This window comes from Tetrao urogallus (assembly GCF_951394365.1).
Source record: "Tetrao urogallus genome assembly, chromosome: 9".
Classification (NCBI taxonomy): domain Eukaryota; kingdom Metazoa; phylum Chordata; class Aves; order Galliformes; family Phasianidae; genus Tetrao; species Tetrao urogallus.
In genome coordinates, this window is record NC_136822.1 from 12,544,682 (window position 1) to 12,676,484 (window position 131,803).

A 131,803-nucleotide genomic window follows, 5' to 3' on the forward strand; every position below is an offset into this window, starting at 1 on the left:
TTGCCTTCCAGAACCTTTCCCACCTCTGTAGCCTTCCTTTGGACCAAAATCCAGGTTTGGGGAGATGCCCAGAGAGAGACAGGGTGTTCAAAATAGGTCTCCTGTGAAGACCAGTGCCATAGCATGCACCTGCACTGTGCTACAGCCAAGCCCAGGTCCAGATCTGTGACTTGGACCCCAGATACCTTGCTGACACTGTCACAGGACATAGGGTCGCTTTGGATATCGTATTATATAACAATAGACTGTGGATGAAGTCTGATGGACTTTATTATAACTACACACACCGATTACCAGTGTAATTAAGCCTGAGTGGAATGTGAGCAATCTAAGCATAAGAAAAAAGAAAAAAGGGAAAAGCCACTTGCCATGCAGGCAAGGCACAATACAGTTAACAATCGATCTTACCTGTTGATGAGCTATGATTGGGCAAATTGTTGGCATCTCATGTTCTCTGTCATGCTATTTGATGTCTCCTTCACTGCGCACCCCCCCGGGACCAGCCTGTCCCACCCTGGTAAACACAGCAACATCAGGAAGTGGAGAAATGCATGGGTTACACAAGCTGGGCATTTAAGGGCTTTACCCGTGAGACTGGATTTTCCTCCCTCTCTGGGAGTGTATTAAAAACTATGCACATTGTGAGACATTCAAAGGCAGCAGGAAGGACCATGGGGAGAGCTATCTGTAATGCTGCCCTGAGTTCAAGTCAATAGCTGTGCTTGATGTTGCATGACCTCACCAAGGACATCCAGGGCTGAAAACAACACTGTCAGATGGAGGAAAAGATTTGGAAGGATCATTATGTGCTCCTCAACAAGGATGAAGAAAATGAGCTGGTAAGGAGTTGGGGGCTGTGTGGGGGGTCGGTTTCCTTGTGTGCCTCTTTCTCCATATGCTTGTTTTGAATCTGCCTCTGCTTCTTCACCTCCGCTCCTTATCTGGGAATGGTTCAGCACAGTGTTGGAGAAGGCAAAACCCTGAACCCCTTGCTGACTTCGAGATTGATATTGGCCAAGTAAAGACTAATTGAGGAATGTAGTACTTCAGTCCAGAAGCACAAAACATAGAAAAGACCACTGCCCATCAGAAATCATCCAGCCACAGAGCAGTGTCCCTTTCTCCTTTTCTATTTCATTATCTTTTCCACCCTAACCGTAAGGATCTCTACTTACAGGTGCCTTTTCCTTGCCTGGCAATCAGAAAGCAAGTCATGGGAAAGGTGCTTACAAATGAGGTTCATCCTGGGTCATTCCCTGGAACAGTGGTTAAATCTCTTCTCCATACATGTTAGGGTCTATGCTGCTTAGCAGGTCTAGGAAAGCTGGGCAAGTGTCCAAAGTCTACTGCAATTCCTATGGGAGCAATCTCTTGTTCCTCACTCTCTTATGGCAGCATTTACAGAGAAAAAGGCTTTTAATTAATGTTAATCGAATCTTCTTTCTGGTTTTGACTATTACTGATTATTGACTATTGATCATTGATTATATATACTAAGGGGCTGCTTTGCAAATGCAATGATGTGGAAACTCTTCCTGTACCTGTCAACATAGACTGATTACTTTGAGCCAAGTGAAGGTGGGAGTAAGGTTTTCTTTTCCAGCCTCTGTGGAGACACCATCTGGAATTCAGGTATTCCCAGTGCACAGAAGTAGATGTCTCTGCACATCTGTAAAATATAGCCCTGTTAATCCATTGTGTGCTAGAGATGCATGTGTGATGCATACACTGGAAGCACAGCTATGCACTCATCCCATGATGGGCTCTTCTGTCCTCTGCTTCTAGTATCCCCACTGTGTCACCCCTTGACCAGCCGTGGGGACTGCAACGTGCCTCCTCCATGAAATGCAGGTGCTCAGGACAGACACAGGTGGGAGGGATCCTACCCTGCACTGCACAACTGTGCTTTTGCCTCAGGATTGCTCGCAGGGCTGCTGATAGTGGTGGGGCTGCAGCTCTGCTGCTTGCCTCTGGTAAATCCCTGTTGGGCTTTGCTTGGTGCTCGTGCAGCTCATGTGAGCTTGTTGTAGATTAGGGACTTCAGGCTGGTTGAAGTTGTTTGCATTCAGCACAAAATCAGAAAATCTGCCCTGGAGGCAGGTAAGGAGTCAACCAGTGATTGTCTGCGTCATGTTCATAGCTACTGTGTCCTTCAGGGTGTCCCTTGCTTCTGTGGGGGAAGTGGTCCTTCATGCATGCATACATGCATGCTTCTGTTAGTGTAGGAGCAGCAGCAGTATCAACTGCCAGGTGAGGATGGAGAGCCAGCAAGGGTGGGTAGAGCTAGCCATTGCCATAGGCAGCTTTTATCTGTGCTCCCCAACTCAGCTGCACCCATTTTCAGAGACACCTCCCTACCCATCCAGCTTCCATCCCTGCTGGCAGAAAAGGGCCTGGCACTGCCTACAGGCTGCTGACAAAGCATGACACATGAGAGACTGTCGGGCTTGGGTTGGGCACCGCTTTTTGTCAAACATTCTCGCACTGCCCTGCCTGCTAGAGCAGCCAGCCTTGCCTCCATGTACTGCACTTCTTGGGAAATGTTTCTCAGTGCCAGCGCAGTGGGGCACACACTGCAGCTCTTCCCAAGCCTGGACTGAGGACTTGATCCTCTCAGTGCCTTCTGGGCAAGTTGTGGTCCCAATTACTACACCATGCTTCCTGCTTTCCAGACCTGCCTTCAGATTTTATCTATAAAACTGCCGTTGTTACAAAAGAAACAAGCAAAGATCACCATGAATTTCCCTAGCTGTAGAGGCTGGTTTGTCCTCCAGCCCTGAGAACATCTGTGATTATTGCTTTAAACTTTCGAGTCCTTCAAATACAAAATATTTTGCATGCAGCAGGGCTGTGAACTCTGAAGCTGCAGAGCTGTTTAGAAATGGGTTTTGCTAACCTGGTACAAGGGCTGCATGACTATTTTTATTTCAGTTGAACTGCATTGGTTTCAGCTTAGTTTATGTTGATTGTGATCAGAGTTCAGATAAATCAAGTTAATTGCTCTCTTAAAACAAAGTAGGTGCTTACTCCACTGCCTTTTAATCACTTCAGAATTATACCTGAAGTTGAACCTGTATAATTGTTGATACAAGCCCTTGTCAAGGAGCTTTGCTTTGTTGCATATTCTATCCCGTAGAGCACCACTCTTCCTTCTGGCATTTCTATCATGTATAATTCAGAACTGAGACTTCCTCATTTTTATTCTCTTTACATTTTAAAACACTGTTTCCTCCCTCCTCTCAAATTCTGTGTCAATAGCAGTTTACACTGCCCCATCATGCTGTGTATTTTAATTGGCAAACTGTGTCAATTAGGCATATCCAGGCTGGATGTCATGGTATGCCCAATGGGTTATCACACCTGGGGGCTGTTAGGCCCAGCTGTGGATGGAACATCTCCTCCTGTCCCAGGAGAGCTCAGGTCCTGTCTGAGCTGAGCTCTGCTGTCTGCTCAGAGCAGTGCCTCTATGGCAGTTGAGGAGCCAAGACCCCAAAGTGAGAAGTGACTCCCTGTGAACTTGGAGGTGTGTGTTTCACTCCAGGCACTGCTTCCTTTGAAGGAGATGTGAGTGCTTTGCTGTGCAGAAATTGCAAAGAAAACACCCTGCTCACAGGGAAGGATCCAGATATACTACAGGCATTAAAGTTATCCTTAGCCCTGTGGGGAAGCTTAAGTCAGGCCAAAGTGTACAAAAATTTAATGTTTTTCTCAAGGGGACAAACTAGAACTGGTATCATTGCTATCATAGAATCACAGAATCGTTTGAGTTGGAAAAGACTCTTAAAGGCCATCTGGACCCTCTGCACTGAACAGGGACACCCACAGCTCCATCAGGTGCTCAGAGTGCCGTCCAGCCTGACCTTGGGTGTCTCCAGGGATGGGGCATCCACCACCTCTCTGGGCAACTTGTGCCAGTGCATCACCACCCTTACTATAAAAAACTTCTTCCTATCCAATATAAATCTCCCCTCTTTTAGTTTGAAACCATTAACCCTTGTCCTATCACCGCAGACCCTGCTAAAGAGTCTGTCCCCTTCTTTCTTATAGCCTCCTATGGGTACTGAAAGGCCCCTTCTCTTCTCCAGGCTGCACAGCCTCAGCTATCTCAGCCTGTTCTCATAGGGAAGGTATTCCATCCCCGGGATCATTTTTGTGGCCCTCCTCTGGACATGCTCCAACAAGTCCATGTTTCCACCTATGAGAAGATGAGTACTGGGCTATCAAAGAGAAAGAGCAAGTAGGGGAGATGATGTGGTGTAGGGAACAAATAAAAAGAAGAGAATGTACAAAGCCAGAAGTTTCTTCATGCACTTGTTTTCAAAATGTGCTGTACATGGTGGAAGATGACACGGCAGTAGGAGCAGTACCTGGCAGCTGAGAGGAGGTGCAAGGGGGTTTGGCCATTTTCTTTCCCTGAGGCAGAAACTGTTCCTCTTCTGCAAGGTGGATTTCAGTGCTCAGCTCAATGGAGAGCATTCTTCTTGCAGAAACTGTGTACTTAACTATGCTATGTCAGTCAGCAAGCTTTAATTTACAAAAATGACTTTGTGCTGTTAGGAGGCCTCAGTCGCCAATCTTTCTTTCCAATCAGCTCGGGCTTTCTGATGATTGAACAGCATGGTTAAGCTTGTTCACAGAGTACTTTCTCTTTGCTGGACAGGAAGCTTTTGGCTACAAAACCCAGGGCTGCCGGAGGGCTCTGTGCATTACTGGGTACATCTTGTCCTGCGGGGTTCTGCTGCTGCTGTTCTACTGGAAACCGGAATGGGATGTGTGGGCAAACTGTGTCCCCTGCAGCTTGGAAGAAGCAGATGTCATCCTGCTCAGAACAACTGTAGGTTGAACCTTCACACCTTACTGTTACTGGCAGAACTGATGGTTTTCACAGATAGAACAGCTTGTCTCTCTTTGCCCACATGATGCAGCAGGTTGATAACACTGTCTCTGTGTGAAGATGCAGGGGCAGGGATAAGCTTCAGTGCAGCTGTGCCTCTTCTCATCCCCTATGCACTGTGGTAGAGCCAGCTGCCTTTGAAGAAGGGAACATTCTCAGACACTATGGCTGTTAGTAACCTTTCTGCTTAGAAGTTATCAGTCTGACAGTGTTGAGGAAATGGGCTTTGGAGAGCTGGGTTTTAGGCTTTGGTTATATTCTAAGACTCCATCTCTGTAAATTAAAATCCCACACAATTCTATCAGAGCAAATACTGCACTTAATGCTCAATATTGCAACGATATCCCTTATACAAATGCACTCAAACCACTAAACGAGTAGCGTGTTAGGCTAAGGCCAAACTGATTAAAGGACAATTCAGTCTGACAAGTGCATCTGCAGCAGCAAAACTGAATTGCTTTTGATTGTGGATTTATAATGAGTAGCAGCATTATAGGAGATTTGTAGAGCTAAGTAGCTGGTGTTGAGGCTTCAGTGTTCACACTAGAGGTATTTCAGAAGGCTTTTACATGCAGCTAGCCCTAGTCTGGTTTATAGACTGAAGATCCATCCAGTAGCTATTGAAGCACATCTAGTTCCATTTCATCTTCTTTGAAATAGCTCTGAAGTATAAATCAAAGCAAACGGAGATGATTGTGTGTTTGACTTCAAAGTGCGTTACTGCTTGGTACTGAAGCACTGATATCTGGCATCCCTGTTGCTATGGACTGACATTCACTGTGATTACAATGAGGCCACAGGATTGTAGTTCTCTGGGAGTCTCATATGCATTTTTCAGAATCAGGAAACATTATCACGGGCAACATTTCAGGTTGTCACTGAACTGGGCTCTATTTCTCTAGGATGAGTTTCAGAAATACAGCCGGAAGAAGGTGACCTGGATTGATTTGTCCACTTTGGCACTACCTGTTGGTAGTTACTCAGAATGTCCTCTCATAGCTGATAAAGACTCTGTTATAAACAGAGCGATAATGAAGCCACAGTTAAAGGTAAGTTGTCTACAAAATGGAGAAGAAAGGTCTAAGGAAGATGGTGGGTGAACTACAGGAGTCAAAGCATTGAGGGGCTTCCAGAAATGCACTGTCAGCATCCTCCTGCAAGTCCTCTTTTAATAAGCTGAAGCTTTCTCATAGAAATGTTTCCATTACCCGGTGAGGTGGATTTCCCTGAATGCCAAGAGGATTTTTTGCTGTTTAATCTTGCAGGTGAGATGTATCCAGGTACAGAAAATCCGTTATGTTTGGGATCTTTCTGTAAAAGAGTTCAGGAAAGTTGGGTGAGTTTTGACAACTTACCACAAATCCACAAATCCCTTTGCAACATGGGAGTCCCCTGTGTGAACTGTTTCCTGTTATCCCAGATCACTGGAAGACAGCAACACGTGTCACAGCATACACCACAAATTTGGAGCTGGCCTGACAGTGGAAGAACGGAAAATCAGGTACTGTCTGTATAAGAGTAGGTGCATGAGTTAATTATAACAGTATAACCTATTAAATTCCCTTTTAAATTTATGTGAGCTTCTTGCTGCTCACTGTACTAGTAAAGCAGTGTGAACTGCATGGGTGGCATTCAGAAAAGTGAAAAGTTATTATCTCCACACCTTACTGAGCTTACTGTGTTCTGAGTGATGCTGATGCAAGGCTGGTTTCCCCACCACTTCCAGCCATGTTTTAGGGCACAGCAAGCTTTGGCTATCTGCCTTTGCCAACATCACCTTAAAAGACCTCTGGAGAGCTCATCACGGGGCTTAACAGCAAGGTTACAATATTTTCAACATGGAAATAGCAAACTTCCGCCCCTGGGTGAAACCCTTTCAGGTACAATAGCTTCCTGACAGATTTCTTTGTGTTGCTCAATTGTCTGTGCCCCCAGTAATTACCTGTTTAGGTAAGTGTTAATATTATTTGAGCTCACGTCTTTCCTGCTGTCTTACCTGTGTGACTAAGCTGTAGCATCAGGAACTCTTCTCTCCCTCCCTACAGGCAGCTGGTATGTGGGCCTAATGCCATTGAGGTTGAAATCCGTCCCATTTGGAAGTTACTTTTTAAAGAGGTCAGTAAGTCAGGCTGGCATGGGCAGGGACAGTCATGAGATGGTTTTGAGTCTTTGTCTATGAATGATGAGTCTCCAAGAAGTGTGGTCAGCACATTTCTGAACTTTAGGAAGAGTTTGTCTGAAGCTGCACAAAATACATGAAAAGCTCCAGGGCTCCTGAAATTGGTTGGATGTGATATCACTGACTTTTCAGTGCCCCTGGAGACGGTCTTGAAGAGAATTCCAATACAGTGCTCTACAAAAGTTTATTTAATTTGAACTTTGCACTTCCATCCAAGTCTGAAGATTCGTGTTTGAAATATTAATGGTAGTGCCTGAAGGCAGAGTGGTCCTCACAGGCAGGTGGTGTTTCAGCCCAGATACAGCTTCAGCAGCTGTAGGCTGGCATCCCGATTTAGTGTCTGTCTCTTTGTCCTAGTGAATCTTGAATAGTGTATTAAATTTTCATTGAGGGACCAAATTTGTCAGATGAATAATTCATTTCAATTCAAATCCATATGCAGAAAGCTCTTTCAGTTGGTATTTTTGTTATATCAGTTCTACAGAAAGTCTGTCACTCTTCACATAGTGGACAATTCTCTGAGAAAATTTCATCTAACTCTTTTGTTGTTAGTTAGAGAACTAAAACTGTGTTCTCTGCTGGACTTCATTGGGGCTTGTTTCCTGTTTTAGCATATTCAAAGTGAATGGTGATTGGTATTGTAAAATTGTCACAGTATGGAGTGGCCAGCAGTATAGCAGTGTGAGAAAACCCAGAAAACCCAGTCTTCAGCTTACTAGTAGTCTGAGACTTATTACTGATGGTCTTACAGACCCTTAGATTCTTCCCTCCTTGCAAAAAAATAATTGTATCCACTTGACTTTCTTAAATTACAAAGTGTTGAATACATTGTCTGCAATTCACTCTTTTTCCCCATATTTGGATAGTGTCTTCTGTGTAGAAATTACTTAGAATAGGCAATGTTAAGGTCACCTTTGTCAGTGGGAAACTGATTGACTGAAAATCTCCTAAACTCTGACTTTAAATGGTCAGCAAAGTTGCTGCTGCATAATTACCAGTTAGCAACAGCTTTTAATTACAAACATTGTGAACAAAGTGTAAGCTGGTGAGTTCTGAGATGGAGGTATGAAAGCATATTACCTTGAGATGGAAAATAGTTCTTTAAGTTGGTGTTGGAGACATTGTAATGGTATGTTCTCTCCTCTTCCCACACCCCATTTCCTGCTATGCATTATGTCCATTCTCTGACAGGTGCTATGTTTGCATTTGCAGATTTTAAACCCCTTTTATGTGTTCCAAGCCTTCACTCTTACCCTGTGGTTGAGCCAAGGCTACATTGAATACTCAGTGGCAATCATAGTCCTGTCAGTCATTTCTGTTGGCCTAACTGTGTACGACCTCAGACAGGTGAGTGCCATGCAATCTGCCAACTAGAATCATGAAATTGTTTGAGTTGGAAGAGACCCTTAAAGGCCATCTATTATAACCACCCTGCAATGAGCAGAACCCCATCCAGCCTGACCCTGAACATCTCCAGGAACTGGGCATCCACCACCTCCCTCGGAAACCTGTTCCATTGCCTCACCACCCCTGTTGTAAAAAACTTCCCACACCATGCTGTTAGTCACTTCACTGTGGATGTGATAAGCAGCTCTTTCTGTGCTCTTTCTGGTTATTTTCTATTACTCTGTATTTTGATGTGTTGCTGTAGATTTATTACAATAGAAGAGTTAAAAAGTTCAGTCCCAGTAGCCTTGAGCTTCTCAAGAATTAAAGAGGACTGAAGTTTTGACACATGGGATTCATAAGAATGAAATGGCCAGTACCAGTGAGTCTGGTTCCCACCATAATTTAATAGTATTCTCCTGGAGAAGCTGGCAGCCCATGGCTTGGACAGGTACACTTTTTTGCTGAGTGAAAACCTGGATGGATGGCTGAGCCCAGATAGTGTTGGTGAATGGAGTTGGATCCAGCTGGCAAGCAGACACTACTGGCTTTCCCCGGAGGTTGTCTGATTGATGATCTGTATGAGGGAATTGAGTGCACACTCAGTAGGTTTGGAGATGACAGCAAGTTGGGGGTAAGTGTTGATCTACCTTAGGCAAGGAAGGCCCTACAGAGGGATCTGGACAGGCTGACTCAGTGGACTGAAGCCAGTGGGATAAAGTTCAACAAGACCATGTGTCAGGTCCTGTACTTTGATCACAACAACCACATGCATCTCTACAGTCTTGGGGCAGAGTGGCTGGAAAGCTGCATAGAGAAAAAGCATCTGGGATTTGCAAATAACAGCTAGCTGAAAATTTGCCAGCAGTGTGCCCAGGTGGCCAAGAAGGCCAATGGCATTCTGGCTTGTATCAGAGTCACTACAGCCAGCCAGAGCAAGGAGGTGATTTTTCCTCTGTACAGTACGTTCAGTGCTGTGCTCACATGGCACTCCACACAGCCCTCTGCCAAGGGCATGATTTTATTTGCCTTCTTCCAGCCTCACACTGCTCTCAGAGAACTCCTTGTGAATAGCTGGGGCTCCAACCAGTGCAGGTGTATTGGCCATGAACCCTGTATTTTTAATCTCTAGCTAAATCTGTATGTGTTATGTAGAGTAAATAGAACTCCTGTGTTGAATGAGCACTCACATAGCTGTAAGAGCACCTGTATCCTTGAAGTGAAAGTGCTGTGCTCTTGTGTAACAGAGCACCAGGTATGGTGTGTTCAGCTTTTTTTTGCAAGGCTGGTTTTACTGTGTGACTGGTAACTTTGACAGGAAGAATTACATTAGGAAGAATGCTTGGGGCCTCCAAATATTCTTCAAATTGGTTTGACATCCTCATAAAAACTAATGAAATCCACTCTCGGGTTAACATTTTTCCAGTGGTAACTTTCTAAATCAAGATTGTGCTTTCTCTCTAGGAGCCTTGCAATGACAGTTGACTTCATCATTATCTCAGGGTTCGCAATAGCCTGAATTAGATTGCAAAAAAATAGAAAAAGTCTTGATCCAGCATCCTGACTGCTAAGGAGAGGTGTGAAAACTCCCCTGGATGACTCGGTGGAACTCAGTTTCTCTGATATTAGCTTGGTCACTGGCTTGTAACATGCTGCTCAGCTTGAATGATGGTGTTTCAACATTGCAATCTCTTTCCCACCAACAGCAGTCTACCAAGCTGCATGACCTCGTTGAAGAGCACAACAAAGTCCAGGTTACAGTCTGCACAAAGAATGAAGGTGAGTCATCTCTGTCTCGTTTTCCTCACTAGCCTGTGTAATTAACTGCTGTGTTGAAATGTATCTGGAATTGCACAGCTCCTGTTGATTTCCACAGCCAAAACGTGCTGTGGTGAGAATGGGGTGGAGGGAGGTGAGCGGGGCAGGGCAGCAAGAGGAGTGAGCTAAGACCTGTGCAGTGCAGTAATGCTGCATCTGTGTCATTGTCATCAGTATCTGCAGCATCTGTAATGAAACAGGTGAACCTACTAATTTGTGTTAAGGGCTGGAAACAGCTTGGAAAACTCAATTTCCCAAACAAGCAATCAGATAACAACTCTGGTCTCCAGAGATCTGTTTCCCTGCTCTGCTATAAACTACTTTCACATTCTTGTAAAGTAGCTTGTGAGCAAATTTTCAGGAGTCTAGATGTATGTTTAACTGACGTATGCACTTCCTTGTCCATAGAATAGGAAATAAAGTTATTTTTGCCTCCCAAAGACATTGAGATGTACAGTCGCTGGGATGGTGGGGGATGTAAGGCCTTGGTCAGCATTTTATGGACACTAAGCCAATAAAACTGCGGACAGCCACGTGGAGGCAAATGCTTAGGGAAGGGCCAAACTTTTCACTATTGTTTTTAGGCCAATATTATTTCTAAGAGGCACTGGCTTTAGATCAGGCAGTGGAGAAATTTAGTGATGCTACATGTGCCTGAAACTTGTTTTTTTGTGGCTTGGAACTTATGCACAAGTTAAGTTCATTTTCACATTTTTCTACAGGTTTCAAAGAACTGGAGTCTCGTTACTTAGTCCCAGGAGATGTTTTTCTTCTAGATGGAAAAAAGCTCTCTCTCCCATGTGATGCTGTCCTGATTGATGGAAGTTGCATTGTGAATGAAGGGATGCTCACAGGTACTGCCTTGGAGTTAGGAATGCTAACGCCCTGAGCAGGTTCTCTGCCAGGGAGATGTCTCTATCTGTTCTGACAGCAAATTTTTTACTATTTATTTAGAATAGTTTGCAGCAGGAGGTGGAAGAACTGTGGCTTGAATAATTCACAGTTATCTTGGGCTTTTGAACATTACCATTGTATAATACACATTTCAAATCCACATGAGAACCAAGTAGGATTAATATACTGTCAGGAATAGAAAGTGCAAATATTCAAATTCATTGAATATGTTTTTTTTTAGTTTTTGGATTCTAATCTTGCAACAGCTCAGCTCAAGCAGGTGGTGTATGAGCATGGGGGTCAGTGCCATGGCTAACATTGAGCCACTACAAGGTATGAAATTGGGTCAGGGCAAAATTTGACCCATGCCCGCTGACAGAAAATGCTCAGAGAAGCCATCTGATATGCTCTGAAATGAAAACTGCAGTGGCTGTCACCATAAATCCACATCTGTAAGAACATAAGCTAGTTAATTAGTCAGGCAAGCTTAAGCACCAAAAGGGCACTGTCATTATTTAACGCACACACAGTCTGATAAGACCTTTAGATCCCTTTTAAACAAAGCACATGCTGCTCTTCTCAGGTGAGAGCATTCCAGTTATGAAAACCCTGTTGCCTCTCACGGAGAGCCTGGAGCCCTGGAAAGCCCACAGCATGGAAGACTACCGGAGACACGTCCTCTTCTGTGGGACTGAAGTTATTCAGGCAAAGTCATCTGGCAGAGGGCCGGCGCGGGCTGTGGTGCTGCAAACTGGTACGTCTATCCCTAAACTGGTAAGAAAATGGCAAAAATGGCCTCCAAAGAGGCTTCCCATTTCTCACAGAGCTCTCTTACTGCCTCACTCTTTGGTCATCTCCACAACCTGAGGGTCATATCTTCACACAGGGTTCAACACTGCTAAAGGTGACTTGGTGAGATCCATCCTCTACCCCAAACCTCTGAACTTCCAGCTCTACCGAGATGCCTTCAAGTTCATTGTAGGCCTCTCTGCCATTGGCGTGTTGGGATTGATATACACCGTTTGTGTGTTCACATACCACAAAGTAAGTACAGGGTATGCCTCCAGGTTTCAGGCCAACTCCAAGACTTCAGTAGTCCGTGGTCATTAGAATATTATCCAATCCTGTAATCCAGTCTTCTGATGCCAGGAGTGAGGTGCTGGGGGCTGAACCAGGATGAATAAATCCATCGTTCCTGTGGTCAGAGCTTAGGTGCATTGCTCCACATCAGGAGGATAATTTCCCAGAGTAACAGGCATTTCCCACCCCACCAACCTGTTGTTCTGGCTGTTTGCAGAAGCCAGTGGCAGACGTCGTGGCCATGGCCCTCCTCCTCCTCACTGTGGCTGTGCCTCCTGCCATCCCTGCTGCCCTGACCACAGGCATCGTCTATGCACAAAGGAGGCTGAAGAAAAAGAAGATTTTCTGCATCACTCCACAGAGGATTAATATCTGTGGGCAAATCAACCTGGTCTGCTTTGACAAAGTAAGACACTTCCTGGGGCAGTGACAGATGCTGGAGGCTGCTGGGTACATGGTGGTTATTTTATATTTTTACTTTTCTGTTTTATTTTTTATTTAATTTACTTCCATTCCATCTCTTCTAATCCGCTCCCAGGATAACATCCTCTACAGGTGCCTGTGGGGCAGGGTGGCAATGCAGGCAGGAGGCTTTCTTTGCTCTGCCCATAAAGGAGCTCTGGGGTCTCACAGGGGAAGGGGTGAGCAGGATAACAGATATTTATCTCAATTTAGACAGGCACGCTGACAGAAGATGGACTGGACCTGTGGGGCATCCTCCCTTCTGAGGGAAGCCGGTAAGGAAAGATTTCCTGCAGTGATAACTCTTCCCCAGTGTGGATGTACTGGCCCAAATTCAGGTTATCAGGGCTGGTATTCCTGCTCAGCTCATTTCCCCTCAAGGAAATAGGCTGGCCATCGTAGCTGTCAGCGTGGCTGCTAATTCAAAGCAAACACACAGCCCAGAAGCCAGCAGCAGTGGGAGTGCTTTTAATTGCTCTATGGGGATTTAGAGAATATGCACAGAGCTTTTCAATTATGTCATTCACAGCATAGTTCAATAAATATTCCTAATCTATTCAATAAACCTTTCATCCTTTAAGTGTTAGGATAATGCTCCCTCTGTTGAAATTAAGCGTTGCCAGCTTCAGTGCCTGTCAAATCTCACCTATCTTCTGTAAACATTGCAAAAATCCATGAAAGCACAGATCAGACCTGCTGAGCCTAGGTGTCCTTACAGACAGCCTCCCACCCGTGGCAGGTTCCATCTCAAATTCAAGCCCAAGGAGCAATGAAAGCATCAAGAGATATCCAGTATGTAAATATTAAACTTGACTACATCCAGAATTATGCTATTTAATTCATATTATTAAAATACTACAACAGACTTCAGCTTTGCAGCACAGCTTTCTTGTTACACCAACTCAAAATCTCAATCTTTTGCAGTGGCCAATGCAAAGCACACACCCCATACCTACTCCCAGATTTCATTAGTTGCTGTTAATGTATCAGATACCTCAACACCACAGAGATAATCATGCCGTAATGAATGAAAGGATGAATTGATTACAGGAGGAGAAAAATCACATTCCCAATGCTTTCTCAAAGGACAGAAAGAATATTGCTATCTAATGCAAATAAATGAGAAGAGATTAATAAGTGTCAGCTGATAAAATATTCCTCCAGCAGAACCAATCCATTGGCATATAGCATGCTCTCTTCTTGGCACCCACCCAGCGCCCCAGGGGTTCAGGCTAAACGTGGGCATGCTGGGTGGGCTGGGAGCCCACCAAATAGCAAGTGGCAGTGATTCCACTCAGATAGCCTTGCAGGCAGTGTCTGCTCATGTGAGCAGCAGGACAAAACTGAACTGATATATCAGGATAAATTCATGTAATAAAATACTGTGAAGTGTCAGAACAGAAAGGTCTCTTTGCTGACGAGCCCAGTCTACACCCAGCTGGGAAGTAGTGCTGGTGGCTTGCCAGAACACAAGGAGGAGTTATCACTGGCTGTGTTGATCTCATTAGTGCATTTACATAATTATTCTTTCTTATATATTCACATTCTTAAGCACATAAGACTAGCTGTCAGCTAATCTGAACACAGCGAGGCAATGACAGTAAAGAAATTTCATTCCACTTGCAAAATATCCTATTGTATGCTTAATAAGATACGAGCGTTTGTTGGTTTTATGTTGTTTAACATTTTTATGGTGTCTCTCAAGTATTAATTAATTAATAAGCCAATTATGACCAGCCTGAGAACAAGGTATAATTTGCTGGAAACAGAACAGACTCTGATGGCTCAGAGGGATGACAGGTCCTGGGATGCACTGCTCCTTTTAACAGAGCTGCGAGCTGTCACGCTGCTCGCTTCCAGATTCATTGCACTGTGCTTCTTTCAGTAACAGGGGATGCTTGCGGTGATCAAAGGTAAATAAATCTATTTAAATTTCTCCTTAACATGCCAGCCTAAATGGTAATGTGTTCTGGTCTGGCAGGCAGAGCTTGTCAGCTAGCCAGTTTCTTAGAAGGAAAAATGTGAGAAAACTCTGAGAAATGGTGCAGTAACAGGGCCTTGCCCCAGCCCAACCCCAGTGCTCTGTCTGTTCTGGAGGGGTCACGCATCAAGGCTTTCCACAGTAATACCTCAGGGCATGCATCTTTAATAGCATGCCTCCAAGTAACTCAATAGGAGTCAAACTTATCCATTTTTAAAACCAAAGTGAGGGACAAGTAACTGGAAATGTGGATGGAGCTCTACCAGTGGAAGCAGAGGTTCTTCTGGGATATATTGCTCAGATTCCTGGAGATCTCAGCTGCAAGTTTCCTTTCTCACAGTGTCTTCTCTGCTCTAATATTAACAGCAGCTGTCAAGCAGTACTCCAGTGCCCATGCTAGCTCCTCGGAGTGTCTTACCTTTCCAATTGCTTTGCATCAAGTTAAACTATATACTTAATAATTCTGTGAGACTTCTTGGCCACCTGAGTGCTGATGAGTAGGACAGTGCATTGCTTGATGTAACTGGGCTCAGCACTACTGAATGCAGCAAAGCAGTATATGTACACACTAGCTGAGGACTTCTCTTCACCCCTCTCGCAAGCAGTCCCTCTAACTCTCTGCTTCTTATCAGCTTTCAGAAAATCCACAAGTTTCCATCCAGCAGTCCTCTGCCATGGGGACCGGTGTGTGGAGCCATGGCAAGCTGCCACTCCCTGGTGGTTCTGGATAAAAAGATTCAAGGAGACCCACTGGACCTGAAAATGTTTGAGGGCACACACTGGGTAATGTGACTCATGTCTTCTGCACCCTTCAAAGCACAGCCCCAGGGCTTATTTAAGGTCAAGCCCAAATGTATGTCTCTAGGGATGTGTGCAGGCATGTTTCTGTGCCCACATGCTGAGAGCTGTTTTCTCTGATGAGCAAAGGGATGTATCCCAATGGAGAAGCCTTGGGCTGGATGAACAGCAAATCTGAGAGCTTGGAAGGGGACAAGGTTCTGAGCCCAGGGCACATCTGTGGGGATGGGGAATGTTGTGCTGGTGGGAGCAGGATGGGAGGATGCACCAGAAGGAAAGTAGTGACTCTTCTTGCAAATGCAGCCTGTAAGAACTCTGGGATCACTGCAGTCAACTGCCACATCATCCCTTTCTTCTTCAGCCTTTTGCTCGAGAGAGTTGAGTCAATAAATAAAACAGATGGTAGCTTTGCAGCAGCACTGCGGGAGGGCACCAGGCTGGTGTTTGCTGCTGTGGAAGGACAGGCAGAAGAGAAGCTGCACAACGGCAGAAGGAGGATGATGACAGCGAATGAGCCTTGGCAGCATGTGAAGTAGTAGAGCTGGAGGGCTAAAGCATCCTACACCCAAACTCTCCACCCTGCTCCTGCATAAAGTCTTTGGAAGCTGGAGATAGAAAGATAAATCCAGTTAGATAGGGACTATTTCTCTTTCTTGACGTTGTATGGCATTAGATTGATGTGGAACTCGAAGTTAGAGAAACAACAAAATTTGACACAGGTTTTTACTCTCATCAAGTCAGAAGATGGAGGGCTCTGTGGACTTCTATTAAGGACAAGACTGCAGGGAGGCTGTCAGCTGTGATGGCTAGAAAGACCCCAAGATTGTAACAAAACACTGCTGCGGCTGTGTGCCAACAGCAAGGGGGAAATTCTCCCATATGCTGCTGCCTCTGCTTTTAACAGTCAGGTATGACACCAGGAAAAACAAAAACAAAAAAAGAGCACCATCAGAATTAATGCTTTTCCCTGTACAGGAGATAGAAGAGTCCAGCACAGCTCGGAACACAGCTGGTGCTATTGCTGCCTGCATCGTTAGACCGGGGCCGAATGCCAGCAGTGTGAGTCTGGCTCTTTCTGGGGATGAATATGTTGTGCTTTCAACCTGCAGCTTGTGAAGATTCTTGCACATGCACTGTTAATTTGCTGGGTTATAGGCTGCAAAGTGCCCTTCCCTCAGTCTTGGTCTTATGTTGCAACTTCCCTGCAAACAAACCTCTTGGGAGCTTAGACCACAAAAGCTGGATGAGTGGTCTACGTGAAAGCCAGTGCAAAGAAATCTTGCAAACTGGATAAAAGTCTAAAACAGGAATACACCTGCAAGAAGATGCACTATAAGGTCAGGACACAACAGACAGGAGTGTGGACAGTAAGTCCAGCTGGTAATGGTTGTGTAGAGCCACTGATAGGTTTACCAGCCTCAACCCAAAGCAGAGTTGTTTGCTTCCTTCCCCCTCTCAAAAGGCGGCAGCTTTGCATTTTGATGGTTGAAAATTGTTATGTTTCCAGCCCAAATGCTGAGCCAGCCAGCTTCTTCCCAGAGAAAGGAGATTGATTTCTGTTAGTAGCACCAGGAAGATGGTGCTGTGGCAACAAGGAAATCAATCTTGTTTCTCACATTGCTCTGTTCCCTTGGCAATGTCACTGTAACATCAATTTTCAGTTCCCCTGTCTGTAACTCCAGGAATATTGCATCAGGATGTAATTGCTAAGAAAAAGCCTGGGACAAAGCCTGAAAAATTGAATACTGAGGAAAGCACTGCAGTTCCCAGGAAGTATGCTAGGAAGTCACTGTTTTTGAAACTGTGACTCCTACACTTATCAACACTGATCTGATAACATAGTCAAAAGACACTGAAATATTCTCCTATCAATAATAAATCTCCTAAGCCAGAAAGGCTCAGATGAGCTGAAGCTCAGGATGGATTTACTTTGTGTAATCCATGAATCAAATCCCTAAGCAACATCTCTCTTTCCTGACCTCTCCCAGGCTCCAGTGGAAGGAATTGCAATCCTACATCAATTCCCATTTTCCTCCGGGCTGCAGAGGATGTCTGTTGTTTCGCAGAAGATCGGAGAGGAGCAGTACGACCTGTACATGAAAGGAGCACCAGAGACAGTGTCCAGCTTTTGCAGACAAGAAACCGGTATAGATGTGGGGGAGGGCACCTTTCTAGCATTTATTAGAACTTAATCCAAAGCAGACCTTGAACTGTAATCCTGAAAGATTTGCAGCACTCACTCTGCAACTGCATGTATACGATTCCTCCTACAAACAAGTCTTGGCCTTGTGCAGAAGTGTCATTAGTTAAAAGCACAAATAAGCTTTCATTGCTTGTGTGTATGTTAGGATGCACGCAGCCCAGCAGGGAGAGATGCACAGCCTGTGGTTTGGCCACTATACATCACTTAGCTGATGTGCATCAGCTGAAGATACAGCTTGTAAATAATGTTGATACGTCGAATACTCAGGGTAGGTGTGGGGTGGTGGTAATTGCGTGTGTCACAGCCACTCTGTTGTGCTGCATGAGTTCTTAAATTTTCTGTTAATTTATTGACCTGTAAATTCAGTATTTATTTACTGACCCAGCTTACATAGGCTTTAAATCTCAGCAATGGGTAACTTGCTGTGGACATACAAATTACTGTTATTAAGGATAATTGCTATTAACACTCAAGCCAAGGCTTCTGTCCTCTCTCTGCAAGTAAACATCAGCTTTTCTTTTGTGTGTAAGAGCAATGTAATAGGCCTGTTCTCAAATTTGCCTGCAAACTTGAAACCCAGGTCGTATTCACTGAGCATTTTGGAAGGGTGCCAGCTGTGCAGGAGCAGTGGTCTGTGTCTCTGTGGTTTGCTATTTGAGATGGCAGCGAGCTGAGAACAGGTGAAAATAGTTTTGAGGGACAATGGAAAGATTCGGTTTAAAGACCTAATGACACAAACTGCCAAACAATTCCATGTCAATAAGAAAAATATCTTTTAAAAAGTTGTTCCACTTTCTCAGGTTTCTAAATGGTTCCTCTCATTCAGTCTTGATTGTTTCTCTATTGATTACAGCTTAATAAATAATAGGGTTCCATACTGTAAAGCTATGATGTCAGTATGTAGTGATTACAAAATACTGTGAAGTTAAAAGGAACCCTTTGTTTTAGAGTCACTGGAACAATCAAAATTGAAAATTCAGGATATTGGGAGAATTTTCCCACTAAGGCATAAACATAAAAACAACTTTCTGAGCATTACTCAGCACGTACACAGAAAAGATCAGGCCAGAGCTATGGAAACACTCATTTGTTCTCTGCTTAGTAAAGCACTGTGCATACCTGCACCTTAACATGCATTTTGAAAGTATGAAATAGACTCATGGATCAGTCAGTTGCACAGCCATTGTACAAACCAACTGACCTGTATGAGAGGGCACAGTACTGAAAGGCTATTGAAAGGCTATAAAGTGTGTCACAGGGCAGACTTTAACTTCAGAGGAGCAATCAGCAAAGGTGGAACATTCTAACTACATAACTTTCTATCCTGTAAACAGTCCCATCTGATTTCTTGGAGGAGCTTAAGACATACACAAGCCAAGGCTTCAGAGTCATCGCCCTGGCTCATAAAGTGTTGAGCCTCCCAGAGGATGTAGATGTGGGTGACCTGGAGAGGTAAGCAGTGCTGAATAGCTGTGAGCACCACTGTCACTTCTCTCCCTGATGGTTTGGCCTGGCCCAGCTCAGCCCAGCCCTTCCCATTCTCTCCTGCCCGAGGATGTGCATGGGGAAACTGAACCCCATCACGCCTTCCTCTCAGCAGATGCTGATTATACTGTTAATTGCCTTGCAATTAACTACTGCTCTTGCAAGGCTCACCGAGCTGAATCTTTCAAGCTGGTAATTGTGCTTCAAAAGGGTGGATTAGGACTGTGATAGAAAGCTATGCTGAATGGGGGTTTCAGCCAGCCTGATCCTGCCACTCTCTGCATTCACCTTGGCGGTGCAGGTCCTTCTAGGAGACAGCATAGCAAGGACTGGCAGCTGAAACGTGGACACTTGTTGAGCAGTGCAAGCTCATGCCAGTTGTGTTTCATGTTAGAGTGAACATGTTTCTAGCTGAGCACGGCTTTCCCAGCAATACAACCACTGGAGAGCCTTGTTCCTGGGAAACACAACCATGTTTCTTTCCTTCTCCCAAGAGAGGAGGTGGAGTCTGGGCTGGAATTTCTGGGCCTCCTGGTGATGGAGAACCGCCTGAAACCAGAGACAAAACCTGTGCTGCGAGAGCTGGCTGCTGCCCGCATCAGGAGCATCATGGTCACAGGTGAACCCCCCGCAGCCATGGCAGATGGGAGCAGCTCGCTCCTACAGCAGCCCCATGATGGAGGATTCAGGGATCCAACCTCTGTGTACCATTGGCAGGAGACAACCTTCAGACAGCAGTCACGGTGGCCAGGAATGCGCATATGATTCATGAGGACAGCAAAGTCATCATCGTTGAAGCCAGTGAACCAGAGGGCTCTGCTCCAGCTTCCATTGCCTGGCGGCTGGCAGAAGGCAGCAAAACAAGTGCAGCTGCTCCCAGCGTGAGCACAGCCAAGGGAAGGCTGTTGGGTGCCAGGGTGAATTAGCAAAGCATTGATGTCTAATAACTGTTTTTTAGGTTTGGGCTCTCACTACAGATTTTGAAGCAACTCAGAGGAGCATCGGGTGGGTTCCTATCTAGCCAGGGTATACAGAATGAATCATCCATCTGCAAGGAAGAAATAACTAATACAGAGGCTTTTTACTCAGGACTGCATGCATAACTGGCAATGCTCTGCAGATCTCATGCTTGATGTGTACCTAATTAATGCATTTAGAAATACTTGTCTGCGAGAATGTTTGCTGGACCAAACTTCAGTGTCTAAATGAGCCAGCTATGCCTAACAGGTATCAGTGACACATGAGAACAAAGCTAGAAAATCCAGTATTGCCAGGCCTGAAGTCCCAGGAAAGGATGCTACATGCCTGTCTCTCTCATGGGAGGCGGAAACGTGGTGTGGGTCCACAGCAGAGATGGATGTAAAGTAGAAGGGAACATTCTGCCCAGTGGCAGGCATGCTGCCCTGGCTGAGAGCTGGTGGCACCGCCATGGCTGCCTGTCAGCTCCAGACATGGGCCTGTCCTGGGGACAAGGCTCCAAGGAGTCATGATCTTCTGTCTGAGGATAAATGCTGTCTTGTTTCCAGGAGGTGTGTGCCCATGCCCAGGAAAAAATCACCTTGGAAGGAGAAGGCTGCCACTACCATTTTGCAATGAATGGGAAGTCCTACCAGGTTCTTGTAAAGCACTTCTACAGCTTGCTGCCAAAAGTAAGTGCAGAGGAAACAAAGCACTTACTCACCGCCCCTCCTTTATGTAAATGACAGTATTGTTCCAGCTGGGGAAAGGTGTCAGTACCTGTCAGTACATGAAGTGCTGTCATTTCTGACAACTCAGAAGCCTCTCAGCACAATTCAGGGTTAGACCGAGCAGCTTGCTGTCAGCATCTGAGAGACTTCAGGTAACCAGGGCGGCTGAGGTGTGCAAAGACCATGCCATGGTGGAATGACTCTGTGGTCACCTCCTCTACTTCGATTTAATTAAAAACAGCAGCCCCATTCCCACCTACTAATGCCAGAACTAGCAATGTCTCCTGCTCAGCAGTGGCAGAAGGAGCATGAAATATCTGCATTTAGCAGCCTTCAGCTCCTGTCTACCTCTCACAAAATAGCTGCTGCTGGGAGAGAGATTTCTCTGGACAGAATTTCATGTTGGAAAAACCTTGATGTGAGCAGCATTATTGCCACTGTCACCAGCAGCACCATTTGTGCTGCAACAGGGAATGTCATGGGACACCTTATTGCTCCAAGGCTGTACATGGTGATGCTGGTCTGCCACAGAAAGGCAAGACAGAAGTCAGAGCAGAATGAAGTTGACTTTAGGTGAAATGTGATCCTAAGGGCAATTAAATTACTGTCAGGGCTGGGAGACAGCATTAGAGGTTTGTGCCATCAGGGATCCTGACCTTGCCTCCACGGGGCATGAACACCCACCTCAAAACTGCTCCTTGCTCTGTCCTGCAGATTCTTCTGAATGCAACTGTCTTTGCTAGGATGTCTCCTGGCCAAAAATCCAGCCTTGTTGAAGAGCTTCAAAAACTCAAGTAAGGTTCTGTTCCCTTTCTTCTTGAACCCAAGCAAAGAAAGGTGCATGCAGCTCCATCCAACCCTCCTTGCACCTGCTGTGGCTGCACTGAAGGCTCTGTGAAATGGAGCTGAGATAAAATCACAGACAGACTCCAAAATACAATGACCATCCTTCCCCCCAAATTTTCACTCCTTTCATCACTGTTCTCCTTCCTTTCTCTCCACCAGTTACTACGTGGGTATGTGTGGCGACGGAGCCAACGACTGTGGGGTACGTAGGAGCAAATCTCCCTCCTTCATATCACTCCTTTCAACCTATAGGGTAAAGAGGTGAGATATTTCCTGGCACTCCACTTCACAAGCATTTCCCAAGCTAGCACATATGTGTGCTCAGTCAGAATGCTGTTAGACGTTACCTATGTGCATCTTTCCCCTAGAAATAAGAACAGGTATGCTACTTCTTACATATTTGTTCAAATGCAAATTTGAGGACCTTAATGCTCAAAATCATTATTACGTTGTCTGTTACATTGCTACAATAAACGTGTTATCATAGTATCATTTTGTAACAGCATTAGCTGGTTTGGTGTAAGCCATCCGTAACCTGTTCCTTAGTGCTAGGCCAGAGGGGAAAGGGCTGGCTCACATGGACCTCATAAGAAATAAAAGAAATATGATCAGGAGATGAAAAGGAGTGGAACAAGGAGAACATGCTGATTTAAGTAGTTTGGCAGTTGTTCAACAGGAGAGATATGCACAAACCCCAACAGGCTTTGTGGGAGACAGAGAAGGGTAGTTCAGAGAACTGTAAATAGGCACAATGGGATTAAATGAACAAAAGAAATATTTAAGCTCTAGAGGAGGAAAGATATCTGAAAAATGAGATCAGCTGGGCCACAGAATAAGGGAACATCAATGACAAAGCGCACTTGAAAACATGTAAAGCACCACTAAATGCAGTGGGAAGGGTGGATGTGTGCCTCTCCAGCTTCCTGCTCCTGTGGGTTTCAGGCTTTGAAGGTGGCCCACGCTGGGATATCGCTGTCTGAGCAGGAGGCATCGGTGGCTTCGCCTTTCACCTCGCAGATCCCCAACATCCAGTGTGTGCCAGAGCTGATCAGGTTGGTTGGCTGCTGCCCTGCGTTGGGCTCAGGGCAATGCCTGCACCAAGTTCAGTGCATGGGGTCATGAGTGTGAGATGCACAGCAGTGCACAGGGATCCGTGCACAGGGATCCTGAGGAGCTTGGCAAAGGAAACAGGTTGTCTGTGTTTGTTTATGGCCAGCTACACATATATACATATATTTATGTATAGCTGTGTATGCGCTACCCTCAAATATGCTGATAAATCAAACTTAATTTCTCAGTAACTACATAAAATCCATAAATTCAGTTGCACATAGGGACTGATACTTTTGGAACAGGTAGGAGGACAAGAGGGAACAGCTTCAAGTTGTGCCAGGGGAGGTTTAGGTTGGATAATAGAAAAACTTCTCAGAAAGAGTGGCTGGGCATTGGCACAGGCTGCCCAGGGAGATGGTGGGGTCACTGTTTCTGGAGCTGTGACACTGAGGGCACGGTCAGTGGGCATGCTGGGACGGGTTGGGGTCAGACTAGATGATCTCAGTCGTCTTTTCCAACCTTAATGATTCTATGACTGTAGGTACAGAAGTACAGTTCCATGAAAAGGCAGGTATAATGGTTAACACAGAACAGATTTGCTTGTCAGTACCTACACATTTCATATCCAAGTGCTGTATGTAGTCATTGAACAGCCAGGAATAATGCCATTTAGCCAAATGTATGCAAAGACGATTTTGTGTGGCAGTGCACTTGATTCCCAGAACTGCTGAGCAAATCTGCAAAGAAAAAACAGCAGCAGCTTAAGCCAGGTATTAAAATCATAGCAGCAGAATAAACATGAGGAAACAAAACATTGCAGATGAGGGGTAGCTAAGTGGCTCTGCAGTATCTCAAGGCCAAAATACATCTATGGAATTTAAACTATCTTCCATTCTTCTCTAAGAGTCTTAACCAAAGGATTTACTCTGCTTAGAAGCAGTAGCAACCTGCAGCACTGCAACATCAGGATGGCACACCTCCTGCTGTGGTAAGGGGGCAGTTTCAGCTTTGTTTTATGTTTTGAGCAGGGAAGGTCGAGCTGCTTTGGTGGCTTCCTTTGCTGTGGTTAAATATCTGACCCTGTATGGCCTGATACAGTTTGTTGGCACTGCTCTGCTGTTCTGGGTAAGTGTATAATGCCCACCTTGCACTGGCAAGCTGTGCTCATGTGGGCTTTTGTCTTTAGTTGTATTACTCAATAGGGACAAAACAGCATATGCATCTTCAGGGAATCACAAACATGTGAAAAGTTGGATAACCTATTCAATGATTATTCAGTTAAGCATTTCAGTTAATATCAGGATAGTTGAATCAAATGACAATGACATAACCTTGCTTTTGCAGCCATTAATTTGGGTGCACCAGCCGTGTCTGTGTCCCCATGACTCACACAAGTTTAAAGTTGGGCATAATGTGGAACTCCAGCCCTGCCTGCCATTACTGGGGGCTACAAGTGACCTGATTTGAGTGCTCTACAGGGAATGGTGTCTTCTGGGATAAAGGTGGAAAAGCATTCACCTGCTACTGGGTCACTCATAAGCATTTTGAGTTGCAAGGAGCTGGGTGGCACTTAGCTAGGCTCACTCTGCACCTATGGGTGCATCCAGATGCTGCTGCTCTGAGATAGTATGGAGCAGTATTTTGTAACCCCAAACAGATGTTGGTAGTCAGGTGGTGCCTTCTTTGTTTTTATTTCAGCAGCTGCAAATCTTTGGGAATTACCAGTATTTGATGCAAGATGTGGTCATTACTCTCCTGGTCTGCCTAACAAGTAAGCAGCGTGGTAAAGCCCCTATGTTTGTTTGAAAGCATGAGTGTAAATAGCCAACTTCATTTCTCAGCAAATATTAAAGCAAGGAGCCAAGTTCTGCCATCAGTAACTGGTAACACCACTGGTGGCAGAGCAATCCCTTGGCCACTGACTACAAATCTCTCTGCTTTCTCTCCAGTGAGTCTGACTGAAGCCTACCCAAAGCTAGCACCCTATCGCCCTCCTGGCCAGCTTATCTCCCCCCCTTTGCTGCTTTCTATTGTCCTCAACGTGTGCTTTACCATAGCCATGCAGACCTGTGGCTTCCTCCTAGTGAAGCAGCAGCCCTGGTATGTAGCGCTGGCCAGCTGGAGGTGAGTCCCTCTCCTCGCCAGGACCCCCAGAACACAGCTCTGGTTATGGGGTACACTGCAGCTGTCAGCAAGACCAGACCAGCACATGAATGTGCCACAAAGCCAGAGTTTCTGGAGCAATGTGCAAGGAACTGGGCCTGCTCCTCACTGCTGTACGTTGAGTATTGCTGTCACTGCCTAGCTGGGGGCTGGGATATGGCACACAGCAGTAGTTAAGCAGCTTTCTAAGAAATATATGGTAACATGTTAGAAAGCACAACAATAACAGCATAACAACAAAGTCCTAGGCTGTAGCAAGTGAGGAGCTGCTCAAATGCAGCAGCTGTGGGCATAGAAACAAAACAAAGAACCTCCTTACCTTTAGAAGGCCTCAAGTAGGCAGGGTTCTCCAGCAAGATCTACTTGCCTTTGCTGCCAACCCTTAAATGAGGTCTGGGAAGGGGTGCATCCTGGCTCCGTCTCTTCTGGCCACTCAGGTACATCGCATGCACCTGAGCTCCTTGGGTTGGCCCTGCCTTCCCACCAGGTGCTCAATCACTGTTTCAAGCTGTGACTTTCAGCTACCTATATGTATACATAATATCTATTTACTGTGTTTTTTATTGCTGCCAGTGATATCTGGTTACTGCGGGTAGGAAAGGAGAAAGGGTTGTTGTTGCAGCTCACTCTTGCAGAAGGCAGGAACAAGATGATGATTGTTACTTTGCAGACACTGTTCACTCAGGAACCACACCTTGCTCCCCACTGGTCCAGGGGAAAACAGTACCAGCAGCAGTGCCCAGAGCACTGTCCTCAGCTATGAAGACACAACGTTGTGGCCGCTGTCCTCCATCAACTGCATCATTGTGGCCTTTGTCTTTTCCAAGGGAAAACCCTTCCGCAAGCCCATCTACACCAATTGTGAGTAGAGCTGGAACACATGTGCTCTGTACACTCCCTTTCTGCCTCAAAATCTTCCTGGCAGAAGAGAAGGCAAAGAACGATGTAGCTTTTTCTGTACCCACACCAGTGACTGGCACGTGATGTAATTGTTGTGTATGTGCTCCTGCTTCCCTCCTTAAAGAATCTCAGTGAACACTGCCTGAGTTAGTTTCCCTCTAGCAAAAAGGAGCAGCAGAGCTGAAAAAGAAAACTATGTTTTGGAAAATAGATGCTTTTCAGAAGATGATGTACTGCACTTAGTGCAGAACTGTGTATTACTGAGAACACAGTGTGCCAGGATCAGATGCATTTGTTTCAAAATCCACACATGAAATAGAGTTCCTTTGAGATTCAGTTTTACCTTGCCTGACTTCCATTCCTAGAGATGAGAGAGAAAAGCCTGTAATAATATCACTGTTAAAATCCTCTCACAATAACCTTTCCTTCCCTATTTGAGATTTGCAGAGATGATTTACCTCTACCACCCTCCAGCTGACTGATAGCTCCTATGCAATTGCAGCTTTTTACTCACAGATGAGAGAGCAGGATCTTGCTTAACCTTGGCAGAGCTGATTTTGCTAGTTTTTTTTTTTGCAATAGGCTGGTCCCAAACTCATTTCACAGAGCCTTGATCTCCTGCAGGAGAGAGGGGACGTCAGAAGGAATCTGCTCTGCAATACCAAATCACCTGGGTGAGAAAAACAGTATAGGTAGGGAGGTTTGCAACAGACCACTAGGGAATAGCTCAGCTAGGTTTCAATCCCATAGGTCTTCTAGGCACAGCACCCCCTCAAACAAATAACACTACAAATGTACAGGCTAGCAGCAATACAGCACTAGTGTTTGGGACTGCCATGAGTGTATCTGAAGAGTCCACCCACCAAAGCCCCTTTCCCAAGGCCACCCATGCTCTTGTTTCTCCAGATGTATTTTCAGCCATCCTGACCCTCCAGCTCGCCATCTGCCTCTTCCTCTTCCTTGCTGACATGGATGCTGTGTACAGTGGCATGCAGGTAAGTGAAGACAAAGACAGAACGTGCATTTATTTTTTGTTTTGCTGGACCTTTACCTCTGCACACAGCACAGGCTACAGGTATGGCCACACTAGAAATGAACTCACTGGTTTGACGTTGCCTGGGCATCTCTTTCAAATTTCTGTATCATCCATTCAACAAGGGCTTGATTGATGAGGCAGCCCTCCCCTCCAGACTGCAATGGGCAGAAGAAAAAGTGCTTTGTATCTTGCTGAGCTGTTCTTCCTAACAAAAAAACACAACAGCACAGAGTGTGGGTTTGCATGTAGGAGGCTGCAGCTCTCTAGAATATTTGGGCTCTGAATGCTGATCTGCTGGTGTCTGTCTCAGGGTCAGTGGTGATGTGAGGCAGCTGCATGCCATGGGGAATCTGGCATCAGCCCCTCCAAATCTCTGCGACAAGGAATTACTGTCACTGCCTATGGACTTCTCCATGCTTGCCATCGAGAAATTATTAGTCAGCCTCTCCAGTCATTAGGAACAGATGCAAATCTTGGCAGGGCACTCAAACTTAATTGCTGCTCCTGTCTTTTCCAACAGTTTCTTTGCACTCCTGTGATCTGGAGAGTTTACGTCCTACTGATGCTCCTGGTCACCTTCTGTGTATCTTTTTTTACAGAGGTGAGTGCATTCATTTACTCTCTGTTCCCAGCAGTGAGCGGCATCTGTTCAGGACTTTCTTCCTCTGTTAGCAGCCACGTTCTTCCTGCAGAAGCACAAACCTTAAGCTTTTTTTTCATTTTTTCTCCTTTTTCCTTATTAGTCACTGTGTGTCAATCAAATCTATGTGATAGAGCACCCGATAGAAATGACTTAGCCCACATGTCTTAAGCTTGTAGAGTGTGAGCACTGTCACGCAGCTGACACAAATGATGCTTTGTGGGTCAGAGATGACTGTGCCACCCTGGGTGGGAGCATGGAGTTGCATCCAGTGGCAGGTATTGTTGCCTGTAAGGCAGCAAGCATACAGTGTCCCTCACCACAAGAGGAAAGTGCAATACCTGTACTGAAAAGGATTGCCGTGGCTCACACAGGGAGTTGAATGTATATCGGGCTGGCACGTCAGAGGGGCTGGCTTTGGTCTCCTCCCACTAATGCTGTGCTGTGTCACTCTGCAGGATGTTCTCCTGCAGAACAAGCACCTCTGGATGCTGATTAAAACCTGCGTTGGGTATCAGTCCAAAAGCCAGTACCGAAAGTGGCAGCAGATGCTGCAGAGGGATCCAAACTGGCCTCCTGTGAATACCAAGGACTTTGCAGCAAGAAGCACAGCTGAGGTTTACATTAACCCCAGCTATGAGCACAGGGACTAGGCGAGAGCCTGCAGCTGGGCACAGGGCTGCCTTGTCCCCGCTGACCAGTCCTGTTTGCATCGCTCCACAAGCAGCGGGCTTGGATTCCTGTGCTCTCTGAACAAACCCCTCCATTCAGAGGCAAGCTAGCTGTGTCCTGGAATAGAGGCGAGGATTATTCTTTCTCTTGCTGCTAAAATAAGAGCTTTGACTCTGCTCCATGGCAACGGTAGCTCTTCAGCATTGCCAGCACCTCCTACAAAGGCTCAACAGCACTGAGCACAGCAAAGCTATGACTGCTGCTGCTCCAGCATTTAGACACTGCTCCACTAAACCCTGTCACTGCACCCATGGGGCTTGATGACCCAATTAGTGACCTAACCTTGACTGCACCAAGGAGCACATGAGCAACTGCAAAATCCTGCATTAAATGAAACTGCAGCTTCCAAGCAAAATTCCACTTACAAGGCAATTCTGGTTTTCTTCCATTCTGGAATAAATTTCAAATGTGGGAGGGTGCACATGCTGTCCTTACTTCACCCTCCCTTGCCAGTTTTTGCAGACACAATGTGCTGAGCACAGGGAAAATTTCAGCTCAAGCACTGCAGCAGGCTGGAGCTGGGCTGGGATATGCACCCAGGGAATGAATAGCTGCCTCTTTACCCAAATTTAGTTCTCTCTTGGGTGCCACGTGGCACTGCTGCTCTCAGGGCACACTGGGTGGAAAGCTGCACAGAGCTGCTTGCTTTATCCAAGTCACGCCAAGAAGCAGAGGTTAATGTGCACCACCGCTCTTCAGTTGCATCGTTCAGGAAGCTGAGCCAGGCTGGGCTTGTTCTCATCTTCATATTAATCAGACACTTCCTAAGTTTAGTCTTGAAAGATCTTCTGACTACATTTACAGGAAATTAGAACAGGGCTTCCAGGTTCTGTTACCAAGAGCCCAGTTTTATTTCAATACATTTTCCATGTTAAAAAACAAACAAACAAAACAACCAACAATATTATTTCATTGTATTAACTACAAAATATGACCAGAAGGCTTGGCTTTGTTATTTCAAACACTGAAACAACCATTGTTTAAAAAAAGCTTCTGGTCCAGTTATATACATGGTGAGAGCAGACAAAAATAGCAAGCTGCTTACTGACAGCTCTTGCTCCTCTCTCTTATTTCTCCAGAATGCTGCACGTGGTGAAGGCACAGTTAGATTTCATTTCTTATATGCAACCTGCAAAAAAATACAGTTCCAAACATGCAAGCTGAACACTCTCCATGAAGAGTCATAAATCACACTTCCACTCAAAATCTTTCTCCTAGGATGAGCTACAAGCCAGCTTTGTGCTCAGAGACAGTGAGACTTTGTAGGCATGGAGATGTTACACAGCTCAACCTCCAGGTGTGGGACGTGGGCTGTGCTGTCCTGCTGGCTGGGAGAAGACTTGTGCTGGAACAAGGGTCTGTCATGCTGGTCACTGCAATGGGCCCAGCTCCAGGCACAAAGACTGCCCTGAGGTTTTTCTTTATAATCATAGAACCGTAGAATCATTATGGTTGGAAAAGAGCTCTATCATCATCTATCTAGTCTTGCACAGGCCTCTACAGCAGCGCTGCTGCATTACTTCTGGTAAGGAGATAAAAACAAAAAAGGTTAAAAACAAGTAAAAATGCTCCTTCACACAGGTTAGGAAAGGTTATTCACAGAAAGCCCACAGGATGCATTCTGTAAAAACAGTTTATGTGCCAAAACCCTCAGCAGATCCCTGAGGCGTGAGGATAATTCGCTCGTGAATGCTGCCAGACATTGCTGGTGATGCCATGGCAGCAGCTGTAGCTAACAGACTGGGGCTGCCCTCTGAGAGAGGCACTGCTAGGAGTAAGGGCACGAACCACCCTGTGTCGCCAGCAGCTCCTGCCTGGCATCTCCTGCCCAGTGGCCTCTCAGTACTGCCTCTCTCGGCTCCGGCTCCGCAACAGGCCCAGCAGAGAGAAGGCACCTGCAGCCGCCGTCACAAACCCGATGGCACTGATGGCTCGGTTGGCCTGCGGAGGGAGAGCAAAACATAGGCACATGAATGAAGAGCAGGTAGAGCTAATCAGGGCAATGAAATGAGTAAGCGATCCCGTGCCTTCATCCTTGTGCTGAACAAAAGCAGTACCCCAGCCCCAGGGAGCCTCCTGGTTCAGAGTATTTTGTGAGCCTGTGATGATTTGGACCCCAGCCCAGGGGCTGTACTGTCCCCATGCACATCTGGAGCTGTGCCACAGTGCACAGACACACTAAGCGTTTCCATGCCAACCCCACAAGGATGGACCCTGGGCAGCATGTGTTGCCTACCTGCTCAGAGACCCCCTCGCCATAGCGGAGCAGTGTGACGAAGTGCTCGCAATTGTTTCCCAGCAAGTCGTAGGACACCTCCTGGTTGATGAGGTACTCGGCACGTCGGATGATCTCCTCCAGAGGGAGGGGAGCGTAGGTGCCATCGTACTTGTTGTTGATGCGGTAGGTGTCGTTTCCCACCACCTCCTTCAGAAGCTGCATCCTCACCATGGCCTTTCGGCTGAACACCGACTTGGCGCTGCCAAATGTGGCTGGCGGTCCCTCCTCTGGGGAAGGCACAGGGTGAGCCAGGCAGGTCCCACACAGCCTGGCCACGACCCCAGAGAGCTTGTCTGGCCCCTGGAGATGCCACCCATGGGGCTTGCAGCCCCTATCCTTTCCTCTCTCCCATCCTGGAGCTGCCATTTGGGGCTGACCACCTGCCCCACAGTGCTCTCAGCCATCCCAAAGCACCCACCCCACCTCACCAGCCTTACCCACAGGTGTTACGTTGATGATGTACCCATCTCCCAGGTAGAGAGCCCAGTGCTGGTATGCTGGCCGAAAGATCTCAGTCAGGTCCCCAGGCTGGGGATCTCCAGGATGGGCGGCACTGAAGCTCTCATTTGCTGCCATCTTGCAAAATCCAGCTCAGGACATTCTTCTCTGGCTGGGCAGCCCAGGGCAAGGCACGAGGGGAGCTCTGGGGTACACAGAGGTTGTTTGCTGGGGGCTGGCATGTCAGGAGGTCATTAGTGCCTGGCACTTGCAGCACAGGCAAGTGACAGCTGGCTGCTGCTGCGCTGGATGCTGTTTGCAGGGCCTGGCTGTGATCAGTGTGCTGGCAGAGGGCAAGGAATGAAATCCACCCTTGTCCTGCTGAGCAATTGAAGCAAAAGGGTAAAGCCATCGTGGGCCAGCAACAGCTCCCAGCACTCACCCCCATCCAATTGCTCTCTGCTGGGGTCAGGGGGCCGAGCTCCCCCCCCCCGACAAGCCCTGCTCCCATTGAGGCTCTCCCCAAAACAGGCCCCCGGGCCGGCTCCGTCGGGCGGTGGCAGCCGCTCTCGTATACCGGCGGGGCCGCGGTGCCCCAGGCTGCGGGGCCGCACCCTGCTGCAGACTCCCGCTGCAGACTCCCGCTCCCCGCCCGAGCTCTCCCCGCTCTCCCCGCTCACCCCTGCGTCCGCCCTGCTGCTACCGCGGCCCCGAACAAGCCCGGAGGTGGAAGCCGTCCCGATCCCTGGCTCCTCCCGGCCGCTATAAATAGCGAGGAGAGGGCGGCTGCCTGCTGCCTCGCGTTGTTGCTGAACCCGATGGCCGGGTATGCAGCGATCCTATGGGGAGAGGGGTAAACGAGCATCTCTCACCAGGAGTCCTCCAGAGAAGGAGTGGTGGTGCGGTGCGCTGCCACTTGACTTCTTTGCTGGCAAAGGGAAGAGACGGAGGTGGAGCTCAGAGCCCGTCCCAGTTGCCGTTTTAGGGCAAAGACGTCAAGGATGGCTTTTCATGTGTCTTTGTGTTGTAACTCAGGGATTTCCTCCAGGTGTAGGAGCGTGTGGCCATGCCCAGCATGTCCTCTGAGCCGAGGGGTGGGAGAGTGCAGCTGAGCAGCTGTGGCCAGCCCATGGCTGTTGCCAGAAAGGAAGGTTCACCGCCAGCAGATGTGTGCTCTGAGTGAGCTGAACCAAGCAGGAGATTTAATGCCCAGTGTCAGGAGAACTGATTGATTTGTAAGATCTGAGTAGTGTCAGATTTGTCATCTTTCTGGCTTCTATTAACAAGAATTAGATAATTCAGTGAAGCACTGCATTGCAGTTCTGCTTTCTTTATTACCCCCTTTCAAGTCTGAAGCACTTACAAGGCTTTGCAGTGGAAACTCGAAGCAATTCCTACGTTACTGAAATAGCAAAGTGTAACCATGGAAACCCTGAAATCTGCTTCACCTGTGTACAGATAGGGCTGCATTACCTGGGAGAGATGGAGCTGTGATCCTGCAGGGTGTGGGGTATCCTATGCTCCCAGCAGCTACGGCAGGAAGTGAGCACAGTCAGCAGCTCTCAACATTCACAGAACTGCACTGTTAGCAAGTACAGGAGAGCAATAGGAAGCTGCTGCTGAACAGGCAGGAAAGCCGCCTTTAGAAATGTGGTGAAATTGCAGCATGACGTTGGCAATTTGTTTGTAGACAGGTAGGTCCCTCACACTGGTTCATTCTCATTATGTAGTGAGGCTGAAAGCCCCTTTCCATTCACATTCACTCCTCAATGGCTGGGCTGTGCACGTATGGACAGCTGGTATGTTCTTGAATGGACCCAAGCAAAATGCCTTTTGCCCACCTGACTGCCCATGGGGATTACAAGTGCTTTTCTGGCTAGCAGTGCTGAGGGAGGTTGAGAAGCAAACATTTGGTAGAGGAGTAAAATGAGGTCTTTGCAAGAAGGAGATAAGGTGTGGCTGAAGGAAGGGGCTTTGCTGAAGGCAAGGAAGCTCTTGTCTGACATATTTCCTTACCTCATGAGACCATGCAGAAATGCTGAGCAACAACAAGTGAACTGAGAGCAGGGAGAGATCGTCACAAACAATACCTGGGCACTCAGAAAGGTTAACAAGCAGTAGATTTGGTGAGGGGAGACCACTTGAAGCCCCACCGATCCATTTCCAGAGTATTTTAAATCTCAAACTGCACATGTGAAGTAATGATGTATAAATAGTGTAACTCAGAGGAGCTGTGTGTGCACTCACTGCCATCATCCACAGATCAGGAACTGAACCAGAAATGTGGCTGAAACCCAAGATGGTCATCCTGACCTTTCCTCTACCTCTCTCCATCACTCCCTTCCCTCACTGTAGGTTGTTCAGCCCTTTGTAAAATAATGAGGTTAACTAGCTTCTCCCAAAATAGCTGCTGCCATCAATAAAATTTTTAGTCAATTGTTTTCCTTGTGTCTAAGAGCTTCACTCGTGCCACTGGAAATTTGCTCAGGTCTTATACAATGCCTAGGCAGAGCTTCTGCCCCCTGAGGGGTGTTGGGACATTGGATTAACACTGAAGATCCAGCCTGTCCAATGCAGGAGCACAGGAACAGCAGCATTATCCTGTTATATCTCAGTGTGATGTCACGTGGTTTGGGATATTCCTTTGCTCATTGGGACCAGCTGTCCTGGCTATTCACCCTGCCAGCTTCTGGTGTGCTGCAAGCCTGCTCTCTGGCAGGGCAGTGTGAGGAGCTGAAAAGACCTTGACTTTTGTAAGCACCATTTGGAAATAACTAAAGCATTGGTTTTTTTATCAACATCGATTCCTTTTCCTTTTCCTTTTCCTTTTCCTTTTCCTTTTCCTTTTCCTTTTCCTTTTCCTTTCCCCACAAATCCAAAACATAGCACTATAGGAGCTGCTCTGATAAAAATCAGGTCTACCTCAGCCAAAATCAGTACAATGCCTAAATCTTGCCACAAACACTTCTGATATTCTACTACTGAAGAGTCCTTAGTGGAGTCCAAGCCTGAGCTGATGCAAATCTCTAACCACATCTGTAAGTGTGACAGCTTAAAAGTTTGCAAAGACCTCAAGAGAACTTTTGACAGGATTTCATTGTTGATGTAGATTTTGTTGCCTGCCATTAGCACCCACAGGCAAGGGCCGATGACAGTCCTCATTCTTGTCCACTCCAGACGGACAGCAAGGAGGCTGCTGTCACTCCAATAATTACTTCTTTCAGACTGGCACGTCCCAGTGGGATGCATGGAGTGGGTTATCTGTTATCAGATCAGTTTGATATTGTCTTATTTTTTCTTTTCTCCCCAATCAATCATGCCTTAACAAAAGAGCAGAACTGTTTCCAGCTCAGTCATCTGTTTCTCTCCTGTTTAAGTATTTGGGTATGGTGGTGTCATGACAACCTGCTTGAGATGCTATCATTAATTCTGACCTTGTCAGTCTGCTGCTAGTGCCTCTATCAGAGGTATGGATGTGACGGCACAGCACAACTGTGCTTCTGAATTCAGCCTGGACTTAATGTTACCTCAACAGCCTCTGTGGACAATACAGTGTATAATGTGAGTTAAGACTTACTTCAGTTGGAGTCTGCAACATGAGAGCTGAGATATATTCCAGATGAAAAACTTCAGAAGCCTTCAGTAAATGCAATTATTTATTTATTATTTTGAAAGTGTTGGAAATATTATTAAAAATACAAGAGCAGAAAGTAATACATACGAATTGGGAAAAACAAAACAAAACACGCTAACTACAGGTATGTACTTCGGGGTTCATCTTGGTCAAATGCAGCATTCACTACGTAGCCATAATTGTGTTCACGTACTCCACCACCTGATGTATTCTCAGACTTGTGCAAAGATGGATTCCGTGCACTCATATTTGCATCTGCCTTTCTGCTCCTTCTGTACACAAACAAACAAACACCAACAACCATCTTTAATTTCTTATCTGCAATGGGAGGTCAAACCGTGGTGTGAGTGTGCATGTCAGACTCTGAAGAATCCCGAGTGTTGTGATAGTGATGCGTATGCCTTATGTAATAGGAATGGAACCTCTTCATTCCTGTAGAAAAAAGCTTTCCCTCATACTCCTCAAATGATATCTTGAATGCTGTACTTCCTTTTTGTTTCTGCAGATGTGGGATAGCAGGTGTGCGGACGCTAAAGTGAGTATGTCTTGCCCTTGCTGAATGTAGCAAAGCCAGGAATAGTCTTACCTGAAGAGATACACTGTAGAGGTGATGAGAATGACAACAGCAACCACTGCTACTGTAACTCCAACAGCGATGGCAACTGTATTGCTCTGAGAATTGCTCTCTGGGATACTGGTGTCATCTGAAGAAGAAATGAGCCCGGTCACTATAAGTGCTAAGAGCACTGAGAACCGAAGGATCTCCTCTATTTCAAGTGTGAAACTGCACTCTGTGGAATCAGACGTGCTTGTCTGCTTGGTTTATATTGTGTTCTCTGACTGAACTGGCTTTCTGGAATGGTGTTAGACCAAGGTCCTGTATGCTCTGCAGAGCCCTGCTGCCATGCTTTCTAGTATCAGTTTGCAGAGGGATCTGCCCCCTTCTTTCTGTTTGAATGTACTAATACAGACCTGACCACCCAGCTTGGGGTACAAGGCCCAGTTTCTACCTGAAGCAACAGTGTCACTGACTTGGTAGGAACCTGTACTGGAATATTTCTAGTGTCAGCTTCCACTCTGCCTGGGACTAAAACACAACCTGCCCTTGAAAAGATGTCACGAGGTCCCAGACAGATCTGACACCCCCTCCCACTGAGTTCCTTATTGATTCACAGCATGGAAATTAAGAGCCAACTCAGTCTTCTCCATAATGACACACCCCCTTTTTTTTTTTTTTTTTTTTTTTTTTTTTTTTTAAACTAGTGGTGTGTGTAATTCAGGCAGTGAAATCCAAGCTAATTTTATTACCCAGCCTTTCAATGTTGCAGCTTTGTCCTGTGTACAGCTCTGTACATTCACAGTAGTAGCTGTCAGAGGTGCCGTTGGTTGTTTCAGAGCAAATTCCATCATTCTGGCAAGGACTTGGCATACATGGTCCAGCTAGCAAAAAGGAAGGAGAAAGGCTTGAGAATCTCATGTAATCCAGCCCTGAGAGAATTGCTCTTGGTTAGATTACACTGCTATTGCTGGACATGCCCTGTATTTTAAGATCTGTTATTTGTTTTGTTTGATAACAGGAGTATGGGAAAGAAACACTTTCTATGACAAAACATCAGAGAAAGTTCTCCAGTAATCTTATTAAGTCAGCTTATTATTTCTTCTGTTCAGACTGCTGCAAATAGCCCAGACGCAGATACATCCTATAAGCAATAACTCAAGACTTCTTAGCAGTGAAGGTTTAGTGGTTCACTTACTCCTGTAGCACCCACGAGTGTAGTTTGCGATGTTACAGATTTCATCAGAACCACACACTATGTTAGTGCAGGTGACAGTGGAGCTCTCTGTGCACTGGCATTTCTGGGAGCAGTCATCAGTGGTGAACTCTTCTCCAATCTGGAAGATAGCAAATGAATGTTAAAAAATATTAAATATCAGTATCAAAAACATGAATGGAACACTAGAACCCTATGCTACTCTGATTCTTCTTGATGAAAGACAACATGGCAGATCTCTCTTTTTTGTACTTTGAATACAGAAAGCAAGCAAGCAGCTCATTAACCCAGTTCCTTGAAACTCAAGGAATATTGATGAAAGTTCGAGGTGTGAGATCCTAGCCCCAGGTTGGGTACATGGACAAACAACAATATCTAACTGTTGCTGGAGATAAAGTAGCAAATGCATCATGTTGTGCCTACAAGACAATGTGCAAAGGTGCCATGTCACTTCTCTGGCAAGTCCCATTTGTTTAGAATGTCTACCTCCTCCCATAACACCTTCTTTACTTGCTTTAGGCTTTGTCTATATCAAATCTTCACTGCCAAAACGACTACAGAGCTTTTTATCCCACAGCTGGAAGTGTGGGATCTCTGGATTCCTCAGAATCCAACCTCGCTGGGGTTCTCTTCATGCTGCAGCCAACATTACAGACTCAGCCCCTTCTGTGCCACTCTTCACTGAAAGGAGAGGGACCATGGTGTCCAAGGGAATTTTTCTATGACTGGTGTATTATACATTTTAGAACCTATTCTGGCTGTTTACAGTAATAAAGGTGAAAAATTAACAAGGAGGTCAGAGTGTAATCATATTCTTCCCCCAAGTGCCTGCAAAGTATTCTGACAGGCAGGGTTTCAGAGGCAGACTGAGCAATGCATTCTCTCTTCCCTACCTCCAGAGACCAGAATATTATTAAATAAATTGCTCTTTGTTTCAAAGTTACATGCTGAGGAGAACAAAGAGATTATCAAAATAATTAGCACAAGAAAATATTGTTTAGCACTGCGGGGGCTGTCTGGCCTGCTGAGACATTGTACCTCATAATATTTGTCAAGGTATGTGCAGCCACATTCTCTGTAAGGCACGCAGTCAGAGTCACTTAGAATGTAGCCAGGGAGACATTCACAGCCTTCAACACAAGGCGATTCACACTCGGAGGGGCTGGTCATGTCGCTGCAGGATGCTGGGCATGCAGTCATGCATGAGTTGTATTTGCTGTTGGATGGACACGACATCTCTGTAAAAATAAGGAGAGTCCAGTTATAACAGGTTGCAGCTACACATTGCCTCCTCAGAGCTGTTTTGTAAGGGCAAAATGATGAACACACATACACAGAAATATTCATACATATATAATGGTAATGAAGTTATAAGTGAATGACTCCACAGTAAGGAAATCCATTCTCAAAGCTATTCATATGCTGTGCTCAGAGTCCAGGTTTTCACTGATATCAAATTACTTCTCACACATACGGAGTAGCTGAAAGCATCAGAGTAGTTTCACAGCTCTGAGAAGCGTACTTCAGAAATACAAAATCCTCTACCCATGGGTGATGCAAGGTAAGTATGGCCTGGATTAACTACTCAGCTTGGGAAAAAAATGTTTGGAAAAAGAGGTTTGAGATCATTGTAAATTCTGTTTCAGCATTTTTCAGTCTGAAAGACCAGTTGGGAATGGAGATGTTTTATTTTTCTCATGGAACTTCTCATGGCAGGGGAGCTGACTACTCTACTCCCCTAAGTAACTTTCTAAGGTGGAGTCTAGTACAAAACATCAATATAAGACTCAGAGGCAGCAATAGAAGAGGAAGTGTGCGTGCTAAACTATGAACAAGATTGAAGTGTGCATCAATGTTTGTAAGACCTTTTTTGTATGTTTGTAAGACCAAGAAGCTTTGACATGCAAAGCTTCTAGCAAAAACTTCTAATCTCATATTTTGAGAGTCCTTTAGCCAGAAACCACACTTTCATTTTCTTCCTATACTTACCACAAGCAGTCTGTTGCCTCCAGCCTTCCATATCGACTCCTTGCTCCTGACAAGCAAGCACGTACTCTTTCAGATGGCGACATAACGTCTCAGCAGCATCTTCTTCCACACACATATCAAAGACACAGCTCCTGTATGCAACATGAGAAAGCATTCATGCTCTATACCTTTTATTTTTTGTTTGCTGGTGCTACCTTCTCAACTTTGCTGATCATCTGAGTATCAGTGACCTGATTTTCAGAGGCAGTGAGAACTGAGGTGAATGGGATCTGCAAATATACAGTATCTCAGAAAAATAAAGCAGCCACTAAGAAAGTAAAATGGGCTGCCCAATCAAATTCTAGAGTGAGGAGAAAGGTGGGCTTACATTAAGAATCAGGATATAGACCCTGAAGTCAATGGTCCATTTGTTTGGTTTAAGGCACTTTCACGTTCCTCTCACAGCTAAGAGAGGCTCTGAAGTGGGCACCACCTTTCATTGTACATTACTTAAAACTACATGAATAAAGAATTCTGGCAGCTGCTTGGCCGTTCTTTGACTGATGATGGATGAATGACGATCCTAAGAATTAATCAACAGGTTTCATATGGTTCAAAACCAGGTGTGTGGGAACTGTGTACATAGGAGGCCAGATGAACAGAGGGAAATTTCTTGCCACTGCCATGGAAGTTATTCTTCACTAAACTGTTTTTTTGCACCATTCTGTGAAAGACTGAAGAACTGTCACTGACAGCGTTAGTCTCTGCAGCTCTGACTTGAAGACTGCATTTTACAAAACTACAATTTCTGAAAGGAATCTAATAGGGGCAGGTACTGACTAAATTATCACTGAATGTGAATGAGAACTCTGAGCACACTGGAGATCCCAACCTACAGGTATAATGTTCAGTGCTGCTGCCTTAGGTAAAGAGGAAAGCTACTTTCTAGAGATAACAGAAAAGTGAAACTAAATAGAGAGAAAACAAATCTTAATTGAAAAAAAAAAAAATAAGGGGAACTAAACATATAACTAGTAGAAGCTCTGGACAGTTCTCTGAAGACATTTACTATCCTCTGTTCCTGGAAACTGAAGATATACAGTTCTTATTAGAGACAAGCTCCAAAATTGTTTTGGAAGTGCAGATTAAAATTGCCCAGATTGCAGCAGACACTTACGAGTAATAGGGCTCTGGTGGGACTTCAGAATGACAATTTGCAAAAGGACCGTCCAATGCAGTCAGGATTTGACATTTAGAAGTGCTGTTTTCTTGCATCAGCTCATTTTCACTGCAGCCTTGATAGAGCCCTGTATCTGGTTCCTCGTCACTCTCATCTTCCACAACAGCTTCTCGGCTGGAAATGAAGTCATTATGAAACCATCAGATCTCTGTACATCCAGCATTCATAGCACTAGTTTGCAAGTAACAGCATCTCTGCCTTGTGATAGAATTGTCAGCTTATTTCTTTCTCAATTTTTATACTGAATGTGAAGTGGGTATATAAAGTAAATCAAAGATGTACTAGAACAATTCCTACCATTTTAGAGATATATGGGTTTTTAAATCTAAAAGAATAGCTGTTGTTATCTCCATGGACATTCGATATGACACAGGTTTCATGCAGGCCTCCTTCACCTAAGCCATTCAATAATAATTGAATGCTAGGCAGCGTAGTAGACCACCATTTCTTGGAGGTATGTTCACTTTCACTGGAGAACTGGCTACATGCCTGAAGTGTCAGAATTCTCCAGGCATAACTTTCCAGAGCCTCTCTATGCTCAATATTAGCCTACATGCTGCTTTCAGCTATTCTGGACAGGTTTTCACAGCTAAATTGTATCCTGATGGCTAATACAATTCTATTTACATACTGAAAAGAAATACAAATAATATAATGATTTCTGTTGGTGGTTAAGCAACCTCAAAAACCTTTCAAAGCAAATTGAAAAGCTGGAAGGAGAGAAGAAAACTTAGTTCCCTGTTTCAGTGTTCTGTATGGACTAATTAGGGCAGCTTGGCCTGATCACAAATATCACACTGATTTTGATTCAAAAGAATGTCCCAGGTTTTTTTTGTACTAGCAGAAAACACAATGTAGTTGTGAAAATAGGGAAGTTAGATACTAGAAGAATCTCTTCAGTGAGGAACCGTGAATTCATCTTGCTGGATTTTGGAAGTGCCTTCATGTTCCAGAGGGAGGGATGACACTGAACCAGGATCTGCCTGCTCATCCAGCAAATGATGCATCTAACCTTTGCCAGGACCCACGAGCTTGGCAGATACCGTATATACCAGTGCCCTAGCTGTTGTAATGGCTGTGACTCTGAAGAAGCACACTGAGCTAAAGCAATGCAGTGACAGCTCAGGCCTCTTTTGGCAAGATGGAAAGGCACTGGTATTGCACCTTAGTGTTGAGTAGGAAAACTCCTTGGAAGACCAAAGAAAGAAAAAGTAACAGAAACCTGACTGCATAGTTAGACCTGAATATTAACTATGGCTTAATTTCCTGACTTCCAGTGGCTGTGCTTGCCGGGGATATTAATTAGAACACTAGGTACCTGAAACGAGAGGTTCTTTCCACAGGAACCTTCCAGCTCTCACCAAATGCATTCACATTCTTCAGCCAAACACCATCTGGGTTTGTGAAGTCATTTCTAGATCTCCCGTCAAAGTTACCACACAAACCTTCTACTCTGTTGTTGTAGGTGTTGGCCAGCTTTATATCTAGGAAAGTTCAAAGGAAAAAATAGCCATTACAAAGAAATATTTTCTTCCAAGTATATGGAGGAGGTGGAAAGAAGTGTGAAGTACTGAATTCCATGATTCAGACTGCAGTTGGTAGTGTGATGCAGGATTTGAAATCATCAGAAAAACCATGGCTGTGTTACATTGTAAAGCAGGGGCAACTCCACTTTGAATAGAGGAGGTAATGTGTTTTCAGCTTACATGAATGAGTTCTGTATGCATGATACGTGATACATGATTACACTGAGGAACACTAAAGAATGAGATTATCTGGAACACGCTTGAGAGGAAGCACGTGAAAGAATGCACTCTCAGTTGTTCAGCTTGGGGACCTCAGTCGGGCAACTGGGTTAAGCTGGGAAAGGGGCAGATCCACACTTGCCCCTATCTTTCTGGTCAGCAGCTTAAAGTCATTTGCTTTTGTTTCCATCACTCAAGCCTTACTTAACATTAAAAATAGCAGAACAGTCTGACTCCACATATAATTTCTCCTAAATTCAGGTGGTCGCAGATAAAGAAGTGCCAACTTCCATGAGAAATAATTTTTGTTTCACTTTTCTGGAAGATCGTGTCACAAAAAAACCACAGGCTTAAAGGGTGAAAATTTCTAATTTTACCTTGAGTTTAGGCCTACTTGGTAATGATAACATTTTTTGACACAGTGCATAAATATTCCTGCAGATTGTTTTAGTATCACTTACCTGCATTTTGATCACCATCAAAGCTCAGGTATAAGCCAAAATCTGTCTCCAGGTAAATTCTTGTTGTCCTCTGATAGATACGAATACCGTCATGAGGACGAACAGGGGCTCTCACCCTTACGCCATCCAACTAAAAGGGAAAGAATAAGTTAATACTTATAATATACATGCCAAATTCATACGTGGCTTTGATACAGGTAAATACTGCAAAGGAGCATTCCTCTTTTCTGGCTTTATGATAAATACGTGATATTTTAACCGGGTAAAAAATGCAGTATTCAACTTTTAAAGTAACAAAATCACATATTAAGGAAAGTGATCTGGACACAGTGTTCTTACATCATTGTCATTCCTGAGAGATTTCCATTGCTGAACAAATATGCATGTATGAGCCAATGTATGCTATTATGGACCACCAAAGAGGGCAGAAATGAAGTTTTCCCAGCATAATTCACTCTTGTCCCTACCACTGATCATACTTTGTGTGGCTTTATTGTAAGTTTTGGATATTTGGTATTTTATTCCTAGATGTCCATTTATTTATTCTTTTTAAATAGAATCTATCTTTCACAGCATTAGAAAAAAAAAAGAACACAACTAAATCCACAATTTTACCCCATAGTACTTTTGTAATAACACTGTTAGATTTAATACTTACATTCTTTAGAACAAGCCTTTTATTTATCTGTTTTACTACAAAGGAGAACCTTTGTCTGTGCTCTGCAGTCAGTGAGAGACTTACCAGTATCTGCTTGCCTTGCCTGAATCGCACTTCGTGATTGTAAACGTTGATGATGACCTCTTTCAGGTAAGTAATGCGTCGATTCAGACGAAGAGGATAGTTCATGCCTTCAACACTGAACTGTGTCAGAGTGTCAGGTAGGTCAGGGATGGTCTGAGTCAGAATGTACGTGTATTTCCCTTGGAAGTGGTGCACCAAACCGTCGAATGTGATATAATGTGGATCGCCTATGATCCGGCACTTCCCAAAACCTAAAGAAAAGGTGTTTCATTGCCTTCCAAATCTTATGCATAAATCTGCTTAATACAGATTAGATAAAAATAATTGCTGCTGACATGCAATCCTCTCTAAATAAAAATGTGTGCTCAGGCATCAAATGGCCTAAAAACCTAGCAAATGGGCACTCAGATGGAGAGTCAACCAGAGAAACTCATTCTTCTGCTGAGAACCAGTGGGAACCAATAGAATCGAAGCATGGCAGTAGGGTTTATTACCTTTGTAGGCACTAAGCTGTACACATCGGTCCTCAGCAGAGGAATGACTGCAACACAGCATGGCTTGCAGTGGGCTTGTAAAGGTGTTGGTTTCATAATCCTCAGCAATATATTACAACAAAATTATTTGAACATGACAAGCAATGTCTAATTTTGAAGTTAGACTGTGTAACTGCTGTAACACTGATCTCTTTTGAGGTTACTAAACTGGTCATTGGGTTCACCAGACCTTTCAGATGCAATGACTATCATCTAAGTATTCTCTTTGACTACAGTGTGCAAAGCCAATTCCTTAAGACTGCTGTGGTGCTTCAACTGTGACACTCTGTGAAAAGGGAGCAAGGGGTAGCTGGATTTGCTCTATGCTCCCGCACTGGTCATTAATACAATAGGCCATATGCCATCCTATTCTTGAAAATTGAATTCTAGAGGCATTAGGCAACAAGATACCTACTAAACAGTCCAATTTACAGTAAGAACATGGGATTAACTATAACATAGCAGGGCTGACACCTCAATGTAAGAACTTAGCCAAAGCAAGTACTGGATGAAAAGCACCAAGATTGGCTATTAAGTATCTGTTGGCTATTAAGTATCTGCTCTGTCCTGTTTTGCCTCTACTTTTCATATTTTCAAATCAATATGCAGGAGAAAATAAAAAATTGATTGCCAAAGGATTCATAGATGTACGTAATAGACTTTTACTTTTGGTAAATGTAGGTGGACATATATATATATATATATATATATATATATATATATATATATATATATATATATTCTCGCTGATTTAAATATATATATATATATTATATATATATATAAATATATATATAAATATATATATAATATATATATATATTTAAATCAGCGAGAATGACCTGCCAAGTTTCTAGGTGTACATCAATTTTCAAACTCTTGTTCTACTCTTTTCTTCAAATTCCCTGTTTCGTACAGTAATTTCCTATTCTGAGAAATGAGGCCTTTTTTGTGCTTAATAGTGTGTCATCAATAGTACTGTCAGACCTGCCTCTTCATGTCGTAAAGGTTGGAAGTGCCACGGAAGAAAGAATGCACACTCACATCCCTCCTCCTTCTCTAGTCTTCATGTAATAGCAGATGAAGATCTGCCTGAACGTACCTGTTGGATTGCACTTGTATTTTCCACTTTTGATCACGCAGGTTTCTTTAGAATCACATCCATAACTCTGACATTTGATGACACCATTCTGCTGACATTCACATCTTTCGGTGCAGTGTGGAGTAATCCAGGTATCCCCAGCCTGGACACAAATTATGCTATATTACCAAGGTGCTGAGCAATAGGAAGTCAGTAGCAAAATGAATGGAGAGTGGCTAGGTGCATCCTGCTGGCCATTCCACAACTGCTTAATCTAGGTGTAATCTTACCAAGAAACTGGGAGAGGGGCAATCTCAGTCCATTTATTTTCCACAAGGGAATTAGAACACATAATAGGAATAGGATAGACCACCCAATTAACTTTTATCAGGTTTCCAGTATGCCTCAATGTTGGCTTCAAGGTGCAAATTACCACATTCCTGCATCCTCTAACAACTTAAGCCCACAGCTTTTGCTAAAAAATGAAATGTATTTAAAATGGTAGACTCTGAAGACTTTCCTTTCTCATCCTGTTGGACACAGGACCAATTTCCTGCAAGTTTTGCTGTCAGAGATTTACTCTACAATGAACTACTTACACTGTAGTAATTGTTGTCATCGTCCCTGCAGCCACAGTTGCTGAGTGGAACACACTTGTCATTACTGAGCACATAATTATTATCACACTCACAGCCCTCTGTGCATGAGTCTGTCTTCTCACAAAGGGATGAGGCAAAGATGTCATTGCACGTTGACGGGCAGGCAGAGGCACAGGCCGTGTAATGGCTGTGGGATGGACAGGGCAATGCTGTGTGGGTGAAGAGAATAGAAGCAGTGTTATTAAACACATTAAAACAGATGTTCTTGCCTGATATCTTCAACTTGACCTGTAAAATAGTGGTGTAGGACCATCCTCTTATAGATCATTTTGCTCATCAAACAAAACCTTTACCTTCTTTTCTTTCTTTTTTTCATAATTAGATGGTATTTTTGTTGAGTGGATGGAGTGTGGCAAGAACTTGGCCCTTAATAAGCAACTGTCTGAATTGTCAGTGAGTGGCTTTGATCCCTGTGTTCAGTTTTCCATCTTGTTTTTTATTTCTGATTGTATTACTGTTATTATAGTTGGACTTGATGATCTTGAAGATCTTTTCCAACATAAATGATGCTGTGATTCTATTATTTCTCCATTTTAGACTCACTGAAGTATCTCAAGACATTCATTTGGCTATGAAAACCATCCTAACTCCACACTGTCATCCACAACTCATCTAGTTGTTATCATTGGGTTTAGTTCAGCTTGCAAACAGTTCAGCAACAGAGCCAAGTAATAAAATCATAACAATAGAATTGCTTATTTTGAAAATTTTGTCCTAATTATCCTTCATATAACTTGTCTACCTAATAATGCTCATTTGTCTTATGCCGTCAGCCATCCAATCTTCTGTTGTTTTATTTATTTATTTATTTATTTTTGTGCACTTACGACAAAATGTGCTATTCCTCCATGTAATGGTGATGCCTTGATTCCTGCAGGTGTCCACATAGAACTGAACTATGTCGCAAAGAGCAGACTTCATACCATCGTACTGACACATGTCATAGGTGCAGATTTTTATGAAGTCTTCAGGCTCCACCAGATCATGACATGCTTTGAATTTGTCTGATTTTAGGACATTGCACTGGCTTTCAATGTTTGGTTTATTCTCATCAGTGCAAGGAGGAACATCATCTTCTCTTGAGTCTGATAAGCAACTGCAAGAAAGCACAAAAACATCTGCACTTGAGTTTCAAGGACATATGTGAGACTGAGAAAGAAGCTGGAAAGTTTATTGCTACTGAAAGGTACTGAATAAATAGTGATGGAGCCTGCAGTCTTACTTCTGTCTACAAGTGGAAGAATAGCAGCAGTAGATCTGCACGGCAATCACCATGCTGCTTCTTGGCACTCAACCTGATCCTGATGAGAGGACTGATTTCCCAGCTTGACTTTGGATCTGCCTCATCTCTGCAAAGTTGTGTGGTGATCTGGACTCTTCGCTGAACCTGGCTGCAACGCATAGGCATGCACTGCTTGCCTTCTGTGGACACTGTGGCATGGGCTTTGGCTGGTAAACCCATGGTTGTACAAACTGTGTTACCATGCTAGGCTCTCTGTACCTTAGGGGACATCTGGTCATCACTGTTCCTGAACTCCATCCTCCTGTTGTAAGTACTCTTTTCAGTGTAAAGTAAACATAGGCTGTGTCCACACTGTGGGCTACTCCAAAGCTTAATTCCCCAAGTGTGTGTGAGGATCAGTAAAATGGCTGTGATTTCCATCTGGCCTGTATGGTGATTTCTGGTGGTGATGTTTTTTTCTTTTGAACTTTTAACTGTAGAAGAGAAAAATCTCATACACACTGTTCGTATGTTGCAAAGTTGTGAAATAGACAAGGCAAGTAGAGGAAGAGTGTTCCAAAGAAAGATGGAAGGTATGAAGTAATGCTTACCCTGCATCACTGTCTTCTTCCACTTTCCAGCTATTTCCAAACTGTGTGACACTGACAATTGTACCATTGGGCAAGGACAGATCATCTTTATAATTATCGTTGAAGTTACCACACAAGCCTTGTACCTGCAAGCAAACAAGAACTATATTCTAAAAACAATCTGCTCTGCACCAGCTTCCCCAGTAAGTTCTTAATCATTGCCTCTGGAATGATGAGGTGGAAACACTAATGACAATCAACCCCGTACTAAATATTCCAGACATACTGACTGCAGCAATAGAAAATAAATAGATGATATGATACTCTAAGACTTCAAGCCATTTAATTCTGTTAGCTGGATGTATTCCCCTAGCTGGGTCATTTTCTGTCAGTTCTCCTTTGCAACACAAGGAAATTGGTTTAAAGAGAAAAAATAGGAAAAAAAATGATGTGTGTTATAATACAGCTATGAAGAAAGATGCAGTAGCAAAACATGAGAACAAAGAAAATGAAAATAAATACTCAAGCAATGGTTTTGAAAGAATACCAATATGTTTGCACAGTAAATCTTACCTTTGAGAAATAAGATTGTGGGAGAGTTATTTCCAGATGATCATCGCCATCATATTTCACTATCACACCAAAGTCTGTTTCCACTACTAGGTAGCTGCCAACATTTCCAACGGATACGCCCCGCACCCGGTTCTCCACTGGACTGTAGACCCTCTCATTGTTCAGCTGGAGACATAAATCATTTGTCAGTATGGACGATCTCCCATGAATGCTTTTACGTTGAATCTATATGCCTTGGAGTGCTGAGGATTACTCTGGCAGTTTTAGATTCTTCACACTTTCACTATTACATATTCCACCTACAGGTTGCAAAAATCAGCTTTTCAGCTGAGGCGAGTTGGGCAGGGCTCTAACTATAGGTGATTGAGTTGACAACACTTAATGAAGTGGGGAGGTAAATTCTTTAGTTCAGACAACAGTTCTCCGATCCAGAGGCTCTGGGCTCTACCTCCAAGATAGGCTAATAGAACAATGAAACTATAAGACAAGCCTTGGGAAACTGTCAGGAATTATATTTCCCCACAACATCAATTTATGGGAGGTGTCTGTAAATTTTAAGGATATACATACATGTTTCTTATGAAACACAGAGGTCCTTTTCCTACAGCTGCTCTAGTGAGCTGATTTTAAGATGGCTCTTGCTGGAATAAACAGCACCAACACCTACCAGGATTTCTTTGCTTTTCCGAAGGGTGATTCGTGTGTCATACACATCTATGTAGACTTCTTTCAGGTAAGTGGCCCCTCTTAGCCCTCGGTCTTCATTCTTGCCAAGGATGGTTATTGGGTCCACACTGTTGCTGACAGACTGAACCAGGGTGTAGGTGCAGGTACCCACAAATGTGTACATCAATCCATCAAAAGTGAAATAGTGGGGATCTCCTGCCACCTGACACGTTACTTGGCCTGAAAGTGAAAAAAATGATCTAAGGATTCTGGACTGGATTTCACCTTGGACTCAACGGATCATAGACATTTGTATTAGTGCAGCAACTTATCATTATCACAAGGAGAAACTTTCATAGAGGTATTTCAGATTCACAGCAATGGGCATTTACCCGGAAATGAGAAATTTCCTGTAGATATCTCCTAAATTTAATTTAATAATTACATACAAACTGGCAATTTGTCAACAAATCAACTGTTTATCTGTTTCTATATGCTGTTGTAGCCATAATGCATGCTAATTAAGAGTAATCCAGAACTTTCCTATGTAGTAATAAGGGAATACATAAATATATGAGTAAATACAGATATCGATATGAATGTAAATAAATATGTATCTATATACATAATTATGTAAGAAGCTTGCTAACAGTCTCTCAGAAACAGCTCTCAGTCCCAAATTTAGAACTTGTAGCACTGGTGATTCGTTTCTTGAATTTGTATGATCAAGATAAAAACAATCCAAGGGACCTTACAGGCTGTTGGGCAGCATCAATTTTTGCAGATATCAATTACAGTAGAAGGGAATCAATGACCACAAGACAGATCATCATGTCTTCTTGCATCTTACTACTAGCAGCAGTTAGTTGGAATTATCTTTGCCATCACATATGAAAATATATTTATGAGAAAGTTAGAGAGACAGTAAGAATCTAACCATGGAATTGACACTGGGAAGAATTTTCTGGGAGGACTTACCATTGGAATGACAGCCCAGCACACCATCCTTAACACTGCATTCCTCTCGTACTCCACACTCCCAGACTGAACAAGCGATCACGTTATTAGCATTGCAAGTGCAGCGTTCTGTGCAGGAAGAACTGGTGAACCAGCTTTCACCCAGCTGAGGGGAAAAAAATATGTAGAATTATATACCATAAGATAAATAGGATGGTAATGTCATAAGGGACAGTCTAATTATTAGTATTTGAATGTGTACGATACATGATCATTTACTCAGTTACGACCACAGAACTCAATGATCAAGAAGGCTGGCAAAGTGAATCTTTTTTACTATTATTAACAGTGTAAATAGCAATTGTGTCTTTTCTCACAATGATAGAAACTGAGATAATTTGTTCTTTCTTGTTTTTGTTTTTCTTTAAATACTGTGTATGGTAACTTGCCTCGTGATAGCGGTTTTCGTCATCAACACAACCACAGTTGCTTTCTAGCACACATGTGTCCCCACTCAGAACATAGCCATCCTTACAGAAGCAACCCTCCACTGGCAGTGAGCTACAGGTGTTAGTGGCCGAGGAGCTCACACAAGTAGAAGGACACCTAGTTCCACAGCCTTGGTAGATGCTGCCTCCAGGACAGGACATTGCTGGAGGAAAAAGGAAAAAATAAGATCACTAAAAAGGACAAAAATATTATAAAAATTATCCCAATGCTTTCATTTTCACTGTTTGCTCCTGAAAATTAGGAAAGCTGTTGCATGAGAGTCTGACACTGGAGAGTACTGATTACCAAGAATTTTCTTGCACTGTGAGATGATGACTGGCATTTGGCACTGATGGGCAAGACTAGTAGGCCACCCTGCACTTATCTCACTTGGGAAGTCAAATATTGCAGGCTTGTCTTGAGCATAGGGCTGATGTGATCATACAGACCTAAATGTGCTTTGTTCTGTAATCCTTCTTCTGGGGGTATAAAGACATCCAGATGTGCTGGAAACTAATCTTTCTGATTTTGGCTGCCTTTAGTATCTAAACAGGATTACAGCAGCAGTGCAGAGCTGTCTGCTAGTTTTTATGAAAACAGCTTAGCTCTGTTCAAAGCCCTGAAGATCACCAGTAGGCGACAGAGGGCAGCAGGGAGGTCATGGAAAAGAGGAGCATGGAAACGATAAAACTCCTAAGTATGTACAATGCAGCTATGTCATGGCAGATAAAAGTTGCTGAGGCACTGCTTTCAAGTTTCATCAGAGGCAGAACCACGTATGTTCTGTCCTCCCACCTTTGGGCAATTTAAGACAGAAAAGAGAAAACAGGGAGGAGCTGGTTAGAAAGCTTGGGCTGGCCAGGGAAGATATAAGGCTGCAGGAGGGATCACATCTTTTCAAATCTAGTTTTCATTACATGGATCTAAACCTCATTTTCAGCAGTATAGTGGACAACAGTAAATTTCATAAAGCTTTAGTTTGAGCCACAACTCTCCAGGCTACTCATATCCAGGGATTAAATAGAGCATTTAACTCCTCTGAGCTCTGTTATTTCCTGACTACTCAAGTCACTCAATTTAGGGAATAGAAGCATCTCTTCATGTACCAGCTGGTATGTCTCTGTTACTGCAGTTACTACCTGAACACCTGTCATATTTAAAAATGGACCTAAAAATCAGATTCTTTTCCATTGAGATTCCCTGAGAAAATGCATTCTGCTCTCACACCCCTCCCGCTACTCAGGGAAAATACTGTATTTTACAGAAGTCTTGAAGCATTTGTCTATTCCCATGGTCTGAAAAAAACACCTAAATACTATTTATGTGATAATCTGTGAAATATCACCACACGTGGGTTTCATTCACTTCCGTAACTACAGTAGGATCTTTTACTCCTGACAGCAAATGCCACCAGTCATCTACCTTTTTCAGATTCCTAATTGATTTTTTGTTTGAACTACTGATGGAAGGAGCATTTGAGAGACAGTCCTACTAATGTGGAGCAGTCATCTTCTCTAACACCATAACCAAACCATAGGTATTTAAGTCCTGGAATATGGCCTTAGACTGTAGAACCTGGAAGTCAATACTTTCAATCTGAGTTGGGGGCTTTGAAGCTATTTTCTTCTTCTGTCTTCTCTTTATAGACAAATGGTCAGTGCTCTGTCCTAGGGTTGACTTATGTGTGCTTTTAATCAAAGGCCATTCTAAAATCATTCTTTTACCAAACTGAGCAGCTCCTGCTATAATATTATTCAAAACATAATTAGTCTGGAGATATATGAGAATACTTCTGTAAACTTTCTAGAAACATCTGTATCTTAAAATGTCTTACTAAATTAATTTTTGTCCAAAAGCCATCAATGAATATTGAGAGCCAAGATTTGTCAGCTGTGTTTGCTCTGCGGATGGTGGATTTTCAGCAAAGCAAAGTAATAGTTACTCTCCCAGTGTAGAAGCTCACGTAACATACAGCTGACTATAACTCAAACTTTCCAATAAACTAATAGGAAATTATAAATATTTGAAGAATTAGACCCAAATGTATCCAGAAGTTCATTCAAATTATTGATTTATATAAATACTGGAATAGTACTTAAGGTAAAGCAGACTCCCAACATACCAAAAGACTATATATACTTAAAGCACTACATACAATGAAATATCATACATGAAAATAGAGGAGAATGTGGACAATTTAAAGTTTAAGTACAGAATAAATATAAACCACAGCACTCACGGCAAAGAGTAGCATTTCTCCACTCTATACATATTCCAGCATTGGTGCATGACTCAGCGTAGGCCTGCAGTCCATAGCATAAGGATGTTGCCTGTCCCTCAGTGAAACACATGTCGTAAACACAATTATTGAAGAAATTTTCTGGAGGCACTTTGTCATGGCAATCCTTGAAGATTCCTGTGTAAACAAAGAAAGATATATAGAGGACAGAAAAAAAATGGGAAATTTATCACCATCATCATGTATTGTATGTCATAGCAAATGTATTGAGTTTTTCAGTCTGGCTTTGTTTAGTAAGTTAAACCAATACTTGAAAATGAGCACATACAATAAAACCTGGCCTGCTGGATCAGGCTCATTTCTTCTCCCATTGTGATTTACACAACACAGCGTACATAAATTAGGACCTGCTGGCTAGGCAAACCAATAATTACAAACAACTTCAGAGGATCTCTAATGTGGGAAACATCTACAGAATTTCAGATGAAGTATCTGTAATTTATGCAATGACAGTGCCCTCTGAACTATTTCATTTAGAAAGCAGAATGCAAGTCACTACAAATCAAAGAGCAGCAATGTTTGCACTGTCTCATCAGTTGACATATTGTAACCTAATTTTGGCTGCTGGCACTGGAGATTTTATACACATTCAATGTAAGCTCAGAACAATGGGCAAAAAGACAACTACAAGCATTCTACCTGTTGGATCTGTGATCATGCCACATGCTGTATTCTTCTTTGCTTCACTCTCCAGCGCAGCATCACATTGGTCTTCTGTTCCAACAGAGCACCTTGTGAAAGTAAACAAAATGAAGATTATGTACATCTCTTACTACCAGGTCTTTTGTGGCATTCTAATACACGATAATTCCACATAATAGGGTGCATTTTGTTACAGTCAGAAGACTTTATCTAGCCTCTTTGAATGGCTTATACGATCCCATTTCTGAATGCTCTTTTCAGTGCCTTTTGGGATAATTAAAAGACTGTTCTCACTGAAAAAAAAAAAAAAAAGGAAAAAAAGAGCTATGGAATCCAGTAAGTTAATGATTTCCAGTCAGGGGTCTTTAATTAGAAGAAGGTGCTTCCTACTTCTAGTGGGTAATTGGAAGATGCAGAATAGTGCCCGGATGACAAAGCCAGTGAGTGGATAGATATTTGATTTCATAGAGTTCGATTAGCAAATGTGATTGGATTCCTGTACATACATGGTGTTATTGTCAGTTACAAGCCAGCTTTGTCCAAGTTCATTGGAATTACTTGCAATATCACCATTAGGCTTTATGTTGTCATCATTTGGATCACCATTATAATTACCTGTGAGGGTAAAAAAAAAAAAAAAGTATTTATAGGATGCATCAAGTTCACACCTGTAGAACAAACAGACGTTTCAAGCTATTATAGAAACTGCAGTTGAACTAGTGAGAATATATATCCAACACCAATGTGCACTGGGCAAAATAAGAAGAGTGTTTGGATCTCAACTGTAGTGCTGGACTAAAAATCAAATGGTATCATTTGCATCGTTACATTCTTGGGTAGGTTTCCTGAACTGAAAGTGAAAAACAAACACCCAGAGATAATTTAAGTATAAAATTTCACATAATCTAGATAAAAGAATAATAAGAAAACCAGAAAATAATAAGACAAGCAACTGTCACAGTTTCTACAATCCCATTTCCATCCGGAAGTATGTTTCATGTAATCACCTGGGTTCCAGAATGTTGTTCCAACTAACCCTTCTCAGGTTCAGGCATTGCCAACATGATTGATGAAAAATGACTGATTGCTACACCACTTACACCCCACTCTTATTAGCTATATAAATCATGTGTAGCTCTGTTACTTCGTGTTCTTACTGTAAAAGAATTTCTTACAGAATGTATTAGAATATGCCCTTTATGTCTGACCTGTTCTTTCTCAAAGAACTCTCAAAGGATTCTATCTTTAGTGTTGCATATAGCACTTAATGTTTTGTGGCATTTGAATTTTTGAGATTATGTATCTATTTTTTTTTATTCATCAGGTCTGTCGTCTGTCATCCATATTGATCCCTTCATTTCTTTGTTTTACTCTAGACATTATCTATCTAAGGCAGAATAGAATCATTACTCATTCTAATTTACACCAATAAGTGAATTTTGTATTTTTGTATTTTTAAAATATTAACAGCTAAAAGTATTATTTGTAGTTATACCTCAAAGCATTCCAGACGGATAACGTATCACTAGATATTTGTAACAATGTGCAGAGACTGAAAAAATTCAGTAATTTTTCTTTGCTGCTGCAAAGTCTAGTTCCTTTGGTAAATGGTAGTTTTATGTAGATTAAATATGACACTAAGAAAAAAGTTTAAGTAACCACTAGTCTACACAACTCATTAAAAAGTGATTAAGACTACGACTTACCACACAGGCCACAGAGCAGACCACTGTAATCAGAGGGCACAGAGACTTCTGCATAGTGATTTCCATCATATCTCACCCACAGTCCAAAGTCAGTTTCCAAGAGAACATAACCACCACTGCTTTGAATACTGATCTTCTTTTCAATAAATATGGGTAGGTTCATTCTGCTGCCATTCACCTACACAACAAGTTGTAAAAGTTAGCGTGTGGCTGCTGGAACTCATCCAACTACAAGCAACTGGAACAGTTTAGTGAAAGATGTCATTTTGTGCACAAAGAGAATGGGACACAACTAGATAACATTTCATCTAAGCAAATTTTTTTGAAATCTCACTAGAAAAGGTGTATGTATCCAATGACAAGAGAAAAACTACTATAAATTCTACAAAAAACAAACAAACACAAAAAAGCAAAAAACCCCCCAAAACTTAATTATCTGCATGTTAGTTTAAAAATGTATTTTAAACAAGTATTTTCTTACATTCACTTTCTTGCTTTTCAGCATAGAAATCTGATAGCCATAGACTTCCACTTGTACTGACTTCACATAAGAGACTTTGGTGTTGGATCCTCTGTGCTCATTTGTTGTGGACACATCAAAGTATGGAATATTCTGAGAGATGTTACACACTTTGGAGAGGGTGTAAGAACAGTTTCCCATGAAATTATGAACTCTCTGGTCAAAAGTGTTGTAATGTGGATCCCCAGAGGCACTGCAGGAAGCACGGCCTGGGAAGAAAGACAGAATAGTTTCCTCTGAATCTCTGCTGTAAATGCTGCAGTCACTTTGTTTTAGTTCCTAATTGCTGCTCAGCTGTGAAGTGATGTCTACAGTCAAGAACAGAGTACAAACGAGGTATGCAAACTTTCCACAGGAGAGACTACCCTTCTACCGCAAGTGGAAATCACCCAAGTTCTGTGGCAATTCATGAAGAGCAAGCCATCTGATCCAGGGACTCATTTTCCGTATACTGGAGACACATAATGTGAAACATGATACCTAGGAGTTGATCTGAATCATTAACATCCAACTAAATGTCAATAAATACTACAGACAAAACCAGAAAGCAGATTGAAAGGCGATCTCTGAACATATAGAAAGAATCTACACAAAAACATTAGAAGGCTGGCTCCTCTCTTTTGGCAGATGGAATGAACTGCTGCAATTGCTGTCAAGTGTTCTGTAGTCAAATCAATTACGGAAATTAAGCAAAACCTCTGACAATCCAGCAAAACGCTGTAACTTTGTTAGACTTGAAGTAAGAGAACTAAACTGGCAAAATAAGCAAAAAGAAATGGGAAGGGGAAACAAAAATACCCAAGCTAGGATGCAGAGTGAATGCTGTTTGTGGAGGCTTAGGTGAGGTGTCAGGAAGTGGCCCTGAGGGCGTTGCTGTTGATGGAACTTCAATAAGACAGGGTTAAAGGACGTATGAGTTACAATGGGATATTTCCTACAAGCACCTCATAGAAATTATATTAAGAATTCTGCATAATGGCAAACCACAACCTCTGAACCACATCCATTCCCAACCCTAGGCATTGACCCTGAAGCAGATCTGCATAAATTTGTCAGCAACAGTAGAAAACGGGCACAGGTCATGGCAATACCTGAGCTTGGTGTGGTGGTTGCTGGGTGTGGATGCCTGGTTGTGGTGTCTGGCGAGGGTGTCTCAGTTTTTGGTGTTGATGAACCTGTGGCAAGAGAGAGGTAGTGGAGATGAGAATCAATGTGGCAGTTTTCTTCCCAGCTGCCAGTATTTTATTGCCAGTGGCACGACAATGAAGGCAGTGGGCAGGGTGAACACCGTGACTCTTCTGAGAAAAGTGTGCCACTCAAGTACTCTCCCAGCAGCATGGCTGGGGGAAAAGGAAACCACAATCCCATTACTACATCCATCCCAAACCCTAGGCATTGACCCTGAAGCAGATCTGCATAAATTTGTCAGCAACAGTAGAAAACGGGCACAGGTCATGGCAATACCTGAGCTTGGTGTGGTGGTTGCTGGGTGTGGAGGTGGCGTTGTGGTGTCTGGCGAGGGTGTCTCAGTTTTTGGTGTTGATGAACCTGTGGCAAGAGAGAGGTAGTGGGGATGAGAATCAACGTGGCTGTTTTCTGGCCAGCTCCCAGTACTTTATTGCCAGTGGCATGACAATGAAGGCAGTGGGCAGGGTGTACACAGTGACTCTTCTGAGAAAAGTGTGCCACTCAAGTACTCTCCCAGCAGCACGGCGGGGGGAAAAGGAATCCACTAGCTATTTAATACATCGATCCCAAACCCTAGGCATTGACCCTGAAGCAGATCTGCATAAATTTTTTCTGCAAAATGATCAGCAACAGTAGAAAACGGGCACAGGTCATGGCAATACCTGAGCTTGGTGTGGTGGTTGCTGGGTGTGGAGGTGGCGTTGTGCTGTCAGGCAGGGGTGTCTCAGGATTTGGTGTTGATGAACCTGTGGCAAGAGAGAGGTAGTGGGGATGAGAATCAATGTGGCAGTTTTCTTCCCAGCTGCCAGTATACCATTCCCAAGCACCCCAGTGCCAAGACAATGAAGGCAGTGGGCAGGGTGAACACCGTGACTCTTCTGAGAAAAGTGTGCCACTCAAGTACTCTCCCAGCAGCATGGCTGGGGGAAAAGGAAACCACAGCCTCTGTGCTCCAGCCATCCCTAAGCCTAGTTGTGAGACTTGAAGGAGATATGCCAGAAAATGTGTCAGCAGCAGTACAAAATGGGCACAGGTCATGGCAATACCTGAGCTTGGTGTTGTGGTCGCTGGGTGTGGAGGTGGCGTTGTGGTGTCTGGCGAGGGTGTCTCAGGATTTGGTGTTGATGAACCTGTGGCAAGAGAGAGGTAGTGGGGATGAGAATCAACGTGGCTGTTTTCTGACCAGCTGCCAGTATTTTATTGCCAGTGGCATGACAATGAAGGCAGTAGGCAGGGTGTACACAGTGACTCTTCTGAGAAAAGGGTGCCACTCGAGTACTCTCCCAGCAGCATGGCTGGGGGAAAAGGAATCCACTAGCTATTTACTCCAGCCATCCCTAAGCCTAGTTGTGAGACTTGAAGGAGATATGCCAGAAAATGTGTCAGCAGCAGTACAAAATGGGCACAGGTCATGGCAATACCTGAGCTTGGTGTGGTTGTCGCTGGGTGTGGAGGCGGCGTTGTGGTGTCTGGTGAGGGTGTCTCAGGATTTGGTGTTGATGAACCTGTGGCAAGAGAGAGGTAGTGGAGATGAGAATCAATGTGGCTTTTTTCTTCCCAGCTGCCAGTAGACCACTCCCCAGCACCCCAGTGGCATGACAATGAAGGCAGTGGGCAGGGTGTACACAGTGACTCTTCTGAGAAAAGTGTGCCACTCAAGTACTCTCCCAGCAGCATGGTGGGGGAAAAGGAATCCACTAGCTATTTAATACATCGATCCCAAACCCTAGGCATTGACCCTGAAGCAGATCTGCATAAATTTTTTCTGCAAAATGATCAGAAACAGTAGAAAACGGGCACAGGTCATGGCAATACCTGAGCTTGGTGTGGTGGTTGCTGGGTGTGGAGGTGGCGTTGTGGTGTCAGGCAGGGGTGTCTCAGGATTTGGTGTTGATGAACCTGTGGCAAGAGAGAGGTAGTGGGGATGAGAATCAATGTGGCAGTTTTCTTCCCAGCTGCCAGTATACCATTCCCAAGCACCCCAGTGCCAAGACAATGAAGGCAGTGGGCAGGGTGAACACAGTGACTCTTCTAAGCAATCTTTGCGATTCCTAGTGGTTTTCCGGTATCACTGCTGCACCATAGGAACCGTGATGGAAACCAAGAGAAAAACTACGTAAGATATACAACACCACAGTTTTGTTCATTTGGTAGGAAGCATTAAATACCGGAGGAAGGTACAGAGAAGCCATTCAGTTATCAGCACCTCCTTCCAGCTCTTCTCCCCTTCCTACAGTGCTAAAAGCACTGCGTCCCAACACCCGCACTCCTCCATTCACCTGAGCCTGGCTGTGGTGTTGGTGTGGATGTTCCTGTCACCGTTGTGTTGTTGCCAGGGCCTGGCGTTGGGGTCACATCGCCTACAAAAGACACAGTGGCACATGCCAGTCAATCCTGCTTGTGCACATCCTGTTCAAGGCAGAAAACTCACTGACTGCCAAAACAAGCAGGCTGCCTTTCCCCAGGCAGTGTCACGTACCTGGACAGTATCCCTGTTCAATGGACAGATCATCCAGTGCCACGTCGCTGCGGAAATCTTCCCCCCATTCTCCCTCAAGGACAAGCTAAGGGAAAGGTTGGTTTCCACCGTTAGCTCCGGCCATACACTCCGAGTGACATTCTGCAGCACTCTTTGCATCAGATGGCACTTAGAGCCCCTGTCCCTACCTGCAAGTTTCCTGTACTGTGCACCGTGACCTCTCCCAAGATCCATCTGTCCCCGTGGTTCCCAATGCTTTTCCAGACCTCCGGTAGCTCCCTGTCCCGAGCCACATACACCCGCAGGGCCATGGATTCAGCCACTCCATACATGTGATACCAGAAGCGGAAGCAGTGTGGTCCCGTTGAATTGCACACCGGGCTGACCAGCTGTGACACAAAGCCGGGGTAGGGATCGTCGCCATGCAGGTAGATGTAGTAGCCATCTGAAACAAAGTGCCAGCCATGCCGTCATGCAACATCCAGCCTAGACAGCAGCCCCAGGGAAAAGCCCAGTGCAGTCTGGAGAGCACATCCTGTGGCAGTTTGAGGCAGGGACAGGGAGTCAAGAGCAACAGGCTGTCCTTCACTTGCCACAGCTCCCTCAGCACTAAGACACTCTAAGGAAGCCGGCTCTCTGGGCCCTGACAGCTGTATGGCTTGATGTGGGAAACGCCACCACCCCCAAAGCATCCCCTCCATCCTACCATGGCTCTGCAGCTTTGGGGGCACTCATCAGTGGCTGCTGGAGAAGCCAGCGTCCCCTAAAAGAAACCTGTTCCTGTTTCCCTGAGACAGCCCGGCACCACGTCTTATACTACTGGCCCCCTTGCCTGGCAGATCATTCCCTGCTCCGATTACACCAGGCTGATCCCCGGGCAGAAAAGCTGCTTTGAAAGAAGGCTCCGACCCTGGGGCAGACTGCTACAAAGGCCTCTGGATCAGGGTACATGTGGTTTGTATTTGCTCTTAGAAGATGTTTGCCACCATCTTTGCAGGGACACCACTCTGCTTGCATGACCAGCGTGTGCTGCTTGATGTTCCTACCTCCAGTCGTGTGGTCAAAGGAAGGGCCCGTATCTGGAGAGGGCGTTGGTCCCTTGTGCCTTATCCAGTCAATGCTGCTGGACGGCTCCTGGACCCACTCGCAGAAGTCAACATCAAACGTGCAGGAGAAATTGCAGGCTGCTGGGGAAGCTGGATGTGGTGCAGAAAGGAAAGCAGAGTTTTAGAAGTGACAGTGTGCAAACCTTTCCGCGGTGTCCCGCAGGACACACCTATATCCCTGGCGTGATTACGGCCAGGTGGCGATGGTCAACCAAATGCAATTGCAACCCGGGCATCGCACAGCGTTCATTGCTCAAGGCTTCTTCCTTTCTCCCTCCATTTCATCAGCGTCCCCCTGGCTTCTTCTCTCCACTTCTCCTGGTGCTACCTTGCTGAGTCTCTCGGGAGGGATGGGGCTCTCTCTTGGGCTCAATATTACCAATGACTTCCCACAACTTTAAAGCCTTTCTAACTGATACTGCAAGAAGCACTTCAAGGCAGGCACGCAGCAAGTCTGAAATCTGTCTTGAGGTGCAGTGTGTTACCACAGCCCAGCATCCCTCTGGAAATGCTTGCTTTCATAAAGGCAAAAAGCTGCCGACACCACAGGCTGGGCCGTGCTGCTTCAGGACTAAGGACAAGCAATGCCCTTAAGAAGACACTGTGCAGGACAACACAGGAAAATGCTGTGGAAATTCCAGGCGGTCAGTCTGCAAAATGCCGTGCAAAACCAGCTGATTCCCTGCAGTAGCGAGTAGGAAAGAAATCTCCAATCTCAGGCACCAAAAAAGGGAAGCTGAGCGTTCATTTGCAAAGTAGAAATGCAAGAAGTTATTAGTGACAGGTCCTGAATAGAAACCAAGCCGATTCCTCACCGCAGACCGTGCCAGCGCTCCAGTCTCCCGGAACAACCCCTGCCACAGCACAGGCTTCTGCATAAGAACTCAGGTCACTGCACAGCTGATCCGTGCTGCCACCCGTGCCACACTGGTCATAGACGCAGCTCTCAAAGTACTCCTGGGGCGGCAGAACTGCGTGGCACGGCTCTAACGGGCCACTGGCTTGTGGCCATTCCCAAGTACCCCAGTGCCACGACAATGAAGGCAGTGGGCAGGGTGAACACAGTGAGTTTTCTGAGAAAACTGTGCCACTCAAGTACTCTCCCAGCAGCACGGCGGGGGGAAAAGGGAACCACAACCCCTTTACTCCATCCATCCCAAACCCTAGGCATTGACCCTGAAGCAGATCTGCATAAATTTTTTCTGCAAAATGATCAGCAACAGTAGAAAACGGGCACAGGTCATGGCAATACCTGAGCTTGGTGTGGTGGTTGCTGGGTGTGGAGGTGGCGTTGTGGTGTCTGGCGAGGGTGTCTCAGGATTTGGTGTTGACGAACCTGTGGCAAGAGAGAGGTAGTGGGGATGAGAATCAACGTGGCAGTTTTCTTCCCAGCTGCCAGTATACCATTCCCAAGCACCCCAGTGCCAAGACAATGAAGGCAGTGGGCAGGGTGAACACCGTGACTCTTCTGAGAAAAGTGTGCCACTCAAGTACTCTCCCAGCAGCATGGCTGGGGGAAAAGGAATCCACTAGCTATTTACTCCAGCAACCCCTAAGCCTAGTTGTGAGACTTGAAGGAGATATGCCAGAAAATGTGTCAGCAGCAGTACAAAATGGGCACAGGTCATGGCAATACCTGAGCTTGGTGTGGTGGTTGCTGGGTGTGGAGGTGGCGTTGTGGTGTCTGGCGAGGGTGTCTCAGGATTTGGTGTTGATGAACCTGTGGCAAGAGAGAGGTAGTGGAGATGAGAATCAATGTGGCAGTTTTCTTCCCAGCTGCCAGTATACCATTCCCAAGCACCCCAGTGCCAAGACAATGAAGGCAGTGGGCAGGGTGTACACAGTGACTCTTCTGAGAAAAGGGTGCCACTCAAGTACTCTCCCAGCAGCATGGCTGGGGGAAAAGGAATCCACTAGCTATTTACTCCAGCAACCCCTAAGCCTAGTTGTGAGACTTGAAGGAGATATGCCAGAAAATGTGTCAGCAGCAGTACAAAATGGGCACAGGTCATGGCAATACCTGAGCTTGGTGTGGTGGTTGCTGGGTGTGGAGGTGGCGTTGTGGTGTCTGGCGAGGGTGTCTCAGGATTTGGTGTTGACGAACCTGTGGCAAGAGAGAGGTAGTGGAGATGAGAATCAACGTGGCAGTTTTCTTCCCAGCTGCCAGTATTTTATTGCCAGTGCCACGACAATGAAGGCAGTGGGCAGGGTGAACACCGTGACTCTTCTGAGAAAAGTGTGCCACTCAAGTACTCTCCCAGCAGCATGGCTGGGGGAAAAGGAAACCACAATCCCATTACTACATCCATCCCAAACCCTAGGCATTGACCCTGAAGCAGATCTGCATAAATTTGTCAGCAACAGTAGAAAACGGGCACAGGTCATGGCAATACCTGAGCTTGGTGTGGTGGTTGCTGGGTGTGGAGGTGGCGTTGTGGTGTCTGGCAGGGGTGTCTCAGGTTTTGGTGTTGATGAACCTGTGGCAAGAGAGAGGTAGTGGGGATGAGAATCAACGTGGCAGTTTTCTTCCCAGCTGCCAGTATACCACTCCCAAGCACCCCAGTGGCACGACAATGAAGGCAGTGGGCAGGGTGAACACAGTGACTCTTCTAAGCAATCTTTGCAATTCCTAGTGGTTTTCCGGTATCACTGCTGCACCATAGGAACCGTGATGGAAACCAAGAGAAAAACTACGTAAGATATACAACACCACAGTTTTGTCCATTTGGTAGGAAGCATTAAAAACCGGAGGAAGGTACAGAGAAGCCATTCAGTTATCAGCACCTCCTTCCAGCTCTTCTCCCCTTCCTACAGTGCTAAAAGCACTGCGTCCCAACACCCGCACTCCTCCATTCACCTGAGCCTGGCTGTGGTGTTGGTGTGGATGTTCCTGTCACCGTTGTGTTGTTGCCAGGGCCTGGCGTTGGGGTCACATCGCCTACAAAAGACACAGTGGCACATGCCAGTCAATCCTGCTTGTGCACATCCTGTTCAAGGCAGAAAACTCACTGACTATGCCTCCAGGCATCGCACAGCGTTCATTGCTCAAGGCTTCTTCCTTTCTCCCTCCATTTCATCAGCGTCCCCCTGGCTTCTTCTCTCCACTTCTCCTGGTGCTACCTTGCTGAGTCTCTCGGGAGGGATGGGGCTCTCTCTTGGGCTCAATATTACCAATGACTTCCCACAACTTTAAAGCCTTTCTAACTGATACTGCAAGAAGCACTTCAAGGCAGGCACGCAGCAAGTCTGAAATCTGTCTTGAGGTGCAGTGTGTTACCACAGCCCAGCATCCCTCTGGAAATGCTTGCTTTCATAAAGGCAAAAAGCTGCCGACACCACAGGCTGGGCCGTGCTGCTTCAGGACTAAGGACAAGCAATGCCCTTAAGAAGACACTGTGCAGGACAACACAGGAAAATGCTGTGGAAATTCCAGGCGGTCAGTCTGCAAAATGCCGTGCAAAACCAGCTGATTCCCTGCAGTAGCGAGTAGGAAAGAAATCTCCAATCTCAGGCACCAAAAAAGGGAAGCTGAGCGTTCATTTGCAAAGTAGAAATGCAAGAAGTTATTAGTGACAGGTCCTGAATAGAAACCAAGCCGATTCCTCACCGCAGACCGTGCCAGCGCTCCAGTCTCCCGGAACAACCCCTGCCACAGCACAGGCTTCTGCATAAGAACTCAGGTCACTGCACAGCTGATCCGTGCTGCCACCCGTGCCACACTGGTCATAGACGCAGCTCTCAAAGTACTCCTGGGGCGGCAGAACTGCGTGGCACGGCTCTAACGGGCCACTGGCTTGTGGCCATTCCCAAGTACCCCAGTGCCACGACAATGAAGGCAGTGGGCAGGGTGAACACAGTGAGTTTTCTGAGAAAACTGTGCCACTCAAGTACTCTCCCAGCAGCACGGCGGGGGGAAAAGGGAATCACAACCCCTTTACTCCATCCATCCCAAACCCTAGGCATTGACCCTGAAGCAGATCTGCATAAATTTTTTCTGCAAAATGATCAGCAACAGTAGAAAACGGGCACAGGTCATGGCAATACCTGAGCTTGGTGTGGTGGTTGCCGGGTGTGGAGGTGGCGTTGTGGTGTCTGGCGAGGGTGTCTCAGGATTTGGTGTTGATGAACCTGTGGCAAGAGAGAGGTAGTGGAGATGAGAATCAACGTGGCAGTTTTCTTCCCAGCTGCCAGTATACCATTCCCAAGCACCCCAGTGGCACGACAATGAAGGCAGTGGGCAGGGTGAACACAGTGACACTTCTAAGTAATCTTTGCAATTCCTAGTGGTTTTCCGGTATCACTGCTGCACCATAGGAACCGTGATGGAAACCAAGAGAAAAACTACGTAAGATATACAACACCACAGTTTTGTCCATTTGGTAGGAAGCATTAAAAACCGGAGGAAGGTACAGAGAAGCCATTCAGTTATCAGCACCTCCTTCTATCTCTTTTCACCTTCCTACAGTGCTAAAAGCACTGCGTCCCAACACCCGCTCTCCTCCATTCACCTGAGAATGGGAAGCATCCCCGCTGGCCGTTCTGGATCTTGCAGACCTCCTCCTCACCACAGGACAATGCAGAGCAAACCATCTGGCCGCTGGCTTCACAACGGCACTGGCGAGAGCAGTTCTCGCTCACAAAGGACTCGCCTTGCTGCAGGCAGAGAAACACCGAGCACGTCAGACACAGAAGGAGGTGCAAAGCAGTGCTGTGGGAGGGGAGGGAGACAGGGCAGGGTTTTCACTCACGCTGTAGTAGTTGTCCTCAAAGAGGCAGCCACAGTGGGCCTCGGGCACACAGGTGTCACCGCTGAGGAGGAAGCCAGAGGCACACGCACAGCCCTCCATGCAGGGCTTGGAACAATTCAGCGGGGCTTGTCGGTCAACGCAGGTGGCAGGACAGCCAGTCATGCAAGGGTCATAGTAGCTGTTGGCAGAGCATGTCAGGGCTGCAAAGGGAAAGGAACATTAGGGCCAGCAAAGCCCACAAGAAGGGAATACCTTCTGCCAAGGGAAAGACCAAAGAACTGGCCAGAGCTGCAGGACACAGGGAGAGCCCCATTTCCCTCTGGCAATCCAAAGGTGGGTACTCACGGCAGAAGGTGGCATTCCTCCAAGGGAGCAGAGTCACGCCAGCTGCCTGGCATGCGTCAGCATAGGCCTCCAGTGCAGCACACAGCACCTCCTGCACAGCACCCATGGCACAAAGGTCGTAGGTGCAGGTCTCAAAGTAGCTCTGTGGGTTGATCACCGAGTGGCAGCTCTCAAAAAAGCCTGGGCTGGCTGTCAGCATGCCACAGAACTGCTCGGACTCGTAGAGCTTCTCCTCATCCTCTGGGCAGGGCTCCGGTGATGGGGGCACGCCGCAGCTGGGGTCACTGTCATCGCTTGGGACCTGCCAGCTCTCCCCCAGCGCATTGGAGTCGGCGGCTTGCTGCCCGTTGGGCATCATGTAATCGTCCTCTGTCCTGCTGTTGAAGTTCCCGCACATGCCACAGGTCAGGTTGAAGTAGCTGGTGGGCACCTTCACCTCCACCGAGTGGTCAGCGTCGTAGGACACTTGGAGGCTGAAGTCCGTCTGCAGGACGACGTAGCGGCCGCTACTGCTCACGGTGATGGCTCCTGCTGCTGCGCTCACCGGCAAGGTCCGGAACACACCGTTCACCTGGGGCAGACAAGCGCAATGCACCGTGGACTCCCCGGGGCTGTCAGCCCCATGGGAACAGGCTCCCTTCTCACACAGAAACTCCTGCTGCTTGCAGACAAGACCCTGCCCAAAAAAGCCAGCCCTGCCTTGCAGACCCTCCACGCACACGCCAGCCCCACTCCCTTACCAGCACTCGGCTCCTCTCCTGCTTGAGTATGGTAATGCGCTCTCCGTACACATCGACCACGACTTCTCGCACGTAGGACACTCGGGCGTTGCCACGATGCTCGTTCTTTGCCTCAACATTGAAGTAGGGCACGGAGGTGTTGGAGCACACTTTGGCCAGGGTGTACGTGCAGTTCCCCATGAAGTTGTGCCTCACATCGTCAAAGGTGTTGTAGTGAGGGTCCCCGTAGACGTGGCAGATGCCGTAGGAGTGATCCAGGCACTCGGGTTTCCCATCCTGCACTCCACAGAACTGGCCGGCAGGGCACGACGCACTGGAGCACTGGACTTTGCCTCCTCGTGCGGGACACGTGCACTTGGACGAGCAGGTGTTGTCCGTCCAGAACTCTGAGCCCACCGGGTAGTGCTGCCCGTTGTGCCAGCACCCGCACTGCTGGCTGGGCACACATTGCTTGTTGTAGAGCAGGTACCCGCTGTCGCATACACATCCCTCCACGCACGGCAATCCGCATGTAGCAGGTGCCATGGGGTCAACACACGTAGCAGGGCAAGCTGCAGCACAGGGCTCGTAGTGGCTGTTGGCTGGGCACGTGATGGCTGCCGAGACAAAAGGAGAAGCAGTGAAATCATCAGTCATCCTACACTCACAATGCTCTCAAGGTAGAGAAGATTCTCTGGAGGCTGTGGAAGGATGCAATCATCCCACAGCTACACCCAGCCGCCAACGTGGGATGCCTTCTGCATAGAAAGAACCACGTTGGCATTTTTAACAACAAAAGGGTGCTGCCACACACAGTGGCTAACCAGCTCAGCAAATGGCGTGCTTTCCTGCTTCTGACTTACGGCAGAATGTTGCGTTCCTCCACACGGGGATCTGGACACCAAGCGCCTGGCAGGCATCTGCATAGGACTGCAAGCTGTTGCACAGTGCCTCGCGATCAAGCCCCAGCTCACACAGGTCATAGAGGCACGTGTCGAAGTAGCCGCTGGGACTCAGCACAGAGTGGCACACTTCAAACGGGCCGCTGATGTCTGTGAGGAGCCCGCAGAAGTTGCTGCTGGCAATGACCTGCTTGTCTGTCTCAGTGCATGCTGGCGGGAACTGCGTTCCGGCTGAGCAGCTATAGGTGAGGCAGAGAGAAAGGCCCCCAGGTTATCTGTGGGCTTCAACTGGCACCTCCACTCCACCCCTCCCCAGACCTGCTGGGCCACCACACACACCTGCTGTCGTTGGACACCTGCCAGCTGTTACCCAGGCTGGTGGAGTCTGGCTCCAGCACTCCGTCCGGGTTCAGGAAGTCGTCTGCTGCCATCCCGTTGTAGTTGCCACACATGCCGCAAACCTGCTGCCCAAAGGTGCTTGGAAGCGACACCTCCACCCGATGGTTCCCATCAAACTTCACGCTCAAGCCAAAGTCTGTTGTGACCACGGTGTAGAACCCGCTGGACGAGACCTGCACGCCCACAGATGGGGTGCAGGGCAGCACCTCTGCCTCTCCGTTGACCTGGAAGGACAGAAGCCAAGACAGGATTGGAGCATTCCCTTTGGCACGGCTCTCCCTCTGCACAGCCCCACCATTGCTCCCCTTTGTGCTTACCATCACCACGCCACCCTTCCCAAGCCTGATGCGCTGGCCGTACACATCAACGTCCACGTACTGGACGTAGGACACGCGCGTGTTGCTTCCTCTGTGTTCGTTGGCCGCCTCCACGTTGAAGTAGGGCAGTGAACTGTTGCTCTCGCACAGCTTGGAGAGGGTGTAGGTACAGTTGCCCATGAAGTGGTGTATTTGATTGTCAAACGTGTGGTAGTGAGGATCTCCCTCCACCACACACATTCCTGACAAAGGAAACACCAGAGAAGCCATTCAGTTATCAGCACCTCCTTCCAGCTCTTCTCCCCTTCCTACAGTGCTAAAAGCACTGCGTCCCAACACCCGCACTCCTCCATTCACCTGAGCCTGGCTGTGGTGTTGGTGTGGATGTTCCTGTCACCGTTGTGTTGTTGCCAGGGCCTGGCGTTGGGGTCACATCGCCTACAAAAGACACAGTGGCACATGCCAGTCAATCCTGCTTGTGCACATCCTGTTCAAGGCAGAAAACTCACTGACTGCCAAAACAAGCAGGCTGCCTTTCCCCAGGCAGTGTCACGTACCTGGACAGTATCCCTGTTCAATGGACAGATCATCCAGTGCCACGTCGCTGCGGAAATCTTCCCCCCATTCTCCCTCAAGGACAAGCTAAGGGAAAGGTTGGTTTCCACCGTTAGCTCCGGCCATACACTCCGAGTGACATTCTGCAGCACTCTTTGCATCAGATGGCACTTAGAGCCCCTGTCCCTACCTGCAAGTTTCCTGTACTGTGCACCGTGACCTCTCCCAAGATCCATCTGTCCCCGTGGTTCCCAACGCTTTTCCAGACCTCCAGTAACTCCCTGTCCCGAGCCACATACACCCGCAGGGCCATGGATTCAGCCACTCCATACATGTGATACCAGAAGCGGAAGCAGTGTGGTCCCGTTGAATTGCACACCGGGCTGGCCAGCTGTGACACAAAGCCGGGGTAGGGATCGTCGCCATGCAGGTAGATGTAGTAGCCATCTGAAACAAAGTGCCAGCCATGCCGTCATGCAACATCCAGCCTAGACAGCAGCCCCAGGGAAAAGCCCAGTGCAGTCTGGAGAGCGCATCCTGTGGCAGTTTGAGGCAGGGACAGGGAGTCAAGAGCAACAGGCTGTCCTTCACTTGCCACAGCTCCCTCAGCACTAAGACACTCTAAGGAAGCCGGCTCTCTGGGCCCTGACAGCTGTATGGCTTGATGTGGGAAACGCCACCACCCCCAAAGCATCCCCTCCATCTTACCATGGCTCTGCAGCTTTGGGGGCACTCATCAGTGGCTGCTGGAGAAGCCAGCGTCCCCTAAAAGAAACCTGTTCCTGTTTCCCTGAGACAGCCCGGCACCACGTCTTATACTACTGGCCCCCTTGCCTGGCAGATCATTCCCTGCTCCGATTACACCAGGCTGATCCCCGGGCAGAAAAGCTGCTTTGAAAGAAGGCTCCGACCCTGGGGCAGACTGCTACAAAGGCCTCTGGATCAAGGTACATGTGGTTTGTATTTGCTCTTAGAAGATGTTTGCCACCATCTTTGCAGGGACACCACTCTGCTTGCATGACCAGCGTGTGCTGCTTGATGTTCCTACCTCCAGTCGTGTGGTCAAAGGAAGGGCCCGTATCTGGAGAGGGCGTTGGTCCCTTGTGCCTTATCCAGTCAATGCTGCTGGACGGCTCCTGGACCCACTCGCAGAAGTCAACATCAAACGTGCAGGAGAAATTGCAGGCTGCTGGGGAAGCTGGATGTGGTGCAGAAAGGAAAGCAGAGTTTTAGAAGTGACAGTGTGCAAACCTTTCCGCGGTGTCCCGCAGGACACACCTACATCCCTGGCGTGATTACGGCCAGGTGGCGATGGTCAACCAAATGCAATTGCAACCCGGGCATCGCACAGCGTTCATTGCTCAAGGCTTCTTCCTTTCTCCCTCCATTTCATCAGCGTCCCCCTGGCTTCTTCTCTCCACTTCTCCTGGTGCTACCTTGCTGAGTCTCTCGGGAGGGATGGGGCTCTCTCTTGGGCTCAATATTGCCAATGACTTCCCACAACTTTAAAGCCTTTCTAACTGATACTGCAAGAAGCACTTCAAGGCAGGCACGCAGCAAGTCTGAAATCTGTCTTGAGGTGCAGTGTGTTACCACAGCCCAGCATCCCTCTGGAAATGCTTGCTTTCATAAAGGCAAAAAGCTGCCGACACCACAGGCGGGGCCGTGCTGCTTCAGGACTAAGGACAAGCAATGCCCTTAAGAAGACACTGTGCAGGACAACACAGGAAAATGCTGTGGAAATTCCAGGCGGTCAGTCTGCAAAATGCCGTGCAAAACCAGCTGATTCCCTGCAGTAGCGAGTAGGAAAGAAATCTCCAATCTCAGGCACCAAAAAAGGGAAGCTGAGCGTTCATTTGCAAAGTAGAAATGCAAGAAGTTATTAGTGACAGGTCCTGAATAGAAACCAAGCCGATTCCTCACCGCAGACCGTGCCAGCGCTCCAGTCTCCCGGAACAACCCCTGCCACAGCACAGGCTTCTGCATAAGAACTCAGGTCACTGCACAGCTGATCCGTGCTGCCACCCGTGCCACACTGGTCATAGACGCAGCTCTCAAAGTACTCCTGGGGCGGCAGAACTGCGTGGCACGGCTCTAACGGGCCACTGGCTTGTGGCCATTCCCAAGTACCCCAGTGCCACGACAATGAAGGCAGTGGGCAGGGTGAACACAGTGAGTTTTCTGAGAAAACTGTGCCACTCAAGTACTCTCCCAGCAGCACGGCGGGGGGAAAAGGGAACCACAACCCCTTTACTCCATCCATCCCAAACCCTAGGCATTGACCCTGAAGCAGATCTGCATAAATTTTTTCTGCAAAATGATCAGCAACAGTAGAAAACGGGCACAGGTCATGGCAATACCTGAGCTTGGTGTGGTGGTTGCTGGGTGTGGAGGTGGCGTTGTGGTGTCTGGCGAGGGTGTCTCAGGATTTGGTGTTGACGAACCTGTGGCAAGAGAGAGGTAGTGGGGATGAGAATCAACGTGGAAGTTTTCTTCCCAGCTGCCAGTATACCATTCCCAAGCACCCCAGTGCCAAGACAATGAAGGCAGTGGGCAGGGTGAACACCGTGACTCTTCTGAGAAAAGTGTGCCACTCAAGTACTCTCCCAGCAGCATGGCTGGGGGAAAAGGAATCCACTAGCTATTTACTCCAGCAACCCCTAAGCCTAGTTGTGAGACTTGAAGGAGATATGCCAGAAAATGTGTCAGCAGCAGTACAAAATGGGCACAGGTCATGGCAATACCTGAGCTTGGTGTGGTGGTTGCTGGGTGTGGATGCCTGGTTGTGGTGTCTGGCGAGGGTGTCTCAGGATTTGGTGTTGATGAACCTGTGGCAAGAGAGAGGTAGTGGAGATGAGAATCAACGTGGCAGTTTTCTTCCCAGCTGCCAGTATTTTATTGCCAGTGCCACGACAATGAAGGCAGTGGGCAGGGTGAACACCGTGACTCTTCTGAGAAAAGTGTGCCACTCAAGTACTCTCCCAGCAGCATGGCTGGGGGAAAAGGAAACCACAATCCCATTACTACGTCCATCCCAAACCCTAGGCATTGACCCTGAAGCAGATCTGCATAAATTTGTCAGCAACAGTAGAAAACGGGCACAGGTCATGGCAATACCTGAGCTTGGTGTGGTGGTTGCTGGGTGTGGAGGTGGCGTTGTGGTGTCTGGCAGGGGTGTCTCAGGTTTTGGTGTTGATGAACCTGTGGCAAGAGAGAGGTAGTGGGGATGAGAATCAACGTGGCAGTTTTCTTCCCAGCTGCCAGTATACCACTCCCAAGCACCCCAGTGGCACGACAATGAAGGCAGTGGGCAGGGTGAACACAGTGACTCTTCTAAGCAATCTTTGCGATTCCTAGTGGTTTTCCGGTATCACTGCTGCACCATAGGAACCGTGATGGAAACCAAGAGAAAAACTACGTAAGATATACAACACCACAGTTTTGTCCATTTGGTAGGAAGCATTAAAAACCGGAGGAAGGTACAGAGAAGCCATTCAGTTATCAGCACCTCCTTCCAGCTCTTCTCCCCTTCCTACAGTGCTAAAAGCACTGCGTCCCAACACCCGCACTCCTCCATTCACCTGAGCCTGGCTGTGGTGTTGGTGTGGATGTTCCTGTCACCGTTGTGTTGTTGCCAGGGCCTGGCGTTGGGGTCACATCGCCTACAAAAGACACAGTGGCACATGCCAGTCAATCCTGCTTGTGCACATCCTGTTCAAGGCAGAAAACTCACTGACTATGCCTCCAGGCATCGCACAGCGTTCATTGCTCAAGGCTTCTTCCTTTCTCCCTCCATTTCATCAGCGTCCCCCTGGCTTCTTCTCTCCACTTCTCCTGGTGCTACCTTGCTGAGTCTCTCGGGAGGGATGGGGCTCTCTCTTGGGCTCAATATTACCAATGACTTCCCACAACTTTAAAGCCTTTCTAACTGATACTGCAAGAAGCACTTCAAGGCAGGCACGCAGCAAGTCTGAAATCTGTCTTGAGGTGCAGTGTGTTACCACAGCCCAGCATCCCTCTGGAAATGCTTGCTTTCATAAAGGCAAAAAGCTGCCGACACCACAGGCTGGGCCGTGCTGCTTCAGGACTAAGGACAAGCAATGCCCTTAAGAAGACACTGTGCAGGACAACACAGGAAAATGCTGTGGAAATTCCAGGCGGTCAGTCTGCAAAATGCCGTGCAAAACCAGCTGATTCCCTGCAGTAGCGAGTAGGAAAGAAATCTCCAATCTCAGGCACCAAAAAAGGGAAGCTGAGCGTTCATTTGCAAAGTAGAAATGCAAGAAGTTATTAGTGACAGGTCCTGAATAGAAACCAAGCCGATTCCTCACCGCAGACCGTGCCAGCGCTCCAGTCTCCCGGAACAACCCCTGCCACAGCACAGGCTTCTGCATAAGAACTCAGGTCACTGCACAGCTGATCCGTGCTGCCACCCGTGCCACACTGGTCATAGACGCAGCTCTCAAAGTACTCCTGGGGCGGCAGAACTGCGTGGCACGGCTCTAACGGGCCACTGGCTTGTGGCCATTCCCAAGTACCCCAGTGCCACGACAATGAAGGCAGTGGGCAGGGTGAACACAGTGAGTTTTCTGAGAAAACTGTGCCACTCAAGTACTCTCCCAGCAGCACGGCGGGGGGAAAAGGGAATCACAACCCCTTTACTCCATCCATCCCAAACCCTAGGCATTGACCCTGAAGCAGATCTGCATAAATTTTTTCTGCAAAATGATCAGCAACAGTAGAAAACGGGCACAGGTCATGGCAATACCTGAGCTTGGTGTGGTGGTTGCCGGGTGTGGAGGTGGCGTTGTGGTGTCTGGCGAGGGTGTCTCAGGATTTGGTGTTGATGAACCTGTGGCAAGAGAGAGGTAGTGGAGATGAGAATCAACGTGGCAGTTTTCTTCCCAGCTGCCAGTATACCATTCCCAAGCACCCCAGTGGCACGACAATGAAGGCAGTGGGCAGGGTGAACACAGTGACACTTCTAAGTAATCTTTGCAATTCCTAGTGGTTTTCCGGTATCACTGCTGCACCATAGGAACCGTGATGGAAACCAAGAGAAAAACTACGTAAGATATACAACACCACAGTTTTGTCCATTTGGTAGGAAGCATTAAAAACCGGAGGAAGGTACAGAGAAGCCATTCAGTTATCAGCACCTCCTTCTATCTCTTTTCACCTTCCTACAGTGCTAAAAGCACTGCGTCCCAACACCCGCTCTCCTCCATTCACCTGAGAATGGGAAGCATCCCCGCTGGCCGTTCTGGATCTTGCAGACCTCCTCCTCACCACAGGACAATGCAGAGCAAACCATCTGGCCGCTGGCTTCACAACGGCACTGGCGAGAGCAGTTCTCGCTCACAAAGGACTCGCCTTGCTGCAGGCAGAGAAACACCGAGCACGTCAGACACAGAAGGAGGTGCAAAGCAGTGCTGTGGGAGGGGAGGGAGACAGGGCAGGGTTTTCACTCACGCTGTAGTAGTTGTCCTCAAAGAGGCAGCCACAGTGGGCCTCGGGCACACAGGTGTCACCGCTGAGGAGGAAGCCAGAGGCACACGCACAGCCCTCCATGCAGGGCTTGGAACAATTCAGCGGGGCTTGTCGGTCAACGCAGGTGGCAGGACAGCCAGTCATGCAAGGGTCATAGTAGCTGTTGGCAGAGCATGTCAGGGCTGCAAAGGGAAAGGAACATTAGGGCCAGCAAAGCCCACAAGAAGGGAATACCTTCTGCCAAGGGAAAGACCAAAGAACTGGCCAGAGCTGCAGGACACAGGGAGAGCCCCATTTCCCTCTGGCAATCCAAAGGTGGGTACTCACGGCAGAAGGTGGCATTCCTCCAAGGGAGCAGAGTCACGCCAGCTGCCTGGCATGCGTCAGCATAGGCCTCCAGTGCAGCACACAGCACCTCCTGCACAGCACCCATGGCACAAAGGTCGTAGGTGCAGGTCTCAAAGTAGCTCTGTGGGTTGATCACCGAGTGGCAGCTCTCAAAAAAGCCTGGGCTGGCTGTCAGCATGCCACAGAACTGCTCGGACTCGTAGAGCTTCTCCTCATCCTCTGGGCAGGGCTCCGGTGATGGGGGCACGCCGCAGCTGGGGTCACTGTCATCGCTTGGGACCTGCCAGCTCTCCCCCAGCGCATTGGAGTCGGCGGCTTGCTGCCCGTTGGGCATCATGTAATCGTCCTCTGTCCTGCTGTTGAAGTTCCCGCACATGCCACAGGTCAGGTTGAAGTAGCTGGTGGGCACCTTCACCTCCACCGAGTGGTCAGCGTCGTAGGACACTTGGAGGCTGAAGTCCGTCTGCAGGACGACGTAGCGGCCGCTACTGCTCACGGTGATGGCTCCTGCTGCTGCGCTCACCGGCAAGGTCCGGAACACACCGTTCACCTGGGGCAGACAAGCGCAATGCACCGTGGACTCCCCGGGGCTGTCAGCCCCATGGGAACAGGCTCCCTTCTCACACAGAAACTCCTGCTGCTTGCAGACAAGACCCTGCCCAAAAAAGCCAGCCCTGCCTTGCAGACCCTCCACGCACACGCCAGCCCCACTCCCTTACCAGCACTCGGCTCCTCTCCTGCTTGAGTATGGTAATGCGCTCTCCGTACACATCGACCACGACTTCTCGCACGTAGGACACTCGGGCGTTGCCACGATGCTCGTTCTTTGCCTCAACATTGAAGTAGGGCACGGAGGTGTTGGAGCACACTTTGGCCAGGGTGTACGTGCAGTTCCCCATGAAGTTGTGCCTCACATCGTCAAAGGTGTTGTAGTGAGGGTCCCCGTAGACGTGGCAGATGCCGTAGGAGTGATCCAGGCACTCGGGTTTCCCATCCTGCACTCCACAGAACTGGCCGGCAGGGCACGACGCACTGGAGCACTGGACTTTGCCTCCTCGTGCGGGACACGTGCACTTGGACGAGCAGGTGTTGTCCGTCCAGAACTCTGAGCCCACCGGGTAGTGCTGCCCGTTGTGCCAGCACCCGCACTGCTGGCTGGGCACACATTGCTTGTTGTAGAGCAGGTACCCGCTGTCGCATACACATCCCTCCACGCACGGCAATCCGCATGTAGCAGGTGCCATGGGGTCAACACACGTAGCAGGGCAAGCTGCAGCACAGGGCTCGTAGTGGCTGTTGGCTGGGCACGTGATGGCTGCCGAGACAAAAGGAGAAGCAGTGAAATCATCAGTCATCCTACACTCACAATGCTCTCAAGGTAGAGAAGATTCTCTGGAGGCTGTGGAAGGATGCAATCATCCCACAGCTACACCCAGCCGCCAACGTGGGATGCCTTCTGCATAGAAAGAACCACGTTGGCATTTTTAACAACAAAAGGGTGCTGCCACACACAGTGGCTAACCAGCTCAGCAAATGGCGTGCTTTCCTGCTTCTGACTTACGGCAGAATGTTGCGTTCCTCCACACGGGGATCTGGACACCAAGCGCCTGGCAGGCATCTGCATAGGACTGCAAGCTGTTGCACAGTGCCTCGCGATCAAGCCCCAGCTCACACAGGTCATAGAGGCACGTGTCGAAGTAGCCGCTGGGACTCAGCACAGAGTGGCACACTTCAAACGGGCCGCTGATGTCTGTGAGGAGCCCGCAGAAGTTGCTGCTGGCAATGACCTGCTTGTCTGTCTCAGTGCATGCTGGCGGGAACTGCGTTCCGGCTGAGCAGCTATAGGTGAGGCAGAGAGAAAGGCCCCCAGGTTATCTGTGGGCTTCAACTGGCACCTCCACTCCACCCCTCCCCAGACCTGCTGGGCCACCACACACACCTGCTGTCGTTGGACACCTGCCAGCTGTTACCCAGGCTGGTGGAGTCTGGCTCCAGCACTCCGTCCGGGTTCAGGAAGTCGTCTGCTGCCATCCCGTTGTAGTTGCCACACATGCCGCAAACCTGCTGCCCAAAGGTGCTTGGAAGCGACACCTCCACCCGATGGTTCCCATCAAACTTCACGCTCAAGCCAAAGTCTGTTGTGACCACGGTGTAGAACCCGCTGGACGAGACCTGCACGCCCACAGATGGGGTGCAGGGCAGCACCTCTGCCTCTCCGTTGACCTGGAAGGACAGAAGCCAAGACAGGATTGGAGCATTCCCTTTGGCACGGCTCTCCCTCTGCACAGCCCCACCATTGCTCCCCTTTGTGCTTACCATCACCACGCCACCCTTCCCAAGCCTGATGCGCTGGCCGTACACATCAACGTCCACGTACTGGACGTAGGACACGCGCGTGTTGCTTCCTCTGTGTTCGTTGGCCGCCTCCACGTTGAAGTAGGGCAGTGAACTGTTGCTCTCGCACAGCTTGGAGAGGGTGTAGGTACAGTTGCCCATGAAGTGGTGTATTTGATTGTCAAACGTGTGGTAGTGAGGATCTCCCTCCACCACACACATTCCTGACAAAGGAAACACCAGAGAAGCCATTCAGTTATCAGCACCTCCTTCCAGCTCTTCTCCCCTTCCTACAGTGCTAAAAGCACTGCGTCCCAACACCCGCACTCCTCCATTCACCTGAGCCTGGCTGTGGTGTTGGTGTGGATGTTCCTGTCACCGTTGTGTTGTTGCCAGGGCCTGGCGTTGGGGTCACATCGCCTACAAAAGACACAGTGGCACATGCCAGTCAATCCTGCTTGTGCACATCCTGTTCAAGGCAGAAAACTCACTGACTGCCAAAACAAGCAGGCTGCCTTTCCCCAGGCAGTGTCACGTACCTGGACAGTATCCCTGTTCAATGGACAGATCATCCAGTGCCACGTCGCTGCGGAAATCTTCCCCCCATTCTCCCTCAAGGACAAGCTAAGGGAAAGGTTGGTTTCCACCGTTAGCTCCGGCCATACACTCCGAGTGACATTCTGCAGCACTCTTTGCATCAGATGGCACTTAGAGCCCCTGTCCCTACCTGCAAGTTTCCTGTACTGTGCACCGTGACCTCTCCCAAGATCCATCTGTCCCCGTGGTTCCCAACGCTTTTCCAGACCTCCAGTAACTCCCTGTCCCGAGCCACATACACCCGCAGGGCCATGGATTCAGCCACTCCATACATGTGATACCAGAAGCGGAAGCAGTGTGGTCCCGTTGAATTGCACACCGGGCTGGCCAGCTGTGACACAAAGCCGGGGTAGGGATCGTCGCCATGCAGGTAGATGTAGTAGCCATCTGAAACAAAGTGCCAGCCATGCCGTCATGCAACATCCAGCCTAGACAGCAGCCCCAGGGAAAAGCCCAGTGCAGTCTGGAGAGCGCATCCTGTGGCAGTTTGAGGCAGGGACAGGGAGTCAAGAGCAACAGGCTGTCTTTCACTTGCCACAGCTCCCTCAGCACTAAGACACTCTAAGGAAGCCGGCTCTCTGGGCCCTGACAGCTGTATGGCTTGATGTGGGAAACGCCACCACCCCCAAAGCATCCCCTCCATCCTACCATGGCTCTGCAGCTTTGGGGGCACTCATCAGTGGCTGCTGGAGAAGCCAGCGTCCCCTAAAAGAAACCTGTTCCTGTTTCCCTGAGACAGCCCGGCACCACGTCTTATACTACTGGCCCCCTTGCCTGGCAGATCATTCCCTGCTCCGATTACACCAGGCTGATCCCCGGGCAGAAAAGCTGCTTTGAAAGAAGGCTCCGACCCTGGGGCAGACTGCTACAAAGGCCTCTGGATCAGGGTACATGTGGTTTGTATTTGCTCTTAGAAGATGTTTGCCACCATCTTTGCAGGGACACCACTCTGCTTGCATGACCAGCGTGTGCTGCTTGATGTTCCTACCTCCAGTCGTGTGGTCAAAGGAAGGGCCCGTATCTGGAGAGGGCGTTGGTCCCTTGTGCCTTATCCAGTCAATGCTGCTGGACGGCTCCTGGACCCACTCGCAGAAGTCAACATCAAACGTGCAGGAGAAATTGCAGGCTGCTGGGGAAGCTGGATGTGGTGCAGAAAGGAAAGCAGAGTTTTAGAAGTGACAGTGTGCAAACCTTTCCGCGGTGTCCCGCAGGACACACCTATATCCCTGGCGTGATTACGGCCAGGTGGCGATGGTCAACCAAATGCAATTGCAACCCGGGCATCGCACAGCGTTCATTGCTCAAGGCTTCTTCCTTTCTCCCTCCATTTCATCAGCGTCCCCCTGGCTTCTTCTCTCCACTTCTCCTGGTGCTACCTTGCTGAGTCTCTCGGGAGGGATGGGGCTCTCTCTTGGGCTCAATATTACCAATGACTTCCCACAACTTTAAAGCCTTTCTAACTGATACTGCAAGAAGCACTTCAAGGCAGGCACGCAGCAAGTCTGAAATCTGTCTTGAGGTGCAGTGTGTTACCACAGCCCAGCATCCCTCTGGAAATGCTTGCTTTCATAAAGGCAAAAAGCTGCCGACACCACAGGCTGGGCCGTGCTGCTTCAGGACTAAGGACAAGCAATGCCCTTAAGAAGACACTGTGCAGGACAACACAGGAAAATGCTGTGGAAATTCCAGGCGGTCAGTCTGCAAAATGCCGTGCAAAACCAGCTGATTCCCTGCAGTAGCGAGTAGGAAAGAAATCTCCAATCTCAGGCACCAAAAAAGGGAAGCTGAGCGTTCATTTGCAAAGTAGAAATGCAAGAAGTTATTAGTGACAGGTCCTGAATAGAAACCAAGCCGATTCCTCACCGCAGACCGTGCCAGCGCTCCAGTCTCCCGGAACAACCCCTGCCACAGCACAGGCTTCTGCATAAGAACTCAGGTCACTGCACAGCTGATCCGTGCTGCCACCCGTGCCACACTGGTCATAGACGCAGCTCTCAAAGTACTCCTGGGGCGGCAGAACTGCGTGGCACGGCTCAAATGGGCCCCCGGCTTGTGTGAGCACTTCACACTTCTTGTGAGCTGCTTCCTCCTCCGACGTGGAGCAGGACACAGGCGGGACAATGGTCGTGTCACACCTGCAAAGCAGAGACAGCCCTGAGCTCTCAGCAGCCTGTGAACCTGAGCCACAACCTTTCCGCACTGGCATGCCATGCAAAACTTCAGTCTTTGTGGAGTCCACGTCCCCCCCTAAGACAGGGCACAAAAACGGCTGCCATCTGCAAGGGTTAGTGATGCGACCCACGCTCTCCGTTCCCCTCTGGGCATTCACAGGGGTTGAGGAAAATGACAGAGGCAGCACTGACCATGGCAACTTGGGAAAACCACCATGCCCGTGGCCCAGCCTACCTCACTCAGAGGGTCGGGAACGGTGAGATGCAGTGCTTGCAATGGGACGCAGGGCTCTGCACAGAGGCAACCGAGGGCAAAAGCACAGTGCCCTTGGGGAGAGAGCACTGCTCACACCATGGGTGGATGGAGCAGAGGGGGGAGATGCAAGGCCCATATGCCTGCTACCTTGGAGCTTCCATGCACTCAAACACGCTTTCCCGCAGCTGCCCCTTGCTCCCTTCCCCATGCCAGCCCTTAACTACCCTCCTCCCTTGGACCACTCACAGCAAACCTCTGCCCAGCCTCTATGCAAAGAACAAGCACTCACTTCCACTCATCATCCGGCACCATCCAGCTGGCTCCAAAGTCATTGAAGTCAGGCACTACGACCCCATCAGGTCGTTTGAAGTCATCTTCCTTGCTGCCCGTGTATGTCCCACACAGCCCACACAGCTTGCCCTTGTGCTTCTCTGACACCCTCACCAGGAGGTCCTGGTCCCCGTCAAACTGCAGCTGCAGGCCCAGCTTGGTAGAAACTTGCACGTAGGAGCCACTCAGGGAAACGTTCACGCTGGGCGTTGGAGAAGCAGGCAGGGTGACCAGAACACCATTGATCTGAAGAAGGAAACAGAGGGAGAGAGAAACATAAAGAGACGCCCCTGCGATGACAAGTCTCTGGTCTTCGCTGCAATGCTGATGCCAGGAGTCAGAGGAAGTGACGGCAAGAGAAACCTTGCCCAGGCCTACAAGAACAACAGCTGCTCTACTACCTATGGCACACCAAAAGCTGCGGGAAAACAGCTGGATGCCCGCCTCTGTGCCAGCACTCACGTCTGCCTCACTCAGAGACCTGCCGTGCTCTCATGTGAGCACGCCCACAGGCTCAGGGAACATCAAGCTCTTCTAGGGGATTTGTATGCAGCTACGTAGTGGTACTTTGGATATCTGTGTTTGCCTGGGCTAAAAATCAGGGGCTTACGTAGACATCCTTCTTCTTGCGCAGTGCAATGTGGAGGCCTTCCATGGACAGTGCCACAGAGTTCAGAGCCGTCCAGCTCGGGTTGCCCCGATGTTCGTTGCGAATGGTGATGCTGAAGCCAAGGGAGGAGTTGTCACAGGCCGTCACCACTGTGTAGTTGCAGGAGCCCTGGAAGTGGTGAAGCTTCCCATCGAAGGTGTTGTAATGCGGGTCACCATAGATGTGGCACAGAGCCGTGCTGGCTGGGAAACAGCCCCGCTGGCCGTTCTGGATCTTGCAGACCTCCTCCTCACCACAGGACAATGCAGAGCAAACCATCTGGCCGCTGGCTTCACAACGGCACTGGCGAGAGCAGTTCTCGCTCACAAAGGACTCGCCTTGCTGCAGGCAGAGAAACACCGAGCACGTCAGACACAGAAGGAGGTGCAAAGCAGTGCTGTGGGAGGGGAGGGAGACAGGGCAGGGTTTTCACTCACGCTGTAGTAGTTGTCCTCAAAGAGGCAGCCACAGTGGGCCTCGGGCACACAGGTGTCACCGCTGAGGAGGAAGCCAGAGGCACACGCACAGCCCTCCATGCAGGGCTTGGAACAATTCAGCGGGGCTTGTCGGTCAACGCAGGTGGCAGGACAGCCAGTCATGCAAGGGTCATAGTAGCTGTTGGCAGAGCATGTCAGGGCTGCAAAGGGAAAGGAACATTAGGGCCAGCAAAGCCCACAAGAAGGGAATACCTTCTGCCAAGGGAAAGACCAAAGAACTGGCCAGAGCTGCAGGACACAGGGAGAGCCCCATTTCCCTCTGGCAATCCAAAGGTGGGTACTCACGGCAGAAGGTGGCATTCCTCCAAGGGAGCAGAGTCACGCCAGCTGCCTGGCATGCGTCAGCATAGGCCTCCAGTGCAGCACACAGCACCTCCTGCACAGCACCCATGGCACAAAGGTCGTAGGTGCAGGTCTCAAAGTAGCTCTGTGGGTTGATCACCGAGTGGCAGCTCTCAAAAAAGCCTGGGCTGGCTGTCAGCATGCCACAGAACTGCTCGGACTCGTAGAGCTTCTCCTCATCCTCTGGGCAGGGCTCCGGTGATGGGGGCACGCCGCAGCTGGGGTCACTGTCATCGCTTGGGACCTGCCAGCTCTCCCCCAGCGCATTGGAGTCGGCGGCTTGCTGCCCGTTGGGCATCATGTAATCGTCCTCTGTCCTGCTGTTGAAGTTCCCGCACATGCCACAGGTCAGGTTGAAGTAGCTGGTGGGCACCTTCACCTCCACCGAGTGGTCAGCGTCGTAGGACACTTGGAGGCTGAAGTCCGTCTGCAGGACGACGTAGCGGCCGCTACTGCTCACGGTGATGGCTCCTGCTGCTGCGCTCACCGGCAAGGTCCGGAACACACCGTTCACCTGGGGCAGACAAGCGCAATGCACCGTGGACTCCCCGGGGCTGTCAGCCCCATGGGAACAGGCTCCCTTCTCACACAGAAACTCCTGCTGCTTGCAGACAAGACCCTGCCCAAAAAAGCCAGCCCTGCCTTGCAGACCCTCCACGCACACGCCAGCCCCACTCCCTTACCAGCACTCGGCTCCTCTCCTGCTTGAGTATGGTAATGCGCTCTCCGTACACATCGACCACGACTTCTCGCACGTAGGACACTCGGGCGTTGCCACGATGCTCGTTCTTTGCCTCAACATTGAAGTAGGGCACGGAGGTGTTGGAGCACACTTTGGCCAGGGTGTACGTGCAGTTCCCCATGAAGTTGTGCCTCACATCGTCAAAGGTGTTGTAGTGAGGGTCCCCGTAGACGTGGCAGATGCCGTAGGAGTGATCCAGGCACTCGGGTTTCCCATCCTGCACTCCACAGAACTGGCCGGCAGGGCACGACGCACTGGAGCACTGGACTTTGCCTCCTCGTGCGGGACACGTGCACTTGGACGAGCAGGTGTTGTCCGTCCAGAACTCTGAGCCCACCGGGTAGTGCTGCCCGTTGTGCCAGCACCCGCACTGCTGGCTGGGCACACATTGCTTGTTGTAGAGCAGGTACCCGCTGTTGCATACACATCCCTCCACGCAGGGCAAGCTGCAGTCGTATGGTGCCATGGGGTCAACACACGTAGCAGGGCAAGCTGCAGCACAGGGCTCGTAGTGGCTGTTGGCTGGACAAGCTAGTGCTGTGTAATGTAAAAGATTAATCCACAAGTTTATATTTTAAATATTAAAGTATTTGGATTTATTAAATTGCATATTCTGTTTTGTTCTTCAGTTTTTAGGACACCTTGGAATCCTGCGGCAATGCAATCCGTGCCTTTTTGCTTAACTGCCCTTTAGCATACTTTATGGCTCCTAGCAATTTTTCTGTATGAGAATTTCCTATAAGATCTTGTATGCTGGTCGTTGTTTGCCTTTTTTTCCAGCTGATGATATCTGTGTCATGTTATTTGTCCTTGTCATGTACCCTGTTTAGGCTATAGTTCTGATAATTCTAATCATGTCATAGCTTCTTGATTCATATTTTTTCACTCACTGGAGGTCTTTAATGTTTGATTCATAATCGTGATATACATGCATCCTATACTCTTTTTAGACCTTGCTACACATGTCACAAGTTAAAAATAAAACTAATTCGAAGTTCTTCTAATGTCAGTCTTCAGTCTCTTTTCAGCTTCTGTAAACTTACTGCATGTAGTTCAGTTTTTAATGACATGCCCTCACTCTAATTTTGTCTTCTTCCTTAAGCAATAGAGATCACATAATTACATTGTATTTTTCCCTGTCTTAATTAAAACTGACCCGGAAATAAGTTACTGAGGCTGGCAGAGGACAAAGGCATAGTTTGAAATAGGAGCAGGGCAAGCAGAAGAGATCCCACAAGTTCTGCAGCAAAAAGAACAGCTACAGAGAAGGGTTATTCCTGCTTAGAAACCACAGAATTTATGGAGGAGAAAACCTCAATAATATCCTTAGCAAATAAAATGCTCCAGCAAGAGATTACAATGGATTGTGAAACAAATGTTCAGAGTAAATTTAGCATCTTTCTTCAGTCTCCTCATCTACCTCAGGGCAGAGGGCACACAGGCCACAGCAGAATATACTGATTCCTAGATCATGAAGCTCAGTTCATCAAGCAGTTTTCTGCCTCGTCCTGCTCTTTTTACACTGGTATAAATTCTGAATTTCAGACATCTTCACTTTTCGGTCTCAGGTCTATTCTTCCCAACAGTTTTGATTTATCATTCCTGCAGAAGCCACAGCTGACCCCCTGACCGGCTGCCTAGTCCATGTTTCTTCTACTTAGCCAGCTTCAGCATGTACTTCCACTTTTCCATAGCCTCATAAGCACGTTCTCATTTTCCTTTCTAGAACCTACTTTCCTTCTCAAAATCCAGGGCCTCTCTTTTACTCCATTCAGCATTTCTCTCCAGTTCTTAATCAAAGCACCTTTCTCATTGCCCCAGACTGCCTAGATTCCTTATCCACATATGCAGCTCTGCCCTCCATCTGCTCTGACTCGTATCCCTTCTGTGTTCACAAATCTGATATCTATCTTCATGTGCTTCTGCTGGAGTTGCTGCAAGAGGAGAAGGCATAACTTCCTGTCTGTTGCCTGGTGCCTGGTCACCATGCAAGGTAGAGAGGCTAAGAGAATAGAATAAGGTAGCTCAGCATCTCTACGGGGAGCGTGGGTGAGGCTCTCACATATCTACTAAACATGTGCAAAATGAGATTTTTTTTCCTCAAAGACACTGAAGTTCAAGCACAGCTTCCTCAGGAGGTAAAAAGCCCTCAAAGTCAAATGTTTCTGACATACTTAATACCTCTGAACAAAAATATAGGAACAGGAGTAGAATTCAAAAGAAAATCTCCCTGTTTTGGTCATTCTTTCGAAAGAACTCAAGGACTCAAGCTGAGAACTACACATGGTCCTGAAATCTTTAGCCTGATCAGTCAAGACTCACAGTGTTACAGGAATTTAAAACAGTTTCTTGTTCTTGCTCTCTCTTCAGGCAGCCCTAATTATATCCTGACAAATGGTAATTTCCAGTAATCTCTGGTACGTACGACAGAAGGTTGCATTTCTCCATGGTGTCAGCTGGACTCCCGCAGCTTGGCACATATCTGCATAAGCCTGCAGGTTTTGACAGAGGGCTTCGCTGCTCAAATGAAGCTCACAGAGATCATACTGGCAGTCTTCAAAATTGCTCTGTGGATCGACTACTGAGTGACAGTTCTGGAACGGACCACTGGGATCAGTGATCAGACCACAGTATTCATTGCTTTGGATGATATGTTTTTCATCAGCAGTGCAATTTGGGGTATGGCCATCATCTGGCAAGCACCTAGTGTGGAAAAAAAAGATGTGGAAAATGTCACTGGTGAACTTTGCATACAATTGCACTCAAGATACTTTTCAAATCCCAACTAATAAAACTACTGGCACAGACTAAGGATGACTTTTTAAATCTCTGCATTTCAAATGGGATAGGAATTCAGATTTTAAAATGATCTCAACATTACAACTTTTGTAATGCCTAAGACACTTCAACATTAATTTTGGTTTTAAGTCTAAAAATAATCTTTGCACGAATAAGACAACTGGGAAGGGCAAACAGAAAGTAAAAGCATTCAAAGTTAAATATCTATCATCATGAAATGACATATTGTATAACTATAAAGTAAACACTGAAGTATCTCAGAAGAGTTCAAGCAGGATCATTAATATGCTACAACAATTGCTGGAATCTTAGTGGGCAATTGCAGATGTATTCAATTTTTCATTTTTTAAGTACACTTGAATTTGTTACAAGTTTTTTCCCAGATATGTGAAAGGACTATACAGGCAAGAATATATTTTAGTCCATATTCTTGGACATTTTGGACATGACATACCACAGCTGCTTAAAATACTGCTCGTTACATAACTCCCAGTTAAGACCAAACATCTCTGTTGGAGTCCTACCTTGAGTCATTGTAAACTTGCCAACTGTTTCCAAGGCTGGACGAGTCTGTTTCCATCCCTCCATCTGGGTTAAGAAAGTCATCTTTTTTGTCCTCATTATAATTTCCACATATCCCACAGACTTTCGATTTATAGGTACTGGGAAGAGTGATTTCTGCTCTATGATTTCCATCAAACTTGACCTTCAGCCCAAAGTCAGTAGTAACCACAACATATTGACCACTGAGGGAAATGCTGACACTATTGTCCAAGGTCAGAGGGAGTACCTGGCTGATTCCATCCACCTACAAGGACAGAGAAGGACAATCATTATGATCACTTTAAAATAGCTATTTTTAATGGTGATTTTCTTAGACCATGATCCTATACAGAGCATAGGGCTTGTACTGTGAGCCTGTACTAGCATTAAGAGCACACAATATTGTGTTTCTGGGTTTTTCTTAGGTCTTACATAACATGAATGCTATACATGAACAAAGATCTTGGGCCTCAAGACTTTAGTAAAACATCTACTTATCTTCCAGGTCTCAGCTGTGGTCAAAGTAAGCTTGGTGAACTAGACCCAGCTGGAAAAAGTCAAAAAATTATCAAAAATTATCTTTCTGCTTACAGGCTTACTGGCTCAAACAAGAGCATGGCATAAGATTTAAAAGGTGAAGCTAGAATGGAATCTTAGAAAATTTTCAGGATTGGACACATTTTGAAAACATTTTTTGTTTTTTTTTTTCTTTTATTTTTCTTTTCCTTTTTTTCCTCCTCTTCTTTTTCTTTCTTTTTAATTTTCACATGTGAAATGCCAGCAATAGGAAGGAAGTGTTCAAATAAAATTTTCAATTTATTTTAAATTCCATAAAACTAACATATTCTTTGAATGTATGTTCTTATTACACAATTAGTATATATTTTTTAACTAAGAAACATACATAATGAAAACAGTAAATACAATGAAGAGATGGAAAAGATAAACTTTTGGAGAAATGCAGATATCTAGTTCACTGTGCATCTAAGTTGTAAAAAGTCTCTGTGTATATTTAAATCCTTATCTCCAGACCTATTTTCTTTATAAGAAAAATGATAATGAAGTAAGGTGATATATTCAATTATTGTGGATTTTAAATCAAACTTGTATCTGCTACCTTGGCCCTTCCAATGGTCTTCATGGAAATAAGTTATAAAGAAGACTTAAAATAGAGCAGCTGGTCCAGTGACACAATCAGAGTGATGTGAGTTAACAGGCAGTCTTTCTGGGGCTCTCATCTGGCTGTGCTTTATGGCAGGTGCCAGGTACTAAGTAAAATTAGCAGTGATGCAGAACAGCTAGAAGTCAGAGGTAGGCACGCAGCTTTACTGGGAAATATCCACCAGCACAAGCTCTGTTAATGAAAGGCCTTTTGTATTCTCTGCTGCAAACAAAACTTAGGAATGGAGGGCAATCCCAACTGTTAGCAACACAGCACAACATTTTGTTTTTTCTTCCTGTTCTGAAATCTCGATGATTGCCTTAAGGAACCCATAGTACTACTGTTCCCAAATATTTGACTGTCTTCTAAATATTGCTTTATGCTTGCCTAGAAATTTGCAGCCACTGTACTACGGTTTCTTCAAAGTCTGATTTACTGCAGTAGATTGTGGGATCTAGCCTTACCTTAACAACTCTGTTTTGACCCAGATTGATCCTGTAGCCATAAACATCGATGTCCACAGATTGGACATAGGACACGTGTGTGTTGCTTCCCCTGTATTCGTTGGCAGCTTCCACGTTGAAGTAGGGCAGTGAGCTGTTGCTCTCACACAGCTTGGAGAGCGTGTAGGTGCAGTTGCCCATGAAGTCATGACGCTGCTTATCAAAAGTTAAATAATGAGGATCTCCATGTATAGTGCAAGTTGCTTCTGGAGACAAGAAAACAGAGTATGTTTCATTAACATCCAGAAAAGCCAGCTCATACCTCCATTGTGCTGTGAGAAAATATAGATGTCCCCATTTCATAGGTTACATATGAAAGAACTGAAACAGCAAAGACAGATTTTTATGGCCTGAGGCAGTGCCACAGAAACACACTCAGATAAATTAACTCAAGTAACACTGGTAGAATGCACAGCTGCCCTCCTCTAAATCACTGACTATCACATGTGATTTATTAAAATTACCTGTCTCAGCAGGTGGCATAGGTGCTGTTGGTGTAGGTGTTGGTGGTGGAGGGGTGCTGACTGCATCTGTCAGTAGGGAAGATAAGGTAACAATATATAACATTACATAACATTACACATTAAACACTGCATACAAACTGACGTACACAAGTTTCAACTTACTCCTCACCAGCTTTAAGTTAGAAGACTTACACTGAAGAAAATGGAACTGTCTACATTTAAAAATTAGGACATTTGGCCTTTTTGAGTTTTTAGGGAAGCTCTGACTACTAACTTGGTGACAGTGACTGAGCTTGTCCTTGCGTGCTTCCCTGAAACTGGAAATGTATTTACAATTGTATCTGTGATTCTCTATGCTTTGTATGTTAAAGCATGAAGGTCATGCTCTCTGCAAGTGTTGGCAGGTCTGGAAATGAGCAGCCTGCCAGCAGATGCCATGTAACAGTAACAAATTACTCTCAGGGCACTGGTGGTTTGTAATCAGAGTTTAATTTTTTTTCTACAAAATGGCATTAATTTCTTAGGAATGTAAGGAATGTAGGAGCTTTCTGCTGACAGATATAATAAACAGTGTTGTTGAGTCTTTGCTGATGCCCATTACTACTTGTATTAATACGTATTAGCATCTTCTCCACCTATTCTTTATCCATCACAAAGACATATCTTAAAACAAGTGGTCCTCTTGGTGTATTTGCATATGTGTGCTAACAACCCTGTGCTGTAGGCACACAGTTTAGCAGAAGGAGGAGCTCTTTACTAGTCACTTGGGATTACATTAGTGCACCATCCGGTGGCTGAACTGTGTGTTAATAAGCCTGGAAAAATGAACAACTGGCTCTCCAAATGGGCCCCGAGTATTTTCAACAGAATTTTAAAGAAAATTATGTATTCCGAGGTAATGCACATGAATGGAACTCTTCATTATCCAAAAATCCTGGCTAGAGTAAATTTAAAACATTTCACTGATATTATATGAATAGTGTTTCACAGAGAAATCTAGTAAGATTTGATGATGTTTTTGTACCATATTCAGCATATTTCTTGTAGAATTCACATCTTGTAAGTTTTGCATTCATAACAGTAAAGGTGATATTAAATTGTAACTCATTTCTGGCTCCAAGTCTTCCACAAATTGTGCAGATCTAGGCTGATTTATTAGAATGTCAGAGATCAAACTCAAATTACTGATTTATAATCAGGTATCATGGTGAAAGTAATCACTTTTGATTCATTGATATATATATATTTTAATTGCATATGTGACAGTTCTGTGTATTTTCTGGCTCATATTGGACAGAGATTTGCTGTAAAAAGATATTTAGAACATCGAAACCAGGAGTTGGACTCTATGATCCTTGTGGGTCCCTTCTATCTCAGGTTATCCTATGATCCAAGACCTTGGCTGAGTTTAGAGATGCACTTCACACTTGAAGTTTGTTGGACCAGGTGAAAATGGTCACATTTACAGAAAAGTGAATGGCTTAGTCTCTATGTTTGAGGCATTGAGGAAAGAACTGCGGAGGATTTACAATAGAAGTAACATTTCTATGAAGTGAGCTGGAAAGCTTTTTCCATTTCTCTTTTGTGGCTTGGAATTATGACAAGAGACACTTGTCAGTGCTTAAAGAGAGATGAGGACACAAACACAGACTTACCACAGGGTCCATCTCTTACTCTCACATTGTCCAGTGCCGTATCTGCATATTCTGTCAGTCCTCGGACAGCCTCAAAAATGACCTAGGCAGGATGCAAAGTGAATTGCTGCATCAGTTGTTCAAGCATATGTGAGAGAATTTCCCTCAAAATGTTTTCAGAATTCTCTTTCTGGTCTATTTTTAAGGACATTCAGGGAACTAATAGTAGAACAGTTTTCCTAGTGTTCTTCAGAATTAAAATATATAATATGTAATAGGGCAAGGACATAAAGAAAGACTGTCCTCTATCATTTATTTATTTCTTTGTTTGTTGGCTGCTTACTGACTTTTAAAAGCAGTCCAGTGTAGGGAGCATCCCAAAGCTTAAACCTAAACTCACAGAAGAATAACATGTAGAAGTCTTTTGTAGAAAAAATGAGCCTAACGTCCTTGACATCATGATAAAAGGAGGGAATCCATCATGAGGGAAGGAGGGAATGTGGAAGGAAAGAAAGATAAATCAAATATATTTTATCTCCTAGCTAACCTCAGGGAGTTGTTTGTTTTTTTTTTTTTCTCTTAGTTTATTTACACAAAGCACAATGGCATTATAATTACAAAATATAAACCAAGAAAATCTTGGTCATCATTTCTAGCTTGCATGTACAACATTGTACAGCCTGCAAAGAGAGAGCAAATTGTAAATGCTGACATTGTACAAATAAATTTATTCTGAAAATATGTTACCTTTATCTTTCTCTGTGTTGGAAAAGTATGTGTGACAGCACCATAAATCCAAGAGTAACTTTGGTTTCCCTTCCGACTCCATGCTGTAAACTCCCCTGTGCTGTCTTGGATAAGCACTCTCAGCTCATTTCTGTCTTCTGACCCAAACATATAGTACCAGAAGTCTACGCATATTTTTTCAGAAGCCACAATATCTGGGCTCTCAAGCCTGTTAGTGTCGAATGGGATCAGGTTACTTGCTTCTTGGTAGATGAAGTAGCCTTCTGCAGAGTGAAAAAACAAAAAATGTCTGAATCTTTCTGACTTGTTAGGTGTCACTTAAAACTGAAGTGCATCTCAACTCTGGAAGAAATCAAGCACATCATTAGCAGTACAAAGAAGCAAAGTAGCAAATGATTGAAATTTTCACTGCAACAGTTAGCACTGTATAGTTAGCTAAAGTACAGTAAGAACTGGAGAGCAAAGCAAATATATCCTGTCTCATATGGACAGTTAGTTTGGGATTGCAAATGAAGATGGAGGCTTCTTTCAAGAGATAGCATGTCCAGACACAGTGCCCAACTTATCCTTGTTCAGTTTCCACTTTCCTCCAAGAAAAATAATGTGCATCTACTATACACTTCTTCACTTCTTCTTGCAAGATATGGTCTAACGATAAACAAATTTTTGACATAAGGAAAATTCCAACCCCTCAATATTTGGTTTTGTCTCAAAGCAGGAGGGTTATTTCCATTGAAATGTGAGGCTTGACATTATCAAAAGGAATCAATCTTTTCAAAATTCAGAATCTCACAATATTTGCTTTTGGGATTTGAATACTTTACTTTTAACTTCTTAATTGTTAGATCACGTTTTCCTTTACTAAGACTGGAGCTTTTTGCTTCCTATCACCTCTCTGCACCAAGGTGAAAACACTGTATTTTGTCAGTGCAGTTATGTCAAATCTCTCCCATCTGACTATGGAAAGGAGTGAAAAAGAAATGACCATTTCTACATTAAAAAGCATTACTCCGCACATAGTATCTAATATTTAGTCTACTGCTTTAAGGCTTTATTAATAATAAGCAAATGTAAGTAGCACTTGAAGTTATATGAACCATGCCAATTGAAAAAATACACATGTAATAAGTGACCTTTCCCATCATGGGATAATTACTGAAAACAGTATGGCTACAGATTGATCTCCTATAAAAGAAGCTTCTAATTTCTGACTGTAATTTCCAATCTTGTAATGCTTTGCTAGCATGAACATTATCTAGTGTCAGTACAGCGATCGTTACATGTCTTGGCATCAGCTGATATCACTGTAATTTGATGATAAAACTTCTCTGAGTAATGATCTGTTGAATGTGACTGCATCCTCGGTGAGGTATTACACAAGAGGTAGTTAGCATTATTCTAGTTTCTTTTACTGCACTGATAAATATTTCCAACCTATGATGGGGCAAGCCAGTTTAATCTTGTGACTGAACATGGTGAAAAGTTGAAGACATATCACCCAAACCGACACATTTCAAAGGATTTAATTGATCTCTTCATGAAAAAGAAAGAGGAAAGGTAGCCAGGCTATATTCAAAATGAAGTATACACTGACATCAACAAGCACTTACTTCCATCAGGATAGTCTCCATCAGGACCTGTTCCATCCGTTGGAGTCTCATGTTTTGTTCGTATCCACATTCCCTGGTTCACAGCGCAAGGTTGGGTCCAGTCACAAAATGGTCTCGAGTTGTTGTTAAAATCACATCTAGTGAGGTAAGCTGAAACACAGAGCAAGGAAAGTAAGGAAAAGGAGACACTATATTCAAAACCTGCCTTGGACATTAACAGCACTATGAGCAGTTACCTGTTTCAGGATCCCATGTTCTCACACCACCAGTTGGTCTTTGCTTGATCCTGCCAAGAAAAATAACACAGTGAAATCCCTACAGATTTAGTGACGCAAAAATTTTGTAAGTGTTGGGACAGAGGTCATCAGGTGTTCTTACTGAATTACTGCCCAGAATCAGGGCCTCATCTGTGTCTGTCTCCTTCCCTTCCCATCTGTTCTTACTGCTTCATTAAGAAGTTCTGAGAGCTAGAAAAAGGTGTGATATGTTCACCTCATCTGAGTGAAGAAGGATCCTCTCTCTGTATCCCTCCGAAATGAAGGGAGACCAGCTAGGCACGGGGAGCTACAGGAAGGATGGCAAGGTACAGCAAAGTTTGGACAATACCAGAATTACACAAAAGACTTGTTATGAAACTTGTTTGTAGCATTGGCATCCTCACTGCTGCTGAGCAAGGTATGTAAATGCCAGTAAACTGGTATGTCACAAAACTATCTGTTATTTATCAGAAGGCTTATGTTTCCTTTAACCACTATCATCTCATTCAGTTTTTCCTCTAAGTTATCCTAAAAATGCTACAGGGCAACAGCATTTAGAAATACATATAGTCCTTGCAGTGCTACAAAGCCTGCAGAGGTGAGATGACATAAAACCAAAACTTTGTCACAGATCACAAGAAAGATGCTCTGTTCACTGGGTGTTTTGCATCAGAAAGGAATTTCCAGGACTGCAAGACTACAATAGCTGCTTTTGACATGTTCTGATGGTGGTCTACAGCTTTATGAGGCAGGGTCTAGTTCCCACTTCTGTGTTGCCCACCATCCCTATTGTCCTTCTTGTATGTGACACAGTATAATCTGTCCTTAAGCAAAGCCAGCACAGCAGATGTCCCCACAACCCATCAAAATCTAAGCAGAGAGATTCAGAAATACCAGAGAGATTCATAGTGTCGTATACAAACTGTATCGACTTCATCACTGAAACACACCAAGCAACTGGAAAATAGACAGAGCTGAAGCTAAGGAGGAGAGAGATGTGAAGATAGGTGAAGTAAGAACATTTTCTTCTTTCCCTACATGACAGCTGTATCAAGTTGCCATTTAATCTCTGTTCCATGCCATCTTTAAACCGCTACATATCAGAGTCCTAAGGCAAAGGTTACTGTAGATATACTTAGAAACTCAGAAGCGTTTGATAACTGCAGCAGATCTCCCCTTTGGATCTGCCATTAGAAATGTACAGGTTACACATTCTTTCACAGTAACCACCACAGAATTTGGCAACAACAAAACTCAACTGTTTCCTCTTTTTACAAATGGCATGGTTTAATCATACAGCATTCCTGCATAAAATGCTAAGAAAGGACATTTATAATTAACGGTAACTAAGTTTCTTGAACTAAGGTACATTCAGCATTGTGCTACTTACCCTGTGGTATTCAGCACTGAAATACAGAATAAAATTAAAATGCATTGTAAGTGCCAGAGGGTCCCCATGCTAGAAGACAGTCAAGTCTTCTGTGTGGTACAGTCTACATAGTAATCCACGGGCTGTACTCAGCAGCAGCGAGGACGATTTACAGTGCAAGAGAAGAATATATTGACTGAAGGGTGGAGGCGACTGTAAAACCTCTGTTCAGCTCTGTTTGGCTGGGCTGCCTGGGTAATCTACCTGAAGAAAAGTACATATTAACAGAAAGCTCATATTCTGCATGAGTTATTTTTACACCCTTCATTGTCTACTGGAGAAAACTATTTGATTCTTGAAATGTTTATTGCTACTCCTGTATATTTAAAATGTTTGTATTTTCATAGAGAATACTTCTCATGCTGATAGCAAGATAACATCGGTAATTTTAAAACTCCTGTCCAGTTTTCATTTCTAGTGTAAGTGTTCTTTTGTTCACTGATTTTTCTCCCTTCTGTTAGTTGTAAGCAGAGAAAAGGCAGGTTGGTTGTTCCCTCTGCCAGCTGGGCCTATGCAGACCAGCGTCCCTTCTACTAGGGTCTGTAAGAAATGGTTTGAAGGCTGTTACACTTCCTATGTCAGCTAGATTTTGAGTGATAAGAAATGAAGGAAAATCAGAACATGTACAGTATTTCCTTACATTGCCTTCAAAACGCTGACTACTGCTTTTTTTCCCCTTTTTTCCCCTCATTTTTTTTTCTTCTTATTTATTTATTTATTTGTTTGTTTATTTTAATCTAAAAGGAATATGGCTCTGGAAGTAAGGATTTCTTACTGTAATTCTGAGGATTAAGATCATTAAGGCCTCATTATTTAAATGCCTAGAACTTCCTCAATCCCATCTCCTTTACTCAGCACAAAATACTTTCATTTGTCATTAAGGTGTAACTGAGGAAGTGCTTACAGAAACAGGAAAAAAAGGAAGAATCAAGGAGGCTGAGCAAGACCATAAATATATTAGAGGTTAGTTTCCCTTTCCTGAGGCTGTATTCTGCTACAAGCTCTTGACCTACAGGACCCCTTAAAAGCCATCAGATGGATATAGTTGATGTTCACTTGACAGGTAAGCCTCCCTCCACAGAGAAAATCTCCCTTGAAAATGCATGCATTTTTACCAGTCAGTACACAAGAACGAGCATTTCTGTGACTTAGAGATAGAGGACATTTACTCCCTGAATAAAACCATTGCCCACAATTTTCCTATTCGGTTGAGGAGACCTCAGTGTGAGGGGGAGAATATAAGCAACCTTCAATTAAAAGTTGCATCGAGCACATTGTGTTTACAGCAGGGCTGCTGAGGTGTCAGTCCAGCAAGTGGTAATCCAGGCAATAGATGTCCTTGGAACTGTAATGAGTAGCCTTCCCTGTATGCCCGTGCTTTCCTAGTGCAGACATTTTATGGATTCCTCATGAATCTGATGTTGCACTGTATGATTCTGAGAAGATCTGAGTCCACCTGCAAACAGCCACACAGGTTTTCCTGGTGAGGAGATACTGCCCACCTTGCAAAGAAATCAACTGGTAAATCTGTCCGTTCTAATGATGCAATATCTTTGAGCCCTCCTCACCCATGGCAAGTATGAGACATTGAACACCATGAACACTCCTATCAAAAGAACAAGTCATGCTTTCCAGCAGTGCTGGGTGGCGATTTCCATCACCTTGTCACTTCTGTTTAATGCCAGCTGAGGTACGCTGACTGGTGACCTGGAGTACTGATAGTAGGGTCCCTACAGCAAGGGACAAATACTACTATAAAAGTCTACTTTAATATATGGAGAAAATTCCAGTGGGATGTGAAGCTATCTTGCATTCCTGATCACGTTGCGGCATGCAATTTCTCATCTACGCCTGAATGCTACGTATCCCTGAAAGGCATCTGTTTATTTGTCTAAAAATACTGGTCTGGACTGCACACCAATCTGTAGAAGTGGAGCAGCAGTTTTTCATTTCTAGTACAATGAACAAAATGTTTTCCCTTTGCAGCCAGCACTAGAAATTCCCCTCCATTCTGCCTGGTGACAAGGCAGACACTGTGGTTACTCACGAGAACAACTTTCAGGTGACACAAGCAGATTTCCAATATAAAATCTTCAGGAGATGAAAACAGTAGGGCTTTTCAATGGACAATGTGAGCTGTAACATCCTCAAAAGAACAAAGATATACCGTATACAACTTTATTTCTGGCTGATGGGACTCTTAAAGAGACTATTATTTATTTTTTTCATAATAAAGCTCTGTTCCCTTGGAGATAGAATTAGCTTGATATTCCAGCAAAGGGACAGCAGAATGAAGATAACCAAAAGAGAAAATTGTCTCCAGCCAGGAAAAGCATCCCTGGTCAACTTGAGTCCCATTTGTGTCTTTGTTTTTCTGATCCCAGCTCTACGCATCCATACAGTATTCCTATACTGTTCCTGCTTCCACTGCCTGCACCTTTCCTTCCTACACCTCAGTTTGACTGGCAGGCCCTTGCCCAGCCATGCCAATTTTCTGCTTTCCCTGTTTGATTTCTTATACATGAAAATGGAGAGCTCTTGTATTCTATGAAAGGTGTCCTTATAGAGTTTATAGAGCTCTGTTATTTTCCTCTGTCCCTAAGAGCAGTTTCCAGGGAATTCCATGCACCAATTCTTTAAACAGCTGGAAATTCTCTCTTCTGAAGTTCGGGGTCCTGACTTTGATCTTTGCCAGCTTTGTATTCCTCAAGATCATGAACTCAACCAAGGTGTGGCTTGGTTGATCAGACTGCCTCTGATCTTAACCTCTTTGATGTGTTCAACTGCATTTGTCAGAACTGGGTCCAGTAACGCTTCTCCTCTAATTGTTTTTTCTAACACATGAACAGGAAGTTGCCTGCAACGTATGTCAGGAGTCTCCTGGATTACTTACAGTCTGGTGAATCTTTTTCCCAGCAAACATCCAGGTTGCTGAAGCCCTACATCAGGGTGAGTGACTGGGAACATGATGTAGCTGAAACAAGAAGGCCTCATCAGCAATTTGCAAATATATAATACACATGTTTATTTGATTTTCAGGCACTATAAATAAATCTGTAAAGCCTAATAAGAAATAATTACATCAATTTTAATTGAAATGGTACAAATCAAGTAGATACAGTTTGAGTAGCAATAATACAACTGATATAATTTTAGTAGAAGGATCTATCTTCACTCTTTGTTTCAATTCAGGCAGTAATAAAGTTCTTCCTCTGCCCTAACAAAAGTATGAGTCAGATTTTGTAGCACGCAAGACCTCTGTCACAGTTTCTGGAATTCCCAGTGCCCTCTGCTTTGCCTTTATTGATGCTGTGTATGAGAAGGCACTGTCAGACCTCTGGTTCCTTCAGAAAGTTATTTATGTTGTACTCTTGTCGGAGCTACCTCCAAGTCAGTGCTTTGGTAAAACTCCACTTGGGAGTCACAAAACAACCAAGACTCATAAACCCGTAATCACGTACATTTAAATTATACAATAGTGCAATGAGTCCCACCTTTGCTCTGTTGAGCAACATGTATTGATAGGCTGAGGAGGAAGTACACACACAAAAATTCTGTTGCTAGAAAATAAATGGATGTTTCTTTGATGAGTAAAGTGTACTTGTGTTCTCTAGAGCACAAGCTGAAGCTGTTTTTCAAATTATTGGCTCCCCAAAATGAATCTTAGATTTGAAATTCAGACTGTCTTCTTCCTGACCTAACAGCTGTAATTATTTTGCTACTGGAATGTACATTCTTGCTAACGTACAGATCAAAATTTCATTCAATGTCTTGTCTTTTAACAGAAAGGAAAAGGTAACAGCATACTGGTCAGTATTATTACATGTCAGCTGCCTATGAACAAAACTCCTGTGTGCTAACACTCATATTGTGACCTAAAAGAGATGTATTTTTGAGGTAATGTTCATAAATTTATTTGGTGCTTACAATTGTGCACTATATGGGCAATGTTTTACTTGAGTTATAGCTGTTAGTGTATTTCTTATCTTTGAATTGAAATATATTGTGGGTATATTTCACTTCCAGCATATCAAGGGGAAAACACAATGTCCTTCCCGCTTAAGGCTAGACACAATTTTACTGGCATTCCAAGTAGTATTTGAATAAAGGAAAGACAATCATTGGTAAAAGAAACTTTTTTTCCCAATTCAGTAATGCTGCACTTCCAATCACGAGATTAGTAGATCAGTTTTTAAAAGTCCAGAAATTTTCTCGAGTCTGTCTCTTAATAACAGATGAGCCATGAAGGGTACCTTTGGATAAGCATTTTGGGAGCATACCTCTGGCAAGGGGACGCTGCTGATATTGAGGTCTATGAACTACTTTCTTTGTGTAGGGATTTTTTTAAAATTATGTTTATGACAATCCAATTTGCTGCCTCTGTTCTTGCTGGAATTCTGGGATTTCATATTTGCATCTTGATATATTTTTCATTTATTGGCTGAGATCTACATAGCACAACAAACCTGTGGAGTGCAAAGACTATTCTTTGGCAGCAGTTTGTTTCACAGAGTAGAGCTATCTATCTCCATCAGTGGGTTTGTTTGTAAAACCAAGTTAGCTATAGAGATAAGGGGTCTGATTCTGCTCATGCACTGTCTCAATATTCTGCTGTAACAGTTAGTGGTTCTGTTCCTAATTCATTCTAGTGTAATCCTGGCTCATTCTCGGTCACAAAAGTGGTATTAAAGATGCAGCTGTTTCTAATAGCGGAAATCTCATGTTTGGATTAATGAATACTGAAGTTTCTTTGAATTTTCTGTTCACTGTAGTGAGGTCCTGTGAAGCTGATGAAACCTGTACTGTCCTTTCTGTTCTCAGTACTCAAATGTTAGCAAGCTTTTCACTTATTTCAATCCCATTTTAAACAGCCATTTGTACCTGGCTCTTTTCATCCATGTATTCCAAATGAACTGGTGCAACTCCTCGCCTTCCATCCCTTTCATGTCCTGAGCAATCCTGTAAATCTCTTACCTCTTCCTAGTCATTGCAGAAAGGGTGACTTTCTCCACAAGTTACCTCCTGGATAGAGCTGCTTAATCTCAAGGTATAGATTATGTTTATTTGGTATATGCTAGTAGAATTGTATCTAGCCTTAAGCGGGAAGGACATGATGTTTTTCCCCTTGATACGCTGGAAGAGAAATATACCCACAGTATATTCCAATTCAAAGATAAGAAATACACTAGCAGTTATAACTCAAGTAAAACATTGCCCATATAGTGCACAATTGTAAGCACCAAATAAATATGTTCCAGTACTTACAGGAAGAGAGCTCTCTGGATATCCAACAGCTCCTGTAATTAAGCTATTAAACCTGGTAACTGCAGTTGCTTCACCAAAATTTCTAGTTCAAATTGCTTTTTATTTAAATTAATAGAGATGCACAATCAAGAATTTTGCAAAAATGAAGACATTTGTCAACATCTGTTCATACGGCATTTGCTGATCTAAATTCTGCTTTTCCTGCAACTGCTGGAGCTGCTACTGTTCCCCATTAAATTACACCCCTACTGGAAGACTCACCAAGAGGAGATTGAGTTGATCTAAAAAAAAATTCCAAGTCTAGCATTTCCTACTGCTTTTGTAAGTGGAGAGAGACAGTTAACCTGCTGCTCTCTCCATCCCTAGGTCATAAAATAAACCCACTCCTCCCAAAGTATGAAATTTGTGAAATACACTGTTTGTACTTTGTTTTATGAGCTCTACATCTGAAATGAACTGTACTGAAACAAAGACCACCTGTGTCATTCAGAGCATTCTGCTGTTTGCTTTGTAGTGAACTGTATTTGGAAAAGAATATATGAGTTTTCAGTTGCACAGGAAAACAAGGTTCCTCATCAGCAAAGCATTTTGGACTCTAGATTACACATGGGTGTGTTTGCATACTTACACATAACGATTTTTAGCAAGCATATGTAGCCACAGATTGTTTCCTCCTTTGGGAACTAAAGACAGTTGGACAGCATTTTCTATCAATTAAGCTTGATAGGATAAATCATAGGACAAAGAGAGTCAAACAAAGTGAAACAAAGTGTGAGTGGAGGATGTGAACCGGGAAACAAACATCAAATCTTGGTGCAAATAGCAAAGTTATTCAGTTCTTGCTGAACATCACTGACTCATGTTATCCCTCTAACAGGAATGACTGGCTATCAACATTAACATCAGGAAGATATATTGCCATTTATACTAAAATCATACATGACCCCAAAAATAAACAGCCTTCACATAGTTAACAATACAGAGCTGTAAAATGCTTCCATTGTACTCCTGAAATTATTTCTCATTGAGAACAAATATATTTGCCACATCGAATCTTACTTCCTCATTCTTTTCTTGTACATAGAGCATATAAGAAATAATACTATCTTTTCCAAAGCAGATCAGTAATATAACAACGTACTTACTACCTTTATTTCAGGATAGTATGCCAACATGTGCAATTGTTTTGTGCCAATGCCAATATGTAAAACTGCATAATCATACAATAATAAGGAGCAATGGAACTCTGACAATCACCTGGTTTACATCTTGTTTAAAACACAGGTAGCTTAAAAAGTACATCATGCTGTTCTGGGCCTTGTCCCAGTCCTTTCCGATGGGAAAATCATGGCATGTCTCTGATTTCTGTGTTTGAACACTCCATTTGTTAAGAACATTTTTTTTTTTGCTTGTTTATTTGTTTTAAATATGTATGTAATTTGTAACTTATACCCAACATAAAAAGAATTCACCACACCTACATTCCGGAATGTATACAAAAGTGCCTGTATGTGTGCTCTAATCAAGAAAAATATGACAAAGACATTTCATTGATGAACAAGCCAGTTAAGAGGGAATTTGCTTTACTCAGATAACAAGTGCATTGTGCATTTGCACCACAGGTAGGACTGTGTAAATATGTTGAATATGCATGTTAGATTTCACATATATTTTTGTGATGTCTTAATAAAAACTCATCTTTGATTTTTCTTCACTGTATTGACAACTCTCAGCCTCTAGCTCATCATCAGCTTATGTGTTCAGGCTTTCAAAGAAGCAAAATGCTTCTCTTCCTTTTTTTGTTTATGAGCAAATCACTATCTGTGAGTCAGAAGAAATATCCATTTAACTTCATATGTTTGGGCTTAAGAATGCAATCTCTTAAGACTAGAATCAAAATGGGAGATGACAGAGAAACACCTGAATTCCTTCATCGGCAGAAGCAGAGGCGATTCCCTTTAAACTACTGTTATTGTAAGCACAGGTCTTCCAAAAGAAGCAAACCTGTAAATCCTCATTGTAGCTTAGGATGAGCCTTTTGGAGGTGGAACATGATGCTCCCAAGTACTGGCAAATTCACTTTAATCTTGCCTGCTATACAAGGAGCATAGCAGTGGATAATCTACGAGAAAAGCTTTTCAAAAAAACCCCCTAAAAATTAAGTATACTAATCAGTTAAGATTTTATTATGGAAAACAGCTTTCACTATATCTCCTGTTACTTCATATAAATACGTAAAGCCATACGAGAAAGAAAATGAATGATACAATAATATACTTAGAAAAATCTTCTAAGCAACAAAAGCATTTCTTTAGGTTCTTTGCATACAGGCTGCAAGGAGCAGAGGTTTTCAGCCTGCTGTGCTTAAAATGCCAAGTGCAATAAATTACTCCAGTCGCATTCAGTCAGTGAGACTGCACAGGCTTCCTCCTTATTTCCAAAAAACCTGCGCACTGCCCAAGTGTCAGAGCTGCTGGTTTGTTCTCATTTTCCAGGATGGAACAGTATGAGATTACAGGACACGCAAAAGGTCACAGTAGAAAGGAAATTGGGTCTTCACACCAAACATCTGCTTAGTCAACTCTCCTATGTTAGTCAGTCTATCTTTCAGGTGCAGGTGTGTTTAATATTTTTTTTCTTTTACAGGCCAACAGGAAGAATTACCAGGTTGAAAGCATTCACCTGAGTTGTAAGACAGTGAAATGGTGGCAGCAGTGGGGGTAATGGGTACCTGAGGAGGGAAGCAATGCTTAAAACTTTCAGGTGCTCTAATTACAGCATGTCAACCGTCTAGGAAATAAAACTATGCATTGGAAAGGGCAGAGGAGAAGGAGGTTTTTCTCTTCAAGGCAGGTAGTTGGGACACTGCCAGACTTTGCTTGTTTTTTTTTCTCTGCAAAATTGGTGAGATGAGGGGAGCAGGTTGTTTCTGGGATTCATGGTGCTGAACAGCTGGCCTAGGGCATGATGTTCACCTCCGCCCATCAGTGCACTGAGTGGTGTTCCAGGGGCTTCACCACGGCGTGCAGCACTTTGGCCTCCCGCACAGCCCATCTCCTCACAGGACAAATTGGGCGGGAACGGAGCGCAGCTCACAGTGCCAGTGAGGTACATGGAGGAGAGGGCGGCGGGCAGCAGATGTTTGCTGTCAGCTGAGCACAGAGAAGAGGGAGAAAAGATGCTTGCTGAAGTGTTTTGATTATTCATATCCTTTTTTTCCACAGTTTTCAAGTAGGTTATCAAAGGTTCGTGCTATTTGCCAATGAAATAAAGGAAGCCAAAATCCTCCACAGGCTTTTTTACCCGTTATGCAATCCTCTGTGCTGTGTGCACAGTAATGTGATAGCTATGTTTTATTCATGCTAGTGTTGCTCTTCAGTTTTGTTTCTGGGTCTGGTCTGGCTTTTGTCTATTGTATTAGTTCAGCTGGCTGGGGGATCAGCTCTTTCGCAAGCATCACAGCAGTTATTTCTTCCTCAAGGCCAAATGCCATCGTCACCACCCCTGCATTTGAAGCTGTGAGCTGTGATGTGTGCTGGAAGGAAAGCAGGGTCCAATGGTTAGCTCACTGCAGTTGGCTTCAACCAGTTCCTGCTGTTCACCCTGTAAATGATCTCTTTATCACAAGTCACTTCATCTTGATATACATCTATATTTGTCAACTGCTTCAGTATCTGCAGATAAAATGAGTAAATAGGAGTTATTGCTTCTGGTATCCCGTTAGATTTTCATGTCATAACTCAGTTCGTATGAGACTGGGAAGTGTGGGCAGTCTCAAAGTTTGAAGCAATCAGGTGGATTTTATGGCCTTTTCCTTTTGATTCCTTCTCTATGAGATGCAGGCTAAGGTTTGAACCAAACTTTCCCCATTCAGATCTGATTCAGTGACCAGTTTAATGGTGCTTTCTGTCAGGCCTTATGGGTCTCAGGGAACCTATGTGAAACTTGGAATGGCTTTGAGGATTCCTCAGCATTTTGCCGAATGTGATCATGGAATGCTATGAAACTGAGGATAAGCTTCTATAATGTTTGGGAAATGCTTACGTTTTCTCAATCGTGCATATCTTTAGGAGTCTTCTCTTTCCTCTAAACTTTAAGGCTGAATTTCACATGTAATTTTCCTTGACAGAAGCCAATGCCATGGAGTCAGACACTGATGTCAAGATTGAAGCCAGTAACTGAGAAAAGACAATGACTTCACTAGTCAACATCTTTGATGCTGATTCTGCTAACTTTTGTCACCTCTGCTATCTCTGGAGACCACCAGAAAATAAGGAATCTTCAGAATGAAAAATAAATCCATAAAACAAAGGTAAGAGCATTGGGGGTCGGGGGGGGGATATCAATGTCAATACTGCCAGTGGCATTGCCACTGTCAAACTGTGCCATGGTCCTTCAATTGAACACTTGCTGATGTCTTAGATGTAGAAGAAATGTTTCTTTGTATGATCATTCACATGCTGGAAATACCTGAATAAACACTTTAAATATAGATATTTTTACACGGTCACTATCTGGAAGCCAGTAAAGTCTGAAGAAAATGCAGTCCTCTAGCAAAGCCACATCCTATGCATTACACAAACTGTTTCTGTGGGGCCAAGTCTTCATTGTTTAGGAGTTCCTTTTCAAGCTCTATTGTTTGGTAAATCACATTAGGTAACTATAAACAAGGGGTTATCACAGAGTGGATGTATTTCCCTTAAGTGGTTAGACTTAGTTCATGGGCGTACAGTCTTTAGTATTCTGAGCAATGATTTAGAGAGCACCATAAAGTTGTGACTGATGAGATGTCCAGGAAACAAGGATTTATGAATATGTTAGATAAGGAAGACTGCAGAACAGTGATGCAGAAATCTGCAGAGCTGGTAATACGCATGCACGTTTGCTTAAGCAAATACACAGTCATACTTCTGTTACCAAAATACAGTCTATACTTACAGGATGATAACAGGGAAAAGGGAGTTGTCTGAAGTACTGGGTGTGCTGTTCACAGTAAATGGTCAGCAGAATTCAATATCATGAATGGAAGAGCTGTTAAAATTTTAGGGGCAATCCTGAGATGTATAGAGATCTATAGTCAGCTAAGCAGCTTTGCTTATATGGAGTGTGTTATTTTAGTCTGGAGTCAACATTTCAAGAAAGTTTCTGAAAATATGGATGTGGTGGAAGAGAACAGGTAGAAACTTAGAATACCAGAGAACACTATGTGGCTAGATATATATTACATGATAATACAACGGAATCTCATTGGAAAATGAGTCCAAACTGAAGAAGAATACTTTTAAAATCTGTTTCTATAAAGTTACAAAGTCTTCAAATTTATAAATTGTACAAAAGTGTGAAGTTTGCTGGCTTTTTTGTTGTTGTTATTTGTTTGGGGGAAGAAAGGAAAGGTTAAAACAAAGTTCTGCATATAGTGGAAACTTGTGTCACATTTTCCTCTTGTACGGTACCATGCCAAAGAGAGAAGTACTTCATGATTTTCTGTTGTGATACATTTAAGTTACTGGTGAGATGGGACAGATAAGCACTGCTGTATCACAGTGTTGCTGGTGGCTTTTTTTTTAGTTTCTTACCCTTTCTCTGGTCAAGTACTTGCAGATTATCTATTTACTCTGCCATTACTTTCATTTGCTGGGAGGGGAGTTCAGGCAGTGCTATGTCATCCCACCTTCTGTGTGCTTGGACCACATTCTACCCCTCTCCTCACCTTGACTCGAGTTACTGCTTCAGAACTTTACCTTATACCAGTCCCAGACTCCTTTCCCATATCCTATCCCCATTTCTTCCCAGATACGCATTTTTCTTGCAGTTTTCCTGGGATTCCCAGACCCCTGGTTCTGTCCTCACAGTATCTATACAATCCTATCTCCAACTCCTGCTACTTTCCCTTTCCTTTCCTACTGCTACACTGCTCTCTGTTTCATTATGCCATCCATGGGAGCACTACACTGTATCTGTTTCCTCATAACTTATGTGTTTATTTCCTAACAACATTTTTGGCGTTGGGTAAATGAAACTTTGCTCATACAGAGTTGGGCTGGAACATGCTGAATGCTCTTAATGTGATCAGAATAAGAAATTTGCATAGAGGGCTTGGTCAAACTGTGTGCTGATCAGAAATTAGGTTCTTCAAGTAATAAGCAGTGTTCTAATCAATGTATTTCCTCTCAAGCAAATTATAAGCTTTTTTTTGTTTGTTTCTTCCGACTGGCCAGTGTTTTGGCTGGAGCATACCATAAGAACCAAACCTGGGGCTCATAATCCAATGGAAAGGGTCAGCCTGTATGGTTTAATGGCCACGTTACAAGTAATTGAAGATAGTCCAAAGTTTCCCTTTTAATTACTCAGCAATTTAACTCTTTCCTGTTGCTTAACATTTTCTCTAGTGGATTCAAATAATTGAAAGATATCTCAGTTCTTAAAGCTGTTCCTAATCTCTCTCTTTGGTTTGTTTGCATTAGGGAAACTTGAATATAGGGTGAATCAACAACAGACCGCATATATCTGCACTGCATTGTGTCAATAAACCCTGAGTCAAATTTTCTAATTGCCTTGGATTGCAGCTGTAGAAAGTACAAAGATAAAAGGAGTTCTCTACAGCAGCATAATTATTTGAGATGTTGTCTTTTGACATTCTATGACTTGGGGCATAGCGCAAGTGAAATCTTGCAAAAAAATAATGGCAACCTTATTGCTAGGGAATGAAAGCTTTGAGGCTGTGTGGTTGTTAGGTTACTGAAGCAAAGTAGGGGTAAAACAGACAGCCTCTAGTCATCCCGAAATGGACAGTGATGGATGATGTAGTTTAGCCAGCTTATATATCTTTTCAGCATTTCCGGGTACGTCGTGGTACAGTCCTCAGGTGGAATCATCCCAGCTCAATAGCTCTATCTGAAACCTTTGGGTAAAATCTAGTCTCAATGTGATAAAGACATACTCTGAAATGTATATAGATGGAAGACACTACATAAAAGATCATTTAGGAATGGAAAAGTATAAAATATTTTTTAGTAATCTATAATATACATATGTAAATGTATAGGTGTGACAGAATTCACATGTATTTTATAGATTCTTTAACATGCTGCATAGAAGATAACCTAGGAAATTTCCATACATTTCTGAAAGGATTTCAAACTTTGAGAGAAAGAAGCACTTTATCCAAGATTATTTCCTTATCTCTTTGTAACAAGATTCTTTAAGTGTTGTACTTGGTGATGGATGTTGTCGAGAAATGAAATGTGTTCATATTATCTAACATTATTATAGTGATTGCTAAATGAGCACAGAAGTTTTATTGCTCAGCTGTTCTCAGCAGAGAAGTTTAATCTCCCTCAGACAACAGTAAGTTAATGGTGAAATTATTTCCTAGGTATTTCCTTCTGTCATATCTTCAACCATGAAATGCATCAGTTTTCCCTAGAGGCCAAGATGTAATTTTACCTTCAGTTAAAGAAACCAGAAGTCATGGAGTTAAACCTAATTCTTGAAAACTACTCAGATAATGATGGATGGATGTTCTAGTGTAGATTCAAATGCCGGCTTGGTCACACAAGCTCTAACACAAAGAAACTAAAAGAAAGGGGAGTATGGAGAGCCACACTGGCTCACCAATCTCAATCTAGAAGCAATCTGGCCATGCTCACATAGGACAGATCTGGCAAGTCTGGACGAGAGAGAGGTGTGCTAGCTCAAGGAAAAGTTGTAAAGTGCTGCTTTACCCTGTCCAAATAGTGATTTTAGCAATGCTGACTGCTATTAGGTGATTCAAGGCTCTGAGCTGCAGTATCCAATCTGGAGGTACCTTTGCTCCACAAATCCTTTCTGCCCTCACATCTGCATATTAGGACTGCGAGGTCTTTGGGCACAGCCTTTCTGTCAATGTACTTTTGTACTACAGTTTGCCTGACCTCAGCAGAGTCGTGCTGCTTGTGGGTGGCAATAAATCCTTGTCTGACTAATGTAACTTTGCTGCAGCTGGTTGCAACTCCATAAATGCCCTGGTTTCCATTGCTATTAGGTAGTTTATTCATCGACTTCAACTTAATAAACCTCTAGGACTTGATCCATCCTTCCCTACAGAGCCTCTTTCTGTTGATGAATCACAACAGCAGTGATCAAAAATCGTTCCCTCCCTGAATCTGCACACTGAGGAACCAAAAGAACTGTGGAGAGCCCTGCCTTTGCCCATCAGTTCCTCCCTGAGTCAAACCAGACTGCATAGATTGACAGTACAATAAAGATGAGTTGTATTTTGGGTGAGGCTTCTGCCTGTAGGTGGGGGAGAGCACAGGTCATTGAGTGTGAAGAACTTATTTTCACAGTCAAATAAACAGTAATATGTAAGTTTGGTTTGTCTTGTTCCATAAATATGTGAGTATTCAAGCCACAGGAGGAGTAGGAAGACAAGCTGGTACTGCCTATCAGTAAATGTTGGCTATGGGGAAGTAAGAGATGGCATCCCTAAATAGGAGGAAGTTATTCAGTGCGTGAAGCTGAAGGTGCTACCAACTTATAAACCTGCTTGTCCTGAGGATGACCCAAAGCAGAGAGCAGAACTGCACAGCAGGGAATACAAAGGTTAGGCAGGCATGAACTGGTCACTACTGTGGGACATGGAGCTGCAGCCTGTGGCAGGTATTCCCATTGTAACAGCAGCATATGCGGCGTGTCAGCTCTCTGCCAACTGTCTCTGCTGTGAGATTTCCTGTGCAACAACTTCTGAAAAAGATCTATCTAATCTATCATAAACTACAAACCTTGCCATATGGCTGCTATACAATGAATTGAGGCACGTAGAGATGTTTCTTCTGTTGCCTGGTGCTTACCACCCCTCAGAAGTTTTGTTTTTTGCTTAATCCGCTACATAACAAAAAAGATCTTAAAGTCTTACATCTCTGGGCTTCATTAAGTCAGTCTCTGTTCAGACAGACTGAGCTGAAGATGTATGTTAAGCAAATCAGAAGGAATATCTGTATGCATCCAACTGAAACCAATTTGTTTTCCAAGCTTTATTTATCACTCCTGACACGCACATTTCAAAAGTGTTATATTGCAGGAACTTTTACTCTAAGGCTTCTGTGTAGAAGCAGTTGCAAGATTAAGGATTGCTTGTTAGAATATTTTTCTCTGAGAGAAAGCTGTAGACATAACGAAGTGCTAGCTGTATAAGCCCTTGGCATTGGATGCATGTACATAGTCAGAAAATCTTGGATCCCTAGTGGGAGTCATCAGCTCTCTCAACTAAACCCTGTTCAACAACCCTCCAATTACTCCATTTTGCATAATAACGAGGTGGCAAAAGCAAGCCACTATTTAAAAATGGTGTGTGATTGTCCCAGCCTCAGCCAGACCTGCTGATGCTGCAGTGTGGGAGTGTGGTTGTACACAGCTTCCTCTGCGTCATCACGGGGGATGAGAAGGCAGAGGAATTCGTCCATAGCAGAGAAATGAGGATGCACTGAACCAGCTGCCTCCTCTGCATCAGAAGGTGAAGTCTCATGGTAACGAAGATGTAAGAGGAATTGAATAACTAAGTGCAGTTCCAACTTGGCTGTCATCTCCCTGCGTACTCTGACCGACCAGAGGGATGCCTCAAAGTGCTGACTGAGGGTTGGAAAAGGAAGGGAGTCCAAACTTGCCAGTCTGTAGCAGACTAGTACATTTTTTTTAGCAGCTCAAGCCTTCTCAGATGCTCTGGAACTATTTGCAGGGGACTATTCTCCAGATAAATGTAACCTTCCTTTCTGCTGGCCTTAGACTACGACAAAACACTTTTGAAATCCTGAAATATCTGTTGACATTTCAGCTTCTGACTGTCATTTTAGACAAATTGGAGATTTTTTCCACTGAAGCTCATTTAGCCCCATAACTATCACTGTTCTAGCGCAGACTCGTTTGCCCCCTCTATCTGGCGTTTTAATTTAAGGACTGGTGAGGTCTTTCCTCCCCGTCTTTCAGTAGCTACCAACAGACTGCTCTTGCTCAGTTGCACCGGGAGGTGGCATCGTGTCAGCCCTGCAAAGAGGTGGCAGCAGCTGGATGTCTATCAGCAGGGGCTGCGGAACTGCTAGGAGCCAGCCTTGGTGTTCATACGCTCTGAAAGGCTGCTCCCAGAACAACAACAAAACTCCAAACGGCCTTTTTGGATTTCACAACATTTCAGTTCTTTCTGGTCCGTAGGATGCAGAAGGCAGCGGATTCAGTGGAGCTGGCTTTCTGTTTCCTTCTGCTCCTCACCAGCCCTCCCCTCTTGTGCTTCATGGTTAGCTGTGAATGTTGAGTGCCATACAATACTTGAGTGCTTGAGCTGTGACGTTCAGTATAGTCAAGCCTTATCAAGCTTGTAAATTGCTGCTGTGTTTGTCTTAAATCACTGTTTTATTTATCTAGAAATAGATGTACTTATGACTAAGTTTCTGTATAGCTCCATCTTGTACTTGCAGTACCAGAGAGTAATATTTCTCCTAGCTAAAAGACATTCTACTAAACCACAGCTAAATTTAAATTTAATGATTAAAAAACAAAAATGTAGAGAGAAAAATGAGGAGTACTTAATAGAGCAAAACAGATCAGAGCTTAGCCGTGATCAAATTGTCTGTTACTGCCTTTTTCTGAATCACAGGCTCTGAAGTACAGCTTCCAGAATAGTACCTGGGGAACGTACTCTGACTGCTCTGGTGCATTCACGAGAAACAGAGCACAGAAAATCTGAATACAGATCAGACAGAGAGAGCAAACAATGTTGTCTCAGTTAAGACCTGTGGTTCATATGAGGCAGAGTGTAGAATATTGTCAAGAATTCAGGATTATGTTTTAGGTGCCTACTGCTATCATTCAGGATGTCTGGACTGTCTTCCAAGTCTCTATTTTCCAGCAATAGAAAACAGTAATGCAGACCTGGAGGAAGCAGCAAAAATGACAAAGTCCCTCTGGAATCACAGCAACTAGACAGTCATGGAGATAGAGGTTCTGTGAGTCCTTCTCTGATAGGAAGTAGAGAAGGTAAAGAGTCGCTCTTTCATCAAAGGGAAACCTCAGAGGAGACAAGTCTGTGTCCTCTGACTCAGGCACCATCTGGGCTGTTACAGGAATGTCAAAACACTTTGTTGCTAATTCTTTCCTTATGACTTTCAACAAGTCCTACACCTGGGGAAGAATAACTGTGCATACAGTGCAGGTTAGGGACTGACCTACTGGAGAGAAGCTCTGCAGGGATTGACCTGGGTGTCCTGGTGGAGAGTGGGCTGACCATGAGGCAGCAGTGTACTCTTGTGGCAAAGAAGGCCAGTAGCATCCTGGGAGGCATTAAAACGACTGTGGCCAGCAGATCGAGGGAGGTGATTCTCCTCTACTCTGCCATGGTGAGACCACATCTGTCCAGTTCTGGTGTCCTCGGTTCCAGAAGGACAGAGAATTTCTGAAGAGAGTCCAGCAGAGGGCCACAAATACGATGAGGAGCCCGGAGCACCTCCTATATGAGGAAACGCTGAGACACCTGTAGAAGAGAATACTGAGAGGGGTTTTATATTCATTTACCTACCTTACACTAGAATTTTACAGGGAAGTGAATGACTTTAGATCTCTTACTTAGCATCTGCTTGACAAATTCTTCTTCTCCCTCTCTTGTTAAGGTAGAAACTATGACACTCAAGTCCAGGAGCACAATCTTGCTGTGCAGAAGAAAGCAGCAGTGCCTCCTGAAGCCACTGGTACAAATGGAACCTGGAGAGAAGCCATGCTTCTAGGCCAGCACCCACCCTTTCATAGCAGTCTTGGTTCTGATTGTGGCCACAGCAAATGCTGCAGGAGTCTGAACTATGAGCTCTATGGATAAACAATCTGGGTATTTAATCAGAAGGCAAATGTTGCACTGAACACTGATGGTGTAGCCCCAAGCAGCAGAAATTAAAGATACGTTTGTTGGTATAACTAAGTAATAAGGGGGACAATACAGTTCTGCAGGAGATGGCTTTGGCTTGCAGCCTCTTTCCTTGCTCCAAACTGCTGGCAGCAGCCTGGCTGAGTTACTTGAAATGGGATTTGATTATGGTCTGCTAGCCAGAGCCTCCTCTGCTGCGCCTGACTACACAATATGAGTGTGTCAGGATGAATTCACTGCAAGGGAGACTGTGTTGAAGTCAAGAGGGTTGCACTAAGAACAAAGTCAACCCATCATTAAGCTATTTTCAGGGTGAATTAAGTGCTGATGTAGGCAGGCACAGGTCCCAGTGCAGTTGGCAGAAGTTTTCTGGGAGACTCAGGCCTGCCATCCTGGAAGTGCCTTCTCCTGGGACCTGGCAAATGATTCAGTGCTTCTTGTCTATCCTCTGCAGACAGAGATGTCAGTGAGGACAAATATCACAAATGTTTGTAGCTGTGGAGAAAACTTCACAAATTTAAGCAGAATATGTCACTGATAAGCTACTACTTTCTTGGGAAAGAGGCAATATGGAAAACTGTGTGTGAGGGATCAACATGCAGTTATCCCAACAAAGTCACCATAGCAATGTATCTGTCAGTTCCATTTTGTCACTGATATTACAGAGGCATCTAGTTAATTTACTTGTCTCATCATCCCTAATTGCCTTCTATTCCAGCCTGGCTAGCACTCATTGCCCTTCCTTCCCACTGTTCTCACTGTCTGATTAGGACAGCTCCTGCATTCCCATGCTGAGCTATCAGAGTGGAGATCAGAACACATGAAGCCAAATACGTGAAGCAGTCTAGTGAAACCTGATTTAAAATTAAATATATATGCGTTACACACATATATATATATAAATCCAGATATTGCTCCAAATGTTGCATCATTTTTGGCTACCATTTATGGATGAAAAAAGGAACAACTTTCAAAGTTATCTACTACAAATCTTTAGGGCAAAGTATTGATGAGATAAAAAAATCGGAGGGCCTAGCTGCAAAATGGAGGCTCAAAATATTCCATGAGGTCCTCAGCAGTATTTTACTGTTGTTTTTTGAGATTGCCTTCTAGGATTGTTTTCTAAGATTTGGTGCTCATTTTTCTTCTTTTCTGCAGAACAGAAGGTTTTGAAAAAGAAGATCGAACTTTGGCTACCAAATCTCTATCTCTTAATTATACTCTTAAGTATAATTATAATAGCACAATATCATTTCCCCACAGGCAGCAGAAGCCAGTGTCAGGAACAGATCTGGATGGGAAGGAAGACATCAGTGGAGTGGCATTTTTCTAGATCCTAGCAACAAATCAAGTATTAGTGTTTTTAGTGATAGTAGGCATGATAATTTGTTGGAGATCAGTTGTGCAATGAGAGGCTTCTGTCCTTTAGTATTAATAAACCTGACATACGGATCACAAAGCACACAGAGAAAGCTCTTCCATTATCTGTTTCGCAAAACCTAGTGGACTTCATGCAGACAATGGCTTGAAACCACACCCAGGGTCTGTAAAGCCTCTGCTTTCCACATAAGCTCACTCTCTGTAGATAGCGTTTCTAGAACACAGCTTCTACTGTCATTGCAGTCTTACTATGCTGAGGTTTTCTAAAGGGCAGAAACATAAGTATTAATTTGTAAACAGTATTGAGATATTCAGTCTTTAAGTGAATGGCTGAGATTGGACGTGTTGAAGTGCAGTTCCTGGCATTTGGGATTTCTCAGAGAATGCTGTGAAAAAGGGTTTTATTATTCAAACTATTCCTTCAGAGATCATGGCAGGAGGGGGTGGGTTTGTTCCCTGAACGGAGGGAATTTCAGATGGCAAGTAATGTATGATGGAGAGACCACAAGTGGAACCCAGCCAGGTTTTGATTATGCCGGTTCAGATCAGCACAAAAGAATCAGTGACCTGCTGGATTTAAATACTCAGCTTTACTGGCCTGATTCTACCTTTTATGTTAAACCTCATCAATGCTTCGTTTACGCCATTTTACAAGCCTTTTGCCTGATTGAGGCTATAGAGAACGAGCCGAGCACACACTGTGGCTCAGGAGACGAAGCACTGCTGATGTCAGGAAAGCCCCATCCCCTTCTCCCTCTGTGGGATTTGTCTCAGGATGCACACACACCTGTGGGACAGCCCTGGGAGGTGGCAGCTTTCAAACTGTCCTGATTCATGTGTAAGCACCCATCTCTTACTCATCTGCAGCCCTGGTCAGCTATTACGATAGGTGACTGAGAGATGTGAATGTGGGAAGCACGGGAAATAAACAACAGAAACACATTTACTTGTGTGCATGAATTGACCATACCCAGAACAGATGCAGTGCATACAGCTTTACCTTCTGACTGAGACTGTTAGGACAGGCATGGGAGAAACTGGGATGTCACAGGCATGCTTATATGACCACAGTTTGCCCTCTTTGCTTTTTGATATTTTTACGCACCTGTAAAATGAGATGTCTGTGGTCCAGTCGTGGGAAATTAGGCTTAGAAGCACACCCTGAGTGCAACTAAGTACAACTCCCTGGCAGACCAGGCAGCATCAGCTTTGCAATAACTGTAACTTGACTTCCAGATCAGAATAAGAAGGCTTCCAGAAACTCAGCCATCACTCCATCCATTTCCTTTGCCCTGGGCTGTGCAGGATTTGTAAGAGATTTGGAATTTACTTTATATCTTGTCTTCTATTTAATTTTATAGACTCACGTCAAACATTTTTCCATGTTTGTACATACTTCGATGTAAATGAGGGAGAACAAGAAGTCTACTAAGATAAAATAGTCATTTAAAAGGACTGTATTTAAATAAAGACAAGACAGCTGATCTCAGCAGCAGAGAAACAAGAGTGATGCTAGGCTGAGTTCCAAATTCTGCTAGACTCCATACAGAAGCTGAGTTTTAACAATTTTCCTCTTAGCTGTTTGGCATTGAGCAAGACAACATTTCTGAATCTGCTTTTAGAGAATGAGATAAATGTATCCGTTCATCTACTTTACTGAGTTTGGGCAGATTTAAGTCCTCTCTGAACTACAGGCCTGGTTCTCCTTTTCCTCAAATTGCAATCAGCCGTAACACTGTTATAGCTCAGTTCAAGTGAAAATAAAAAGGACATTTTCTCAGTGTCCATGAAGTAGAATGAATCTATAGTTTCTTTTGGTGTTGATTCCTTGGTAGCTGGGGGTGACCTTTTCTCTGCAACGACTTTCAGATTTTGTTGTGACATGCTTTTTAAACCACAATGTTTGGCAGTGTATTCTAAAACCTTTCTAATGCCAGCACAACTTCTGCACAATTTGTTTAATGCATTCATCCATTTATTTAATCTTTGTGCTGAAGGTGCTTAGCCACCTAGTCTCAAGTATTTCTTACACTGCAGTTCCTAATGAGGTAGGGGAAATAATTTAGGTGTAAACGGTATTGTTAGATAACAAGTTATGTGTAGATTTGTACATGTGCACAAATGCACTCTTATACAACTTCTGCTCACAGCACAGAAGGGAAGAATGTGGCATATGTGTATTTCCTCAAATAAGGATGAAGATTTTTTAAGCTTTCCATAAATAAACTACAACTGGGAGCTAAGAATGAAGCAGAATTTCATTATGAGGGGGATTAATTGTCTAAATCTCTGAGGAGAACAGGGTTGTTCTAAACATGGAAATGATTTTTTTTAATATTATACTTGTAATATTAAATGTAGTTGGATAAATATGACAGGCTGGTTGGTAAATACAGAGTTCTTGACTCTGCTTTTCTCTTGTGTGTTCTATTGTGTTGTGTTTTAGATGCATCCGTGTCTCCAGTTGTGTTTAGTGATCAGTCTAAGAAGCACTAAAAACTGTCTCCCAAGTACCTGAGTTATGGTTGCATAGGTGAGAAAGATCTCCAGTTTATGAACGTCCCCTAAGCCCAGCAGGGCTCCTGGCAGCCTTGCTGTTCATGAAATCTATCTTTGTCACAAATAGCAAATCATGGGCTATGGAATATTGCAATCTCATTATGGGATGTCATCCTGCAGCACAAATACATTATTCTCAGTGGATTTACAGACAGCCTAGCCAACGTTGCCACCAGAACATGACAGATGTACTGGGTCCAGATTTACACTGAAACATGATTTACGCTTGTCAGGACAGTGGCAAGAACAGGCTGCAGAGAAGACGAGAAATACTGTCGGGTTTCTCCTTCATGGTTCCTTAGACACCATAATCCCTGTCCTAAAGCATGAAGGGGGGGAGGGAGAAGCTTTCCCTTGCTCTCTCAGTTACAGAAGAGTGTAGGGAGTAATATTCTACTCAGAATTTCTGACTGTGGGGCCTGAGCTGTGCCTTTCATTTAATCCAAGAACTGGTCGCCCTAAGAGGGGGAAACGTAAATTGTCTGGGAATGATGGTAAATCAAACTGAAACAGGGAAATCTGCTCTCTGAGAGCCTAAAATAAATGCGAGCAGACCTTCAGGCATCTGTGAGATGAGACAAATGAGAAAGGAAAAGATCCACTTAGAGCTGGAGGAGTCCAGTTATCACGGTACCTTTGAGCGGATGGCAGAAAAGACCTTAGGGGATGTTTGCAGGGAAATGAAATAAATGCCACCCACAGAGCCTGCAGGACTGATGGGACTCAGTATCATGTTAGCTTTGTTGGGGAAAGCTGGGAGTCACTCTTTCTGGGACACAGAGAGGAGACCTTCACTGCTTCTTAATGAAGGAAGCGATTAGAAAACCCTCGCACATGCATATGAGGCAGGAATGTGAGGATCTGCAGGGAAGAGGACATGCTCTGTTTTCTGGAAGAAGAAGCAATGAGGGGTGCCCTGAGGGAGCAGGGGAGGAAAGGATCTTGTCTGAGATGTAAGCAAAATCTGCAGAGAGAAATGTGAGCTGTGGAACTTACCCTGTCATCTCAATTGGGATCTAACTGATGAAAGGGGATGCACTTAAACTTTTGCCTAAGGTTTGGATGGCCATGCCTTGCCAAAGCACAGTACTCTTTCACATGAACAGCAGTCCTCAGTGAAGTGATGAAATGAGCTCTCGGTCCTAACTCAAGGTCTCCCTGGCTCAGCGGTCCTCTAGCCCAGCAGAAGGTAAGCAAAGCAGAACAGAGATGGCATATTTCCAGCCAGGAACTAACTGCCTAATTTCCATTTCTCAGCTATGGGCATTTAAAGACTAAAGGCTTTCTGAGTAGTGTCTGTGAAAACCAGGGCCTTTCCAATCCAGAGGGATTGTTTATGGCTCAGGTCTGCATAAATCTAGGGCTTAAATTTCCCATCTGTGAAATTTTAATGGGCAAACCTTGGAAATAAGGAAGTTCTGCATGGCTTTGCAGTAAACTTCAAGACTCACAGATTTATGTTTTAAATATGAGATCTCCTCTGTGCGAAGTCACAGTCAACAAGGTGAAAAAAGTGGAAAGAAAATGAAAATTAAATGAAAAATAAAAAACCAAATCCTGCATGAAAGCGAAAATCTGTTGACAGATTACTTTTTTTTCTGCAGACATCAGTGCAAATAGTCTGGTTCCTTGATAGATGCAAGTAAGAAAGATGACCAATTGCTCCTGTGTTTCTACTGGAGATACTTTCTGTTGCAGTGTTCACACCAGTACTGATTCATGCTGAGCCTTAAGAACTAAGAATAAGGGAAGGAACCCTTGAAATGCTGAAGAAAAAATTCCTACCAAATAGAAATTGATAGTGTTGCCTATGAAATGGCAATATAACGTTCATTTACAAGTGCAATATTACAATATTATATACTTCCTCTCTCTAAAACACAGCAGGCTTGTATTCATTGTATAAACACATTATTTTCCTAACCCAGAGAGATGGAAAATCACACACCCACCTGGGAAATGAGCATATCTAATGACAAAGTAGCTGCAAAAGCAGGATGTAGATGTTGCTATATCTCTTTAGGTCAGACTAGAGAAAATCCCCAAGTTAGATCTCTACAGCCAGTATTGCAGCATGATTGGTGTGGATCCTGTACAAGGAACGAAGCAGGGCTCTTCTCCAGCCAGCCCCCAGTACTCACCTCCCCAGCTGCCATCTACTTAGCCCAGCACCCAGAGCTCTTCTGCTACACCAGCAGCAGAGCAAGGGCAGGGACCCAGAGCATGGGAAGAATCCTGGTGCTCAGCAGCCAGCCTGTAGGAAAGGGCTGCTATGTTGCTCAAGGCTGTTGTTTAGAGCCCAATTCTCAGATCCTAGTAGATCCAAACGCTCTCATCCCTGTACTGCCTGCAGTGCTTTGCCAGCAGTGTCCCCTTCTGTTGTGCTTTCTCACTTAAGCTGATGCTTTGTTGCTTCATCCTGAGTTCTGCTTCATGGGAACCCATCACAGCTGAGTGAGATCAGATTTACCTTAAAGTCTTCAGCGCATGTTAGATCAACTCCAGAATGTGCTGGGGAGTTACAGGTGAGCTCTGCTGTGGAGTTTGTTGTCTGTAGTACAAGGAAAGGCTTTGTTTTATTTATGGGTGATAGGCTTGTGAATAAATATAGTTAATAGTGCTCATACTCCCAACACTTACTGCTGCTCCACAATAAAAGTGAAGTATTTCATGACAGTTAGAAGTATGGCAAGGCAAAGACTGACTGACCTTTTGAGACCCTGGAAACCTCCTAGGTCTTTCACTCTATATGGATATATGTATTACTAATGGCTGTGGCTAAAGCATGACCTCAGGAAAGCTTCTTCTGTACTTGATTTTGAGAAGAGGTGAGAAAAATATCTGCAAAGTTATCCAGAATGGTCAAGAGTGATCAGACTCAATTATGGTGAGACTGCAGGAAAATACCTACCCCGTCCCTCATGTTTTGAGTCTCACAACATTAAGTTTAAATACATGGAAGGATCCCTAAGACCATTCATCTGTAAAACAACCCAGGACAGGTGATAAAATTATAAGATTTCTACAGGCCTTCCATGTGGATAGTGAAAAAATAAACTAAAATTGTGAATTTCAGTTCTTAGAAAGTCTCCTTTCAGGCAGCACTGACAGGAAAGCGATGCTGGTTGAGTGTGGGTTCAGGACACTCCATCTGCCATGCTGGCTGGTATCGCCTTATTTCTTTGTTGTTTCTTTTCGGACTCTAGCCCTGTGCTTCTGTGAGCGCTCTCTGAAACAGAGTTTGTCCTTTTGACTTTTTTCGTTTGCTTTTTTTCAGTACATAAACAGTGGTGTTTAAACTCACACATTTGGCTGCTGGCAATAAAACGGATCAGATCTGATCTGTTTATAGGGAAAGGTTTCCTGTTCTGAAGATGTGGCAAATGAAAGAATTTAGGGAATTCTCTTGCTCTACATCCTGCTCCAGGGCACTTACCTGCCTGACTGTATTAGTGCAACTATATGCGAGGCCTGCACTGAGAAACGCAATAGGGGACTTATCTGGATTGTAGAAAAGTAAAATGACTGAAGAATGAAAATACATATACACAGTTATATCTCGTGAAGAGCAGAGTACAAGGGGATGTGTGCTGTGATGCCTGTGATGGCTGAAGTTGACAAATCTTAGTTTGCTGATCTGTGCAGCAGGGAAAAGTGTCAGTTGAGGTAACCTGCTAACATGCATTTTGTCTCAAAGCCTCTCCCGATAGAGGTGTGAGAGTGGCTTTTGTTCTGCCACAATGAAGAGGAGAATTGTCGTGCATATTTGAAACAGTGCACTGAAAGCAAGGGCTGATCCTCCCTGTTAAATCCAGAGAAGTTCTTTTGAACTAAAGTTCTTTTTGAACTAATTTTGAAATCTTCTCTAAGTGAAGTCAGGATCAGGTCTTTCAAGGTGTGTTATGTCTATGGGATAAATGGCCAGTAGCAAATTAATTTTCATTGGATTCTGCCTAGGTGAGCCACAAGAATCCAGCCATCCCTGCAACTGTGTGTTCTGACACTGGTAAATTTGTCCTTTCCTGTCTACTGCTTCTCTCCTGCTCTGAGTTGATTTGGACATAAATGACATCAGTTGCTCCCAGAAAGATTGCTGCCAAGGTAAGTGGATGTGGCACAGCAGAGAAATTGCACAAGGACTTTGCGTGTGTCTGCTTACCTCATGTTGTTACTTCACACACAACTGCAGAGCATCTGATGGCTTCTAGGTACGAATGAAATTCAAAGATGTTTGCAGGCTGCCATTTTCACATAACTACTTTTCCATCCTACCCTTAATTTCTTTAACTGAACAGGCATGGATTCCTGCATTTACAGTGATTTTCACACACAAAATTGTATTTTAAATTCAGAGGCCTTTTTTTTCAAAGTCTGGCTTCACTGGAGAACACATAGCTGCTGACTGCATTCCATTCTGAGCTTAGGAATCCTCAGGTAATCTGAAAAACAACTTCCACTCCTGTGGCAGGAGCACACAATACTGTTGAAGGGTGCCGACTTCTGGAGGAACATCCCAACACAGCATAAACATAGTAGAGAACGCAAGAAAATGTAGTTAGAGAAACCTGCCAGTGAGAAAATGAGTTTTAACTTACCCTGACATCTCCATTGTATGGAACTGTATGGGGAGGACTGCTGAGAACAATCCAAATGTTGTAATAAATCATGCTGGTGTTATGGAGATGGACAGACAACTGATTGGCTGATCAATCTTTTGGCTATAATATGCAGTCATCAGTGTCAGCTCCCTAAAACACTGCAAGGCACAGTTTCTATTACAGCTTTCCTGCTGGAAATTGAGTAAACATACTTAAAACAAAACAAAGAAAGAAATCATGGTTCACTAACAATAACTGAGCAGAACTGAGAAAGTAAGAGCAGGATAGCTGTAGGAATCAGGAGCTATTACCTGTGGAGAGCATAGATAAAACCGAGCAGCGCCACTGTGCATTATAGCCAAAATGTTGGTCAGATGAACATCTATCCATCTCTGCAACAATCTTGCATTGCGGTTCTGCCCATCTCTGCTTTCCTGTGACACAGAATGCAGCAGATGTCAGTGACTCAATAAATTTTGTTTGCAATATCCCTGAGTTACCCTGGCTGAAGGCATGATTTATTGTAGTTTTATCCATAACGTTTAGCAGCCAAGTCCTATGTCTGTTTTACTCTTCCATGAGCAGCTGATAGTCTGTCTTGTGCGTACTCGTTTCCTTCTCATCCAGAAGCATGTTATTCCATGCCCTGCATGAAGTCATCAATGGAACCTGGGAGATGGCTGGTTTGCTCAGTTTGATTTTCTGCAGAAGGGCAGGTCCTTTCTTTAAACTTTGGAGCAGGGTTGTATAGGCATCCCCAGTTCTCCCAATTCCCTCAGAATGACGAAGCCTGCTCTGTCCATCTTAAGACACTGTTTGAAGTCAGACTGTATTTGTTCATCAGTGGAAAAAAATTCTGCACTGAATTGCTATCAAACTGAGCTCACAGCCATTGCCAATTTTCCCTCACTTGCCTCATTTCCTTCAGTTCAGCACTATGTATCCTTTTATTTCCTGCTTACATAGGGCCTGCCTGCCATACATGAGTCTAACACAAACAATAAAAAGAGCAAAATTTACAACTGAGTTGCTGAGATATCCAAAGCTGCTCCAATGTATTTTCTGATAATGAATCTGATGTCTTAGTAGAGCTTTTATTACCCCAGCCAGGATACTGAAAATACAAAATAGTTGTATCAAAGCATCTTTATACTACAACAAAGACAGTTCTGAGATGGTTTCCCTGCCATGCTCATGCCCATAAGCATGTTTGACTGCACACAATCAGCTTATCTCCTTTGTGAAACTACATAGACACAGTGGCACGTTCCTAAATGTGGGCATTATGCTGTGGGACTGGATGTCACCGATTCATTCTCTCACGCCACCATGAAAAGTTAGTGGTGGACAAGGCTGTCCCTTCCCTTCCAGAAAACATCAGGAGAGTGACAAGCTCCTTCTTCTCTTCCTGATGTTCTTGACTACTTTTGCAGCAGTTATTGAAGTCAATGGGAACTCCAGATACTAGTCAGAGGGGTAGGAGTATGTCTGGGGAGGAGTCCCTGACTCTCAGCATTGCCTGCTGAGCTGCCCCTGGAGGAGAACAGACCTGGGCCAATCCACTGCAGACCTGCCAGAGGAAGATTTTCCCATGCTAATGCCAAGTGACTTTAGCTGAGGATTTTATCAACCAAGGGATTCAGTTATATTTTAGTACTGCAGAGCAGTGTGGGGGGGAACCAACAGAAAAAAAAACAACAGCATAATTAAAAGGAACACCTCTGTGAAATTTGTCGTGCGAATCAACCTGCAGAAGGCAGCAATATAATCCTTTTTTTTTTTTTTTAGTGTTATTGTAACATATTGCCTATAAGGAATAACATGTATCAGCTTCAAAGTAACTATGATACACACACTGAAAGCTAAGTGGAGTGAATAAGGAGAGACGGAGATAAAACAAGCTGCTCTCCAGATATTATTCAGAAAATTAAAGTGAGTGGATGGAAGATATACATCACAAAAATAATCTATTACTGTCTATGTACTAGAGCAGAACTTTCACCCTTTTAAACTCTCATTAAAATGCAGCTATTTTTGTTTCAAAGGATTAATATGTTGGCTCTAAAGAGAGAGGGAAAATGTGATTCGTGGCGTGCTTGGAATTAGATATTGTTAATTGAAAATAACCGTAGGCACTTACACAGTGCTTTTCACTCCAAATCTCAAAACTTATTTATTTATTTATTTATTCATTTTTTTTTTTTAACTGAAATTCATTCATGTAAAACAGCTGCTGAAGGATTGTGTGCAGCAAAATCTCACAGAGTACCGTGGGAGATCTGGTATACCTACAGCTAGGCAAGCCTCAGCTATGGACAGAGGTCTTTTGAAAATGTGAGGTCTCACTGTCACATAGGAACAAAATACCTGCCTGTAAGGATAAAAGGAAATGACTTCCAAAGGTTGGGCTACAGCTGAATGAATGTTTATACAGCTGAAACAAGCCCTCTGGAAAAAACACAGTGGTGCAGTCTGACTTCTGTCTCTGGGAAAATATTCATTGTGAAATGAGGATCTCATACCCATTGGTGAACAAAATGAGCATAGAGAAGAAATTGTCAATGGTGTTTGTTGACCACAGTAGCCTGTATGAAGCTCTGAATCCTCCAATTTATCAGAGGGATGTGGAGCGGTTGGGGGAATTCAGAGCATCTCAGTGTCCTCTGCAGTCAGCAGCCACAGCGAAGTTCCCAAAGAACATTATTGAAAGCTCAGAGGTAGGCAGATTGTTTATGGAATTAAGGTCAGCAACACTCAATTCCCCTGCATCGCAAATAAAGTCTGTGCTTGGCCGAGGGAAAATGGAGGCACACACAGTGTAATGGCTTGCCTCAGGTCACAGAAAAATTTAGTCCAGAGCAAGATGAAAAACCTTCCGTCATGTCCTTTCCCCCACCCCAATGACAAATGAAGGAGCACTGTTCATGAGTTATGGTAATTTCATAAAGCACGAAGCAAAAGTCTTTAAAATTAATTAAAGCAGAAACAGCTCAGAGAGGGCTTCTTGCATCTTCCTTGGTCTCTGGAGTATTACAATGGCATCTTGTAGTGGTGCTGTGAGGATTTGCAGTTTACTTATACAGTACTGCCACTGACGTGTTGAAGATTTAGCTTTGTAAGCTGTTTGTTTCTGAACTCATTGTGACCTACTTTAAGTTTGTTGCTAAGTGGCTGAGATTTAGACTGGCTGGGACACTGATGTAGTCAAATTCACACTTTAGAGGAAAGTAAGTCATTGGGATCAATGCTAGGCCAGGAAATTTTGCAGTGCGCCACCGGATAAAATGAATCACTCTGGAATAAAGTTGAGGAGGGCACTATGCACTGAGAGGAAGAATCTGCTTGAAGTGGAGAGAGCAGAAAGCTATTTTTCACATGGCTAATCGATGTGGTAATTCCAGCAGGAAGTCTTGTGACTGATGAGTGCATCTAATACCTTCAAAACTCTCCTGGGAATCAGAGATGGTGATCATTGATAAGCTATTTCTGCAGGCTTCTGCTGTTCTTTAAGGCAAAGGATGGCTTTTCACTGCCCTTCAAGCTTCTAATGACCTTCTCGTATCATCTGCTTGAGTCTACATCTACAGCTCCCACAAATAGAGATAGCTTCCTTTCACACTGTGTCTGTGAGGCTGATAATTAGACAGGGAAAGATATAGATCCAAAAATCAGAGAAGACAACTAGACCTAAAAGGATGTATTCTGTACCCAGCTTTGTCTCTGGCTTCTCAGAGGAAAAGCAAGCTGTAAGCTGCCTGTGAACAGGCTAGTGACATTAAAACTCTTGGCTTTGAAGAGGCCTGTGACTGAGAAATGCCATCCAGAAGAAGCTGTTGTTCTCACTTCATTCTGAACAGCTGTTAACCTCAAAGATTTGTAGAATGGGGCAGGCTGGAGGGAAAACCATTAGGATGGGCAGAGGGCACTACCTGGAGTGGGCTTCTCACAGAATCATAGAATTAAAGGTCTGTGGACAAATCCCTCATACCAGAAACCCAAGGAAGCCAATGGAATAGCTCTCATTGTTGTCAGCAAGGTCAGAATTTCACAGAGACCTGACCCTTGACTTTATGCAGGTGGTGGCCTCATGAGGGGAGCTCCCACAAACCACAGCAGAGGAGTGATTTTTGTCTCTAAGTTCTTTCATGTGCCACCATGGCTTTTATGATGCTGCCTTCTCTCATATGTGTGACCTCTTCCCAAGGCTCTGCAGTGAGTTCCCTGCAGGGGCCATTAGTGCCTCTCATGGGGCAGCAAACATAGCAAAAAGGGACAAAGAAACATTTGGGTTTCTCAGGAGCTCAGTTCAACACATTAGTAAAACCACTGCTGCTTCCTGGACAAGACACAGGTGGCATGGAGCAAAGCTGGTCCTCAGAAGGATTTTCAAGCACATGATTGGAAAAAATAGTCATGTTTTTTCAATTAGCACTTTGTGAGTGTCCAGAAATGCCGTGATCCTCAGAGCTCTGAGTTCACTGCATTACAGAGCCTCCATGTGTTAATGCAGTGCTGCTGTGTGCAGCACCTCGCAAAGTACAAATCCCTGCCAGCACAGAGAAAAGAAGTGGCAAAATTTCTGTGGCTGTTTGTGAAGGTGGAGTTTAATGTCCCACAGAAAAAATCACAAACAGCCCACCTAATCCTTGTCTTTTGTTGTCTCCCAAAATTAAGTAAATTTCCCATGGAAATGAAAGGAAATTCTATCTGAATAAGCATCCAGCACTTACTGGCTTTACTTTGCTTAAGTAACCAAGGAGAATTTAAACTGATCATTTATTTTGCCAAGGAAAAATCCCATGAACTGTAATAGAGGACACCCTGAAAGGCTTTTATCTCAATTACTGCAGAAAATTACAGAGAATTAGATCCTTTCTAATGGTTTTCTGAATCATCCTTTGGGATTTGATTGCGGGAATGTAATTCACTATTGAATTGTATAGACCAGTGGAAAAACAATGCCCATAGAAAAGTGTTCACTACCTATTAATGTCTATAGGGCTTCTCTATAAAGGGTTTCTAAGAGTCTTTATTTACAAGTACTTACAAGGTTCTATTTATGTTGTACACCTCTGCTTATAATGCACACTCATTAGGGTAAGAAAAGCAAGAATAGACAACAGAGACCGATGCCCTTGTTTATAGGAAAAAGACTGTGAAATCACGAGAGACCATCCTTACAATCCCATGAAAATGCATCACACATAGCAAAAAAGAAAGAAAAAAGCTGAGGTTTTGATCCTGCTTGGAGTTCCTACTGGCAGACCCTTGCTCCTACCTAAACTCTCCAGCTCTGGGGAGGTGCAGAGAGCTTTACTTTGGATTACAGCTTTATGGACTAATGCTGTCTGTTGATTACAGTGTTTGATCATATTCTGGAAGCTTACATGCAAGAAGCAGTGACTGCATGTGTCATAGAGCAGTTACTGATCAATTCCTTATTTATTTCCTTTGGCTGAGCAACACATTCCCTTAGCTTCCATTACAGATCCCTCCTGAGCGGACTGCTTCTTTCTCCCCTAATAGTCATCACAGAATCGGGACCACTGAGCTCTGCTCTGCACCCTCACTCCCACCATTCTGACAACAACAGTACCATGTGAGGTAAGCTGGGTGTTTAATGGCTCTCCTGTTTGTGATGGAAGTCCTTGCAATTCCTCCTGACTCTGAGCACCCTTTGCTGAGGGTGCTCATGGCACTCAGGCCTTCAGGTCATCTCCTGAAGTTACAGTCTCCTTGATGACATCAGTACTGCAGGGGATGGAGCTTCTGATGTGGAGATGGTTTGCGTGTCACTTCTTCAGCAAGGAAGTGACAGTGACAGGAATGCTGTGCCCAGAACCGAGCCCTGGAGCAAAGCTATCTCCAGTGGCATCTGTTTTGCTTAAGCTGTTCTTTCGTTTCTTCTTTCTTTCTTTTTTATTTTATTTTATTTTATCCTGGGGGATTCTCGCATTCAAAGCATGATGGAGTGCTTTGGATGGTGGTCATGGATTTGGTGTATTTAGGAGTGATGCTGATCTCCTCTTCCAAACTCACTAGTCAAGAGACTTACTGTGCAATATCTGCTTTGGGACTTTTCCATTTCTGGTGAGCATTTCTGTTCTCTTTTCTGCTTATGCCAACTGCTTTTGCTCCGTTGCTATGAGTATGATCCCCGAAGGAAAAGTCCTTGCTGATTGCAGTTGTAAGCTTTTCAACAGATTTGTTATTCTACCACTTGATGGGGACATGCTGAACGGTGCCTGACACCAGTGCTGTGCTACAGTTCCCCTGAGTTTTAGCAGTGCAGCTAAGGCTGTCAGATGCGAGTGTTTGCAGAGCTGGAACAACAGAAGTCATAGCAAATGTCCAGACATTCATCCTCATTCACCTCTTATGAGTTTACAGCAAGAACTTGCTGTGAGATAGGAAAGAAAGGAGACAGCAACAACATCAGGATTTGCCTGTGTCTGCGAAACAGCCAGGGATGGAAAGCGAAATGCAGTGACTTAATGTGATTTTGTTCTCAGGAGACAACATGCAAAGCTTTCAGAACAAGGGCCAGAGAGAGATTCTACCAAAGGATATACATTTATTTCTGTGTTTTTCTTTTATTCTGAGGGTAATTCAACTAGGAAAATGTTACAGAGGTTTTTTTAGGGGCAGATATTCTGACATTACCCACTGAAAGTCCACGTGACAAAAAATATTTGATAATCTCAGACCAAAGGATGTTTTTCATTTCTAAGGGATCCACATATATTTCAGGTATTCATATGCCTACTGCTACCACATAACATTTAGCAGTAAATGAAGATCATTCCAGCAAGCAGAAAATAGCATGTCCAGTACTCAGACTAGACAAGAAATTATTTCAGATATCTGGGTTACAAGTTGAACTAAAATTGGCAAAACCCATTCGTGCACGTTCTAGTCCTGTCCAGGTCCTGTCTCACTGATATCTTTCTGTTGTGAAAAGCATCAGACCCTTGATTTTCCTTAACTTTGCTTTCCTCCTCCCATTTTTTTTTTTCATTTCCAACTGCCTATCTTGGCAGGCAGGCAATTCCTGTGTTTGGAAAACAAACTCCTGCCCCTTACCAGCGATCACTAAAGCATTTTATCTGACACATTCTCAGTCTGTCACAAATGTTACAGGAGATTTTTTCTCTGTAGATTTCTGTTGCCTTTTGTTTTTCCTCATCTCTGGGCTTCCGTTCTTCAGATACACACCTGTCTAGCAGCCAGAGCATCTCTGCAATATGCAAAAACCAAGCTCTTAAAAACATGTCTGCAGTGGCCAGGGAACAGCCCTTTTGTCATCAGATGTGCAATGGTTTTTGGTGCAGTAGGGCATTAATTTTACACTACAGAGCTCAAGCCTCCTGGATTTCGTTTTTTTGTCAATGTATTTTAATAGAAACACTCTTCATGCTCTTCATGCTGAAGAAAGGGAAACTGATAGAGGAATCAGTGGTTTGGCAATCAGTTACAGATTAGGATATCTGGATACAGGTTAGGATAACAGGAAGAACATTGTGGAGGAAATCAGAGGAAAGGGACTACTGGATTTCAATACTTGTTTTCTCTGCATGGATGCTATTACAGGGAAATGCAACATTTCCTGCAAACCTCCTTTTTTCACTCTGCTTTATGACAATTGTAAGAACTGTGCTCCTGGGATACAGGAAGCAGCTGGGGACTGGAGCCACCACCCAGTGGTCTGGGATTGCTGCTTCACGAGGCTCCAAAGAAGCAGCAGTTATGTCTAAATCACAAGGACAGTTGCTATTTGGCAGTGTCTGCATGAGGAGTGCCATGATGAAATCTGCCCGAGAGCTGCAGAGCAGAACATGGGGTTTAAGTTGCTGCTGGCAGCCTTGTGAGAAACAGGGTGATGTGGGAGAAATGGGGTAATTTTTCTTCTCACTCTGGATCTATCCATCACTGCAAGCACTGTAATTTTTCTAAGCTCCTGGGTAAGAAGAGAGTTGCTGAGTGAGATCTCCAAGTGTACACTGAAATGAAACAGGAGTGCTAATGATCAGTTCTCTGTCATGTTTGTATCTGGTTTCCAGTACAACGAGGCCCTGATTCTTATTTGTGGCTTTTGATACTACTGTAATACGTGTAATTATCTACAAATGAACAACCACAATGAGTGCAGTCAAGCCATACATAATGCATGTAGATGTGTAAGGGAGCATCTCTTGCTGTTTGTCCCCACCAGAATTCATTTATTATTTATGAAACCAAAACCAAACACCAAATTTGTATCCTCTCCATTTAGGGGGAATGCATATGGATCAGATGTTTCATGTTCTGGCCTTATCCTTGTACTGCTCCAGTGCAGCACAACTTCCAGCGCTGCTCAGACCTAAATCCAAATTGTGCTACTTGAGATAATCCAAATGTATACACAAACTAATAGCAGAAAATTAATGCTGACAAACGAAATGAGCAGCAGAAGTACTACTTACAGAGGCCCTGAGCCAACTGACTTAGTGTTTATGAAGTTTATAAGATCAGCTTTGAAGGTGACATTGTGCAAACTAATTATGTTAAATGACATTGAGATAGACAGATGACCAGTGTGTGTCTATATGTAAATATATGTCTATATGTAAATATGTATATATATATATATATATATATATTTTTTTTTTTTTTTCAAGATACTGAAAAGAGTAAATGATCTGACTGGGACCTTCAAACATTCAGTGTTTGAAATTATTTTAGATTCAGGATTCTGCTTTCCAGAACTCTGCTTCAAAGACCTTGGTGGATATACGAGCTGCAACGAGCTGCATACGAGCATTTCTAGCTTGGGGTTCACACTAAGCATCTGCTATTCTTTCAGAAAATGCTGTAAGCATCCTGGGTATGGATACTTTGAGGCTGGCTATGACAGATGCAATGCCAGTGTTTCAAAAGATTTTAATGAGCACAGCTCCAGTGCCATGTGGATGGCTTGATGCCGAGCTCTGCTGACAGGATGTAGATCACAACTCTTCCCAGGGGGGAGGAATTTACTTTTAATCTGGAAGAAAAGTTTTAGTCTGCCAAGAAGGTAACACAACCCTTCTTAAAACTGTCTCAAGACTGTAGTATGCTCTCGGTGCTTTTCATCTGTCGTCATCCTCTGCATATGGAAGTTGTTCCTGTAAGTCACCTGGATGTTTATTTACAGATACTGAGAAATAGGAGGGAGAACAAGGCAGGTGGAGCTTCATAATCCCTGGAAACATGTGGGACACACCATGTGTTTGGAGAGGGACAGAGCTGAGCACAGTCCATGCTATTTTGGCTAACAAACTTTCACAGCTGGTACAACACATCTCACCATGTGGAGACAGCTCCAGGAGGTAAAATGCATGGGATTCATAGGCCAAAGTAGCAGTGACTTTATAAACGGGTAAAAGTAAGGGTGAATTCTTGGGTACAGAGCAGGAGCCCATTTCCCTTTCGGTGTTTCCATTTCCATTTCAGTGTTTGGAAGTGTTCTGGTGGGGCTGCATGAGTCTGTGTTCACTACAGTTCCTCCTAGTCTTTCTACTTTAAGCATGCAGTTTAAATTGCAGAGCTAGGGGAAAGATCATGAACCCAAATTCATTTGAAAGTTTCTCTTTGCCCTGTGTATGCTCTTAACTTGTTTTTTGTTGATCCTTCCGTAGTGTATCCTTTAGACTTTGCCATTTTGAAGACATTTTTAGGGTGTGTGGAGCAGAGGCAAAGTTTCTGCCACCAGAATGAGGGGAAGTCCTGACAAAGAGAAGCACAGGGTGAGCACCTTGGGTAAGGTCCTGTGTCTTCTCTTTGAGCCCCACTCCAGAGTGAGCCTAGGGACCAATGGAAAGACCTGAAGGTGAGCAAAGCAGCTGAAGTATGCAAAGCATCACCAGGACAGCAGATTGAAAGTTAGCTCCTGAAAACTGCGAAACCAGGTGTGATGCTTCTCTGGCTCCCTCCTCCCGGGGCTGTCCCAGGTCTGTAGATTCAGGCCACTCAGAAAAAGTGTGAAGGGAGGAGAAAAGGTGCACGGGGGATAATGTTGGGAAGGGGGAGAGATCCCAGACTGCGCTTAGCTATGGGCTAGAAGAGCTGGGTGCAGAGCCAGTGAAGAAGATTGATGGGAATGGCACTGCAGGATCTGCAGTCTGCATCTGAGAGAGTCCTTCCCTGTGGATGGCTCACTCCCTGCTCTGTGTCACCCTTCTTACCTGCACAGTCTGTTCTGTGCAACACAAGGCACTAATGGCCCTTGAACAGCTCAGGAGATACTGCAGAAACATGAGGCACAAATTGCAGCCACCAGATTGGAAAAAATGGAGCACTTCAGTCAGTGATTTTGTTCCCGGTGAAACCCCTTGCCACACAAAGCTTTGAGCTGCAGCTGCTTCAGTGCTAAGTACAGAAAGGAAAGATGTTCCCGAGCCTACTTTTAGCCTCAGAAAATCTGGGTACTGTTGAAGTGAGGGATGAATCTAGCTCAGTCTGCGTCATGCCATAATTACCAGCTGCAGTGAAATACCCTCAGATGATTTCTCTGAGGCTCCATCTTATTTCTGGATCTTGCTCCAGTTAATTCCCCCTACCTGTTTTCAGGACTTCAATGAGATGCTCAAGGGTTGGTCCCTGGCTGACTGGTCGTTCTGCCTTGGTACCCCAGGCTGGTTGCTCTTCATAGCTACTGCAGACTTATGTCCCACTCTTAAGATGGTGATATTAATGCTCACTTGCAGTCCAGCAGTTTTTTGAGAGAGCCTATTCAAGCGTGGGAAGCATTTTGAGGTCTCAGGTCATGCAACAGAAGTGAGAGCAGTTATTTCTTCCCTTCTGATTCATTTCTCTTTGGCCCATTCTATTGCTAAGTGCTGGAAGCAGCACTGGACTGAAAAGAGGATATCTGTTCTGTGGGAGAAAAGAGAAGGGTACTTTGAAGGAAAGAGAAGGAGCATAGGAGAAAGAAGAGGTACATGTGAGAGGGAAGGCACAGCTTTCAGTGCAGGAAGGCATGGTGTAGTTGGTAGGGTACTCAGACCCTACCCCAAAGAAGGTGAATATCCATATTGAGAAGTTTTGTGCCTGGTGGTGCAGAGGGGCCACAGATTCTGCCTAGGCCACAAGTGATGTTCACAGGAAGAACTCTGAGGATGCTGAAACATTTCCACAGGAAGTTCCATTTCAGAAAGAAAAAAGATTTGGTAGAAAAGCTCCTGGTCAGCCGTATTTGCAATCTCATTCTCATTTATTTGCTCAAATAATCCCCAGTGCTTGATTTATGTAAGATTTGTATTAACTGTGTATTTATTCAGAGATCTTAAATAGTACTGATGTGCTGAGATAGAATTGCAAGCTGATGCAGTTACAAGGGTATTAACAAGCATATGACAGTGTGGTGGATCCCACTTGCCACTGAGGCACCCAAGTCCATCAAAGGTTTCCATAGAAGACAGTAAGAAGGCTCCTTGTATTGTAAGCACGATGTTTTTCATGAAGGAAAATTTCAGTTAGCAGTGAGGTAGGGACAGAGGTGTGCAGCACTTATCAGAGACACTTGGAGAGAATGAAAACTGCTCACTCACTGCTGCTCTTGGTGAACGTTTGAGCTCAACCACTAAATGAAGTGCATGCTTTGGGTCTCTGCAACAAACAACAGATGAGCAAGAAACCTGGAGCAGCTGACACCCTTGGATAATGGAAACCTCCTGGAAACGTGAAGGTGCCAATAATTCCAAGCAGAGGGGCCATTAAAAAAAGTAAAGAAATTTAGATCTCCAGTGCTTCCAGCATCCATTATTTCTGAAGCACTTGCTGCTTTCTGTAAATTCAAGGAAAGCTAGCCACAAAGCTGCTGGCAAATGGGATTGGGTCATTTTAAATGAAGAGGGGGAAAAAAGAGAATGGAAGTATGTCTGACCTTGATGTAGGTGGCGAGTCTCTCTGATCATTTGGATGTTGCCCACTGAAAGGCAACATCTGAGACAAAATGCTCATGAAGAAACTACTAGAAGTTCCAGTATGGAAATACAATGCAGTAACTAATACGTGACAGTAGGAGGAAGACGTCTTGTCCTCACAGCCTGTGAACAACATCAGCTTCAAAGAGATGAGGCAGGAGAGCTGGCACTGAAAAGTGTAGCTTCTATCAACACGTCCATCTTCTTTGCCAAGTGGTGTCAGTGTTGTAGCACCTAGAGGATTGCACTACACAAAATTGGAACAAGGGTACCCACATAGCTATAAATGTTTGTAGCAGCACACGGGACTTGGAGATGTTCAAGGATGGGCAGGGCAAAATTGAAGGTCTTAGTGTGGTTTGGGGTTCGGGAGTTAACGTGACTTCTGTGCGTGCTGATGATGGGGAGAGGTGTTATCACCAGAGGGAGCTGTCTGCCAGCGCGACATTGTCACCCCAGCCAAAAACACTGCAGAGACGCGGCAAATGGGCTTCCAAAACATGAGGGCGGGAATCGAGATGTCCTGAGCACTCAGCCAGTGGCTGCAGGCTGGTAGCGTGGAGGGCATTGAGGTTAGCAGAGCTCACCTTGCAGGGCAGGCCGTCACCATAGAGCACTGCTGATGGCTGCTTTGCCTTTTGGACCCCGTTGTGTTAACGCTAGCAGTGGATTGGTTTTATCTGTTGGCTTTGCTGGGGAAGGTGCTGGTCAAAGGCTCATGTGACAGTGCAGCTGATCACCAAAGTCTCAGATGGTGAATGAAGGCGATGTGTGTCAGAGTGGGCTACGTCCAGCTCTGAGCACAATAGGGCCTCAGTACCCAGCAGAGGGCATGTGCCTGCACACAGGCACTCCTACCTTTACCTTGGGGACATCATTTCCTAGATAATGAGCGCATCACTGCCTGAGAAGCTGTGAGCAGGGGCAAGACAAAGCTACAGGCATTGCCTGTTGTCCTTTGGAAAGGCGGTGGTTTCTGTTACAGGGTTCAGATCTACTCTTGATTTTCATTCTTGTTTCAGAGGAGATCCTACTGCAAGAGATGCTGAGTCCACTCCCGATCAAGATGAGCAGTCCAGTAGAACCAGGCCACTTCCCTGTGCACAGCCTTGCATGCTTACATCTGCATTCACCATGCATCATGGAAACCAGCCTGTGAATGCTTCTCACCAGGCTTAGTTTCACCTTCCTGTTTTTTCTGTGAATGCTTCAATCCTTAATTTGGTAGAAGCGTTTCACTTTCGATCGGGACTGAGCTGAAAGCTTTGTTTTCTGCCAAGAAACTTCAGAGGACAGTACTTATTGAAGCAGTTTGCACCAGTGCCACAGCATCTGGATTGCCCTGTGGAAGGCTAGCAATGTATCTTATGCTTCCTGAGCTGGAAGAGAGTCTTTCCAGTGGATGCGCTAAGGTAAATAATGGATCATGCTATGCATGCTCAGTGATGGGACAGTGCACTGAAAAGCAGGCTAAAGGGAGAGAAACACTTCAGGCTGAAAAGTTATTAGGCATTAAAAACACATACTGAAGAAAAGCATGCTGCCTTGACAATGGGAGAATGGGTGGGGATAGGAAGACTGGGCTCCTTGACACGGACCTGTAGGTCTTCTGATACCCCACCTCCCCTCCTCCTCTTTGTGCAGCTTTCAGGGTTGGGCACCAGAGCAGCAGTGAGGTCACTTTGTCTTGGTTACTACCCCTGAACGTACAGTAATATTATCTCATTTATATATATGTATGAGTGTATACATATATATTTGTGCATGTGCATATATATGTACACATCTTACAAAGCCAAAAAGAGAACAAAAGCAGAATGCCTCTGGGAGCATGCGGGAAGAGCAGAGTTGCAAGCCGGTTATTAATCCACTTGCAGGACACGGCTTTTGTTGAAGTTTACAGTGAAATTTAAATAAAAAAAAATAATTAAAAAAAAATGAAAGAAAAAAAAAAGAAAAGAGAGAAGGCGTTCATCCTTCGCCGGAGCTGCGCCCGCAGCCTCCGCACCCGCCCCGCCGTGACGCCGCGGAGCAGCGAGCCCCCCCGGCAGCAGGCGGCC

At 44.9% G+C, this 131,803-nt stretch overlaps 3 protein-coding genes across 3 annotated transcripts; 1 reads left to right on the plus strand and 2 right to left on the minus strand.

Moving 5' to 3' along the window:
* Positions 1-776: 776 nt before the first annotated feature.
* ATP13A5 (ATPase 13A5) lies at positions 777-28,159 on the plus strand (the record flags this gene model as incomplete). Its single annotated transcript, XM_079539805.1, has 30 exons — positions 777-839; positions 4,661-4,834; positions 5,797-5,943; positions 6,160-6,230; positions 6,315-6,395; positions 6,940-7,009; positions 8,286-8,420; positions 10,166-10,238; positions 11,000-11,131; positions 11,755-11,925; positions 12,058-12,215; positions 12,469-12,657; positions 12,927-12,988; positions 15,327-15,477; positions 16,468-16,551; positions 17,481-17,637; positions 19,030-19,147; positions 19,675-19,799; positions 19,898-20,061; positions 20,707-20,829; positions 21,583-21,662; positions 21,874-21,916; positions 22,657-22,766; positions 23,796-23,892; positions 24,466-24,538; positions 24,717-24,891; positions 25,601-25,791; positions 26,737-26,825; positions 27,387-27,467; positions 27,965-28,159. The coding sequence occupies 30 exons, from the start codon at positions 777-779 to the stop codon at positions 28,157-28,159; spliced, it is 3,582 nt and encodes a 1,193-aa protein (XP_079395931.1).
* Positions 28,160-30,077: 1,918 nt separating this feature from the next.
* PLAAT1 (phospholipase A and acyltransferase 1) lies at positions 30,078-31,092 on the minus strand (the record flags this gene model as incomplete). Its single annotated transcript, XM_079539725.1, has 3 exons — positions 30,078-30,179; positions 30,475-30,743; positions 30,954-31,092. 3 exons carry the CDS (start codon positions 31,090-31,092, stop codon positions 30,078-30,080), a joined length of 510 nt encoding a protein of 169 aa, XP_079395851.1.
* A 197-nt stretch (positions 31,093-31,289) lies between these two features.
* Positions 31,290-90,499, minus strand: LOC306949887 (IgGFc-binding protein-like; the record flags this gene model as incomplete). The annotated part of the gene is made up of 81 exons (XM_079539936.1): positions 31,290-31,793; positions 34,482-34,492; positions 34,721-34,860; positions 35,175-35,292; positions 35,897-36,028; positions 36,343-36,481; positions 37,399-37,598; positions 38,350-38,480; positions 39,506-39,682; positions 40,887-41,052; positions 41,775-41,904; positions 42,517-42,767; positions 44,152-44,293; positions 44,730-44,938; positions 45,713-45,885; positions 46,623-46,747; positions 47,175-47,339; positions 47,842-48,080; positions 48,819-48,963; positions 49,247-49,449; positions 51,526-51,702; positions 52,225-52,316; positions 52,734-52,842; positions 53,934-54,111; positions 54,415-54,662; positions 55,545-55,628; positions 55,918-56,001; positions 56,304-56,387; positions 56,688-56,771; positions 57,063-57,146; positions 57,457-57,540; positions 57,921-58,001; positions 58,121-58,205; positions 58,309-58,565; positions 59,167-59,316; positions 60,479-60,562; positions 60,863-60,946; positions 61,247-61,330; positions 61,620-61,703; positions 62,084-62,164; positions 63,271-63,354; positions 63,735-63,879; positions 63,975-64,174; positions 64,227-64,890; positions 65,060-65,655; positions 65,902-66,179; positions 66,280-66,563; positions 66,657-66,898; positions 67,014-67,094; positions 67,214-67,298; positions 67,402-67,658; positions 68,260-68,409; positions 69,572-69,655; positions 69,956-70,039; positions 70,329-70,412; positions 70,793-70,873; positions 71,980-72,063; positions 72,444-72,588; positions 72,684-72,883; positions 72,936-73,599; positions 73,769-74,364; positions 74,611-74,888; positions 74,989-75,272; positions 75,366-75,607; positions 75,723-75,803; positions 75,923-76,007; positions 76,111-76,367; positions 76,969-77,118; positions 77,844-78,115; positions 78,697-78,983; positions 79,348-79,728; positions 79,824-80,023; positions 80,076-80,739; positions 80,909-81,504; positions 83,393-83,670; positions 84,291-84,574; positions 85,936-86,180; positions 86,439-86,504; positions 88,094-88,175; positions 88,820-89,082; positions 90,430-90,499. 81 exons carry the CDS (start codon positions 90,497-90,499, stop codon positions 31,290-31,292), a joined length of 15,951 nt encoding a protein of 5,316 aa, XP_079396062.1.
* Between the last annotated feature and the right edge of the window lie 41,304 nt (positions 90,500-131,803).